Here is a 144179-nt window from a genome sequence, read left to right as displayed (position 1 = left end):
GTGTGAGGCCTTTATAAGACTGCAAAAGGTCATATTACAGCCTTTTTAGGACTGCTCAGGTAGTTAAAAGTGTTGTAAGGCCACGGCGCTAAGGAAAACCTCTTGGAACGTCGTAGTGCATTGAGACTGGAAGGAATAGTACAATAGTAACCTGCGCAGGCAGATGGAACCATGTGACTTACGTGTGAGGCCTTTATTAGACTGCAAAAGGCCATATTACAGCCTTTATAGAACTGTGCACGTAGTTAAGAGTGTTCTGAAGCACCGGCGCTAATGAAAACGACTTGGGACTTTGTAGCGCATTGGGACTGGAAGGAATAGTCCAATGGTAACCTGCGCAGGTAGATGGAACCTCTTGATTTACGTGTGAGACCTTTATTGAACTGCAAAAGGCCATATTACGGTCTTTATAGGACTGTGCACGTTGTTAAGAGTGTTGTAAGGCCACGGCGCTAAGGAAAACCTCTTGGAACGTCGTAGTGCATTGAGACTGGAAGAAATAGTACAATGGTAACCTGCGCAGGCAGATGGAACCACGTGATCTACGTGTGAGGCCTTTATTAGACTGCAAAAGGTCTTATTACAGACTTTATAGGACTATGCACGTAGTTAAAAGCGTTCCAAGGCGATGGCGCTAATGAAAATGACTTGGGACGTTGTAGCGCATTGAGACAGGAAGGAATAGTGCAATAGTAACCTGCGCAGGCAGATGGAACCACGTGATTTATGTGTGAGGCCTTTATTAGACTGCAAAAGGCCATATTACGACCTTTATAGGACTGTGCACGTAGTTAAAAGTGTTGTAAGGCAACGGCGCCAAGGAAAACCTCTTGGAACGTTGTAGTGCATTGAGACTGGAAGGAATAGTCCAATGGTAACCTGCCCAGGCAGGTGAAACCACGTGATTTAATTGTGAAGCCTTAATTAGACTGCAAAAGGCCATATTACAGCCTTTAATGCACTGTGCACGTAGTTAAGAGTGTTCTAAGGCCACAGCGCTAAGAAGAACCTCTTGGAACGTTATAGCGCATTGAGACTGGAAGGAATAGTCCAATGGTAACCTGCGCAGGCAGCTGAAACCGCGTGATTTACGTCTGCGGCCTTTATTGGACTGCAAAAGGCCATATTACGGCCTTCATAGGACTGTGCACGTAGTTAAGAGTGTTGTAAGGCCACGGCGCCAAGGAAAACCTCTTGAAACATTGTAGTGCATTGAGATTTGAAGGAATAGTCCAATGGTAACCTTTGCAGGCAGATGGAACAACGTGATTTACGTGTGAGGCCTTTATTAGACTGCAAAAGGCCATATTACAGCCTGTATAGGACTGTGCACGTAGTTAAGAGTGTTGTAAGGCCATGGCGCTAAGGAAAACCTCTTGGAACGTTGTAGTGCATTGAGACTGGAAGAAATAGTACAATGGTAACCTGCGCAGGCAGATGGAACCACGTGATCTACGTGTGAGGCCTTTATTAGACTGCAAGAGGCCATATTACAGCCTTTATAGGACTGTGCACGTAGTTAAGAGCGTTTTAAGGCGACGGCGCTAATGAAAATGACTTGGGACGTTGTAGCGCATTGAGACTGGAAGAAATAGTACAATGGTAAACTGCGCAGGCAGATGGAACCACGTGATCTACGTGTGAGGCCTTTATTAGACTGCAAAAGGCCATATTACAGCCTTTATAGGACTGTGCACGTAGTTAAGAGCGTTTTAAGGCGACGGCGCTAATGAAAATGACTTAGGACGTTGTAGCGCATTGAGACTGGAAGAAATAGTACAATGGTAAACTGCGCAGGCAGATGGAACCACGTGATCTACGTGTGAGGCCTTTATTAGACTGCAAAAGGTCATATTACAGCCTTTTTAGGACTGCTCAGGTAGTTAAAAGTGTTGTAAGGCCACGGCGCTAAGGAAAACCTCTTGGAACGTCGTAGTGCATTGAGACTGGAAGGAATAGTACAATAGTAACCTGCGCAGGCAGATGGAACCATGTGACTTACGTGTGAGGCCTTTATTAGACTGCAAAAGGCCATATTACAGCCTTTATAGAACTGTGCACGTAGTTAAGAGTGTTCTGAAGCACCGGCGCTAATGAAAACGACTTGGGACTTTGTAGCGCATTGGGACTGGAAGGAATAGTCCAATGGTAACCTGCGCAGGTAGATGGAACCTCTTGATTTACGTGTGAGACCTTTATTGAACTGCAAAAGGCCATATTACGGTCTTTATAGGACTGTGCACGTTGTTAAGAGTGTTGTAAGGCCACGGCGCTAAGGAAAACCTCTTGGAACGTCGTAGTGCATTGAGACTGGAAGAAATAGTACAATGGTAACCTGCGCAGGCAGATGGAACCACGTGATCTACGTGTGAGGCCTTTATTAGACTGCAAAAGGCCATATTACAGACTTTATAGGACTATGCACGTAGTTAAAAGCGTTCCAAGGCGATGGCGCTAATGAAAATGACTTGGGACGTTGTAGCGCATTGAGACTGGAAGGAATAGTGCAATAGTAACCTGCGCAGGCAGATGGAACCACGTGATTTACGTGTGAGGCCTTTATTAGACTGCAAAAGGCCATATTACGACCTTTATAGGACTGTGCACGTAGTTAAAAGTGTTGTAAGGCAACGGCGCCAAGGAAAACCTCTTGGAACGTTGTAGTGCATTGAGACTGGAAGGAATAGTCCAATGGTAACCTGCCCAGGCAGGTGAAACCACGTGATTTAATTGTGAAGCCTTAATTAGACTGCAAAAGGCCATATTACAGCCTTTAATGGACTGTGCACGTAGTTAAGAGTGTTCTAAGGCCACAGCGCTAAGAAGAACCTCTTGGAACGTTATAGCGCATTGAGACTGGAAGGAATAGTCCAATGGTAACCTGCGCAGGCAGCTGAAACCGCGTGATTTACGTCTGCGGCCTTTATTGGACTGCAAAAGGCCATATTACGGCCTTCATAGGACTGTGCACGTAGTTAAGAGTGTTGTAAGGCCACGGCGCCAAGGAAAACCTCTTGAAACATTGTAGTGCATTGAGATTTGAAGGAATAGTCCAATGGTAACCTTTGCAGGCAGATGGAACAACGTGATTTACGTGTGAGGCCTTTATTAGACTGCAAAAGGCCATATTACAGCCTGTATAGGACTGTGCACGTAGTTAAGAGTGTTGTAAGGCCATGGCGCTAAGGAAAACCTCTTGGAACGTTGTAGTGCATTGAGACTGGAAGAAATAGTACAATGGTAACCTGCGCAGGCAGATGGAACCACGTGATCTACGTGTGAGGCCTTTATTAGACTGCAAAAGGCCATATTACGGTCTTTATAGGACTGTGCACTTATTTAAAAGTCTTGTAAGGCAACAGCGCTAATGAAAACGACTTGGGACGTTGTGGCGCATTGAGACTGGAAGAAATAGTCCAATGGTAACCTGCGCATATAGGTGAGGCCACGTGATTTACGTGTGACGCCTTTATTAGACTGCAAAAGGTCATATTACAGCCTTTTTAGGACTGCTCAGGTAGTTAAAAGTGTTGTAAGGCCACGGCGCTAAGGAAAACCTCTTGGAACGTCTTAGTGAATTGGGACTGGAAGGAATAGTACAATAGTAACCTGCGCAGGCAGATGGAACCATGTGACTTACGTGTGAGGCCTTTATTAGACTGCAAAAGGCCATATTACAGCCTTTATAGAACTGTGCACGTAGTTAAGAGTGTTCTGAAGCACCGGCGCTAATGAAAACGACTTGGAACTTTGTAGCGCATTGGGACTGGAAGGAATAGTCCAATGGTAACCTGCGCAGGTAGATGGAACCTCTTGATTTACGTGTGAGACCTTTATTGAACTGCAAAAGGACATATTACGGTCTTTATAGGACTGTGCACGTTGTTAAGAGTGTTGTAAGGCCACGGCGCTAAGGAAAACCTCTTGGAACGTCGTAGTGCATTGAGACTGGAAGGAATAGTACAATAGTAACCTGCGCAGGCAGATGGAACCATGTGACTTACGTGTGAGGCCTTTATTAGACTGCAAAAGGCCATATTACAGCCTTTATAGGACTGTGCACGTAGTTAAGAGCGTTCTAAGGCGATGGCGCTAATGAAAATGACTTGGGACGTTGTAGATCATTGAGACTGGAACAACTAGTCCAATGGTAACCTGCGCAGGCAGGTGAAACCGCGTGATTTACGTGTGCGGCCTTTATTGGACTGCAAAAGGCCATATTACGGTCTTTATAGGACTGTGCACGTATTTAAAAGTCTTGTAAGGCAACAGCGCGAATGAAAACGACTTGGGACGTTGTGGCGCATTGAGACTGGAAGAAATAGTCCAATGGTAACCTGCGCAGATAGGTGAAGCCACGTGATTTACGTTTGACGCCTTTATTAGACTGCAAAAGGTCATATTACAGCCTTTTTATGACTGCTCAGACAGTTAAAAGTGTTGTAAGGCAAAGGCGCTAATGAAAACGACTTGGAACGTTGTAGCGCATTGAGACTGGAGGGAATAGTCCAATGTTAAATTGCGCCGGCAGGTGAAAACACGTAATTAACTTGTGAAGCCTTTACTAGACTGCAAAAGGCCATATTACAGCCTTTATAGGACTGTGCACATAGTTAAGAGTGTTGTAAGGCGACGGCGCCAATAAAAACAACTTGGGACAATGTAACGCATTGAGAGTGGAACAACTAGGCCAATGGTAACGTGCGCAGGCAGGTGAAACCACGTGATTTACGTGTGAAGACTTTATTAGACTGCAACAGGGCATAGTACGGCCTTTATAGAACTGTGCACGTAGTTAAGAGTGTTCTGAAGCGACGGCGCTAATGAAAACGACTTGGGACTTTGTAGTGCATTGGGACTGGAAGGAATAGCCCAATGGTAACCTGCGCAGGTAGATGGAACCTCTTGATTTACGTGTGAGACCTTTATTGAACTGCAAAAGGCCATATTACGGTCTTTATAGGACTGTGCACGTTGTTAAGAGTGTTGTAAGGCCACGGCGCTAAGGAAAACCTCTTGGAACGTCGTAGTGCATTGAGACTGGAAGGAATAGTACAATAGTAACCTGCGCAGGCAGATGGAACCATGTGACTTACGTGTGAGGCCTTTATTAGACTGCAAAAGGCCATATTACAGCCTTTATAGGACTGTGCACGTAGTTAAGAGCGTTCTAAGGCGATGGCGCTAATGAAAATGACTTGGGACGTTGTAGATCATTGAGACTGGAACAACTAGTCCAATGGTAACCTGCGCAGGCAGCTGACTCCGCGTGATTTACGTCTGCGGCCTTTATTGGACTGCAAAAGTCCATATTACGGCCTTTATGCGACTGTGCACGAAGTTAAGAGTGTTGTAAGGCCACGGCGCCAAGGAAAACCTCTTGGAACGTTATAGTACGTTGAGATTGGTAGGAATAGTCCAATGGTAACCGCCGCAGTCAGCTGAAACCGCGTGATTTACGTGTGCGGTCTTTATTGGACTGCAAAAAGCCATATTACAGCCTGTATAGGACTGTGCACGTAGTTAAGAGTGTTTTAAGGCAACGGCGCTAATGAAAACGACTTGAGACCTTGTAGCGCATTGAGACTGGAACGACTAGTCCAATGGTAACCTGCACAGGCAGGTGAAGCCACGTGATTTACTTGTGAAGCCTTTTTTAGACTGCAAAAGGCCATATTACAGCCTTTATAGGACTGTGCACATGCTTAAAGTGTTGTAAGGCGACGACGCTAATGAAAACGACGTGGGACGTTGTAGCTCATTTAGACTGGAACGACAAGTCCAATGGTAACCACCGCAGGCAGCTGAAACCGCGTGATTTACGTGTGCGGCCTTTATTGGACTGCAAAAGGCCATATTACGGTCTTTATAGGACTGTGCACGTACTTAAAAGTCTTGTAAGGCAACAGCGCTAATGAAAACGACTTGGGACGTTGTGGCGCATTGAGACTGGAAGAAATAGTCCAATGGTAACCTGCGCAGATAGGTGAAGCCACGTGATTTACGTGTGAAGCCTTTATTAGACTGCAAAAGGTCATATTACAGCCTTTTTAGGACTGTGCACATAGTTAAGAGTGTTGTAAGGCAACGGCGGTAATGAAAACGACTTTGGACGTTGTGGTGCATTAAGACTGGAACGACTAGTCCAATGGTAACCTGCGCAGGCAGCTGACTCCGCGTGATTTACGTCTGCGGCCTTTATTGGACTGCAAAAGGCCATATTACAGCCTTTACAGGACTGTGAACGAAGTTAAGAGTGTTCTAAGGCAACGGCGCCAATGAAAACGACTTGGGACGTTGTAGCGCATTGAGACTGGAACGACTAGTCCAATGGTAACCTGCGCAGGCAGGTGAAGCCATGTGACTTACTTGTGAAGCCTTTATTAGACTGCAAGAGGCCATATTACAGCCTGACTCCGCGTGATTTACGTCTGCGGCCTTTATTGGACTGCAAAAGGCCATATTACCGCCTTTATGGGACTGTGCCCGTAGTTAAGAGTGTTGTAAGGCGACGCTGCCAATGAAAACAACTTGGGACGATGTAGCGCAATGAGACTGGAACAACTAGGCCAATGGTAACGTGCGCAGGCAGGTGAAACCACGTGATTTACGTGTGAAGCCTTTATTAGACTGCAACAGGCCATAGTACGGCCTTTATAGAACTGTGCACGTAGTTAAGAGTGTTCTGAAGCGACGGCGCTAATGAAAACGACTTGGGACTTTGTAGCGCATTGAGACTGGTAGGGATAGTCCAATGGTAACCTGCGCAGGTAGATGGAACCTCTTGATTTACGTGTGAGACCTTTATTCAACTGAAAAAAGCCATATTACGGTCTTTATAGGACTGTGCACGTTGTTAAGAGTGTTGTAAGGCCACGGCGCTAAGGACAATTTCGTGGAACGTTGTACTGCATTGAGACTGGAAGAAATAGTCCAATGGTAACCTGCACAGGCAGATGGAACCACGTGATTTACGTGTGAAGCCTTTATTAGACTGCAAAAGGCCATATTACAGCCTTTATAGGACTGTGCACATACTAAAGAGTATTGTAAGGCGACCACGCTAATGAAAACGACTTGGGACGTTGTAGCTCATTTAGACTGGAACGACAAGTCCAATGGTAACCGCCGCAGGCAGCTGAAACCGCGTGATTTACGTGTGCGGCCTTTATTGAACTGCAAAAGGCTATATTACGGTCTTTATAGGACTGTGCACGTACTTAAAAGTGTTGTAAGGCAACGGCGCTAGTGAAAACGACTTATGACGTTGTAGCGCATTGAGACTGGAACAACTAGGCCAATGGTAGCGTGCGCAGGCAGGTGAAACCACGTGACTTACGAGTGAAGCCTTTATTAGACTGCAAAAGGCCATAGTACGGCCTTTATAGAACTGTGCACGTAGTTAAGAGTGTTCTGAAGCGAGGACGCCAATGAAAACGACTTGGGACTTTGTAGCGCATTGAGACTGGAAAGAATAGTCTAATGGTGACCTGCACAGGTAGAAGGAACCTCTTAATTTACGTGTAAGACCTTTATTGAACCGCAAGAGGCCATATTACGGTCTTTATAGGACTGTGCACGTTGTTAAGAGTGTTGTAAGGCAACGGCGCTAAGGAAAATTTCTTGGAACGTTGTACTGCATTGAGACTGGAAGAAATAGTCCAATGGTAACCTGCACAGGCAGATGGAACCACGTGATTTACGTGTGAAGCCTTTAATAGACTGCAAAAGGCCATATTACAGCCTTTATAGGACTGTGCACATACTTAAGAGTATTGTAAGGCGACCACGCTAATGAAAACTACTTGGGACGTTGTAGCTCATTTAGACTGGAACGACAAGTCCAATGGTAACCGCCGCAGGCAGCTAAAACCGCGTGATTTACGTGTGCGGCCTTTATCGGACTGCAGAAGGCTATATTACGGTCTTTATAGGACTGTGCACGTACTTAAAAGTGTTGTAAGGCAACGGCGCTAGTGAAAACGACTTATGACGTTGTAGCGCATTGAGACTGGAACATCTAGGCCAATGGTAACGTGCGCAGGCAGGTGAAACCACGTGACTTACGAGTGAAGCCTTTATTAGACTGCAAAAGGCCATAGTACGGCCTTTATAGGACTGTGCACATAGTTAAGAGTGTTGTAAGGCAACGGCGGTAATGAAAACGACTTGGGACGTTGTGGTGCATTAAGACTGGAACGACTAGTCCAATGATAACCTGCGCAGGCAGCTGACTCCGCGTGATTTACGTCTGCGGCCTTTATTGGACTGCAAAAGGCCATATTACAGCCTTTATAGGACTGTGAACGAAGTTAAGAGTGTTCTAAGGCAACGGCGCTAATGAAAACGACTTGGAACGTTGTAGCGCATTGAGACTGGAACGACTAGTCCAATGGTAACCTGCGCAGGCAGGTGAAGCCACGTGACTTACTTGTGAAGCCTTTATTAGACTGCAAGAGGCCATATTACAGCCTGACTCCGCGTGATTTACGTCTGCGGCCTTTATTGGACTGCAAAAGGCCATATTACGGCCTTTATGGGACTGTGCACGTAGTTAAGAGTGTTGTAAGGCGACGCTGCCAATGAAAACAACTTGGGACGATGTAGCGCAATGAGACTGGAACAACTAGGCTAATGGTAACGTGCGCAGGCAGGTGAAACCACGTGATTTACGTGTGAAGACTTTATTAGACTGCAAAAGGCCATAGTACAGCCTTTATAGAACTGTGCACGTAGTTAAGAGTGTTTTGAAGCGAGGGCGCTAATGAAAACAATTTGGGATTTTGTAGCGCATTGAAACTGGAAGGAATAGTCTAATGGTAACCTGCGCAGGTACATGGAACCTCTTAAGTTACGTGTGAGACCCTTATTGAACTGCAAGAGGCCATATAACGGTCTTTATCGGAATGTGCACGTTGTTAAGAGTGTTGTAAGGCCACGGCGCTAAGGAAAATTTCTTGGAACGTTGTAGTGCATTGAGACTGGAAGGAATAGTCCAATGGTAACCTTCACAGGCAGATGGAACCACGTGATTTACGTGTGAGGCCTTTATTAGACTGCAAAAGGCCATATTACAGCCTTTATAGGACTGTGAACGTAGTTAAGAGTGTTCTAAGGCAACGGCGTTAATGAAAACGACTTGGGACGTTGTAGCGCATTGAGAGTGGAACGACTAGTCCAATGGTAACCTGCGCAGGCAGGTGAAGCCACGTGACTTACTTGTGAAGCCTTTACTAAACTGCAAAAGGCCATATTACCGCCTTTATAGGACTGTGCACATACTTAAGAGTGTTGTAAGGCGACGACGTTAATGAAAACAACTTGGGACGTTTTAGCTCATTTAGACTGGAACGACAAGTCCAATGGTAAACGCCGCAGTGCATTGAGAGTGGAAGGCATAGTCCAATGGTAACCTGCGCAGGCAGATGGAACCACGTGATTTACGTGTGAGGCCTTTATTAGACTGCAAAAGGCCATATTACAGCCTGTATAAGACTGTGAACGTAGTTAAGAGTGTGGTAAGGTCACGGCGCTATCGAAAACCTCTTGGAACGTGGTAGTGCATTGAGACTGGAAGAACTAGTCCAACAGTAACCTGAGCAGACAGGTGAAACCACGTGATTTAATTGTGAGGCCTTTATCAGACTGCAAAAGGCCATATTGCAGACTTTATAGGACTGTGCACATAGTTAAGAGTGTTGTAAGGCAACGGCGGTAATAAAAACGACTTGTGACGTTGTGGCGCATTAAGACTGGAACGACTAGTCCAATGGTAACCTGCGCAGGCAGCTGACTCCGCGTGATTTACGTCTGCGGCCTTTATTGGACTGCAAAAGTCCATATTACGGCCCTTATGGGACTGTGCACGTAGTTAAGAGTGTTGTAAGGCGACAGCGCCAATGAAAACAACTTGGGACGATGTAGCGCATTGAGACTGGAACAACTAGGCCAATGGTAAACGCCGCAGTGCATTGAGACTGGAAGGCATAGTCCAATGGTAACCTGCGCAGGCAGATGGAACCACGTGATTTATGTGTGAGGCCTTTATTAGACTGCAAAAGGACATATTACAGCCTGTATAAGACTGTGAACGTAGTTAAGAGTGTGGTAAGGTCACGGCGCTATCGAAAACCTCTTGGAACGTGGTAGTGCATTGAGACTGGAAGAACTAGTCCAACGGTAACCTGAGCAGACAGGTGAAACCACGTGATTTAATTGTGAGGCCTTTATCAGACTGCAAAAGGCCATATTACAGCCTTTATAGGACTGTGCACATAGTTAAGAGTGTTCTAAGGCAACGGCGGTAATGAAAACGACTTGGGACGTTGTGGCGCATTAAGACTGGAACGACTAGTCCAATGGTAACCTGCGCAGGCAGGTGAAGTCACGTGACTTACTTGTGAAGCCTTTATTACACTGCAAGAGGCCATATTACAGCCTGACTCCGCGTGATTTACGTCTGCGGCCTTTATTGGCCTGCAAAAGGCCATATTACGGCCTTTATGGGACTGTGCACGTAGTTAAGAGTATTGTAAGGCAACGGCGCTAGTGAAAACGACTTATGACGTTGTAGCGCATTGAGACTGGAACAACTAGGCCAACGGTAACGTGCGCAGGCAGGTGAAACCACGTGACTTACGAGTGAAGCCTTTATTAGACTGCAAGAGGCCATATTACAGCCTGACTCCGCGTGATTTACGTCTGCGGCCTTTATTGGCCTGCAAAAGGCCATGTTACAGCCTTTATAGGACTGTGCACATACTTAAGAGTATTGTAAGGCGACCACGCTAATGAAAACGACTTGGGACGTTGTAGCTCATTTAGACTGGAACGACAAGTCCAATGGTAACCGCCGCAGGCAGCTGAAACCGCGTGATTTACGTGTGCGGCCTTTATTGGACTGCAAAAGTCTATATTACGGTCTTTATAGGACTGTGCACCTACTTAAAAGTGTTGTAAGGCAACGGCGCTAGTGAAAACGACTTATGACGTTGTAGCGCATTGATACTGGAACAACTAGGCCAACGGTAACGTGCGCAGGCAGGTGAAACCACGTGACTTACGAGTGAAGCCTTTATTAGACTGCAAAAGGCCATAGTACGGCCTTTATATAACTGTGCACGTAGTTAAGAGTGTTCTGAAGCGAAGACGCTAAGGAAAATTTCTTGGAACGTGGTAGTGCATTGAGAGTGGAACGACTAGTCCAATGGTAACCTGCGCAGGTAGGTAAAGCCACGTGACTTACTTGTGAAGCCTTTATTAGACTGCAAAAGGCCATATTACAGCCTTTATAGGACTGTGCACATACTTAAGAGTGTTGTAAGGCGACGACGTTAATGAAAACAACTTGGGACGTCGTAGCTCATTTAGACTGGAACGACAAGTCCAATGGTAAACGCCGCAGTGCATTGAGACTGGAAGGAATAGTCCAATGGTAACCTGCGCAGGCAGATGGAACCACGTAATTTACGTGTGAGGCCTTTATTAGACTGCAAAAGGCCATATTACAACCTGTATAAGACTGTGAACGTAGCTAAGAGTGTGGTAAGGTCACGGCGCTAACGAAAACCTCTTGGAACGTGGTAGTGCATTGAGACTGGAAGAACTAGTCCAACGGTAACCTGCGCAGACAGGTGAAACCACGTGATTTAATTGTGAGGCCTTTATCAGACTGCAAAAGGCCATATTACAGCCTTTATAGGACTGTGCACATAGTTAAGAGTGTTGTAAGGCAACGGCGGTAATGAAAACGACTTGGGAAGTTGTAGCGCATTAAGACTGGAACGACTAGTCCAATGGTAACCTGTGCAGGCAGCTGACTCCGCGTGATTTACGTCTGTGGCCTTTATTGGACTGCAAAAGGCCATATTACAGCCTTTATAGGACTGTGAACGAAGTTAAGAGTGTTGTAAGGCAACGGCGCTAATGAAAACGACTTGGGACGTTGTAGCGCATTGAGACTGGAACGACTAGTCCAATGGTAACCTGCGCAGGCAGGTGAAGCCACGTGACTTACTTGTGAAGCCTTTATTAGACTGCAAAAGGCCATATTACAGCCTGACTCCGCGTGATTCACGTCTGCGGCCTTTATTGGACTGCTAAAGGCCATATTACGGCCTTCATGGGACTGTGCACGTAGTTAAGAGTGTTGTAAGGCGACGCTGCCAATGAAAACAACTTGGGACGATGTAGCGCAATGAGACTGGCACAACTAGGACAATCGTAACGTGCGCAGGCAGGTGAAACCACGTGATTTACGTGTGAAGCCTTAATTAGACTGCAAAAGGCCATAGTACGGCCTTTATAGAACTGTGCACGTAGTTAAGAGTGTTCTGAAGCGAGGGCGCTAATGAAAACAATTTGGGATTTTGTAGCGCATTGAAACTGGAAGGAATAGTCTAATGGTAACCTGCGCAGGTAGTTAGAACCTCTTAAGTTACGTGTGAGACCTTTATTGAACTGCAAGAGGCCATATAACGGTCTTTATAGGAATGTGCACGTTGTTAAGAGTGTTGTAAGGCCACGGCGCTAAGGAAAATTTCTTGGAACGTTGTAGTGCATTGAGACTGGAAGGATAGTCCAATGTTAACCTGCACAGGCAGATGGAACCATGTGATTTACGTGTGAGGCCTTTATTAGACTGCAAAAGGCCATATTACAGCCTTTATAGGACTGTGAACGTAGTTAAGAGTGTTCTAAGGCAACGGCGTTAATGAAAACGACTTGGGACGTTGTAGCGCATTGAGAGTGGAACGACTAGTCCAATGGTAACCTGCGCAGGCAGGTGAAGCCACGTGACTTACTTGTGAAGCCTTTACTAGACTGCAAAAGGCTATATTACAGCCTTTATAGGACTGTGCACATACTTAAGAGTGTTGTAAGGCGACGACGCTAATGAAAACGACTTGCGACGTTGTAGCTCCTTTAGACTGGAACGACAAGTCCAATGGTAACCGCCGCAGTGCATTGAGACTGGAAGGAATAGTCCAATGGTAACCTGCGCAGGCAGATGGAACCACGTGATTTACGTGTGAGGCCTTTATTAGACTGCAAAAGGCCATATTACAGCCTGTATAGGACTGTGAACGTAGTTAAGAATGTGGTAAGGTCACGGCGCTAACGAAAACCTCTTGGAACGTGGTAGTGCATTGAGACTGGAAGAACTAGTCCAATGGTAACCTGCGCAGACAGGTGAAACCACGTGATTTACTTGTGACACCTTTATCAGACTGCAAAAGGCCATATTGCAGACTTTATAGGACTGTGCACATAGTTAAGAGTGTTGTAAGGCAACGGCGGTCATAAAAACGACTTGGGACGTTGTGGCGCATTAAGACTGGAACAACTAGTCCAATGGTAACCTGCGCAGGCAGCTGACTCCGCGTGATTTACGTCTGCGGCCTTTATTGGACTGCAAAAGGCCATATTACAGCCTTTATAGAACTGTGAACGTAGTTAAGAGTGTTCTAAGGCAACTGGGCTAATGAAAACGACTTGGGACGTTGTAGCGCATTGAGAGTGGAACAACTAGTCCAATGGTAACCTGTGCAGGCAGTAAAGCCACGTGACTTACTTGTGAAGCCTTTACTAGACTGCAAAAGGCCATATTACAGCCTTTATAGGACTGTGCACATACTTAAGAGCATTGTAAGGCGACGACGCTAATGAAAACGACTTGCGACGTTGTAGCTCCTTTAGACTGGAACGACAAGTCCAATTGTAACCGCCGCAGTGCATTGAGACTGGAAGGAATAGTCCAATGGTAACCTGCGCAGGCAGATGGAACCACTTGATTTACGTGTGAGGCGTTTATTAGACAGCAAAAGGCCATATCACAGCCTGTATAGAACTGTGAACGTAGTTAAGAGTGTGGTAAGGTCACGGCGCTAACGAAAACCTCTTGGAACGTGGTAGTGCATTGAGACTGGAAGAACTAGTCCAATGGTAACCTGCGCAGGTAGTTAGAACCTCTTAAGTTACGTGTGAGACCTTTATTGAACTGCAAGAGGCCATATAACGGTCTTTATAGGAATGTGCACCTTGTTAAGAGTGTTGTAAGGCCACGGCGCCAATGAAAACAACTTGGGACGATGTAGCGCATTGAGACTGGAACAACTAGGCCAATGGTAACGTGCGCAGTTAGGTAAAACCACGTGATTTACGTGTGAAGCCTTTATTAGACTGCAAAAGGCCATATTACGGCCTTTATAGAACTGCGCACGTAGTTAAGAGTGTTCTGAAGCGAGGGCGCTAATGAAGACGACTTGGGACTTTATAGCGCATTGAAACTGGAAGGAATAGTCCAATGGTAACCTGCACAGGCAGATGGAACCACGTGATTTACGTGTGAAGCCTTTATTAGACTGCAAAAGGCCATATTACAGCCTTTATAGGACTGTGCACATACTTAAGGGTATTGTAAGGCGACCACGCTAATGAAAACGACTTGGGACGTTGTAGCTCATTTAGACTGGAACGACAAGTCCAATGGTAACCGCCGCAGGCAGCTGAAACCGCGTGATTTACGTGTGCGGCCTTTATTGGACTGCAAAAGTCTATATTACGGTCTTTATAGGACTGTGCACGTACTTAAAAGTGTTGTAAGGCAACGGCGCTAGTGAAAACGACTTATGACGTTGTAGCGCATTGAGACTGGAACAACTAGGCCAACGGTAACGTGCGCAGGCAGGTGAAACCACGTGACTTACGAGTGAAGCCTTTATTAGACTGCAAAAGGCCATAGTACGGCCTTTATATAACTGTGCACGTAGTTAAGAGTGTTCTGAAGCGAAGACGCTAAGGAAAATTTCTTGGAACGTGGTAGTGCATTGAGAGTGGAACGACTAGTCCAATGGTAACCTGCGCAGGTAGGTGAAGCCACGTGACTTACTTGTGAAGCCTTTATTAGACTGCAAAAGGCCATATTACAGCCTTTATAGGACTGTGCACATACTTAAGAGTGTTGTAAGGCGACGACGTTAATGAAAACAACTTGGGACGTCGTAGCTCATTTAGACTGGAACGACAAGTCCAATGGTAAACGCCGCAGTGCATTGAGACTGGAAGGAATAGTCCAATGGTAACCTGCGCAGGCAGATGGAACCACGTAATTTACGTGTGAGGCCTTTATTAGACTGCAAAAGGCCATATTACAACCTGTATAAGACTGTGAACGTAGCTAAGAGTGTGGTAAGGTCACGGCGCTAACGAAAACCTCTTGGAACGTGGTAGTGCATTGAGACTGGAAGAACTAGTCCAACGGTAACCTGCGCAGACAGGTGAAACCACGTGATTTAATTGTGAGGCCTTTATCAGACTGCAAAAGGCCATATTACAGCCTTTATAGGACTGTGCACATAGTTAAGAGTGTTGTAAGGCAACGGCGGTAATGAAAACGACTTGGGAAGTTGTGGCGCATTAAGACTGGAACGACTAGTCCAATGGTAACCTGCGCAGGCAGCTGACTCCGCGTGATTTACGTCTGTGGCCTTTATTGGACTGCAAAAGGCCATATTACAGCCTTTATAGGACTGTGAACGAAGTTAAGAGTGTTGTAAGGCAACGGCGCTAATGAAAACGACTTGGGACGTTGTAGCGCATTGAGACTGGAACGACTTGTCCAATGGTAACCTGCGCAGGCAGGTGAAGCCACGTGACTTACTTGTGAAGCCTTTATTAGACTGCAAAAGGCCATATTACAGCCTTTATAGGACTGTGAACGAAGTTAAGAGATTTCTAAGGTAACTGCGCTAATGAAAACGACTTGGGACGTTTTAGCGCATTGAGACTGGAACGACTAGTCCAATGGTATCCTGCGCAGGCAGGTGAAGCCACGTGACTTACTTGTGAAGCCTTTATTAGACTGCAAAAGGCCATATTACAGCCTGACTCCGCGTGATTTACGTCTGCAGTCTATTGGACTGCAAAAGGCCATATTACAGCCTTTATAGGACTGTGAACGAAGTTAAGAGTGTTCTAAGGCAACGGCGCTAATGAAAACGACTTGGGACGTTGTAGCGCATTGAGACTGGAACGACTAGTCCAATGGTAACCTGCGCAGGCAGGTGAAGCCACGTGACTTACTTGTGAAGCCTTTATTAGACTGCAAAAGCCATATTACAGCCTGACTCCGCGTGATTTACGTCTGCGGCCTTTATTGGACTGCAAAAGGCCATATTACGGCCTTTATGGGACTGTGCACGTAGTTAAGAGTGTTGTAAGGCGACGGCGTTAATGAAAACGACTTGGGACGTTGTAGCGCATTGAGAGTGGAACGACTAGTCCAATGGTAACCTGCGCAGGCAAGTGAAGCCACGTGACTTACTTGTGAAGCCTTTTCTAGACTGCAAAAGGCCATATTACAGCCTTTATAGGACTGTGCACATACTTAAGCGTGTTGCAAGGCGACGACGCTAATGAAAACGACTTGCAAAGTTGTAGCTCCTTTAGACTGGAACGACAAGTCCAATGGTAACCGCCGCAGTGCATTGAGACTGGAAGGAATAGTCCAATGGTAACCTGCGCAGGCAGATGGAACCACGTGATTTACGTGTGAGGCCTTTATTAGACTGCAAAAGGCCATATTACAGCCTGTATAGGACTGTGAACGTAGTTAAGAGTGTGGTAAGGTCACGGCGCTAACGAAAACCTCTTCGAACGTGGTAGTGCATTGGGACTGGAAGAACTAGTCCAATAATAACCTGCGCAGACAGGTGAAACCACGTAATTTACTTGTGACACCTTTATCAGACTGCAAAAGGCCATATTGCAGACTTTATAGGACTGTGCACGTAGTTAAGAGTGTTGTAAGGCGACGGCGCCAATGAAAACAACTTGGGACGATGTAGCGCATTGAGACTGGAACAACTAGGCCAATGGTTACGTGTGCAGGCAGGTGAAACCACGTGATTTACGTGTGAAGCCTTTATTAGACAGCAAAAGGCCATAGTACGGCCTTTATAGAACTGTGCACGCAGTTAAGAGTGTTCTGAAGCGAGGGAGCTAATGAAAACGACTTGGGACTTTGTAGCGCATTGAAACTGGAAGGAATAGTCTAATGGTAACCTGCGCAGGTAGATGGAACCTCTTAATTTACGTGTGAGACCTTTATTGAACTGCAAGAGACCATATTACGGTCTTTATAGGACTGTGCACGTTGTTAAGAGTGTTGTAAGGCCGCGGCGCTAAGGAAAATTTCTTGGAACGTTGTAGTGCATTGAGAGTGGACCGACTAGTCCAATGGTAACCTGCGCAGGTAGGTGAAGCCACGTGACTTACTTGTGCAGCTTTTATTAGACTGCAAAAGGCCATATTACAGCCTTTATAGGACTGTGCACATACTTAAGAGTGTTGTAAGGCGACGACGCTAATGAAAACGACTTGGGACGTTGTAGCTCATTTAGACTGGAACGACAAGTCCAATGGTAACCGCCGCAGTGCATTGAGACTGGAAGGAATAGTCCAATTGTAACCTGCGCAGGCAGATGGAACCACGTGATTTACGTGTGAGGCCTTTATTAGACTGCAAAAGGCCATATTACAGCCTGTATAGGACTGTGAACGTAGTTAAGAGTGTGGTAAGGTCACGGGGCTAACGAAAACCTCTTCGAACGTGGTAGTGCATTGAGACTGGAAGAACTAGTCCAATAATAACCTGCGCAGACAGGTGAAACCACGTGATTTACTTGTGACACCTTTATCAGACTGCAAAAGGCCATATTGCAGACTTTATAGGACTGTGCACGTAGTTAAGAGTGTTGTAAGGCGACGGCGCCAATGAAAACAACTTGGGACGATATAGCGCATTAAGACTGGAACAACTAGGCCAATGGTAACGTGTGCAGGCAGGTGAAACCACGTGATTTACGTGTGAAGCCTTTATTAGACAGCAAAAGGCCATAGTACGGCCTTTATAGAACTGTGCACGTAGTTAAGAGTGTTCTGAAGCGAGGGAGCTAATGAAAACGACTTGGGACTTTGTAGCGCATTGAAACTGGAAGGAATAGTCTAATGGTAACCTGCGCAGTAGATGGAACCTCTTAATTTACGTGTGAGACCTTTATTGAACTGCAAGAGGCCATATTACGGTCTTTATAGGACTGTGCACGTTGTTAAGAGTGTTGTAAGGCCGCGGCGCTAAGAAAAATTTCTTGGAACGTTGTAGTGCATTGAGAGTGGACCGACTAGTCCAATGGTAACCTGCGCAGGTAGGTGAAGCCACGTGGCTTACTTGTGCAGCTTTTATTAGACTGCAAAAGGCCATATTACAGCCTTTATAGGACTGTGCACATACTTAAGAGTGTTGTAAGGCGACGACGCTAATGAAAACGACTTGCGACGTTGTAGCTCATTTAGACTGGAACGACAAGTCCAATGGTAACCGCCGCAGTGCATTGAGACTGGAAGGAATAGTCCAATGGTAACCTGCGCAGGCAGATGGAACCACGTGATTTACGTGTGAGGCCTTTATTAGGATGCAAAATGCCATATTACAGCCTTTATAGGACTGTGAACGTAGTTAAGAGTGTGGTAAGGTCACGGCGCTAACGAAAACCTGTTGGAACGTGGTAGTGCATTGAGACTGGAAGAACTAGTCCAACGGTAACCTGCGCAGACAGGTGAAACCCTGTGATTTAATTGTGAGACTTTTATCAGACTGCAAAAGGTCATATTACAGCCTTTATAGGACTGTGCACATAGTTAAGAGTGTTGTAAGGCAACGGCGGTAATGAAAACGACTTGGGACGTTTGGCGCATTAAGACTGGAACGACTAGTCCAATGGTAACCTGCGCAGGCAGCTGACTCCGCGTGATTTACGTCTGCGGCCTTTATTGGACTGCAAAAGGCCATATTACGGCCTTTATGGGACTGTGCACGTAGTTAAGAGTGTTGTAAGGCGACGGCGCCAATGAAAACAACTTGGGACGATGTAGCGCATTGAGACTGGAACAACTAGGCCAATGGTTACGTGTGCAGGCAGGTGAAACCACGTGATTTACGTGTGAAGCCTTTATTAGACAGCAAAAGGCCATAGTACGGCCTTTATAGAACTGTGCACGCAGTTAAGAGTGTTCTGAAGCGAGGGAGCTAATGAAAACGACTTGGGACTTTGTAGCGCATTGAAACTGGAAGGAATAGTCTAATGGTAACCTGCGCAGGTAGATGGAACCTCTTAATTTACGTGTGAGACCTTTATTGAACTGCAAGAGACCATATTACGGTCTTTATAGGACTGTGCACGTTGTTAAGAGTGTTGTAAGGCCGCGGCGCTAAGGAAAATTTCTTGGAACGTTGTAGTGCATTGAGAGTGGACCGACTAGTCCAATGGTAACCTGCGCAGGTAGGTGAAGCCACGTGACTTACTTGTGCAGCTTTTATTAGACTGCAAAAGGCCATATTACAGCCTTTATAGGACTGTGCACATACTTAAGAGTGTTGTAAGGCGACGACGCTAATGAAAACGACTTGGGACGTTGTAGCTCATTTAGACTGGAACGACAAGTCCAATGGTAACCGCCGCAGTGCATTGAGACTGGAAGGAATAGTCCAATTGTAACCTGCGCAGGCAGATGGAACCACGTGATTTACGTGTGAGGCCTTTATTAGACTGCAAAAGGCCATATTACAGCCTGTATAGGACTGTGAACGTAGTTAAGAGTGTGGTAAGGTCACGGGGCTAACGAAAACCTCTTCGAACGTGGTAGTGCATTGAGACTGGAAGAACTAGTCCAATAATAACCTGCGCAGACAGGTGAAACCACGTGATTTACTTGTGACACCTTTATCAGACTGCAAAAGGCCATATTGCAGACTTTATAGGACTGTGCACGTAGTTAAGAGTGTTGTAAGGCGACGGCGCCAATGAAAACAACTTGGGACGATATAGCGCATTAAGACTGGAACAACTAGGCCAATGGTAACGTGTGCAGGCAGGTGAAACCACGTGATTTACGTGTGAAGCCTTTATTAGACAGCAAAAGGCCATAGTACGGCCTTTATAGAACTGTGCACGTAGTTAAGAGTGTTCTGAAGCGAGGGAGCTAATGAAAACGACTTGGGACTTTGTAGCGCATTGAAACTGGAAGGAATAGTCTAATGGTAACCTGCGCAGTAGATGGAACCTCTTAATTTACGTGTGAGACCTTTATTGAACTGCAAGAGGCCATATTACGGTCTTTATAGGACTGTGCACGTTGTTAAGAGTGTTGTAAGGCCGCGGCGCTAAGAAAAATTTCTTGGAACGTTGTAGTGCATTGAGAGTGGACCGACTAGTCCAATGGTAACCTGCGCAGGTAGGTGAAGCCACGTGGCTTACTTGTGCAGCTTTTATTAGACTGCAAAAGGCCATATTACAGCCTTTATAGGACTGTGCACATACTTAAGAGTGTTGTAAGGCGACGACGCTAATGAAAACGACTTGCGACGTTGTAGCTCATTTAGACTGGAACGACAAGTCCAATGGTAACCGCCGCAGTGCATTGAGACTGGAAGGAATAGTCCAATGGTAACCTGCGCAGGCAGATGGAACCACGTGATTTACGTGTGAGGCCTTTATTAGGATGCAAAATGCCATATTACAGCCTTTATAGGACTGTGAACGTAGTTAAGAGTGTGGTAAGGTCACGGCGCTAACGAAAACCTGTTGGAACGTGGTAGTGCATTGAGACTGGAAGAACTAGTCCAACGGTAACCTGCGCAGACAGGTGAAACCCTGTGATTTAATTGTGAGACTTTTATCAGACTGCAAAAGGTCATATTACAGCCTTTATAGGACTGTGCACATAGTTAAGAGTGTTGTAAGGCAACGGCGGTAATGAAAACGACTTGGGACGTTTGGCGCATTAAGACTGGAACGACTAGTCCAATGGTAACCTGCGCAGGCAGCTGACTCCGCGTGATTTACGTCTGCGGCCTTTATTGGACTGCAAAAGGCCATATTACGGCCTTTATGGGACTGTGCACGTAGTTAAGAGTGTTGTAAGGCGACGGCGCCAATGAAAACAACTTGGGACGATGTAGCGCATTGAGACTGGAACAACTAGGCCAATGGTAACGTGTGCAGGCAGGTGAAACCACGTGATTTACGTGTGAAACTTTTATTAGACTGCAAAAGGCCATAGTACGGCCTTTATAGAACTGTGCACGTAGTTAAGAGTGTTCTGAAGCGAGGGCGCTAATGAAGACGACTTGGAACTTTGTAGCGCAATGAAACTGGAAGGAATAGTCTAATGGTAACCTGCGCAGGTAGATTGAACCTCTTAATTTTCGTGTGAGACCTTTATTGAACTGCAAGGGGCCATATTACGGTCTTTATAGGACTGTGCACGTTGTTAAGAGTGTTGTAAGGCCACGGCGCTAAGGAAAATTTCTTGGAACGTTGTAGTGCATTGAGACTGGAAGGAATAGTCCAATGGTAACCTGCACAGGCAGATGGAACCACGTGATTTACGTGTGAGGCCTTTATTAGACTGCAAAAGGCCATATTACAGCCTTTATAGGACTGTGAACGAAGTTAAGAGAATTCTAAGGCAACTGCGCTAATGAAAACGACTTGGGACGTTGTAGCGCATTGAGACTGGAACGACTAGTCCAATGGTAACCTGCGCAGGCAGGTGAAGCCACGTGACTTACTTGTGAAGCCTTTATTAGACTGCAAAAGGCCATATTACAGCCTGACTCCGCGTGATTTACGTCTGCAGTCTATTGGACTGCAAAAGGCCATATTACAGCCTTTATAGGACTGTGAACGAAGTTAAGAGTGTTCTAAGGCAACGGCGTTAATGAAAACGACTTGGGACGTTGTAGCGCATTGAGACTGGAACGACTAGTCCAATGGTAACCTGCGACGGCAGGTGAAGCCACGTGACTTACTTGTGAAGCCTTTATTAGACTGCAAAAAGCCATATTACAGCCTGACTCCGCGTGATTTACGTCTGCGGCCTTTATTGGACTGCAAAAGGCCATATTACGGCCTTTATGGGACTGTGCACGTATTTAAGAGTGTTGTAAGGCGACGGCGCCAATGAAAACAACTTGGGGCGATGTAGCGCAATGAGACTGGAACAACTAGGCCAATGGTAACGTGCGCAGGCAGGTGAAACCACGTGATTTACGTGTGAAGCCCTTATTAGACTGCAAAAGACCATAGTACGGCCTTTATAGAATTGTGCACGTAGTTAAGAGTGTTCTGAAGCGAGGGCACTAATGAAGACGACTTGGAACTTTGTAGCGCAATGAAACTGGAAGGAATAGTCTAATGGTAACCTGCGCAGGTAGATTGAACCTCTTAATTTTCGCGTGAGACCTTTATTGAACTGCAAGGGGCCATATTACGGTCTTTATAGGACTGTGCACGTTGTTAAGAGTGTTGTAAGGCCACGGCGCTAAGGAAAATTTCTTGGAACGTTGTAGTGTATTGAGACTGGAAGGAATAGTCCAATGGTAACCTGCACAGGCAGATGGAACCACGTGATTTACGTGTGAGGCCTTTATTAGACTGAAAAAGGCCATATTACAGCCTTTATAGGACTGTGAACGAAGTTAAGAGAATTCTAAGGCAACTGCGCTAATGAAAACGACTTGGGACGTTGTAGCGCATTGAGAGTGGAACGACTAGTCCAATGGTAACCTGCGCAGGCAGGTGAAGCCACGTGACTTACTTGTGAAGCCTTTATTAGACTGCAAAAGGCCATATTACAGCCTGACTCCGCGTGATTTACGTCTGCAGTCTATTGGACTGCAAAAGGCCATATTACAGCCTTTATAGGACTGTGAACGAAGTTAAGAGTGTTCTAAGGCAACGGCGTTAATGAAAACAACTTGAGACGTTGTAGCGCATTGAGACTGGAACGACTAGTCCAATGGTAACCTGCGCCGGCAGGTGAAGCCACGTGACTTACTTGTGAAGCCTTTATTAGACTGCAAAAAGCCATATTACAGCCTGACTCCGCGTGATTTACGTCTGCGGCCTTTATTGGACTGCAAAAGGCCATATTACGGCCTTTATGGGACTGTGCACGTATTTAAGAGTGTTGTAAGGCGACGGCGCCAATGAAAACAACTTGGGACGATGTAGCGCAATGAGACTGGAACAACTAGGCCAATGGTAACGTGCGCAGGCAGGTGAAACCACGTGATTTACGTGTGAAGCCCTTATTAGACTGCAAAAGACCATAGTACGGCCTTTATAGAATTGTGCACGTAGTTAAGAGTGTTCTGAAGCGAGGGCACTAATGAAAACAATTTGGGATTTTGTAGCGCATTGAAACTGGAAGGAATAGTCTAAAGGTAACCTGCGCAGGTAGATTGAACCTCTTAATTTTCGTGTGAGACCTTTATTGAACTGCAAGGGGCCATATTACGGTCTTTATAGGACTGTGCACGTTGTTAAGAGTGTTGTAAGGCCACGGCGCTAAGGAAAATTTCTTGGAACGTTGTAGTGCATTGAGACTGGAAGGAATAGTCCAATGGTAACCTGCACAGGCAGATGGAACCACGTGATTTACGTGTGAGGCCTTTATTAGACTGCAAAAGGCCATATTACAGCCTTTATAGGACTGTGAACGAAGTTAAGAGAATTCTAAGGCAACTGCGCTAATGAAAACGACTTGGGACGTTGTAGCGCATTGAGACTGGAACGACTAGTCCAATGGTAACCTGCGCAGGCAGGTGAAGCCACGTGACTTACTTGTGAAGCCTTTATTAGACTGCAAAAGGCCATATTACAGCCTGACTCCGCGTGATTTACGTCTGCAGTCTATTGGACTGCAAAAGGCCATATTACAGCCTTTATAGGACTGTGAACGAAGTTAAGAGTGTTCTAAGGCAACGGCGCTAATGAAAACGACTTGAGACGTTGTAGCGCATTGAGACTGGAACGACTAGTCCAATGGTAACCTGCGCCGGCAGGTGAAGCCACGTGACTTACTTGTGAAGCCTTTATTAGACTGCAAAAAGCCATATTACAGCCTGACTCCGCGTGATTTACGTCTGCGGCCTTTATTGGACTGCAAAAGGCCATATTACGGCCTTTATGGGACTGTGCACGTATTTAAGAGTGTTGTAAGGCGACGGCGCCAATGAAAACAACTTGGGACGATGTAGCGCAATGAGACTGGAACAACTAGGCCAATAGTAACGTGTGCAGGCAGGTGAAACCACGTGATTTACGTGTGAAGCCCTTATTAGACTGCAAAAGACCATAGTACGGCCTTTATAGAATTGTGCACGTAGTTAAGAGTGTTCTGAAGCGAGGGCACTAATGAAAACAATTTGGGATTGTGTAGCGCATTGAAACTGGAAGGAATAGTCTAATGGTAACCTGCGCAGGTAGATGGAACCTCTTAAGTTACGTGTGAGACCTTTATTGAACTGCAAGAGGCCATATAACGGTCTTTATAGGAATGTGCACGTTGTTAAGAGTGTTGTAAGGCCACGGCGCTAAGGAAAATTTCTTGGAACGTTGTAGCGCATTGAAACTGGAAGGAATAGTCTAATGGTAACCTGCACAGGCAGATGGAACCACGTGATTTACGTGTGAGGCCTTTATTAGACTGCAAAAGGCCATATTACAGCCTGTATAGGACTGTGAACGTAGTTAAGAGTGTGGTAAGGTCACGGCGCTAACGAAAACCTCTTGGAACGTGGTAGTGCATTGAGACTGGAAGAACTAGTCCAATGGTAACCTGCGCAGACAGGTGAAACCGCGTGATTTACTTGTGACACCTTTATCAGACTGCAAAAGGCCATATTGCAGACTTTATAGGACTGTGCACATAGTTAAGAGTGTTGTAAGGCAACGGCGGTAATAAAAACGACTTGGGACGTTGTGGCGCATTACGACTGGAACGACTAGTCCAATGGTAACCTGCGCAGGCAGCTGACTCCGCGTGATTTACGTCTGCGGCCTTTATTGGACTGCAAAAGGCCATATTACGGCCCTTATGGGACTGTGCACGTAGTTAAGAGTGTTGTAAGGCGACGGCGCCAATGAAAACAACTTGGGACGATGTAGCGCATTGAGACTGGAACAACTAGGCCAATGGTAACGTGTGCAGGCAGGTGAAACCACGTGATTTACGTGTGAAGCCTTTATTAGACTGCAAAAGGCCATAGTACGGCCTTTATAGAACTGTGCACGTAGTTAAGAGTGTTCTGAAGCGAGGGAGCTAATGAAAACGACTTGGTACTTTGTAGCGCATCGAAACTGGAAGGAATAGTCTAATGGTAACCTGCGCAGGTAGATGGAACCTCTTAATTTACGTGTGAGACCTTTATTGAACTGCAAGAGGCCAAATTGCGGTCTTTATAGGACTGTGCACGTTGTTAAGAATGTTGTAAGGCCGCGGCGCTAAGGAAAATTTCTTGGAACGTTGTAGTGCATTAAGAGTGGACCGACTAGTCCAATGGTAACCTGCGCAGGTAGGTGAAGCCACGTGACTTACTTGTGCAGCTTTTATTAGACTGCAAAAGGCCATATTACAGCCTTTATAGGACTGTGCACATACTTAAGAGTGTTGTAAGGCGACGACGCTAATGAAAACGACTTGGGACGTTGTAGCTTATTTAGACTGGAACGACAAGTCCAATGGTAACCGCCGCAGTGATTTGAGACTGGAAGGAATAGTCCAATGGTAACCTGCGCAGGCAGATGGAACCACGTGATTTACGTGTGAGGCCTTTATTAGACTGCAAAATGCCATATTACAGCCTTTATAGGACTGTGAACGTAGTTAAGAGTGTGGTAAGGTCACGGCGCTAACGAAAACCTCTTGGAACGTGGTAGTGCATTGAGACTGGAAGAACTAGTCCAACGGTAACCTGCACAGACAGGTGAAACCACGTGATTTAATTGTGAGACCTTTATCAGACTGCAAAAGGCCATATTACAGCCTTTATAGGACTGTGCACATAGTTAAGAGTGTTGTAAGGCAACGGCGGTAATGAAAACGACTTGGGACGTTGTGGCGCATTAAGACTGGAAGGAATAGTCTAATGGTAACCTGCGCAGGTAGATGGACCCTCCTAATTTACGTGTGAGACCTTTATTGAACTGCAAGAGGCCATATTACGGTCTTTATAGGACTGTGCACGTTGTTAAGAATGTTGTAAGGCCGCGGCGCTAAGGATAATTTCTTGGAACGTTGTAGTGCATTGAGAGTGGACCGACTAGTCCAATGGTAACCTGCGCAGGTAGGTGAAGCCACGTGACTTACTTGTGCAGCTTTTATTAGACTGCAAAAGGCCATATTACAGCCTTTATAGGACTGTGCACATACTTAAGAGTGTTGTAAGGCGACGACGCTAATGAAAACGACTTGGGACGTTGTAGCTCATTTAGACTGGAACGACAAGTCCAATAGTAACCACCGCAGTGCATTGAGACTGTAAGAAATAGTCCAATGGTAACCTGCGCAGGCAGATGCAACCACGTGATTTACGTGTGAGGCCTTTATTAGACTGCAAAATGCCATATTACAGCCTTTATAGGCCTGTGAACGTAGTTAAGAGTGTGGTAAGGTCACGGCGCTAACGAAAACCTCTTGGAACGTGGTAGTGCATTGAGACTGGAAGAACTAGTCCAACGGTAACCTGCACAGACAGGTGAAACCACGTGATTTAATTGTGAGACCTTTATCAGACTGCAAAAGGCCATATTACAGCCTTTATAGGACTGTGCACATAGTTAAGAGTGTTGTAAGGCAACGGCGGTAATGAAAACGACTTGGGACGTTGTGGCGCATTAAGACTGGAAGGAATAGTCTAATGGTAACCTGCGCAGGTAGATGGACCCTCTTAATTTACGTGTGAGACCTTTATTGAACTGCAAGAGGCCATATTACGGTCTTTATAGGACTGTGCACGTTGTTAAGAATGTTGTTATGCCGCGGCGCTAAGGATAATTTCTTGGAACGTTGTAGTGCATTGAGAGTGGACCGACTAGTCCAATGGTAACCTGCGCAGGTAGGTGAAGCCACGTGACTTACTTGTGCAGCTTTTATTAGACTGCAAAAGGCCATATTACAGCCTTTATAGGACTGTGCACATACTTAAGAGTGTTGTAAGGCGACGACGCTAATGAAAACGACTTGGGACGTTGTAGCTCGTTTAGACTGGAAGGACAAGTCCAATAGTAACCACCGCAGTGCATTGAGACTGGAACAACTAGGCCAATGGTAACGTGTGCAGGCAGGTGAAACCACGTGATTTACGTGTGAAGCCTTTATTAGACTGCAAAAGGCCATAGTACGGCCTTTATAGAACTGTGCACGTAGTTAAGAGTGTTCTGAAGCGAGGGCGCTAATGAAGACGACTTGGAACTTTGTAGCGCAATGAAACTGGAAGGAATAGTCTAATGGTAACCTGCGCAGGTAGATTTAACCTCTTAATTTTCGTGTGAGACCTTTATTGAACTGCAAGGGGCCATATTACGGTCTTTATAGGACTGTGCACGTTGTTAAGAGTGTTGTAAGGCCACGGCGCTAAGGAAAATTTCTTGGAACGTTGTAGTGCATTGAGACTGGAAGGAATAGTCCAATGGTAACCTGCACAGGCAGATGGAACCACGTGATTTACGTGTGAGGCCTTTATTAGACTGCAAAAGGCCATATTACAGCCTTTATAGGACTGTGAACGAAGTTAAGAGAATTCTAAGGCAACTGCGCTAATGAAAACGACTTGGGACGTTGTAGCGCATTGAGACTGGAACGACTAGTCCAATGGTAACCTGCGCAGGCAGGTGAAGCCACGTGACTTACTTGTGAAGCCTTTATTGGACTGCAAAAGGCCATATTACAGCCTGACTCCGCGTGATTTACGTCTGCAGTCTATTGGACTGCAAAAGGCCATATTACAGCCTTTATAGGACTGTGAACGAAGTTAAGAGTGTTCTAAGGCAACGGCGCTAATGAAAACGACTTGGGACGTTGTAGCGCATTGAGACTGGAACGACTAGTCCAATGGTAACCTGCGCCGGCAGGTGAAACCACGTGATTTACGTGTGAAGCCTTTATTAAACTGCAATAGTTCATATTACAGCCTTTTTAGGACTGCTCAGGTAGTTAGAAGTGTTGTAAGGCAACGGTAGTAGACACTCGTGAGGTTATAAGTAACATATCACCAGATTATTTTGTTTTAACAGAAACGAAAATTAGTGAAGAGTTTCCGCTCAATTTGAAATTTCTAACTATGAAATCAGAAATAGAAGAGACAGAGACAAAAATGGAGGGGGGCTTATGGAATATGTCAAGAAAGGTCTTATATGCAAACAATTAAGAAATCTTGAACCTGAAAATAGCGAAGTTAGTTGTTCTGAACTGACAATCAGAAACAAAAAATGGGCTATTTTTAGTGTATATAGACCACCTGACCCTTCAAATATAGGTCGATTTTTTGCTGAACTTGAATGCTCTCTTGACTTAGCTTTTAGATCTTATGACAATGTAGTTGTTATGGGTGACATGAATATTGATTGTGACGATAAAAGTACAACAGGCTTTGGTGATTTAACTACTCTTTGCGATCCATATAACCTGAAAAATCTAATTAAAGGAAAAACGTGCTTTACAAGTACGCGCTCGTCATTACTAGATATATTTTTAACAAATAGGCCCGCTAGTTTTCAAAACTCTTTGTCTTATGAAACTGGTCTGAGTGACCATCACCGTATGATATCCACGTTTATGAGGACTCATTTAGTGAGACTTAAGGCAAAAGAGATATCATATAGGTGTTTTAAAAATTTTAACGAGCAAAGTTTTCTTGAAGAGTTAAGTATGGTCGATTTTAAATGTGATCAAACAGATCCCAATAAAAACTACGAAGAACTTGTATTTATATTTCGAAAAGTCATTGACAAGCACGCGCCATTAAAAACTAAATTTGTGCGCGGAAACGAGGCTCCTTTTATGAATAAAGAATTACGAAAAGCGATTTATTCAAGATCCCGTCTAAAAAATAATTTTAATAAAAATAAAACGAAGGAAAATAACACCAAGTATAGAAAGCAAAGAAACAAATGCGTTAATTTGAGTCGAAAAGCGATAAGAGAACATTTTAACAACGTAATGGAAAATGGAATAATAACTAATAAAACTTTTTGGAAAACAGTTAAACCTTTCATTACAAATAAATCTGGAACAGGTAACAAGAAAATAATGATTGTTCGTAATGATAAGATAACAACGGATGATAGTGAACTTGTTGAAGTTTTTAACAACGAGTATATAAATATTGTTGAAAAATGTAGTGGAATTAAACCAGATCACTTAAACAACAAGACATTGGCAAGCAGGCTCACAGTTATCAATGATATAAAAGAAAAATTTAAAAATCATCCGAGTATTGTTGAAATTAAAAATTCTCATCCTAGTGACAAAAATGATGATTTATTTTATTTTAAAGAAGTGAGTGAATCAGAAGTCTCTAAACTTTTTAGTGACATCAAAGTGGGCGTGGCTTCTGGGGAAGACAAAATTACAGCAAAAATGGTTAAATTGTCAAAGCCTTATTTGATTAAACCCATAACATATACAATAAACAGCAGCATTCGTCTTTCTGTTTTCCCAGACGGAGCTAAAAGAGCTATTTTGTCTCCATTAGAAAAAGAAGGAAAAGATAAGTTTAGTGTGAGCAACTATAGGCCAGTTAGTGTGTTGAATATATTTTCTAAATTCTATGAAAGAGTAATTAAGTCTCAAATTGTTACATATATTGAATTTGAACTGTCAGAATTTTTATCGGCTTACAGAACGTCATATGGTACACAACATGTTCTTATTAGGTTACTCGAAGAGTGGAAAGACAAATTAGATAAAAACTATGTAGTAGGTGCAGTTTTAATGCATCTGTCAAAGGCTTTTGATTGTGTTCCACATGATTTACTTCTGGCTAAACTGAGTGCTTATGGTTTTAGTATTGAATCTCTACTTTTCATATTGTCTTACCTTTCGGATAGAAAACAAGCTACTCGAATAAATAACAGTTTGAGCTTGTTTCAATTAATTTTATCTGGTGTACAAGGGTCGATTCTAGGACCTATTCTTTTCAATATTTTTATTGACGACTTTATTTATTTTATTAAAAAAGCTAGTGTTCTCAATTATGCTGATGACTATTCCCTTTCCGCTTACTCTAACTCGATTACAAACTTAATAAAACTGTTAGAAAGTGAATCAAACACAGCTTTAGAGTGGCTGAAATATAACAAAATGATAGCTAATCCTGGAAAATTTCAATCCATTATAATCACACAGAACAAAAATAATAATTGTGACATAGATTTAACAATTGGCGATAAAACTATCAAAACAGAAAATAGCGTAAAGTTATTGGGTGTGACTATTGACAACAGATTAAACTTTGATCTTCACATTTCTGAACTTATCAAAAAGTCATCGGCACAATTGAATGCATTAGTTAGGCTAGATACGTTTCTGACTTACAAAGCAAAGGTTGCTCTTGTTCAAAGTTTTGCACTTTCCAACTTTAACTATTGTCCATTAGTGTGGCATTTTTCATCTACTAAATCTTTGTTAAAAGTTGAAAGAATACAAAAAAGGGCTTTGCGTTTTTTATTTGACGACTCTGATAGTACATACGAGGAACTGCGTTTTTGTGGAAGATTTATGGGCAATGGCAATATAGGACATGCTAAAAATTAACTGATTTTTGTTGATTTGGATGTGCTCCTCAAAAACCAATCTTTTTTTACATTTTGTGTAAATATTTGTGAGGATATATATTCCAAAAATAATATCTTTGTTCATTCAAAATTTACTCCTTATTCTTTTTTGACATTTACGTTTAAAATGGTTGGCAAAGGTCACTACAGATCATCATACTAAGAAAAAATTTTATGTTCTTATTAACCAGTTATGTAATTTTTACATTTTGTGTATATTTTTGGGGAACAGGATAGTATATAACCGCATAAATGATTTTCTAGATACAACTTTTTTGGGGAACAGGATAGTATATAACCGCATAAATGATTTTCTAGATATAAATTTGATGTTTTTGACACTTTTAATTAAAATATTAAAGGTTTTCAACGTAATAAAACGTAATCGCCATATATATAAGATGTAAATATTTGAGATGTGTCATTTCTGACTTTATTATTATTGTTGGTGTTGTACATGATTCTATACATTTTTTTGATCAGCGTTTCAAGCTCTACACATGGGAAGCAACGTGTAAACAAATTTGAGGAAAAAAATATTGTGTATTAACGGGTCCTGGCAGACGTCATCAAAATACAAGTTACGATTCTCTTTAATGTACTCCTGACTAAGTGGATTTTTACAGTGCAAATTTCTAAAGAAAATTCTTTTTGTACTTTAGAGGACTTTACTGACGTCAGCAAACACGTATCTCCTTATGCGTTTGCGAACACTTATTTTTATCAGCGTTTCAATCTGTACGCATTACAGGCAACAGATAAACTACATTTCGCCAATTTTTTTTGTATATGCACTGCCGACGTTAGCAAAATCTACAAAAAAACCTAATCTTCTGCCTGAGTGGATTCTTCCACGGGCCTTATCGACTAGTGATATTATTAATTATATATTCCTAAACAACAACCGTCACCAATAATCGCCAATAAATATGTCAACATAACACCAACAAGTCCAGGTTAGAAATACGCTAGATATATGCCTTATGTGTTTGAAAGGATATACGATTTTTTTTTACACGCGATAACTTTTCCTGTGTGAATTTGAGAATTTTTCTGAGAGACTTCTGATCATCTATTTTCCCGCCATACATGCCTCGTTCAGAACCAGCCTGTTGCCGATGAATTAGAAATCTGAATTTTGTTAAATTTAATATCTTACAGTCGTCAATATATCACAACCCTTATGCTCGTGTGCCGTTTGTTGAAATAGTGAAATATTGAACGAGTATTTGAGAAACAAGAAAAAAATAAACAGCAGCGCATAGATTTTTAAGCTTCGTTATCAGAAATCGATGAATGCTGTTTTGATTAAGATGAAAGCGATAGTATTAAAAATGCATCTTCTGATCTTTAAGAAATCGATATTATTGATGTTACCATATTAGAATCACCTAAGCTATCTGGTAAACAAGTATGGCATGACACTTTGAAAAAAAAGTGGATAAAATACCATGGAATATTAACGGGAAGTGTGATTTTCGATATCTGCAACATCCTGCAATAAAATTTCTGAAAAATGCAAAGACGGCCGGCCTTGGAAAAGAACACTCAAACAAACAGGTCTGGATATGATCGCGTCAGATACAAGAACTAGTTTCCCGAATTCGGAATGTGAATTCTTGAAGGAATATGGCACAACTAAGAGACTACGATATATACAGGTTGAGTTACTTAAGATGCAGACATAATATTAGTAACCCCTCTCCCAACTACCAACACAGGTACATTCACAATATTTCAAGATAATGCATTCACTAGATATAAGACACAGCTATATTCTCCAACTCATTCTCGCTCTCCTCGACTTTTAAAATATATGTAGCGGTAGGGTTGAATTGGTTAACTGGTTTTGATAACTTTTTGTGGATCATGTTCATATTGTGACCGCCTATACTACTCATCGTTAAACGAGCATTAATTAGCACTATCTTTAAAAAAGATGTATTTTCTTGTAGGCTTGTCTCATCTGCGAAGCTGGTGGATATCGTGTTACCAGCTCTACAAGGAAGTATACTGCTTTTAAAAGTGATATCAAATTTCACGTTTTTTACAAAGAAAATCATACTGTGCAGCAAAAAATCAAAACCTTACACCCACGAATGATGTTTTACTTGCTGTTCATGCTAATGTTCCACCAACCGCCATTCAGGGAAATACAGTTTTACCTGCCATGCGAGTTAAAAAGTCTTAGTCAGAAGTCGATAAAACTGTATACTGTTTATCAAATAAAAGTGTTTCTAACGAGAAAATAAAGCAAAAAGGAAGGCTTAATCCTTACGGAAATGAGTTCAAAGCCGTTGCAGAAAATAAAAACTACACTGACCAAAAAGACAAATTCCTAATCTACTCAGTTGATGAAAATAATCAGCATGTATTCAAGTCTGCATTACAAAAGCTACAGATAAGTAAAAATGCAAATGCAGATGCTGGCCACTTTCTTTCTACTTAACTTTGTTGTTTCGATGGAAAGGTCAAGCGTACGAGGAACTTTACTAACTGACTGCGAACTTGTATAATTCTAATTTTAATGCGATAATGGAGTGTGTTAGTGAATATACTGAGAACATCCAGCTTTTGGAAAGATTTCAATTGTGCTTTTAAGGAGGCTAATAATTTCAAAGCGAAATTTATCATAACTTGCTGGGTTGTAGATAGGGATGATGTTTTATCAAAACTAAAGAATCAAATAGCACAGTACAAAGACTCTAGCACCAGCTTAGTATCCGGATCAACTATAGCTGGTGTGAAAAGAAGGCATGAAGATCATAATGTAGCTATGGCGAAGCAGAAAGGTTTGATTTTGTTGCAAAATGCTGATAACATCGGTAAAAACTCTCAAATAGTAGTAAATTTCAAATAGTATCTCGAGATAACGGTAAGATGTTCAAAACCCTTTACGAAAATGCGATGAAACATGCCACATTTATGAAGATACCTTTGCATCACAAAATGTAATAAAAAAAACATCGCTTCATAATTTTAAAAAGCATTAACGGAAAATCGAAATTTTCTGTTGATTTTACATCGATGCCATCATGTACCTGCACAGATTTTCAAAACAGATTGCACGCAATTAGTTGTATCTGATGGTGGAAGGTACATTAACAATTCCTTACAAGAGCGATTGCACAGTTCAGCTAAAGTTTTACATTTGTGCTGCTGATAGTTGCTTGCGATCACCACGTCCTTGTTCTAATGTACGAAGACCATTGGAAATTTTGCACGTGAATGATGTAACGAAAGTAGATGTTGACGTATTCACCAAAAAATGTTGTTAATAGCATGTAAGACGATTCATATTTACCCAAGATATAATACATTTTATATAATACGTTGTGTTATATATTTTATTAATTAAGCGAGTGGCATAATACAGTTACTCTGTTCTTCGTATTCTGTGTTAGAAACGTAGGGTACGTATGGCACGTCACTTAGCAAACTCACAAGCACGTCACCAACATCCAAATAAAAGCCATTTGAGGAAGCTGCAGCCAGATCTAAGGTATTTATCATTTTACCCAAGAGTCAAATTTACTCCAAAGGGGGCCAAAACCGCCATTTCTACCTCGTAAAGAAATTATGGAACCACGGACAAATTCTTGTTTAATTGATTACTCCGAGTCATACAAACATTCCCAATAAAATGAGATTCAAAGTGCGTACTTCGGAAACGCCATATTGACAATTTGTAGAGCGTGCTGCTACACAAAATCGCTAGGTGATGATGGAGGCCTGAAGATGAGCTTAAACGTGACATCATCATTGAACAACCAACGGAGATTTTTACACTGTTCATCGCTGAGGTTGCTTGCCAACTTGTCTAACGATGATGCCATAAATCGACAGGAATCTATGAACCTAATCTCTATTGTCTTATACTTTTCCCCATCACCGTATCCCATGCCTCCAAGGTGTACCTTGATTTTCACGTTGAAACTGATATATTTTTCTACATTTTTAGCGATGCAACCAATGTCCTGAGTGTCGTACTTTTCGCCTAATTCCCGTATGAAAAGATGGGCATCATACCCTGAAAGATTGTGGAAATCGCGGGTATATGGCTGGGTATCTTGTATTTGATATTGCAGCTGTTATGGTCCGCACCCTTATATAGCCCAGTATAGTGACAATGGTCCCTAACTTTGCGGTTATTCTTACAGTCATCGAAGGGTTTTAGGCAGATATGGCATTTCGATGCCACGTCATGTTCTCTTTTTAGGACCTAGAGGTAGCATGTCCTGCTGCGGGTAGGTATAATAGAGACGTTTCACCTCATCCTCTATGGTTCACGAAGCGGGTGACACAGTCCTCACCCCTGTATACTGTTAGAGGGTCCGCCACATTCCCATAGGCAAAGGTGCTATACGTACACCAGCCAGATGGTACATGCTTGCTTAGCTTTTTAGTCTTTTTACCTCCTGCATCCTCTACTGGGATGAGTAGACTCTCGAAGTCTGCATAGATGGCAAAGGGTACCTTGAATTGCTGTTGTCCATCCCGATAATATAGCCATTTTTCAGCCTCCGTTGGCATCGTAATTTTACAGTTTCGTGATCCTCGCAATATCTATAGTGCTTGTCCCTCGATTCAACTGTGGGAAAGCCCTGTAGGCAGTTTAGACAAAAATGCATTGCATTCCTATTTTTCGAAGTCTCCTTGCCCAGGAGCCTCGATAGACTTTTAACGGCCGTATAATGACTCTTTTTATCATCCTTGATAAGCAATAGAGTCACCACCTTAGTACGTCCGTTGTGCACTGATCGGCGCAGGATGTTCATCTTCTTTTCCGCTATATACAAGACGTTCACCGCAATGTCGGGGTTATTCGCCTCAAATTTTTATATGCTCTTGGATCTGGTTGGGAAATCTATACCCTCCCAATTATAAAGTTCTACATCGAGGTGTACGATTTGAGAGATTGTAAAGCCACTCTGGGGTAGTGCTGTTTTAATCTCGGCGAACGTACCATCCAGTACTTCGTCTACGTTGCTACCCTGGAAGACTGAGGTCATATTACTTTTGAAGACCTTGTCTACCTCAATATAGTTATCGTTGGCCCCCTCTATATTTGACGGCTACTTCCACATAATCCAGAGGGACAACTGTACCTTCGCCGACCCCATATCTTCTACCTGCCCCTCAACCAAGATTTTCACATTGGGTCTCACCATTCCTATATACCCATCAATGTCTTCGGTAGGTCCTGCGGATGGCATGTTTCTGTTCCTGGGGTGTAAAATCTTTCCCGGCTGTTCATATAGATAGTCTTCCTCGGCCTCTTTTTCTACCTCGTCATGGAGTGTAGGCCTTGTGTTGGCTGCCCTGTTATATAGATTCATCACTGTACGTTTGATGGTCGCATATGTTCTCTTGACCCCCTCTGTTATAAGTTTGAGGACAGCATCCACAAGCCAATTATAAAATCCCCTCATCCCATCCCTTACAACAGAACGATTTTGCGACAGCTCCTGTTTCTCGAATAGGTCCATCTCAGATGGGGGCAATACCCAGTCATGCCATTCCCTGATTTTACCCCCGATGGTTGGACGGGTCTTGGCCATCTCCTGTTTCTCGAGTATATCCATATCCCTTGGTACTATAGGCCTAGCCGGTTGTTTAGGTGGCCTCCAAGCATACTGTGGTACATCCCCCGATGTTGGTTTAACTGGAACCCTTTTAGGTGGTCTCGGGGCGTATTGTGGCACATCCAATAAAGAAATCGATTCAGCCTTGCGGAGCCTATAATGTCTGTAAGTTCACGCCTTTTTGCGATATCACGTAATTGTTTCACAGTGCGTGTGTTCATTTTTTTATTGTATAGAATTTTACTTTCTCAGAGGATTTCATTCTGCTCGACCTGGCGTGTCTTTACTGCGCATGCGTTGATTTTTAGGGAATTCCCCTCTGCGCTAGAATTTTGGACTCATTTGCTGTATTTTATGACGGCATTGATCATTAGGGAATTACCCCTACTATATACCATATGATAGGGACTTTACCCTTTGAATTTCATGGTTAAGCACTGTATGGTACCGCAGGGTACTGGATGGTATTGGACTTGCTGTGACGTCACTGCGTTCGCGCACGTGACTGCGCCAGACGGAACGTTTCCGTATCTCTAGTGCCTAAGTGAATAAGTTTTGATTAGATTGATCCCACCGAAGAGAGCTGCACAATTTTGTTGGGAAGCAAAATATTACTTTCTACAGTTCAGATGTCACCGTAATGACGAAATTATCATTGTTCTGGCCAACGTTCGAGATAGTGCTTTTTGCACTAGCTAGTACGGGATATGGCTGACCGTATGTTATAGACCCGCATATGTCTTTGAGTGCTCACGAGTTAGTTTACGGCGGTTTACCAATTCTCTACACTAAATTTAAACTTTTGCGCCGTAAATCATTAGTTGCAGGATAAAAGTAAAAACGTTTTTCCCCAAAAAAAGGTTTAGCACGGTTTTCAAGTATCTTTTAAAAAAAAGTTTAAGTTTGTAAAGATATGTTTTAGTTCCTATTTGCTACAACTTACAATACAGGCAGAACTTAGTACTGCCACTACCATGCACCTAATCTAGCAACTACGCTTTTTAATACCGTTTGACGACGAAGAAAAAAAAGGAGGTGTGTAAACGATACTCGTAGACCGTAAGAAAAGTAACAACATCTACATGGACGGCTTTACCTTGATAAAACCTTTTGGATTTTACCTTTCTAAAAAGGTAAGAAAGTATGATACCTTTAATATCATGCTGGACTTAATTGCCATGCGGGACATGTTCCATCCCTAACTCGTGGCCTCCATATATGGCGTGTTTACATTTAAGTTGACAATAACTTCGTTAAGGTGACAATAGGAGAACAAAGAAATTACGTATCGGTGGCAAATGTCCCACCCTCCAAAACTAATCAAATTGTTGCTTTCGGCACGGAGACGCAACTTTCAAAACAAATGCCGGATGTTCTTATAAATCTTGTTGACTCTGGGTCTCTAGGTCTGTAAGGCAAATGGTATTTTAATACATAAAATTTTACAGCTGGAGTGTATATTACCTGCTTGACGCTGCATTAAGCTGCAAATATGAGTGAATATGAAGCTATAATGGATGGCGGAGGCCCGTGGGGGATTCGCCTACAAGGTGGAAAGGATTTTGGAGTACCTTTAAATGTTGCTCGGGTAAGTTGTATATCAGTACAGCACAAGGTCTTATTCAGGAGATTGTATCCTTTTCAAAGATTGACTCTGTCTTAGAGACAATAAAACAACGTTTTTTTGTTTGGCAGTTAGCTAGCTAGCTAGCTGCAGGACAGGAGTTTTTATAGATAGATAGATAGATGTGCATATTTTACATGGCTAGCCTCACAAATATCGAGGGATATACCCTGTCTATTATTTCCAGGAGGGGCCATGGCTTAGATGGAGAGTCCTAGAGTATTTAATGCTCATTTTTGAGCGACGCAGACCCAATTAGGGCCCGCGCTGTACTAGACAACTCCCGGCAACATCCAACGGCCCACACAGTGTGCCATCTTCCCAATTTCCCTCACATGGCTTGGGTTAACCCGGGGCTATGGTAACATTCACTCGCCCATGTTAGATAGATAGATAGATAGATGTGCATATTTTACATGGCTAGCCTCACAAATATTGAGGGATATACCCTGTCTATTATTTCCAGGAGGGGCCATGGCTTAGATGGAGAGTCCTAGAGTATTTAATGCTCATTTTGAGCTACGCAGACCCAATTAGTAGGGCCCACGCTCTACTAGACAACTCCCGGCAACATCCAACGGCCCACACAGTGTGCCATCTCCCCAATTTCCCTCACATGGCTTGGGTTAACCCGGGGCTATGGTAACATTCACTCGCCCTTGTTGAATCGCCGTCAAGAGGAATCGAACCCCGGTCTCCCGCACAGAGAATCGCCGTCAAGAGGAATCGAACCCCGGTCTCCCGCACAGAGTACGAGAGCTATAACCACTAATCTACTGCGCCACTACTCTGTAGATAGAGCACATCAATTAAATTTTTACGGATTGGTTGTGTCTGTGTAAATGATAATTTTTTTCTGTGTGTCTAGCATCGGGGTGTATAACAAGTTTGTTGGTCAGGTTAAATTCACCACTTACAAAGACTCTTAGCAACCGCTACTGAGTTCAGCTAGCTACATATTTTCATAAAAAACAATAGTAGCTACATTATCCACAACGTATATAATCCAACATAGCATGTAGTGAAGGTTTAAAGCGAGATTCACAGGTCTGGCAGTCACTGAGCATTGCACGCTGTAAATAGATAAATGTGCATGCTTTACACGGCTGGGGGGCCTTCAAAAAATTTTTTCGGGCCCAGTTAGCGGGATATCGCCGCTAAGGGGGAGGGGCGGTCTGAAGCTTGAAAAAGAAATCCGCTAAGGATTGAGAAATTTCAAGAACTTGTTCGTGGCCTGAAAATTCTTCGTCGTTCGTGAGCATAATTCCTCTTGTCATCAATTCCAATAACTTTTATCTACAAAACACACCCCTGAGCCTTCCAAGATTTTATCAGAATGTGTGTATTTTACGGACGGAAATCAGTAAAAAGAGGGGGGAGGGGGTCAGAATCTTAGTGGCGATATCCCGCTAACAGGGCCCTAAATTTTTTTCGAAGGCCCCTAGCCTTACTGAGAATATACCCTGTCTATTATTTCCAGGAGAAGCCATGGCTTAGTTGAGAACTCCTAGAGTATTAGGAAAAGTTCATAAATATTGGACACTGATTTGGACATCGCAAAAAATCAAAAAAGCAAAATTTCCCCATAATTTTTTTATAAATTTGTTAAAATTTTTAGGGATGCTGCATAGCTATGCTTATTCTTCAAAAGCTAAATTGGTCAAAATACTAAAAAAAACCTGCTGTGGCACATGATTTTGATAAAAAAGTAACATTGTGTAATTTATCATTTCTTTGGTTATCCTTGTTTTTTCAATGTCCTTATCCTATTTAAAGCACTCTTTAATGGTATATCTACTAAAAAAATTTCTTTAATATAGGCAAGTGTTGAAATGCTTCTCGACAAGATTTGGTAACAAAATAACTAGAAGTGGAGTATTTACAAAGAAGAATATCCCGATTCAGATTTTTTAATAAGTTATCACATTTTTGCTTTACATAGGATATTTCAGTACTGTTCTAGTTACCTGTATTTTTATATAAAAAAATATAAAAAAGTATTTATCTGTCTCTTTTTGTTTTGGGGTCACAAGCTGATAAAACCTAACAATCTTGTAGCTTTTAAGTGTTATATTTTTATCAATTTTGTGTCCTGGAAATAAAAAAATATGCAAAATTGCTCAGAAAGTTCCTAAAAACATCAAATACAAAGCAAAATACATAACTCATAAAAATAAGGAGTTTAAAGCATTTTTTATCAATTCAAAATATATACTGTGCTTGTTTATTTTTTATCAATTTATTGTTCCTACAACAAACAATAATAACTATGTTAATATTTGCTGTTATGAAACAAGGATTTCATATTCAGGAACGTCTGACTATAATGCTAAGTCTAAAATCAAATTAGTTTTTTCATAAACATTTTCTGATATACTTACAACAACTGATACCAATTTTCAAAAATCTTTATAATATGGTCTGATATTTATGAACTTGTCCATTATGCTCATTTTAAGCAAAGCGGACCCAATTAGGGTCCAAGCTCCATCATACCTGACAAAGTTACGAGTCTTTGAAGAAGTGGAAGCTTCTGTGCAATGAGCAGAGGACTGATAAGGCGGCGTAATCCAAGGAAGAGTCGTTATGCAGCGCTGTTGTTTAGTTGACTTGATCCTACACCAGGGTGCCAACTCACCAGGAAATGAAGCAACATTTATAAGGTCTTTTGGAGCGAGTTTAGCATTTCAAAATTTTGGCTGGAAAGGCCTGCATTCTTTTTAGAAGCATCAGTGCATAGCAAGACACATAATTTTGAGGTTCTTGAAGTACATTGGCGATAACTATGACATCTACTTGTTGCTGGTCTCTTCTTTACATTTTTGCTTGCCTGTGTGTCCATCTTGCTAAAATATACAAAACCTGGCTAATTGTATATAATTATTGTTTTTCAATTATAAAAATACCCCTGTTGGCACATGATTTGTGGTGCTGTAGATTAGTGGTTATAGCTCTCATACTCTCTGTGAGGGAGACCCGGATTCGATTCCTCTTGACGGCGATTCAACATGGGCGAGTGGATGTTACCATAGCCCTGGGTTAACTCAAGCCATGTGAGGGAAATTGGGAAGATGGCACACTGTGTGGGCCGTTGGATGTTGCCGGGAGTTGTCTAGTAGAGCACGGACCCTAATTGGATCTGCGTAGCTCAAAATGAGCATTACTCTAGGACTCTCCGTCTAAGCCTTGGCCCCTCCTGGAAATAATTGACAGGGTATATCCCTCCATATTTGTAAGGCTAGTCATGTAAAATATGCACATCTATCTATCTCCGAAGTAGTATTCGCATCACTTAAGTTTTTTCACAGCCCTGTTTCTTTAAAATGCTTATTGAGCCTTTCAGCATAATTTACTTGAAAATAAAACTTTGGGGCCCAAAATCTTGGACACAAAAATTGCAAATTTGTTTCACTATATATACAAATTAGCAAGATCATTTCCTGACCACCCCCATATTTGTCTGAAATTTACAGAAAATGGTTTTTAAGTTGCATAGTCAACAGGGTGGCTAATGCTCATGAAAACTCCTTGAAACTCTTCTTATAAATAACTGATCTTGTCAAGCAAAATTGCTCCTAGAATTTGTGGAATTTAGTTTTTTAAAAACGAGTTAGCCTTTCTAATTTTTTTTGGATATGGTTTTTATTCAGATGTAGCAGAAACAGTTTTCTCTCATTTAAATTTAAGTATAGTCTAAAACACAAATTTGCTGACATGAAGCAAGCACATCCGTTTTACATCAGCAATTTTTTTGCCGCTGTGAATTTTATTAAATAAGAAAGGCTATATGGATGGTCACCCAGTGTTAGCAGCTAACAGATCCCCAAAAAACATAATTTACTTTATAAATTAGTAGCTAATTTTCACATCATTAAATCCATTAAACTAGTCTTAGAATGTGTACGTTTGCACTTATTCTGAGTACATTTTTTTATTTTGTTTTTTGTTTGTTCATTCAGTATGCATTTGCTTACATCTGCATCAAAACATGGCAGTTGAGTTAAAAACATTGCATTTCATATGAAAGGCGTTAACCCTTTCCCTACCAGAAAAAACACTTGTTTGTCCTCATCATCATCATCATTCTCGGCTTAACGTCCGTTTTCCATGCTAGCATGGGTTGGACGGGGTATATTAATGACCCTTTTCCAATCTGATCTAGACTGTGTTAGATCTAAACTCAACTTCCTCTCTATCAAGTCTGTCCTTATAACCTCCTGCCAAGTCTTTCTCGGTCTGCCTCTGGGCTTTGCCCCAGGAACTATCAAGTCTCTACACTTTCTTACCCAATTATCCTCCTCCATTCTTTCCAAGTGCCCCAGCCAATTCAACCTTCTTATCTGGATAACATCTTTAATTCTACGGAGACTTAGCCTGCTTCTTAGCTCATCTGAACTCTTTCTGTCTCTCAGACTGGCATTACACATCCACCTAACCATTCTCATATCGTTCCTTTCTAAACGGTCAAGATCTTCCTGCTTCACTGCCCATGTCTCACTACCGTACAACATAACACTTCTTACACAGGCCTTATACAACCTACCTTTTACCTCAATTGACAGGACTCTGCTAGTCAATAAAGGAAGTAACTCTCTAAACTTTTTCCAAGACAATGTTTTGTCCTGGGGCAAAAAATAGAATTTTTTACCTTTTGATCTCTTGTTGTTAACCATATATGCTCAAATATTAAATTTTTACTGTTTTTTTATATATAATCTTCGACTGAAAAATTAGAAAATGAAATAATTTTAAAATATGACTGATTGCATTAAATTTTTAAAATGAAACAAAGTTTTATGACACCACTGTAACCTATATACTGTAAATTGGCAAAGTTTTAACAAAAAAATAACCTGCTGAAAAGTTATGCGTAGTTTAGGACAGCATAAGAGGTTTTTTTCAGGGGACCAAAACAATAAAAGAACAATCAATTCAGGTACTACTCGAGTTTGTGTATTTATTGTCAGTTGTGTTGTGTGCTTTAATGAAATGAAGAAATAGACTTTTGTCACAAATTTTTTTCACAGAATCACTTTAAACCCCTTCATGGAAATTATCCACCCATCATGACCAAATGTTTATTTTGTCTTATCCATTAAAGTCATTTAAAGGCCTTAAAATTACATTTGACTGTCAGTAGGTTAGAGCTCAAAAAGTATGAAAATTTGCATATGTGATAAAACATTCAAATCCATTGTTCAATCAGGTTGTTGGAATAAGGTTCGCTATAACACTTGTTATCAGCAGGGTATAAGCAGTGGAAGCTTTTTTGCAAATCGATTGTCATTAATAACAACACTGAAAGTCATGCCATGGTATCTGTAAACTTTAAAACCAGCATTTACAACCCTTGTGTTTATGCTTTACTCTAAAAAATTTGAAATCCAGCCTAAATCCAACTAATTAGACTAAGTCAACTCGGTCTGAATTAACTTGTGTAAAAAGTATTGGAGTGGTCTAGTCTAAGCAAATACTCACTAAGGTACCATCTTGAAGTATAAAAAATTTCATTAACAGTTTTAGATTCTAACGGAAAAAGTATTTACACATTTATGTGGTTTTCTGGCTGAATAAATTCCCTTGTGGTATTTTGCAAACCAGAATGTATGAAAAGCAACCTCATAGTCTCACGTTTAATGTGGCATTGTTTAAAACCAAGAGAGGTTACAATGTTGTCTAGGCTTTTGTTATTTATACACAAAAGATAGACATGCTATTTATACACAAAACAAAAAACTTTACCTGATAAGTATTAAGAAGCATTAGCTGATAAGTAGAAGTATGCAGTCATTTTTATGTAAGTAAATTGTGATAAGCATACAAATAGATTATTACAGGATGTCATTTCCAGTTTGAGTGTACTGTATATAACTATAAATTTAATATAAGCAATTCTTAGTTCAACCCATAAAATCCTCACAAAAATAAGTAGTTGTTTATATATATGTTTATTTTTGTAATCTGTAATAATATTTGTTCAAGAGATTGTGGTTTGCTTCAGTGACCATTTCTGTCCTATTTTTTTTACTGAGCTGTTTGTCAGCAATGTTGGATGCTGAAAAGTTTTTTTATCAAAGTGTGTCAAGTGCATATTCTAACAATCAACTGAGCAATGAAACGCTAGTTTATTTTACTTTTATGTACACTACAAGATACAGTGTCTTGAATGTAGTATTAGGTTAATTTCAAAGTTAAACCTAAAAGCCAACTTGTATTACTCAAATTTTGCACGGGAGATTTAAAGATCTCCGATTTTTGTCATTATAGGTGACTCCTGGCAGCAAAGCAGGAAATAAAAGAATAATGGCTGGAGATACTATTTTAGTAATTAATGGAACAAGCACTGAAACCCTTACCCACTTGGAAGCCCAAAATTTGATTAAAAATGCTGGCTCTCGTTTGCAACTAAAATTAAGGTAAGATTTCTTACAATGAAACAATTGCAAAGTTGAATTTTTCAATTTACTATTAAAAGGTTATGCTATTTACCCAATCCCAAGCTCTCAAAATAAGTATTAAAAAGCATAAAATAGTGAACACTGTAATTTTTGTTTAGGACAGGCAAAGGTGTATCGCTTGGTGAGGTCAAGCAGGTAGGTGGTGGAAGTTTTGCAGCAAGTCCATCCAAAACACTTTACACTACTGATGTAACACACTCTGCTGGTGTTGACCACAAGTTCAATTCTAAACCAAAAGCTTTTGGTGCCTCACCCACAGGTGGTTCCACAACTCAAATAAAAAAGTTTGATCCTGCTGAATATGCCAGAAAAAAGTAAGTTACACAACTAACAAATGTTTTGAATGTTATTGGTGAGAGAGTTTCTTAATTAGAACACAAAATTTGTTGGTAACAATTGTACTGTTACCCCACTTTTAAATAGCATAAATGATTTTTTTGATTACGAAAAATATGGATCTTGAAAGTAAGTCTTTAAAATATATTCTTGCCTATTCTTGGCACCGTTACTCTTTGGTAAAATTGGGGTGAACGTAGCTCTATTTCCCGCAGGTGAAACCTGTTTGCGGCCTGATAATTTATAATTAGCTTATTTTTATAATATTTTAATATATATTATTTAGCATTTATGTGAATGAAATATATTGTTTCTTTACTAAGCTGATTTTTTTTTGGAATAACCTTACTTGTTCACACTTGCACTGTAAGTCAAGTTAAATTTGTTAATTTTCAGTGCCTAGTTTTTTGGCACACAAGTTTACCCTACTCGGTCCGGGGTTTTTCGAACATACTAGACAGGGGTGGGGGGTTAAATTACATAAACTAGTCAATAAGCCTGTGGAAGAATCCACTTAGGCATGAGAACAATAAGAAGGTTTTGTCATTTAAATTTTGATGACTTCAGCAATACCTTTGCGATACTTAATCCTTGGTGATACTTAATTTGTTACCTGTTGCCTCTATGGTGCACAGCTTGAATAATTGATTAAGAAAATTTATAAGATTGAGTGCTTTTTGACAAATATTAGAAGAGATTTAGGGGTTTAAAGGTTTTTTAATGACAGCACTAACCTGTCTGTTCTAAACAGACAAGTTAGGGTTAGTCCTGTCTTTAGGAAGTTTGTGCTGTCTTTAGGAAGTTTTTCCTGGGTTGTTCCTAGTTATCCATGCAGGAGATGACATTTATTATTTCTTTTCCTCAATCTTATAAGTGCAAAGCAATAGTCTAATTGCAATAACATTGTTGACGTAGAGCGAATGTTGTCAAGATTGTGCTAATTCGTTAGGATATCAAAACATCCTCTTTGCAAAAGTCACCGACAGACACAGCTAACTGTTATTATATGTGATATTCTTGCATTGGCAAACGACTGTATATTCAATACATACAAATATTGCTAAAATTTATATCTGGTTATATGAAAGAATAATTTGGAGTGTATGAAAGTATATTGTTTTTTTCTCAAATGTAGGTCACGGTTAAATTGTATTCCGTAAAAGCTTATTATTTATGGTACTACTAAACTTTTTGCACATTAGTCTTCTTTGATTGCATTTTTTACTGTTTTTTAACTTAATATACTATTCACAATGGTTTTCATAAGTTTTTTCCTAGTTAATTAGTTTCTTCTTTATTGAGTTCTGTTTAATTGCTGCAAATGTCTGAATTGAAAAAACACAAATGATTTTACATTATTTTTATCAATTGTTGCAATGCAAGTTTTAACCAAAAGCAGTGTATTTCAAACAACAAAGGACAAAAATGGTTTCAAGAAACAGAAAGAAAAAACGTACACGGAGTGCTATATTTGTGTACATTGCCATCAACAAAATATATACAATGAATAAATCTGACATTAGCACGGGTCTAAATTTAACTTTTGTATTCATAAATTGAAGAGTATAGAAGTTGTGTAAAGAAAAAATATGACTACCTATTTTACTTCAAATATGAGAAAGAAAAAATGTGTGCAATAAGGAAAATTAAAAGCATTTGGGTGAGAGGTAGTAGAACAGTAATTAATTCATTGAAATCTTGATAGTGATGTGGATAAAGCCAAACAGTGCTGTTATTATCTTTTTTTTGATATGGTTTTGTTGCTGCCACTTCAAATTTTTAGGCTTATGTTTTTTTACCTTAAATAAAATTGAAGCATGTTGGAAGGCATTTTTTTATCTGAGATTGCCTTCTAAAAATAACATAAGTTAACTTGTATTGCCTTCTGCTGACATCCACATTAGGTGCTAATTTGTAACATATCAACACTATGCATGTCAACACAACTTATTGCTAGTTACCTTCAGTCTGAACCAACCTTTTTGTGAATTTTGACCAGTTTCCTCTAACCTGGTGGTGAGCAAAGTTGTTAAATATTGTACAGGGATGCTCACTTGTGTTAAGACTACCTTTATTAAGATAAGATAACATCAAGAAATGTATTTTTGTTAACTTTCTATAATGTTAGAAGCGTTCGAAACACTATACACTTTACATGCCTGTTGCTTGTTTGAAAATATTACAATCAGATAACTTTGTAGGTCATCGAAATGCTATGTTTAAGCAAGAAATGCAACACATCTAAAATCCCTTGTTTCTAATGTTTAGTTATTTTGTAATTATGCTAAGATTTTTTAATTTTGCTAAGATTTTTAAGTACATTATTGAACCATTGGTTTCTGTCTTAACACTTGTTTCTTTTTGCTTAGGAAAGAGGAGCTTGATAAATACAAGGAAGAACAGAAAAAACCAGCCGTTGCACCTGACTCTGATGTTTTGCGAATGCTGCAAAATACAAGCATTTCAGATAACCAACAGAGTTCTGGCTCATTTTCAAGGCTTCAGAGGCAACTTAGTAATGAAGGTAAGAAATGCACAAACTAATCTGTGTTTTTGTCATGGCACATCATTTCAGACCTGGCTGTGAACAAAAGTGGTGATGTGGGGAACATCGCACTTCTTAAAGTTACTTGCTATGCTATAAATATCACATCCCACTTTGCACTTCATATTATGAAATCCTTTTGTAAATAAATATAATTTTATTAGAATCAAATTAAAAGAGAAATCTTCCAATGCATATTTGTCATTGGCTGCTGTGTATACATGTACAAGTATTTCAAAATGACTCAGAGTTTTTTTACAATTACGCTGAAAAAAAAACTCATTTCAAATTACATTCTTAGACGTGTACACGGGACCTGTACACATTATTAAGAAATTCAGCAATTATATCAGCAATTCTTTTGTGTGAATTTAATACTGGAATTTTCAGAACATCACAAAAACTAAAAAAAACTGAGTAATAATGGATTTTGTCTAGCATAGATTATTAAAAGTTTGTTAATCCATCTGGTTATTACAAAACATTTCAATATTTTTTAGTCTGTTGATGTTAAATACATAAAATTAAAATTAACGTTCTAAACTTATAATGGTATCCACTTCGCAACAGCCAATGTTAGTCATATTCCAACATTAATTGTTCTCTATCATAATATTTGCATAAAGCCTATGAAAAATATTTTTTGACAATTGTTATAGACCAAGGAAAACGACTTTAACAGTTAAAACACTAAATTTGGTGATAAAAGATTCCTGCCAAAAATAATTCTTGGTTAAAAGTAGGCAAATATAGAGGACTTTTGGTAAAAAAAAAATTTCAAATGTTTAGATCCCCCCCAAATATTTTGTTTTGTTGCGTTTGATTGCTTAAAGCTTTTTTGTTTGATAGAAGGTTTTACCTTAAAAAGCACTACATTGACAATGTAAAAGAATTGACCTTTTTAGAAAACACAAAACATTAAACAAGTAAATTTATTTGGCATAAAAAAATGAAACGGCTTCTCTGAGATTTCCAAATTACTGTTTTTAATTTAATGGTACAAGAAAAACACCCATGGAATGGACAAGATTTTTTTCTTCTTTTTTTTTTACACAAAACAATTTTATAAGAAAATCAAGGCCAGCAATAGCAGAAAATTAGGAACACTTTTCTTATTGAAGAAAAGAAAAGGGATAAAGTGCTTGGGACAAAGTTGACCATGTCTAGTGTTTAAAAATGAAACTAAAAAAAAGCTTTTCTACAGTATTATTTAATTAAAAATAAAAGAAAATTTACCCCAATTTTTTTCAAGAAAAATAAGAACATTCAGTCTTAGTCAAAGTTCATATGTTTTATTGTTAAATACAATAATAATTGTTTTTCAACTGTAACTGCAAATATTGCTTTTGCTTAAGGCATTGTCCTTGTAAGTCTGCCCATACATAGTTGGACCCTTTACAAGGGGTTTGACTTTTCAAAATTTTGTAAAAATGGCAGAGTTGGGGGTTGTTATAAAAAGATGCAATTGCTCTATATTCTTGAGTTAAAAATTGCTTCTAAATAGACAAATGGAATTAGTAGGAGCACAATTTTATTTGCTAAAATATTTTCCAAATATCAATTTGTTGTAATAATTTAAAATCCCTTTTTAGTAGGTTATATTACATTTTTTTAACAACAACAACCAAAAAATGATCTCTGATGTCTTTAAGTATGAGTTTAAATTAATAGGGTGTTTGGGTCACATATCCATTATAATAGAGGGTTGTTTTAAAAATAAGGGGATTTTCATCAGCTGAATTTGGGTTCATAAGAAATTAAAATAAACATAAATCAGTAACTTTGCATAAAATATCTACTTTCTTCATAAAATTAAAACCCTGAAAATATTTTAAATGAATATAATCTACAACTGCGTACCACTCACAGCCAGGCCTGAAGTTTATTAATCCAATGTACAAGAGATAAAAGCACATCATTTACTGAAATCTCTACATCAGTGAGTTAGCTATAATCTAGTGAGTATGAAGTGAGTTATGCAGGTCTATCTTCAAAAGTTTCAACCTTTCATGCTGTGTAGGTGAATGGGCAGAGCAAGAGAAATCTTTTCGAATGACTGCAGATGGAACAGATCTTACTGATGGTAAAATATTTATTTATCGCTTTAGTATGTTGTGATCATAAAAATTTTGAAGGGACAACTCATGACTCAAAAATCACCTCTTCTGTTCTATTTAAAGTGTCCCCTGGGTCAAGGGCTGTCATGGATGACATCAGAAATCGTGGTTCAGCAGGATTAAGCAGTTCGGGTTCTGCTTCTGGTGGTTCAAAATCTTTCAAATTTTTGCAGCAGTTAACAGATCAGGATGCAGGTAGTTAAAAAGACTTGAAATTACAAACATGTGCTATGCCACTGCACAAGTGGAGAGATTTGTTGCCATGCCCTTTCTTTTTACATAAACATTTCTACACAGTTCTAAAAATATTTACAAAATTTGCTTTAAATTAATTTAAACATCCGAAATTTTTATATTTTTACCATTTTTTTATTTTATACTTTAAAATTTATAAATATTTTTTACCATATATTTATCATACATATATTTACAAAGAAAATTACAGAAAATTAAATATATATTTCATTATAGTAAATCCTCTAATAAATGCTGATAATATTAGACATAGTGAGCATTTTTTTAAAGGTAAATCTAAAAAAAAGCTGTTTAGGAAAGAGCATTTATGCAGAGGGTTTATTGTATTTTTACACAAAATCACAAGTTGCATTTCTTACATTTTTATATTTATAATTCTTTTTGAAAGTATTCTTTACTACTGTATTAGAATAAATTATTTGTGTTCCCAAAATTTTTTAACTTGTTTTTTTTCTAGCAGCTCACATAAATCTGCAATATGAACATTTAACTATCATCTTAACAACATTAATATATTAATATTAAAAAATCAAAAAAAATAACAATTTGCCATACTAATATTTTTTTAAGAAAGTAATAAATGTAGTTGTTTATAAAGTCAAACTTAGAGTATAAAGTTATGATGCTATCAGTGTAACACACAAAAAAACCCAGACAGCTACAAGTCTTAATTCAATTTTAGTCCAGTTTAGTTATTATTGGATAGTCCTTGCTGTAGATATTTTTTCGAAAATAACTCTGCAACTCACCTTACAATAATGACTAATTATGTTTGTGTGAGTTACAGTTTGTTTGACAGTCAAAAAATCTAATTGTGCATAACAGGAAGAAATATTCTACTAGCAATTTGTGGGATTTTTTTAAAAGAAGATTTTTAACCAAATGAAATTGTGACTGGTTTGGCATGCAATACCCAATATAAAAGTAAGTAACATTAACTCCTACAATTTCAAACTTGTACTTTTACTTGTTTGAACAAACATTTACTGAACTCAAACATAATTAGCTTTACCAAGTTTGATAATATACAACTACTGTCAATATATATATTTCTTCACAGATCCAAAGTCCTCAGTATTTGTTGCTGCCAATGAGAAGAGAGATTTTATGCCACAACCAGCTCCTTCACCTGTATTAGGTAACCCTTTTCTTTATTTTTCATTTCTTCAGTTAAGTTTTAGATATACCAATTTATAAATTTTGCATTGTGAGCAAAATGACCAACTGGCATATGTCAATTAAACGCAGATATTTTATCTGTATAATAATACGTGTCTGTAACAGGCAAAGTGAATGTGTTGTTTTTCTAAAGAAACAGCCACGGTAACATGTCACTTTTGCTTAACTTTTATTTTTATTCTCTGATGTGCTTTTTTCAAATTGATTTAAAATTATTGTTTTAAAAAAGTCACGGTTAGTTTATTTTATTGTTCTCATAAAAACCTTTGTGTAATGATGTAAAATTTATTACACAAAAGTCACGGGTAATTAATTTTTATTATTCCCTTAATCATTGTCTACTGTTATATGAAAAACATACTAATTTAATTTATTCCCGCTTGAATGGAATTAACACCAAAACGTTTTGATGAAAAGAACAATTAACTTATGGTTAATTTCACTTTCTATGTTGCTGTTTTTTTTGTGTGGTATCTATAGTGGATTTTTCCACGGGACTAGATACTAGTAAAAATATATGTTGAAACAAAACTTTGGCAATAATTTATTTCAGCCATTCAGGTTCAGCCATTAGCATTCAAAATTTCCGTGCAGCCCTCCATTAATTTTTAATACCTCATTAAAGGTTGTAACATTAATATCTAATCTACCGGTCCCTTCACGCTCCCAGTCAGCATCACTCATGGGCTGTTTATTTTAAGAAAGGTTGCACTTTTACAATCTTTTGCAGGAAGGAATTTTTGCTTATTAATAATAATCTAATTGCAAAAATAAGATCATATACAAAAATGTGTTCCAATCTTTAATAATTATCTTAGGTATAACAATGGCAAAACAATTTCTGCAAAAACCTGTTTGCTTCAGGAAATAGAAAATTTATGTTAAACCCAAATTAAATTATTATTAGATTTTTTTTTCTCATGGAAAACGTTGCAAAGATTATTTGTTTTATCCACAAAACTTTTTTCAGATAATAATTAAAAGTTACAGCATAGAATTGCACAATGGCAATGCAAGTTTACATACCAAAGTTTCTGTTGGTCATGTCAAACAGTAATTTAAGATGTCAAATATTTATCATAGCTGGTGCACCGAATCTTATCATGAACTCACTGAAAACTCGAATGAAGGAGATGAATATTGACAAAGAGAAACTTGATCGCACTTCAAGTGTTTCGAGAAAAGATTTTGAGAGGGGGAGGTACTTGTCAGCATCGTCTTATGAATCAGCAGGTATTTGTGTGTTCTTGATGAATCAGCAGGTGTTTTGTGTGTTGTTGTTTTTCTTGGTCCTACTTTATACTTTTTTTATACTATTGCAAAATATTACAATTCAATTGAGCACTGGACCATTTAAAATTCGCCTTACTATTTCTTTTGCAATCAATGTTAATTTGCCAATAATACTTATACAGTGACTGTAGAATTTATCTGTTACTATAATAAGTAGATATACAATAGGTAAACATAGGTTATTGAGATTTATTAACCCGAGGTGATTTATAATATCACCGAGGGTTAATAAATCCAATAACCTATGTTTACCTATTGTATATATGTTTTATTATATACCCAAAAGAGATTGTTATAATTAATATTACTTATTTTGTTTTGTGTTTGTTTTGTTTAATCACAGTTAATTACGATAAAAATTAATGAGGCGGAAAGGATAAAATCAAAAACATCTTTTTTAAAAACATGTAGTTATAAAATATTTTCATTCTGGATAATTTTTTATTCAACATGGGTCCATGCAGCAGGCAATACTACCTAAGAATCTCTAAAAAATCAAAAGCCTCTTGGTAGAAAACATACAGAACTCTGCACCTCTTTCAACATGGTTAACCCAAAGTTCATCTACAAACAAAAGCTGATAAATTTTTTTGAGCATACAGAAAGTTGGAGAGAAAACCATCTTTTCCTTTTTATTGTACATTTTTATTAAAAAAATTTGTTAACTCAATATTCATTAAATAGTCTAAATCATTTTGTCGTCCTAAGGTCATATTTTTAAGAATTTTTTTTGCATATTTAAAATACTGATTAGATGCACACATTAATTTAAGTAGAAGCTCAATGTGGCCTCTTTTAATGTTTTTCTAATGTTCTTATTGATTTCTACAAAAAAGATAAGGAACTGTGCAGAAAAGTACGAATAGTGTTGATTTAATAACATTAAAAGGACTAAATAATGTTAAGTTATTTAGTGTAAAAATACAGCATCGACATTCTTACAAACTAGATTCTTATTAAGAAAAAAACGTAGCGCAACTGTTTAGGACAGCTAAAAAGGTTACTACCTCCTTTATTTTCTTTTTGCTTTCTATGTAGAAGATGATATAAGAGAATTTAAACATAATTGTATTTCAGCTTCAGCTATTTGTCTTCTTGTTATAGAAAGGCCACCAAGTCCTAGACCTACATCTCCAATTTCACCAGACGCTCCAGTTTTCCGAATGGCAGTGGCGAAAGACACCTCGAAAGGTCAAATTAACCAGACAGCATTGTTTTTATATGATAAAATGTCAATATTGCTGAAAAATTCAAAAAAAAAAATTTTTTTGCAGATGCTGGTGGAAGCAACAATGTTATTGCTAGCCTGAAAACTCAACTCCAGAAAGACAGACTAACTCTTGGCTTAAAACAAACACGTGGCACCCCTCGTTCCCCGGTGTTAAGGAGAATGCAGCATTCTTATATAAAGAAAGATCAAAGTATGTCCTATTGTAACTTTGAATGAAAAATATTTTCTTAGCTCCATCCATACTAACACGACAAGAAAAATGTTTTTTATAGAAATCCATGGAAAGTGCTTTCTTATCTCCACTGAGAGTAGCCCTAACTATCTTGTTATTTGATTTGCAACTACTTAAAAAGATTTGTGATTTAATAGCAAATCAATGAATGCATTATTATTGGTGAAGCAACAGTAAGTGCACGTAAAATAACTTAATTAAACACATAATTAGTAATAGTAAAAATGATGCACTGTAAGTTATTTATGAATGTCGTGTTAAAAATAATTTTAAGTGGGTGAGCTGCAATAGCTCTGTTTACAATAACATTAAGGAGCACCAATTAAATTAAAATGATTTACGATTACCAAGTCCAGCATTGAAGATATTGCACACAACATTAACACGTATTAATAGTACATTATATTCCTATCTTTAAAAGCAAATTCAGACTATTTCTTCAGCATATTTCTTCATTGTATTGTTTAGAACAAGATGTTAATGGCAATACATTGCCATGCAACGAGGGTGGGCCTTTTCAAAACTTTGTTAGTAAGTACTTTTGGTGCCTATGCTAACTCTCTTCTCTCCAGGTCTTTTGATTATATTTTGACTGGGGTGTGGGATGTGGGATGTTGGATGTGTGCCTCCAAAACCTTAGGCTTATCAAAACTCGATCAAACTTGAAATATAAATAAAAAATAGTTAAATGATTCCGCGTGATGGAATAAAGTTATGTTGTAAGTTTCAAGTCCAAACCATAAGGGAAGTATTTTATCTAAGGATTTCATAGCAATTTGGACAGAATAAAGTTAACTGGTTATAATGATGTTTTTAAAATGTAATATCATCAGTTAAGTGTTTCGATTGAAAATGGTTTAATAAATGATTTTTGGTGCAGGTGTACCTATACCAATATATTTTACATATGCACCTTTATTCTTATAAAAATATATTTTAATTCTTAGAAATTGCACTTGCAATGTGTCTGCTAAAAGTTTAGTAGGAGTTATGCTTTCAGAATTTTCTTCGTGAATACGCCTTTTGAAAAAAGTCTACTAATGTATATTTTGATGTGTGCAGTACAAGATCAAAAAACAGTATGCTTTCATTATTTAGGTGATGAGCTATGAAGCAGTAAAAATGTGTGATATGTGGCGATGATGTGCGGATTTTATTGTTACAAATATAATTTGTGTTCGATGTTTTTGCTTTTTTCATTTTTTGTATTTATATTATAGATTTGCCAAGGGTACGATTTTTTAGGCGGTTCAAACTTTGTAGAGTTATTCCAACAAGACCTTGGAAATTTAAAAAGGCACTTTTTTATGCTGACTTTAAAAATATATATACTGTTTTTATCAGAACATGTTATAAGCGTGAGAATTTGTGTGCATTGTGACACCTAGTTTTTTACAGGTTTACCATTTATTCTTTATTGGTACTTTTTTACCTAATTTTACTTTTAGAAATACTGAGCAAAAGACTGACAATTATTCGTTCATACGGGAATGTGACAACTTTTCGCAATTTTTTACATCTTGTATATATAGTAATATTTAACCCTGTAGAATCTATTTTTAATCTTTTAGAATCTATTCTAATTTTTGAATGAGTTGTTTTTGTTTTTTTAAATATTTGTGTTTTGTGTCTTCCTGTTTTGGTAAAAGGTGCGAGTTGTTAGAACAGCCATTAGATAGTCACTGTTTTTCGATGTTTTGAAAAGTAGTAGACAGAATTGCAATACGAATGACCAGGAGTGAGGTTTCTAGCGTAGTTATCAAAAAGTATTTGCGTTATTAATCCTGCTAACACTTGAAATTTGAAATCACATCAAAAACTTAATTCCTGAAAAATTAAAAAAAAACACTTTTGCTGTGCAGAACGTATTTTTAAGCATGTTAAATTATCTCTCTTTCACCGCAAGCATTTATATTATCACAGCTTCAGGGCTTCCACCGAGTCAGGGAAATCAGGGAAAGTCAAGGAATTTTATCTGTGGTCAGGGAAAGTCGGGAATAAAGATCCATTTTGGGGGAATGTCAGGGAATTTTTTATCTTTTAACTTGAGACTGATAGAACTTTATTTCTATAAATTCAGTGGAACTAACATACTCTTGACCATTTTATGTAGTATATGGATTAAAGCTCTTGTAAGTTATGTTGCGACAAATACGGTTTAAACGGTTTTAGTTAATTTGTTTTTCTGTTTGGCTCTAGAATTTCTTGAAAAAGTCAGGGAAAGTCAGATTTTCACCTCAAAAAGTCAGGGAAAGTCAGGAAATTTAATACCATATTTTCGATGGAAAACCTGAGCTGGTATTTATATGTCGTACTAACTCTTCTTTAAGTGTGCGGAATATTATATGTACACCTCTTTGTGCACTCTTCATCGTTCTTTACAACGTCAATATGATACAATGTAAACTGTTTGTCTTCTTTAGATTTACCACCTCCACCACCAGAATTGATGGATGGCCATGAGCCGAATTATCAAAGAGCTTCTTTTGGTAACACAGAAGGCCTCAGTAATCAGTCAGGGACATTTAAAAGGTTGCAACAACATGTTGAAGATGGCACAGCAGGTATTTCTTTCGCAGTTTAGATTCGTCACCAACTTTGTAGGGTAAAATAAATTTTGCTCAATTTAAATAAGATGCCTGAAAATTGTTTCAACAATTTACATAGAGCTAGTTGATTACCAGAAATAAATATTATAAAGAACAACTACTATGCAGACAGTCACTTTGTTTGTACCTATCATATATAGACACAATATCATTTTTACGTGAAGTAGTCGTACTTGTTAAACAGCTCAAGTAAAACATATTTTTAACGTATTCTCGATAGTAATTGTTTTCTTTGGTAAAACATAATTTATTTAATTTTACTGTGAGCATCTTAATTATAGACCCCTTTTGCTTTAAATAGATCAAGTTCAAACTGTCTTTGGGCAGCCGCGTGGTATGAGAGGACAACCGGTTCCAGCACCACAACCCAGCCAAATTCAACGAAATACAGCCACTACAGCGAATCCTCTGCCGAAAGCACCAATGCCAACTGGACCTAATTTTAAAGTTGGGCGTGCAAGTGCGCCGACGTTTAAACCTAATCCTGTTTTATCGTTTAATCAACCTAAGCCCGCTCCACAAGCTGTTAACGCCGGGGAAATTGTTAACCCAAATTCGAGGCAATACAATCCTTACGCCAGCCGAACTTCACCCGGGTACACTTCTCCTACGGAGAGATTCTCCCCATCTAGTCGTGTGCCACCAACGTCGCCACCCGCAGGTCCGCCTCCCACTCCTCCATCAACAGTTAATGTAATAAAATCAAAGTCTGTTCCCCAACCTGTGCCGTCAGGTAATAATGAGAAAGAATTGCATTGCCATGCATGCCAGCAACAATTAATGTGAGTGTTCTTTGTAATATTTGGCTATGCAATATTCAAAGTATTCTTTTTTCCATAATTTGTGTTTCCCTTGTTTCTGTTGTTATTTCATATATAAACTCTTTGTTCTGTTCAATCCCCAGGGGTCCTTTTGTAAGTGCTATTGGAAAGACTTGGCATCCCGAACACTTTTGCTGCTCAGCGTGTAATGTGTCGTTGCAGAATCAAGCCTTCGTGGAAGAAAACAATCAGTTGTTCTGTGAGAAATGCTACAATCAATACTACGCACCAAAATGTGCGCACTGCAACAACGCCATCATAGGGGTAAGTTGTCTGTGTCATTTCAACCTCATTCGAACATTCGAAGACAAGCTTTATTGCCTGCAACTGAGTATGCCCCTGTTAATATTGCATGTTTTTTGAAAAAACGTAATGTACATTACGTTTTTTCAAACAGACCCTATAGTACAATACGCCTTTATTAACAGGGGTATGGTCACAAATATTGGCAGGGCAATTTTTTTCGTAAATATAAGAAACTAAAATGAATATTATACAATCTGATGCGTCGTAATTTCCAGTTCAGACTGTCCAGAATGAGCTATCCAAGAGAACGGATTGTTCCGCCAATTTTTCTGACCGCAAGAAAGCAGACTACCGAACGTGCCGTGTATACCTCTTCCAACATCCTATTCTAGGATGTATCTTACCGACATGGCGTCATTTGTAACCAATGCTCCTCCATGGCAACCACATCTGGCATGAATGATCCCATCGTTTGTTCGCAATCTATCAACTGGCTGATCGAGCAAATTCGTGAAGCTAATGTTACCTACGAGAGTGCCACTAGCAAGAACGCAGATTCTATGGAGAGATATCGCGTTGCAAAAATGAGTATGGCTGCAATGAACAAGAAGCGTACTAGGCTTGAAGCAGAAATTGAAGAGTATGAGCGAAATTTTCTCACCACTAAAAGATTAGCAGAGTACAAGCAGAAAGTCTTCGCAGCGAACGCTAACCTCACCCAAAACGAAAAGAAACTTACCACAAAAATTTCCCAGGTGGAGAGCAGTTTAAATGCGTCCCGAAGTAGTTTGAGTACATGGAAATCCAAGCTGGATGTCATCTCTGAAAATTACAGGTCGAAGAAAAAACGTTTAAACCAGTTATTAGCGGCTCAGAAACAGCACAGAGGTGTGACGCAGGCGGTAGAGGGAGATTTGTGGGAGATGTCAGAACGAATCAAAGCGTTGCAGGTGAAAGATGATCTCCGACAACTTCGCATGAACGCGCTAGTGGACGAAATAAATGTAGTGGCGAACAATACGAAAGAAGTGGAGTCGCGCTCCTTGCTTGCTGAACAACACTTAGCGTCATTGCGACTGTATCAAGAAACTATCGACGAAGAGTACATGCAAATCAGAATTCAAACGTTGGACGCACGAGACAGTGTAGAACTAGCCAAACGCAAGAAAAAAGATCTAATGAGACAAAATCACATTTATTTCTAATAGTAAAATCTCAAGAATAATTCAAAATGGCTGTTTGACAGACGGTATTAATTAAACGCCCCCTTATCCTTCTATGGCGCAATAAAGTGAACACTCCATTCCCGCCTTGTCGAAGCCACAGTTAGGATGAGTTAGGCTGTTTTTTTTATTTAAATTCTTATGTATTATTGATAATGGACATTTTGTGTTTGCATGATATACAAGCTTATTCTTTATTTATTTATACTTTTTCACGTGACCTTAGATGAAACTCCTTTTTCCTTTGTCCTTGATTAAGATGTTAGAAAAGCATATTTTAAAAAATCTGCCTTCTTTTCTTATGCGATGTTCTTCATTTCTTGTGGATGTAATATAATCGAGCATATTCACAAGTGCTTTACACAGAGTAAACGTGTTATTTTAATTATTGTAAGTGTGACATCAAAATATTTATATGCTACTAAAAGAATGTAATTGTACATAATATTTTTTTTAAGACTTGCACTTTTTAAATGTATTTTTGTAGATGTATTTTTTATCACTGCACATATTTTGTAGTTTTGTATGAATTTGTAAACGGCACACTTTTTTATATTTATTTGTATTATCTTAAGAACAGCAAGAATAAAACAAACAAAAGCAAATAAAAACTTTAAAATATTGTTAACGGCTGATCCTTTTTTAATTTGCTGTTCTTGTCGGCGTTTAAAGCTGGGTCTTTTAAACCTTATTTGGATTGGGCTTTTTTTGAACCTTGATAGTATGAAGCGGGCATGAAGTGGTTGCTGCCTATAACTAAAAATTGGACATAATTGTAGTATGAGACAAAGGGAATAAATTCGCATAATTGTAATTTGCATGTGTGACGGGCAATGTATTCCCCCCTATCAAATAGGGTTAATTCGCTTTTTGGATATGAACATCAACCAATCTATCTGCAGAATCTTTTTAGCCAATGAAATTACGAAACTATTTTTGTTATTTTGTTTGGTTTTTAGAACTGCATTAACGCATTGGGAAAGAGTTGGCATCCAGATCATTTCGTCTGCTCGTTTTGCAATCGTAGTTTTGCTAACGATGGCTTTTTAGTGGATTCCGGCAAACCTTATTGTGAGAGGTGTTTTGAAGATCTCTTCAGTGTAAAGTGTGGCAAATGTGCTCGTGCAATCACTGGCGGGGAAAAGTACGTTGAAGCTCTCAACAAGAATTGGCACTCTGACTGCTTTACATGCAACGTAAGTACCTTCTACCCCTTACACCCAGGTCTCATGCTGTTTCACATTAAACTGTTTCACGCCTACTCTCGATAGACGACCACGTACTTTGATTGGATAAACAGAATAATGTGTTTTTTATTTTGAAATTTGATATTTTGTGGTTGTAGTTAGAGGAAAGTGTGACACAAAGCACACCAGCATATTTTTCTTTCTTTCTTCTGCATTAAAATTAGATAATTTTTACGATTTAAACTCTATCCGTAAAGATGGAGAACTTGAGGGAAGACTGAAGCTATAAAAATATGTCCATAAAAAGCCAACATTTTCTTTTAGGTATGTAATGTTCGTCTAGAGGGAAACAGCTTTTTCGTCTCACGTGGAATGCCATATTGTCAAGCACACAAGACCGGCAACTAAAAATACAACAATGTTAAAATACGAATAGTATGCGATAGTGGGAGAAGAAAAGTATTTTGATACGTTTTTATACCTAGAACAGTTCTACTCCGCTTAACATTTGTGTACGTAGTAGATCCTACTTTTAAGCTAGGATCTCCATTTTCAACAACCTTCGATGAATGTTTCAAACAGAAGTAACGACACCAGTTTCGTCACTTTATTCTGATGAAGTTTTTTCACTTACCGTAATGATCCGATTAAGCGACCAGCATTTTTTAAGCACCCCCCTTAAATAAGCGCCCAGGTAATTTCCTCAAAGTTCAATAAGCGCCTGCACTTATTAAGCGCCCCCCCTCGAATAAGCGCCCACCTGATAAAAGGGAGCGCTTAATCGAAAACTACCTTAAGAAACTGGGCGCTTATTTAAAAATGTTACTTTCTTATATCTTATTCTTTTGTTCAGTTTTATTTTTCAGGAATAAAAAACAAAATTGAAAATTACCGTTGTCTTTAATTTGTACAAAATTAGGAAAAATTTATAAGCGCCCAGCATTTTTAAAGCGCCCCCTTCGATTAAGCGCCCATGCCAAAAATTTAATAAGCGCCCAGTGCGCTTGTTCAGATCATTACGGTAAGGTTTTTCAAGAAAAAAAAGGTTTTTTTTTGTAATATTTGTATGTAGAGATTAAACGTTTTTTTGGCTTATAGAAAAAATATTAATTTTTGTCTTTTTTTTTAACAAAAAATTTAACTTCGTAATTCATAATTCATCGTATTTTTTCAACTTGTTTATATACTCTTTATATGAATAATCTCTGTGGGGGTGAACAAATTATAATTTCTGCTTGTAAAACTTTCGAGTTTAGCCTTTCTAATTCAATTTACTTCAAGTCGGCATTCATATCTTGTTTTGAAATCTTCTGCTCTCAAAAACAAAAATGCGAGAAATCTTTTTTAAAGTTCAAGTTACATCTAAATTTAATAACCACATCGGTAAAAAAATTGGCGACACAAATCTATTGTCAGACTGGTAAGACGTTGGCACAGTGCCGATGTGAATTAGAAAGGCTAAAGTTTAAATCTTTAGTATAGAATTGTTTATGGCGAAATAACAGGGGGGAGAAAGAGAGCATCCGTTTGTTTGTATTATCAGTAACATAACAGTAAAACCAATTTATACAGTACAAACTGACTATATGTTTTTTTCTATAAGACACCTAAAAAGAGGTCTGGTTTTTAATTTTTCTTGGGTAAGATTGAATACCGTAACGAAATATGAAACTGACGCGACGCTTAAACTGATTTTTATACTGTTTACTAAAGCATGAAACTTAGGATGACACAAGGATGACATTTTCAAAATTTTGTGAGCGTATTTGTGGTTTTCTTTAAACAAAACCATGTCATTAAAAGACTGTAAAATAGTGTAGCTACTCCGGATAATATAATACATCCCCAAGAATGTCATATAATGTTTTTAAGGAGCCCTACGATTGATACTTTAAGACTCTAGAAATTTCGATTGGGTAAAAAGCACACTTAAAAATAACGAGTTGATGAAAGCAACATATGAACAGTTTTTAAAATCAAAAACAAAACTACAATAACTTTAAGCATAAACTTTTTACATATTAATACATGAGTCTATCGGACGTGAGCGATAGAACTTCGCATTTTAGAATTTTGACTTCGCTCAAAAAGTCTATTGAAGCCTATTCTAAAATTCCACTTTGAAAAGTATGCTATGAGGTAGACATATTTACCAGACATTAAAATATAGTTAGTTAAACCTCTCTAATTGTCCTGTTGGACGTACGCTGTTGGACGTACGCTGTCGGACGTACGCCGTTGGACGTACGAATTTTACAGTTACATGCACAAATATTGTTAAGGGTTTTAATTGAGGCTTTTAGAAATCGTTGTTCCATATGTTTTAAAGAAATTAGGCTCTCGTGCTATATGACGACCCAACATTTTATTATTACAAGAAAAAGATTTTCGTAAATCCGACAGATTATTAAACCAAAAAATCTTGCCGTATTAAACTTTATTGTCCAAATTTAAACACTAACCAATAATGATACTGTTATTAAGACTTTAAGATAAAGAACAGTAAATAATTGTTTCAACAATCAGGTTGAAGGTGTGAAAATAGTCTCGATTTATTGGGAGCGTACATCCGACAGTTGTTGGTTCAAACAACGTCTTTTTTGCGAATGTCTACAAAAACATCAGATTTTGTTCATTTTCTATGCTCTCTCTATTTTCACATTGTAAATTAGTTATTTTTCATGCGAATTAATTTTGCGCGCAACATTTTTTCAACTGAATCAACACTAATCTTAACAAAACTACGCACCTGTCCACACCACTAGCAGTTGAGTCAACATGGCCTACACATCTAAGAGAAGTGTTGAGGAAATAATCATTTACTCTTCGGTATATAGAAGAAGGGAAGGATTGTAATTTTGAGGATTAATATTCTAAAGACAATTTTAGTCATTTTTTTATCATTGCGTTTTAAGTGGCCCATTGTGGCTGTTTTCTCACATTGCACAGAAGTATGTTTGTGGGACAGTGTAAATTAATACTTAGCTTGATATTAGTGTCAGCAGTGCACGGCAAAACAAAAGGTAAGCTCATTCTGGTACAACACAATATATCCCCATTTTACCTGTTTTTGATCCTTTTTTTTAAGGGACAACTCTACAGGATCAAATGCCAGAACTAAAACTTACAACTAAGATAAGGAAAACTAGGAAACTTTTACCCTGTTTTACTTCCTTTCTCTCGAAATAAGGAAGCACTATGTCATTGATAGATTTATTATATTAAATCGGTTAGGGAATACGAGGAAGGAGACTCGGGGTATGCTCCTTCTGTTTTCGCGCCATCGGCTAAATTTTTTAATAAAAAAAGATGCTGTTATTGAAGAATTAAAGAATTTTTGTAAACGACCAATCCACAAATTTTTCTTAAAAAAAAGGCTTTGGAAAAATGAATTTTGCAGAAGACGAAATTCCGACATAATTTCGGGAATAGCGATTGTGGCAATTTCTCGAAAAATTCTAAAATTAATTCTTACGAAAAAGGAACCCATTATTACCGAACTACTTATTAGATCGAATGCTGCTTTCGGAGGATAAGATTCTAAATTTAAGCAAATTTTGTGTGTCATACAAATTTCATAAACAAGAAAAAAGTGAAGGCTGCACATATTCTTACGATATTCTTAAATATTTTAACCATTTTTCAGCATCGATAATATCATCAAGTATATAAAAACCTGTTTGTAAAAGATTTTACATTCATGTGGATTATCCACATTATTTACATTACATAAATATTCTTATCTAGGTCAAAGTCATCATTGGTCAACTTTCCAAATCCTTAGTCAGGCAAATTGCTTGGGTGTTAAGCCTCAGTCTCAACCTTTAGCAACTCGTTGTTTAAAAAAATCTTCCCTTCACTTCTCAAATTCTCGTGGCACCTTAAATCAGCCAATTCCAGCAAGCCTTCTACTTCTTCCACAGCCAACAATACAACACTTTGCCCCAGGCATCAAAAACTTTTATTTTATTATTAAAAAGTCAATTAAATTCTTAGAAATTAGCAATATTTACACTTTCGCTCTATATATAGTTCCGCGCGTACCCATACTGTCACGCGATTGTTTTAGAACCGAATCAAAAGGATACGCGCAAATCGCCTTTTTCAACAAGGATTTTTTGAAGTAACTTGTTGTTGTTTATAAAAACATTACCCTAATTATAACTATTTTGAAGTCCGAGAGAGAAGGAAACAAAATTGATACGTGTCAGTGTACTCTCTATGTGTGGGGCTTCATCCCAGGGGGGGCGATTTCTCCGTCCCTCTTTATCAAAAGTTTTCGTGTGCAAGTCACATCGCGCAAAATCCACATGGTGAAGCGTGTGTGTGGAAAAGCTTGTTTTTGAATGCGAGACACCTAGCCAACTCACTATAATAACTAATGTAATAACTACGAAAATTTAAAGCTATTAAGAAGATGCTTTATTAGCCCACTTTAGTGAGACGTACCTTCTCTTGTTGGATTTATTTTTTGATTCTGTAGAGCCTAGCTCAGTATGTAGGATACGCATGGCAAGGGGTAAGGGTTGTGTTGGGGGAAGAAAACAATAATTAGCCTGTAGTTAATTAGTTCGGGTAGGAGGCTCATTGTCCTGTAGTCTATTAAACTAAACTCACCATTTTTCTCTTTAAAAAAAGCAGGGTTAAAAAAGCAGGACAGACATCGAAGCACTAGAGGAGCAGAAAAGGGAGACAGGTTGTTCCGTACGATGTCATTCACTGTACGAAGTTGGGCTTTTTTGCCGTAGCGCTGAGAGTGACCATCCTCGTACAAAACTGACCATCTTCGTTTAGCGGCGAATATTGTCAAAAAATAAAACTTTTATAATAAAATAATAACTTTTTTAAAATATTTTTTTTTCTTTTGTTTCATTTTCAAAAAGAATACATTTGTTCTACGATCTAGATGCCTATTTAAAACAATACTAAGGACGCGAGCAGGTTAGACTCCTGTCTGGATCTCATCAACCTCGTCCCCAGGACCTGTTAGGCTTTTTATATAAATACAAAAAGCCTAGCAGATCCTGGGGACCTGTTAGGCTTTTTATATAAATATAAAAAGCCTAACAGATCCTGGGGACAAGGTTGGGATCTCATTACATTTTATGCAAATAGTTTGATGAATATAATATGCTCTTTTAATAGACATGTATTTTTTATACTTTGTTTTATATTAACAGAGAATAAACAATAATATTTTTGAAAAATGGTACTAGTGCTTGTAAATATAAATTTGATCTCTTTGATTCAAAAAAGGTTAATCAGGTATGATATTGTTATTGATTTTTTTATTAACCTTTCCATGGTTTTTATGGTAGTGGCCTTTGAATTCTATGCATATTAAATTTTCGTGCAAAAAACCTGTAAATAACCCTTGTCTCCAGTGCCTTTGCGTGGCTCGTACAAAACTGTTTTTGTAAGGATGGTTTTGTTAATAATTGAGTGAGAACGGGGAAGAACGCAAAAACTTTCATTATATTTTTTTTTCTATTAAGTTATTTCGATAGGAAAAGGTAGGCAAATTTCGAATCCTTTTCGAGTGCTTTTTCAAACGCACATTTCTAAATTTACATTAAAACTTTTAACGCATGTTTTTATGTTCAGCACAATGGAGACTGAAAAGAGGTACATGGAAGAAAAATTTTAGGAATGGTTGGAAGTTGAAAGGACTGAACGGAATTCCGTAATAATACCCGAACAGACTTATAAAACAATGATGGATTTTTCCAAGTTGTACAAAGTTTGTATTGTTCAAAAAAATTCAACTTAGGTAGAAAAGTGAAGTAGGCACAACCTCGTACACAGTTATTTAAGTTGTACGAAGTTGGTATTGTTAAAAAAATTCAACAATCCAACCTAAGTAGAAGAAGTGAAGTAGGCCCAACGTCGTACAAGTTATCTCAGTTGTATAAAGTTGGTTTGAATCAGAAAAATTCAAATAAATTAGAAGAAGTTAAGTTGGCCCAACCTCGTATATAGTATTTGAAGTCGAAGTTGGTATGGATAAAAAGAATCAAGTTTTAAGTGGGAGCAATGGCGTTGCCCAACCTCGTACACAGTTATTTAGGTTGTACGAAGTTGGTACAATCATTAGATAATGATGGTCAAAAATTAAGAGAGAATATTTAAGATATTATCATGTTTACTGAATGTAATTAACAATGTTTAGATATTCATTTCTAAACCAAATTATTCGTTGCCTAATTTTTGTACAGCAATTGTAATGCCAATCTTCGTACAAAATTGCCCATCTTCGTACAAGCGCGAAAAATGACCAACCTTGCACAACGGGTCAATTTCGTACGGAACAAGGTATCCTGTCTATTGCCCTGCTGTTAATAAATTACTAATAAAAACTACTGTAACTAGAAACGGCACTAAGTAGAACTTAACAATATGGAACAAAGTCAGCTGTTGCATCAATCAGATCAAAAGGGAATGGTTATATAAAAAAAAATTTTAAAGGACTTGCTGAACAGCAGAACACAAATCCCTGGAACAAGTCCATTGAAACAATGGAACTCCACGTTGGGTTGGTGATATTAAAAGGGTGTGCAAAAAACTTCTTTTTTTTTAAATTCTGAAAATAGCTTTTTGTTTGTTTTGAAATAAATTTCATTAGCATATCATGCTACATCTAGCCTTGGTCAAAAGAAAAGTATTCTTAAACACCAAAATTCTGCACACCTTTTTACAGCTGTATGATTTACAAAGCTTGTGTTAAATTTTTAAAGAGAAACGAAAATGCTATTAGAGGTTAGAGCTCTCGCAGTGAGGCAATATATAGAGGTTGGAGTTTATTTTTCCTTTATGCACCATCTTTGGCCTTATTAACCTTACTCTTTATTAATTATGTCTTTTCTTTGTGAATAATTATACAAGCTTATCACTAAAGCTATATTTGGCAATTCATGACATTATAATTTAAAGAGGAATTGTTAAAGCTGAATATTTTTGGTGAAAGATAATAGTATTATAGCTATTCGTAACAAATTATGTGAAAAAGATTTTTCCGATTTTTTTAAGGGCTACTGACACCTTAAGACATCTCAAGCAGTCTTTTTCAGGAGAGGCGTGCGATCGCACGCGCACGCCTTGGCATACGCCTAAATTGTTTCAGGCGTGTGATTAATCGCATACCTGAAAAATAAATATTGAGTTTTCAAAATCAACCTGTAAAATCCATTTTGTAGCGTGCAATGGCAACCCTCGAAATAATTTTTGGCGACTCGTCAGACAAAATGTCCGATAGATTTCCGTCTTGGTTGGACACATAGCCAACCTGACCATCCTAGCTAATTCACCGACTCCTGACTTAGTTAAAAGAACTATGTAGACATAAATCTCTTTTGCCTGGCCCCTTAGTTGTTGGTAACCAGGTCTTACCAAGAAATCCAGCCATGCGATTCTTAACTAATGCGGAGGTGAACGCCGACGGAGCATAGATGAAGCAAGTCTGCAAATATGCACTTACAGGCGGAATAGACATTTTATCATGGATTTAATTTTAGAGAATTTCTTTATTTCATTGGAAACCATGCAGGTCTGAATTTTAAGGATTTTTTTCTTCATGCCTGTAAAAACGAAACCTACATGCGGTATAATTTTTTTTTCTGTAAAAATTTTGTTAAGTGTAGCTGAACTTTTTGAAGGAATTTTGAAGTTTTATTTAAGCCACTTGGATAAAGATTTTTTTAATTCGAAAGCAAAGCATATTTTTGCCTATTTGGTTGTGATGACCTGAAAAATAAACAAGATTGTGGCGCCGTAGATTAGTGGTTACAGCTCTCGTACTCTGTGCGGGAGACCGGGGTTCGATTCCTCTTGACGGCGATTCAACATGGGCGAGTGAATGTTACCATAGCCCCGGGTTAACCCAAGCCATGTGAGGGAAATTGGGAAGATGGCACACTGTGTGGGCCGTTGGATGTTGCCGGGAGTTGTCTAGTAGAGCGCAGGCCCTAATTGGGTCTGCGTCGCTCAAAATGAGCATTAAATACTCTAGGACTCTCCATCTAAGCCATGGCCCCTCCTGGAAATAATAGACAGGGTATATCCCTCGTTATTTGTGAGGCTAGCCATGTAAAATATGCACATCTATCTATCTATCTATCTATCTAGAAATATAAAAATCATCGTGTTTGGGGATCACGATTTAAAACCTCCCCCATTTTTCTACCGCAAAATGAATGTGCAACAAAAATAAGCTTGGAGCCGGTATCACATGTGTATCATTCTTTGCACGTATGTTTTATATTGCATGCGTTACTTGATTTACACGTGCGAATCATCGCACACCTTTCAAATTAATACATAATGTTAACTTCATTTGTTATATCATCATCTTCATCTAACAGAAGAAGTTCTATGATGGACTTGCAGTGCCTGGAACAAGACAGCCCGTTGTAAAAAAAAGAACCATAGATATATTGCAAACGAAACTTAGGGAGAAAAAATTAAAGCTGCAACGTATGGATATTGTTGTATATGACGTTAAATCAACAAATAATATCAAATTCCTTTGACTTTGATGGTCCCTAGTTACCCTCGCGGTGAAAAATCATTGACGTCACCACCTTGTTACCAAGTTATTTGCCCTAAAAGTTTTAGGTTTACTGTAATGGCTTCATTAATTTAATATAGGATATTGACGTTAAAGTAGTGTTATTGACGCCGCACTGTAGCGTCGAAAATTTACCAAATTAGACATGTATTTTTCGGCAACATTAATGGAAAATTAACACATTCACTTTGCCTGTCACAGAAACACGGAACTGGCGTATTATTATATAGACTAGTCGATAAAGCCCATGGAAAAATCCACTGAGGCAGGATAAAAATGAAAAAAAGCGTTGTTTGAATTTTGATGACGTAAGCAACCCATCTATGAAAAAAAGTAGAACCTTGGTTACACGTTGCCTCTATTGTGTAGAGCTTAAGGCACTGATCAAGATAATGTATATGATCATTGGCTTATGGCAAACGGTTACAGAGATATTTGGGGACCCAGTTTTAGGAAACTTACCCAAATTCGTCCCAGGTGGTCCCTAGTTACCCACGCGTTGACAAATCATTGACGTCACCACCTTGTTTCCAAGTTTTTTAGCCTCTAAGTTTTAGGTGCACTGTTGTGGCTTCACTTATTTTAGTATACTTTCTGTTGACGTCAATATTATTTTAACGTCAAAGCTTGGTAAATTACAGAACAAATGTATAGGTGATGTTTTACAGATTTTAACAAAGAAAATAGTGAAGAATATAATTCTCTTTGCAAAAGTGACAGACAGACACACGGAACTGACGTATTATTATATAGATGATATTAAACAATTAAAACACTATACATTGATGTTTAACGTTTACAGGAACGTATTGTAGTTTTTCAGAATAAAGTATAATGACTTCTGTTCCAATTACGGCTATTTTACAACCATATATATACCAAATGCATCAATGTGCAAGTTCGTACACCGTGTTTTTGTTATTCAAGAATAAAATAGGGTGGCTGTAAGCTTTAAGGAACAAAATATGGTGATTTTAAAGGTTCGAAGGGACGTTTTCTTGGTAATTTTGAACGAAATAGTGGTTTTTAAGCTTTAAAGCTTGGTTCTTACTATGGACTAACGATGGGCTAACCATAGTGTGCATGACGCGCTAAGACCTTAGCCCATAGTGTGGACGTAAAAGTACCTGCTTAGTTCACAGCTGAACTCATCGTTAGCTCATCGTTAGCCGATTTTTTGAAATTAAAATTTTTTGATATTTTTTTCAGCTAACAGTGAGATAAGCTCACTTTCAGTAATCATCAAAGGAAATCGACATAAATCGTGCCCAAAGCGATTTTTTTTTTAAAAAAAATTGTATGTTTCGTTGTGAAAGGTCATTTTAAAACTAAAATGGCTGTTAAAATTAAAAATATTACGTTTGAAGAAGATGAAGAAGAGTTGACGTTCATGATGAAAGATTTTCCCTGCCTTTCTTACCCAAAGTCGTTTCCTTTTTCGTAATTTTGTTAATTCCTTTCTTTCCAGGCAACGTCGTCTTCTTCGAAGTAGTAACAACAAAAAAACTTTCTTTCTATCTTTCTTTTTTATTCTTTCTCGCATTGGATTCGGCTACAAAAGAATACATCAGGTACCCGCAGCTCAAAAGTTAAAATCGGCTAACACATGCGCACTATGGTTAGCTCATCGTTAGCCTATAGTGAGAACCAAGCTTAAGGGGATATTTTCTTGTTATTTTAGAGCAAAACACAGTGATTTTTAGGCTTCTGCATATTTTAGGTTAATTAGGTTGTGGAAAAGTGAAATGATTTTTGTCTTTACATGAGAAAATCATGGCAAAAACACTCCAATTTTTAATTTTGTTTTTGCAAATATTTGCTTTTTTAACTGTATTTTTTTGGCCATACCACCCCAATATCTTACATTGACATTCTTTATTTTAATTTGGAGCCATGTCTAAATAGTATATGTTTACATATCAGGTGGATGGGCTAGTTGGTCAGAATGGAGCAGCTGGGGAAAAGGTTTATGCTCAGGAAACCAACGTGTGAAAACAAGAGCTTGCACAAATCCACTTCCAGACACAAATGGTGATTATTGTGATGGTGACAATGCAAAGCAAGAAAGTGGACCAGGTGAGATATCAAGTCATTAAAATATTAGAAAACTGTTTTTTAACTCAGCAACAAGTATTTTATTTCGTCATTAATTTTACATAAGGAGAGTCAGACACCCCCTAGTTTTAAAACAATCTCCCTATTATTAGGGATTGCACCCTTTTTATTTTAAGAGTAACCCCCTATTATATTGAGGTCAAGCTATTATCTTCATCCTGTAGCAGATGTGTAATGCAAACAACGTATATTAACTCATATTCAAGGACATCATAAAGCACTTTCTGTTGACATTGTTTAAAAATATATATGGATCAATCTACCAAAAAGCAAAGTTAAATAGATAGTGAGAAAGCGTTGTATTCTTGCTAATTCAATTTGTCTACTTTGTCTGCACTTCAAATGTTAATTTTAGGCTAATGCATAGATAAATCTCTAATTTTCTACTGTTGCCAATGTCGAAAATGCCACAAGCTTAGTTTACTGAGGTTATTGAATCTTTTTACAATTGCAAACGTCAAATTATTTTTTCTAATAGGTTTTGAGAAGCAGAAACATTAATTTAAATATGTTAATAAATAAAAAAATGTAACTTTTAAAATAAAGAAATAGAAACTGGCTGCAAACTAAAACAATACAAAAATAAGCAATTGCTGTTTTAAGACTAAATTAAATGATCTGGTCTTACTTGAGGTATAGGTAATCTAAGAAGCAATAATTTACTCTGGAATATAGAGCAACCCCACCCTTTTTTGAACAACTCCCCTATTTTGCTTAACCTTTTTTACTAGGAAATCCCCCCACCTTCTATTTTTACAAAATAATATTGAATTTAAATAATAAAGATTACACTAGTTTTATTTATTCGTGTTGGCAGATTCAATGTGGCTGTTTTCCTTCCATGAAAATATCAAATTAATTTAGTTTTGGAACAAAAATGAAATCCAATCTTATATCTAAGCTTTCAGTTTTTCAACAAATGGCAGATGAATTTAACAGCTTAACGAGATTTAAAACTGTTTTTTTTAAAAATAGCTCCTGGCTGGTCTGTTAAACTCTAAATTCACAGGGCCTTTTGTATAATATTAAAGTTGCTGACATGTTTTTTTCTCTTGTCTGTAAATTAAAGATAAGCAGAAGGATGTCTGAAGTAGATGAAGTTAAATTTAGGAAACACTTCAGGTATACAGTCAACTTACAAAGCAGTATTGTAATTATATGCTATGTCAAATATCAATGTTGCCCTAAAGTAAACTGAATTTTTGACTTATAAAGCTGGGTTCACATGGATTTGTGACTCTTACTTTAACAAAATGTTTAATTGTCTTTAAAATTGGTATATGTTCATATGGGAAAAAATTATGTTTTAAGATCGGAAAACCAAACGTTAATTTATTGAATTTTTAAAAGAATTTATCTTCTATAAAAACTCATATTTTATTTTTAATTTTTAGCTGTAAAAACATAAGATATCATTTGCAAAGTTAATGTTTTTCTATTTTAAATATGATTTTAAGCGATTAAAACGTTTTAGTACTAAATCCTTGAAACATTTTTTTTCATCTGTGTGAACCCAGCTTGATAGAAAAATATTTTTTATTTCCTGTTTTAGTTCTGTTTTTTTTTGTTCTGTCCTGTTTTTGTTCAAAAGATGTGTAAAAGGAAACAAATTCTGTTTCAACACATGGTACTCCATATCTGATTCAGGGTGGATGGCAGGTCAAGTATGTTATGGGTGGTTTAAAAAATTTGCAAACTTTAAAAAAACAAATGTTATTAATTTTGGACGGCCACACAACCCATCTTTTCTTAGAAATCATTTTGATAGTGACAGAAGAAAAGATTTTTTAAGATATGCTTCAGTCACTCATTGTCACATGCTTTAACCCAATCAGAAGAAGAAGTGAAAAACCGTACACGTGACCCAATTAGTGTATAGCAAAAGTTTATTTAGATAACTTGCCCTCAAATGTTTGACATAAGGAATTGTCCCCAAAAGTGTCATTGGTGATTTCCACCTAACAGGATTCACCTAAATAGATAAAACAAAGTGTCCTGTTGAAACCCACCTACTGAATTTTTACCTGATTTTAAGTCACTAGTTTGTTAATTTACCATGGAAAATTATTAAATATTTACCATGTTTCATTTTTATGTGGATTTTGCTGGATGATATAATTAATATGTTTGAAGAAATGTGACACAATTTTTAAATATGACCTCTTTTTACATCCCTTCTTTGTTATTTATGTAAGACAAAATATTGTATTCAGGGATATAAAAAAAGTAAAGGTATGCTATTTCAAAACATTGAAATCCCTATCTTTGCCTGCAGATGCAGATGTTTTAAGTACACACTAGAGATACTCATTTATATGTTATTATTATGTACAGGCCATTTTTATGCAGTAAAAACTTTTAATGTAATGTAATCTATAAGTTATTGACACAGAAACTTTTATGGCAAGTTATTTTTTAAGTTTGGTTGATTTTGACAATTACATAAAATATAATTAGATTTTGTTTTCTTTTGGAACAGGTCTCCTCCACTTTCAATTCTCAATGGTTTCATACAGGACTTTTCTGTTTGGGAGTGGCTATCTATGTTTAACATTTATTGTTTTTATAGTTGACGGTGGCTTATCAGAATGGTCACAATGGAGCACCTGCGAAGTTCCATGTGGTGGCTCAGTTGTCAACAGAACACGCTTGTGTGATAACCCTCCTCCATCAAATGGTGGCTCCTTTTGTACTGGTTCTATGGTTGAAACAAAGCTTGAATGTGTTATGGAGTGTCCTGGTATATCTTTAATTTCTTTTTTTAAACTGAATTTGACTGTTAACAAAAAATAAATATGTTGGTAAATAGACAGGACATAAAATTGGTAAAAAAGGTTGAGTATAGTTGTGTTTTATTAGAGGGTCGTACTGATGGAGGTTGGTCTCCTTGGAGTCCATGGTCAGCATGCCCTAAAACATGTACAAAGAATGGTGGTGCCACAATCAAGCGCTATCGGCAGTGTAACATGCCACTTCCTATGTTTGGAGGAAAAGCTTGCCCAGGAAATTTTACAGAGACAATATTTGGTTGCTTCAATGTTTGTCCTGGTGAGTTAATTTTTTTATATACTTAATATTTTGGTTTAGTACTTTCTCCATTCATGGAGCACAATAATGCTTCACTAGATAAGGAGAGACAGGGAAATATGCAGATAGTTTTCCTATATGTTTTAATGCAGGAGGGATTTACATTTAATTTATTCAGAGGTAAAAGATTTTTGCTTCTTCTTTGTTTTTATATTTTCACATGAATGAATGAATGTGTGAAATAAGTTAGATTTCACTGGGACTGACGAAATAATTGTAAAGTCTGCCTTGAACACAAACTTAACAAAAGAATTGTGCTTAGAAATCATAAAAGATCCATAAAACATTATTTTATTATGGCTTGCAGGCTGCTATACATGGTATTTAACCAATTGGGATATAAGTGAAGTATAATTGGCTTGGAAGAATATTGGCAAAATTGTGATGTAATCTTCAACTCTTTCTTTCTATCCAGTTATCAACTTTGTTTTTGAAATATCAACAACTTAGTGACAAAGACCTTAAGTCATTATTACCATGTTGTCATCATTAAAGATTTTTTAGCTTGTTCGTAGCATTGGCCCTTCCAAGTCGATAACTGGATAGAACACTCTAAAACGGATTTGAGTTGGATCGACTTTAGGGAACTTGGCTGCTAATCTTTGTCCCAGGTTTCATTAGTTACCCATGTAGGAATTGATATATTTGCATGCCTTTCCAAGTTTACATAATTGCGTAATGTTAGAATAGTTAAAATGCAAAAGCATCTATCTTTTGTAATTGTCACAGGCACAATTAGCATATTGCCTTTTTGAACACAGAATTTTCCTTATATAAAAGCACAAATTAACAAACTCCTTGGTATTTATCAAGATCTACTTATTTTAAAGGTTTTGTTTCTAAGTACTGGGTTTGTAAGCAGTCATCAGCAGAATTGAGTTACTGCAAGGCATATGCTAAGAAAAAGATATGTGTATTGATATGGCATAAAGACTAATTTATAAACAATAAAAAAGATCGTAATTGATTATTTCCTTTTTATTCAAAACAGAAGCAAAAAAAATAAATAAATAATAATAAAAAAATAATTAGTAAAATAAATAGCACAATGTTTTCCTTTTCCTTTAATTTTGGCATTTGAATAAAATGCATTCCAGCTACTATGGTATCCAAAGCAATATTAAACGCATGCAGCAAATTTTCTTTTACAGGACGTTTTATTACAAAAACATTTGACTTGTAGAATGTATATAAATACTGTGACAAGTAATTAGTTTATTTTTATGCCACAACACCCCAACTAAGCGGACGACAATTGGTTAAAAACTTTTGACATGATCTAATTATGCATGACATAGGAATTAAAAGTTGCATGCTCTTGTTAAAGAAAATGTTTTATATAATATAAAAGTATAAAATCAACTTTATACTTTATTGGAGCTAGTACAATAAAATTTAACTATTTTTCTTAATATCACATCAACACGTTGTCAGTTTAAAGAATATATTCTCTTAGCTTTACATCCATACATAAAACCTGATTAATTTATATTCGATCTGCAAAAACACGAACTTTCAAAATCAGTTTGGTCAAAAGAAGGAAGCTTTTGGTACAGATGCAAAAAATACTTTTTGTTACAAAAAAAGTTTATCTAAATCGACTCTTTGTTTAGATTTAACAATACAATTTTATTTGTAAAATTTGTATTTGTACTTGAGAACTGTATAACTCCTAAAAAAAAGCCCATGCTGTGTTGTTTTTTGCTAGCTTTACAAACTTTGTCCAACATTAGTTATTCTGCCAAAAATTACACAAGCTGCAAAAAAAATGTCAACAAGCATATCTTACAGCATTAAGGATCAGATTCCTGTCCTGGCTTTAATAGTGAAAAATTTTAGATTGCAAACTTGCAACAAATTAGTAAAAATAACTGTTTAATCTGCAAAGATTGTCTTATCAGGAGAATATTTTCAACAAAGGTGTGAGTTACAATAAATTGTACTCAAAGCATGTTACACAGTGTTTGTAATATTTTTATTAGTTCATGGTGGATTTAGTGGGTGGTCATCTTTCACAGAATGTTCAAAAACATGTGGCTCAGGAACAATGCATCGAAAACGAATGTGTAACAATCCAGTTCCATCGGGTGAAAATGCACGGAATTGTAGTGGAGTATTTACTGAAACCAAACATTGCAAACTTGCAAACTGTATAGGTCAGTATTTCGTAGTGATATTGTTTGAAAAGAAAAAAAATCAAATATAAACTGCATATAAATGTAACGTTGTAGGTGCAATTGATGGAAATTGGGCTGGCTGGTCTAGTTGGAGTCCATGCTCAGAAAATTGGTTCTGCTTTAAAGGTCACACCAAAAGATCTCGGGCATGTACAAACCCTGCTCCTAATAAAGGTGGTGATAGTTGTAACGGTGCTGTTGAAGAAGTTAAAGTCTGCCCAACAAAATCTTGCAAAGGTGCTATACAAAATATGCAACGCTATGCAAAATTAAAGGTTTTTCTTATTTTTTTCTGACAGGGAACAGTAGGAGCAATTGTTTAATTTTAGATGATAAGCCTACACCATCACCAACACTTCCTGTTTCGCCTGGAGATTACATCCATCGAGAATGTGGTGGTGTGAATTTGAAGTATATTGGAAGTAGTGCACCTGCTGGTGTCCTGAAGCATTTAAACTTTAGATTGAAAAAATTTACTAGTGGATACTTTGGAACATTGGAGGAAGAGGGAGGCAGTGTAAAAAAGGTACGTATGAAATTTGGATATTTACTTTGTTCTGTAACTCAAAAATATTTGGAGTATGTCTATGTACCTTTTTTTTAAAAAGTACATCCTGTTTTCATACATACATCAAGTTACTATATTTTACATACTTTGTGTTAAAATTAGTCATCAAGTTATGGAATAAAATGAAATGACAACAACAATTTTTAAATTTTTTAGCTAAAGCTTTTCGTTAGAAAACCATTATCAGTGCTATAGATGTTACAATGTTTACATACTTTGTTTTCTGAACTTTCTTTTTTATTGTTATTTAAAAAACCTTCTCCACAATGATCATAGTAAAATTTTAAATGTCGAACCTTCTTACTAAGGATTTCACAAAAAAAAGAATAAATGGTTTCAAGAAACAATATAGGAGTGGTGTGGTGGGCTAAAGGGGTGAGGAACCTGGATTGTGTTAAGAACATTAGGTAAAAAATTATGAAATCAATGATGCGAATTCAGTGATATAGATCCCATTAGAAGTTATAGGTCCTAGAGGTACAGCTCAATAGGGTTATCCATAATTTATGACAAGTATTTTTATTTTTTGAATCCTAGTTTTCCTTTTATGAAGCAGTTTTATTCAAGACAATTTTTGTTGCCTTAAACCTGTTTTGGTTATTCCAGTGAAATAGAATTAAAAAAAATATGGCACTAAGATCTCTTATTTATTTAAATACTCATTTGAATTATAAAATTTATTTTTTTAGTACTGTTTTGAACCATTTCCACTACTAACCATCAAAGAAGCAGCAGACAAAGTTCCTTCATATAGAAAAACAGATCCTATACCAGAATACAGCAAACCTGCAGATGAAAACTTGCCCATCCTTGGTTTTTCTGTTCGTGTTACAAATGACCAAACCACTTCTCTGAAAGGATGGGATTTTGGAATCAATGAAGCCTACGAATATGTCCCCAAAAACAAAGTTCGTCTGCATGAAGTTATGTATGTAACCTTGTTGATTGCAGCTTAGATTGATTCTTGTTAGATCATTCTCCTGACCTCCACACTATGGCATAATTTATTTTCCAATATTTTCTAAAATAGATTGAAGTGGAAAAGTGTGCAAAGTAACAAAATGTGATTTTTATAAATTTATATAAATTTAATTTGTTGCCATAGAAAGGAATTTAACATTTTTGTTTCAAATTCTCGAAGCCTAGAAATTTTAATACATCGTATCTAGTTTCTAATCCATCTACCTCTACATTTAAGTTACTCATTCAAATTCAACTAAGTATTGTTTGTCATTAGTTTATTGTAATTTTTTGCACAAAGATAGAGAACAATTGACCCTTAAATGTGACAAGTCTTTTGAGACTGTTTTTTTAACCCAATAATAGCTAATTTGCCACTATGGGTAAAATAAGTAAAAAGGATTTAAAAATAAGGGTTTTTAAACTTTTCAAAGGATTAATCTAATCCTCCGAAAAGTTCAGGTTTTTATCATGTTTTAAATCCATTAAAGTTTCGCTTGTACACGTGATATGGTATTCATTATAGACTTTTTAACATAGGCTACTAAGAAGAAAACAATACAATTTATTTTTACTAACGATCTCTTTTTAAGGTTCACTTACTATTCAGATGGAACACACTACGGTTTCCTTGCCAAGGGCCAATTCCGATTGTTTTCACCAACAATATTTAAAAGCGTCGTTTTCCGCAACGTTTCTTTTCTGGATGATGTGTCGTCTATGCTAGGTACTGCTCAAAAGATGCAGTTACGAGGCTTAGTAAATGCAATCGGACTACCAGATGATCTTGATGGTGCTGCAGGTGCAGTGATTGCTGCAATTAAGTGAGGCAATTTTTATCAATAATTAAGATTTTTCTTACTTCTAATTTCGTGTGTTGACAAGTTTTATAACAATCTTTTTATGTTTTTTCAGAAACCTTGGACTCTGGGATTTTGAATTTGGTCCAGTATCTATTGCTTATGACTTTAAACACCTTTTTAAATCACCATTTCGTATTTCTGCTACTAAAAGTTTCAATGGTGTCCCTCTCCATTTTGAAGTAATCTACATCCACGCTGGCTGGGATAGAAAAGTAAAACATTGACTTTCTTTCTGTATGTTATGAAACAATTTTGCATACCAAGCCACGAAATTTTGGTTGTGAGGAACAGAGCTTCGTTTACCCCAATTCCATTTCCTAAACAATTCTTCGTTGCCCCCATTGCATCGTTATTTTATTGGCTAATGGAAAATTGTTCATGTTTTTTAAAAGTTAGGTTAATGACAGAGTAACAGATCACTCAAGTTTTGAAGTCTTTGTACATAACTGACTGCACGAAAATTATTTTAAACCTAAGGAATCTTGCACTAATGGCATGTACACTCATTTGTCAATGCCTAGATGCCTGTTAGTGAGAAAATAGACTTTGGATATCATGTCATCACTTTTGTCACCTATCTGGGGAGAAGGCATAGATCTACGTGATCTACATATCAGTTGTAAGCCATACTAGGTCGCAATGAGTTTCGTGAGACATAATTTTTTACAACTTAGATTGCGTTTGGTTTCACATTTGATGGTGAATCATTTGGTGCTGTCCTAGACAAAATGGCTAACACTGGCTCAGTAGGAAAAGCTGTTTCAAAATTCTTAAATGCGATTGGACTTCAAGTTGAGGTAAGCTTTTTCTTAACTGTGAAAATGACTTGGATTATTGAAATAAGTTGTTATAATCGGATTTTTATTCTAATTTACAGAATTCTCACTTCATTACCGAACTTATGTTTTTGAATATTAGAAAAATAACAATACCTCTTGTTTAAACTTAATGGAAATAAAGTTTAAAAAGAGTTTAGAGAAAAAGCATTGTCGGAATGTTTTGATATTTTTGTTATAAACCTAGATATTTCATTTAGATGGCTATTGCGTGGTGTCCCTCATTTTATGGTTCATTTCGTACAACAAAAACAACCAGATTTTCCAAAGAACCATTAAAAGATCTATACAAAATGGAAATTCCAGAAGGGCTTACTGCAGTTGCAGCTGTATGTATAACTTTGTTTTAAGAATACAGCTGACCTTTTAACACATGCTTAGATATTCAAAATATCTCTGTCACAATTTACTTTTTTTTAAAAATTGCTCGACGAGTATGTAACAAAAAATATGTGGAAAAAAACTAGAACGAAGAAAAAAAATTCAAACAAAAAAACCCTCCTCAGTTAATTTTTTGGTAACTCCCCTCTATCAATTTTTGTGTTGCCTAAAAATATTTCATTGTGTTGCTCTTATTCAGCTCTACAATATCTTACTACATGTTTTCAAAAAAAAATATTCCTACACAAGTTTTATTGCATTTTGTTCTAAAACACCACATAAATCCTCTTTTGATGAATCATTCGTCCATAATTTGATAATTATTTAAATTTCGAATTTAAGTCAAGCAAGATTTGTAGCCAGACACAATTTAAAAAAAAGTAGTTTCACTAATTTTTGACGAAATGGAGCGGAGTTAGCAACGCAAACATGCAAACATATCGACCACATTTCTCCCGAAACTTATCCAGGCTAAAGCCTAAATCCTCGTTTTGACAAATTTTTTTCTGAGAAAGAGGCTAAAATGAGTTTTAAGCCAATAAGAATCCTAACAGTGCAACAAATTGTTTTATTATCCAATGAACAATACTTTATTTTAAAGTTTATATGCTACCGAAAGTTAAAGCTCGTGCAGTGTAGCATAATGAAGATCGTCTTATAATGCGCCATCTTTGATGTTATTAACGTTTCTCTTTAATAATTACGTCATTTCTTTGTGTACAACTTTGCAAGCACGTAGACTAAAACTATATTCAGCAGAATTAATTAAGTAATTATTCATGAATTTTAATTTAAGGAGGAATTGTTGAGGCTGAATATGTTTGGTGAAAGATAATGTATTATAGCTATAAAATCGTGACAAGTGTGGTATAAAAGAAAAAATAAGAATATGTAGTCTGAAAATAACCTTCGTAACTGATTATGTAAAAACAAATTTGCTGCCACCTTTAAAGATATTTTCCAAGTTGTTTTTCAGAGAAAAAGAGAAAATGGATAAATTTTCAGCCTTGCCGTTGTTCTTATTTGGTTTTTGTTGTTCATTAATTTTCAGGTTTATTATTTTTCTTTTAAAATTGTTCTTAAAGAGAAATGAAGTTTATGTAAGTTAAGTTAGCTATGTTTTGCAGTTACAATAATAATCAAAAATTTAATTTTAAATTTTTAGAATATTCGATGATTTTATTCCCCCATATTACTCAGTCCTCTTCAAAGTTTAGTACTTTTTTAGATTATTGCTAATGGCGGAAGTCTTTAAGCCGCAGGGCTTCTTGTATCTGTTTTATATAACCAAAATATTACTTTTTTTGTTAAACTTGCAGGAAACTTTAGCATAGAAGCTACATCTGTGAAATGTTTTTATTAAGAAACCGTATCCTTAAGTTTTTGTTGAATTCACAAAAAGTAGTCCCATTAGTCCCATTGTACTCTTATAATTTTTTAATGAAGGTTAGTATTCCTAAAGATTGTGATGGCAGTTCGTTTTGTGAAGTCTTGAAATCTGTAGTTGGTCCAAAAGCAAGATTTCGGATTGCAGGGCAAGTAAAGAAAGGATATTACAAAGTCTCGGCTGGTTTTTACAAAATCAAAATTACCGGAAACTACTACTTTCATAAGTTAGAACTGTTTGCAGAGGTAAACCATTTAATTGCTACAAGATAATTTAGTAGAAACTGTTTGTGACACATCTGAAATTTTGTACATTACGTTTAGGTAAACACAACTGCTAATAAGAGAGTTGTCGGTTTTAAAGCAGAAGTTAAGATACCTGTTAATGTAGGTGAAATCATTGTGGATGGAATGAAAAGTGAGCGATCGCTTGTACTTGGTGGTTCGTTAAAACACACGATTGGTACGAGTGATCTTACTGGCACGTTGTATATGAAGGGTGGAATTTGGTACCATGCATTTGGATTAAATTGGCTGAATATTGGCAATATCCATTTAGCGTAAGCATTTTTTATTTTTCTATTCTATGTTAGTTGTAATTGGAAAATTTTTAAATAGGTTTCATTTTTATAATATACTCATAGAATTACGATTACAGTCGGTTCTCCTATTGGTCTTTCTGGATTTCAATTTGGGGCACAGCTTGATTTTGGAAAAAATTGCATATATGACGCTGACTTTGCAGAGGAGGTGAATTTTGTTACTTTTACTTTCCATTGTATGCTTGATATATTACTGAGTTTAAATATGACAGTATAAAAATTTAGCATTGTGTCAAAAAAATCTATTTAGGAAGTTTCTTATTTAAAATATTTGGGATCAAGTGGTGCGTGTTCATCAAACGGGAGACATTAAATATTTTAGAATGTAAAAATTCTTAATAAACTTTATTGTCAACCATTTTAGGGTCATTGTTTACGTGTTGCAATATATTTTGGCTATGGAAAGCCCACTTATTTCTACGGCAGAATTTCAGCTCTAACTATTGGTAAACTTGTGCGTATGTGTGGTGGTCCAACTTCTCTTCCTGGTCCTGTGCACCGAGCCGGATTTCCGAAAGGTCTCCGGGTATGATGATTTTACTTTCTAATATTTTTTTGATAAGTTTTGGTGAAACTGGAGACTTTAAGCTACAGTCAATCAACTATCATTCTTACGATGGAATTGGAATATATTTGTTTGTAATATTTTTTGTTGTAAATTTTTAGTATGAATTTATAAATGATTCACAAATGCAGAATTACTGGGGTGATATAATTTGATAATTTGCTCTGTGATCTTGCAGGTATCGTATAACCCATCTGGTAAAGATGTAGACTTGCGGAGTGCTGGTGGTCCACTCATTCAAAATGGCTTTAGATTGAAGGGTGTGTTGGATTTGTTTGGTTATCAGATCAAAGCGGAAATTAAATACTCTGACAGGGTATGTCAATCTTAATTGCATGATGTGCAATATCTTTATAAAAAATTTTTTTTAACTATTTCAAGATTCCAAGCTTCTTGCGTTGCGCAGAAAAAATTGTATCCTTTTTTTAGGATTTTGAATGATTGATTTTAAATAAGAAGTGTGGAAGGAAAACATATGTTAAATTTTAATAACATGAAGTTGAGTGAAGGGTTAAGCTTATCAAATGTTCGTTGATGTAGATATAGACGAATATTACTGTGATTCTGCAAAATTAAGACATTTCTATAGCCCTTTTTGCAATATCTATGTCAAGATCTGTTTTTGACAAGGTAACATAGTCTCTTCACTTACTTTTCTTTCAGGAAATTTACATTGATGGAGAATTGGACCCTATTAATTTAGGTGGTCACCTTATTATGTCGCGAAACGTTTCTCACAAGAATGTTGGACCAAAACTTTTCTTTCATTTCAAGCGTGCAATGAAGGGTGCACTGATTTCACTCCCCTACTTCAAGGTAAGTCTTGATGTAATATACAGTAAACATGGTATAGGAATTATGACTTACTGAATTTGAAACAGTTTTTGATGCCACCAAGTTAAATAGTCTTAATTGTTAAGTGATCCCAAAAGAAGGTTCACATAGATATATTTCTTTTATTTCGTAGATGTACTTTGAAGGTTATTTGAAAATACTTGGTATTGAGGCATCTGCATACGTGAACATTACGATGACTCAGTTAGAAATACACGTCTATGGAAAAGTTTGGAATCTTATCTACGCAGAGTTGTACGTGGCAGCTGGATACGATTACACCAGTATTTCAGATGCACATTTTTATATCCGTGTGATCGTGGATCTCAGAGGATTGACAGACGTAAGAGTAGCGTTATTACTGCAGCCAATCATAAAAACACGAAAAAGTTAACCAATTTTATGTATATTTTAGGCGATTGAAAGGGCACGACAGTCGGTAGATAGAGCTTTCAAAGACGCACAGAAACAACTTCGACAAGCGATCGACAAAGTAAAGGAAGCCAAACAGAAATGCAAAGAAAAATTGAAAATAAAATGTTTAAACTGTTACTCCTTGAAGTGCAAGCAAGCCGAGCAGAATTGTAAGGGTTTTCTTGATAAAGCTGGCAAGTGGATAGGTGGCGTAATCAATAAAGCGGGTAGGTGCTCATGTCACAGTCAGATTATGAAAGGGTCTGCCTGTTCTTTCTTTTGTTTCTGTTTTTAAATGCCAGTGTGACGAGTTAGGCAACCTTGCTCTTAGGCCGATGGATTAAAAACACTGTTCGAAAGATTGGTGATGGTTTGGCAAAGGTATTTATGTTGGTTGCTTGCTTTTTTTTAAATTCCGCTTTTGATGAATAAGATTGCGTACTAAGCACGAGAAGAGGTTTTTAAATTTCAATTTTTAATCGAACCAGTATAAAAAATTAAAACAAAATTAAATAAGCTACAGAAAACATGACATTATTATCTTCATCATCTTGCTTTTGATCTATTGTTAAGGAGATAAGTTAAGGTTAAACACCAGCTATACAATCTTAACACTTCAAGTGTGTACAAGGCTATGACCATTGCGACCTTGGCCACATTAAAATCACAGTAAAAAAATATTTGCGCGATTTAGTTGTCATCCAGGATAGTATGTATATCTTTAGATGAAATAAAAGTATAGTGTCACTTACTCGACCACGTTTATCTGTACACCAGTGTGTAAACAAAGTGAAAGAATATCATTATTCAAAGATCTAGTCAAGTATTGTGAAACCAGGATTCAGTCAAACCAGAAGTTCTACACAGTTAATCTTACATTATTTACTTAAATCTAACAAACATTTTTTAAAGTAAAAAGGAGAAAAAATACATTTTTTACTCATGTAATTTGAAACTATACTCCCCTCAAATCATGCTCCGACAGTTTTTTCTGCAGCAAGGTTAGCCTAGTGAACTAAGCTTTTTTCGAGTTCCTGTTATACAAAGACTTAGACGCAAGCGAATGTGTTAGAGCAAATCCCTAAGTTCAAATCCAACAATCAACACAAAATAATTTCTTACAGCAAACCTCTAATTATAATCAACCAAATTAACTTAAAGCCAGCGTGGTCACATCTCACCCTGTTTGTTTGGGTAAGTGAGATCATTATCGTTCAAAACCTTAAAAAAGAAAGGATTCTGTAATGATCACGTGAACGAAAAACAATAGTAGTAGTACCTAATGAAAAAGCGAGGTCAAAAAATGTAGTGAAGAAAAGAAAAATTGTCATATAGGGGGAAACCAAAAGTTCGGGAAACGGTATCTACGGCAGTTAATAAAATGTAAGCTGTATATTCGTTTTACCTCAAAATACAATTCCTTATTGTATTTGTTTTTGTATTTCTTATTCATGAAATGACTAGGTTGGACGAGCAGTGAAAAGTTTCTTCAAAGGATGGCGTCGACGTCGTTCGCTTATCGCGCAAAGAGATGAAAACTTTGACATTCACATTCGCAATCGAAGATTTATCAGTAAATTCGTATGTGAAGGGATCGTTGGGGGAGGTTGCAAAGGTGTCTCTCATCTCTGCTATGGTACGTGCAAAGCGGTCGATTTTATTGGGCAAGGATTGTGTAATGTTTTGGACGTTGCAGTTGGAGCGCTCAAGCTGGCAGAAAAAGCATGTGGATGGATTAATTCTGCCATACAGTTTTTAATGCAAATGTTTTTGGTGCACGGGTAAAGCTTACCTTCCTTTTTGTTAAACAAAAAATGGACCAATTAGACCGACAGTTTTTTATGAGAGAGTGTGAAATGATTTTAAACCCCATTTTGTTGAGTTAATTCTGTTTCTTACAGATGATGGAGCAGATCTCCAAATATATCTAGGGTTCTCCTTCATATCAAATACTTAAGAACATTTTCTGTTAACTGATTTTTGCTTATTCGCTTTAAAGTTTGTGTCCTATGTTTAGAAAAAATGTAGCCTTTATATATCTGCTAAAATTTCTTTATTCTGTTTAAACAACAGTTGATTAAAATTGCGACCGCGAGATTTGGTCAGTTATACCCAAATATATCTAATGCTTTTCTGAACCTACGTGTTAAGTTATAAGGGGTTTAAGACTCGTGGGTTTATAAGCTATTTATACATTTGGTTTAGAATTCGATTTGAACTCGGCCTTGGACAAAAATTTAATGGATTTATGGTTGGCGCGGAAATCGATTTGACTCTGTTTGGCAACCGAATGTACTTTGGTTTCCAGTTTGATCTTAAGAATCCGTTCAGAAGCATAATGAGTGCAAAAGATGGAAGTTTGTACAGATACAAAGCTGGTGTGCGACAACTTAGAACCGAACCCACTTTTAATCCTTACGACCGGCCCAACCCTTTCTCAGATTTTGATTTAGCAGGTATATATAAAATGCATTATTTCAGCGAAGCGTTTGAAATGTGGTTGCAGCTGTTTTAAAAGCTTTTTTTATAAACAACATCTTATAACAACACGAGGCTGAAATCCTTCAAAAACAAACAACTTGTAAGCAACATAGAAATAGAAAAAGGAGAAAGAACATGATTTAGACTTTCCTTGTGTTAAATGTTTATTCGACGAATGTGATTATAAATTTGATTTTCAATTTGTACCCAGGCTAACTAACCTGGGTAGATGTAATAGAGAATGATTTTGAAGAACCTATAAAAACAGTCAAATACATTTTGTACACGTATGGTGCAAAATTCTTTGAGGCTAGGTCAGTGGTACTAATATATATCAGAATCGAAACTATAGTCAAGAAAATTGTTGTTAAATCTAAGGTCTATGGGGTGGAATTGCTGAAATAATATTCCGGATATACCTTATTGTAACCTTTAAAATTTCTACGATTGATGTATTTTATGCACCAGGAACATTTGGTATTGAATCCTTGCAAACTGGAACCGAGAATAGAGTAGGAGGATGTATCGCTGCCCTTACGTCTCGTGACCGAGACGAGCTAGTGTTGGTAGGTTGTAATGCAACAGATGAACGCCAGCGATGGACTTATACTTTGAAGGGTTCGCTCATCGTAAGTTAGTCATTTTGTCTCTGTCCGGCTATTCTCCTTTGATACACCATTTATTTTCACAAAAAACGTATTGTTTAGAATTTGTATTCGAAAAAATGTTTGGTTATGTCAAAGACTGTCAATGGTAAGGTGTATCAAAATAATTGCGAGAAAGAGACACAGTCTCAGCTACACGAATGTGATGTCGTGACAAGAACGTTAAAGTTAAGAAGAAGTAGTCTCTGTATAACGACAGGTAGCTATTTCTAAAATGTTGGATATCTAATTTAATTTCTCAGCTGATTTTTCAAAAATAATGTTTTATTGACTGTTGCTGATATTTTTTCCAGCAAAATCTACTCCTAACGGGCCTGGATCTCTAGTCCACCTTGGTTCATTGAAATGTATCCATCTTGCTCCTAGTCAGCGTTTGGTCATCAGAACAGGCTGCCATCGCGTGGAGTGAGCTTCTTTCTGTTGTGTTATTCTCGTAAAGTAAGTGGTGTTTACAAATGCTCATGTTGTATGGCTCCTTCATTTTAGCACCGAATTTGAAATCAACTCCCATGGCCACCTTATCTACAAAGCTAGAAATTTGTGTGCGAGACCTTCTTCCAATAATGCAGTATCTGGTGCAAAAATAGAGATGGTGTCTACATCAAGTGGCTGCCACAAATTTGGTTTTACTAGACTTGGTTCATTACAGCACATGCAATCGAGACTATGTCTTCAAACCGCGAAACGGGTAAGTGTTGGGAGGACAAACAAGTCGAGTACAGAGTATACTTTGTAACGACTTTGAACTTGTAAAAAGCTTGAAATTTCTTGGTTTATATAAAATCAAAGCTTTAGTTTCTTATCTTCTTGCTGTTCTGTTTGTCATACACATTTACATTTGGAGCCCTCTTTGCTAACCAAAATTACCGTTACTTACAGTGTGCAAAGTACCAAAGAGTTCTGGTCTTTTTTTAATATCCTACTTTTTGAAAGACATTTCAGGGTGAAATTTTTAGTGCTAATAAAGTTGAATACGCACAGCTTACGAGCGCGAAATTAAGCTGTAAATAATGTTGTTTTTTCCTTTATCAAAATGTGAACTCTGTACTCGAATATTCAACAGGTTGCAGTTAATGCGATGTTTTGTATAAATAAAACGAAAACAAAATATGCGAAAATACTTTTGATCCAATTCGCACATTTTTTGTTAACAAAATGAACGCATGTCGTTAACCTACACCGTCACTCTTACGTAGGAAATGCTGCCTAACGAGTACACCGAATTAATCCTTGACAGAAAATGCGAATTTTCTATTGCTGCACGTGATAGTGGATCTTTACCAGATCCTCAAATGACGTTTACGTTTGTTCCAAGTAAGTCCGCTTGGGTTACTTAAATACTTAGAATGTTTTTTAAAATATGTTACATTTACAATTGTTTTTTTTAGAAAATAATAAGCTTTCCATGCAGGAATGCGCGGATTTCTATGACTCCCAGTTAGAACAAAGATTTGCTGTGTTGAATGAAGAGTTGCACAGCGTTTGTTCAAAATTTGCTACAGGTTGGTGTACTTGTTTGACCATTCTTGGTTCATTTGCTTCACATATTAAGTTCCCATACACACTGCACCTCTCATCTGTTACATTGTAAATCTTGCTACATTTTAGACCTAATCATTATTTTTTTTTCAATATAAAGAAACTTTAGGATCGCATTTCTTCCATCCCAAAAATCGAATGTGTATCTGATTACTATTCCATTCATGACGTGTAGGATGATTTTAAGTGCACTCATATCGGAGGTACCTCGCTTTGAAAGATGTAGAAAAACACTAAATTTTCATAGATATGTACATTCTTTGCTATACGCTCTCTCTGTTTATTATCTCCGGAATTTTTAGATGTGGCTCTGAATAAAATTGCATCGCAATCCAGTATCCAACACAACGGTTTTCCCAGCAGAGCTGTTGACGGAGATTTCAATTTCCAATGGGAGAAAGGATCTTGCACACATACAAAAGAAGAAATGAATCCCTGGTGGAGGGTAGATTTAGGACGGGAATACATTGTAACTGGTAGGGATAACTTTGTGTACATGTAAAAATTAAAAGACATTTCTCGGTGACATAAATTTTTTTCGTGTAGATGTCACCATAATTAACCGTGGTGATCATGGGGAAAGGTTAAAAAATATTCAAGTGCACGTGGGCGCAAGCCTTGTCGTTCGAAGGAATCCCGTTTGTCATGATCGCGTTCGCCAAGCACACGATGGAGAGGCTGTCCGATTGCAGTGTGATCCTCCAATTCCTGGTCAGTTTGTTGGCATTCAGATGTTTGGGAAGGGAACATTATCGGTTTGTGAAGTAATTGTTGCGTCAAGATTAGGTACGTATATTTCGATACATTTATCTCGACCAATCTGACCTTGTATGGTGTTGTTAACGGTTTTCGGTTAGCGAGGCTAATGTGTTGTTTGCTTGATTACACACCTGAACTGAACTAATCAGTTGTTCTGAGAGAAATCTGCTTTTCGCAGTTGTATTTCTGTATAAGTCTTATTAAGTTATTTATTTGATTTTGTTCATATACACAGGTGGCTTGGCAGATTGGTGTCAAATTGAGAACGGTGGATGTGAACAGATCTGCAACAAAAAGTGTGGAAGAGAAACCTCTTGCAGTTGTCTACCAGGATACAACTTAGCTTACGATGGAAAGACTTGCATAGGTTTTGTGTTATTCTACCTGCCTGTTATTAACCACGATACCTGTTTGTTGCTGACGTTCAACACCGTCTTGTTTGCACCTCGTTTTACTGTCACTTTTTTATTTAGACATCAATGAATGTTTATCAAACAATGGGGGGTGCCGATCAGACAAACAAGCATATTGTGTCAACTATCCTGGTGGTTTCTATTGCGCATGTTCGAAAGGCTACATTTTGAAAGATGACAGTTTGAAAGAATGTGTTGGTAGGTTGTTGTTTTTGTGCTAAAATATTTCTTGCATGGCCGGGGATGCAGGAGAAAGAGCCACGTTCCCTCCTCAAGTTTCAAAGCAATTATGTTGTTGAGGGAATCAAAGGTGACGCAACTTCGAAATTTTCGATCACGGTCAATTTGAATGCAGGGTAACTTTCGTGATACTACGGTTGTATTTTTAAGGGCTGCTTTTGGACCTCAATTTTGCATTGTTTTTTGCTCCACTTTTTTTCTAACATCAACTCCTTAGATAAGAGATCTTAATAAATTTTTGAATTTCCGCGCCCGAAGGCGTAGGAAATTCTTTAAAACCGTCGTTTTTTCTTTCGGAGCATTTTTTGAGAAAAAATCGACCCTGGGATTTCACGTTTCTCTGAGAGGAGGATCTAACTAACCCTGTCCCAAATAGTCAATTGCAACGTCACAGATTTAAACTTCGTACCCAAACTCCCTAAGTACTGGGAAGTCATCTAAATGACGTTTCAGGCCAAATTGGTATTTGTTTTCGACAAAATTTGGCACAGTTAACAAAAAAGTATGCTGAACATGATGGTGACATTAAAACTTTAATTTTTTTCCCACCTTAAATGTCATTTTAGGCCAAAATTGGTCCAAAAATTAATACTACTTTATTTTCGACAAAATTTGGCACAGTTAACAAAAAAAGTATGCTGAACATAATGGTCACATCAAAATTTTGATTTTTTGTCAACTAAATGCCGTTTAAGACCATAAACGTTTCAATCGCAAGACTTTCAACCATGAATGGCTGTATTTTTTGTTAGCACGTTTTGTTTGCGTTTGTTGTAAGATATAATGTCACTTGTGTGCTTTATCTTCAGAGCTTCATGCACCAAACCTCTTCGAATGTTTGGAAATTCTTAGAGCCCCCAGGGCTTCTTGTTAGTTTAGAAATAAAATATTCGTTCCAATTTGTAAACTATCACATTTAAGTGAGGTAGAATTTCTAAATTGTTTCTGTACAAAAACGTGTATACATTTTTAGATATCAATGAGTGTGGAACTAGAAATGGTGGCTGTGAACAGATGTGTAACAACACGCTCGGCGGCTACATGTGCAACTGTAGAAAGGGTTATGAAAGAAAACCAAACGATCCTTATGGATGTCAGAGTATGTTCGTTTTGTTGTTTTTGTTGCATCTTTTTTAAGAACAGCGCGATTAACAGGAAGGTACAACTCTTCACTAAACGCCCTGGTGATACGATTTCATGATTTCCTTTCTTTCAGACGTGAACGAGTGCCTGGTTAAAAATGGTGGTTGCGATCACACGTGTTATGATTACGACGGAGGACACTTTTGTAAATGCAAGCCAGGATTCCGACTAATGGAAGATGGAAAATCTTGTGAAGGTAAAATCCTCACTCTTATTTTGTTGCCCACACATGATTCATGCTGTTAGTTTTACTTCTTATGACGAATGCGTTTGTTCAGAACTTTACTGCAGCGTGCTTGAGACTCCTCGATGGGGGTACGTGTCACCATCAACATGCACGAAGAAATATCAAAACATACCCGTTGGTTCAGTTTGTAAATATGAGTGTGCAAAGGGTTATGAAATAAGCAAACAGACCAAGACCACTACGCTATCTTGTAGAATTGATGGAACATGGAATCATGCTTCAGCAAGCTGCCACCGTGAGGAATCATTTTGTGATTATCTTTTCCACATAATGTCCAATCATATTTTTATGTATATGTTAAACTTCTTTTTCAGCTGTTAAGTGTCATATCTTACCTCGACCGGCAAATGGAGGTCTCGTACCATCGCGTTGCCATGACTCTGCTAAAGGGTACAGTGAATATGGCCAACGTTGTGTGGCCTACTGTAAGCATGGTTATAGGCTTCGCGGACCTGCAACAAAATACTGTCAGGCTGACAAGCAGTGGTCCAGTGGTGGTTCCACTGTAGAATGCATAAAAGGTGTGTTGTTGGCTCGAAGTAATTAATAATATAATTTTCTTATTAATCAGTGGATACTTTTTTGTTTTTGCTTATTTTAGTGATTAACCCTCCTTATCTTAACTGTCCAAACGACATCGAAGCCACCTTATCTATGACTAGTAATTGGCTGACACTGGGTCCATTGTGGCAAGAACCACAAACCAATATAAACGTTTCCGCGCTCCAAGTGTATCCCCAAAATGTTGGTTCAAATTACAAGTTTAAATTTGGAAAGAACTTGATTTCATATACAGCTGTTCACGAAACTGGTGAAGTATTGGCGTGCTCTTTCTTCGTCGAAGTGAAAGGTTTTATTGATAACATCCTTACATATTGCAACAAACTAAACAAGATGATAGGTTTTATTGTTTTGTTATTTTTTTCAGACAAAACTCCTCCGCTGGTCACCAATTGTCCATCTGATATAACAAAAACGTCTTCCAATGATCGCGAAGTGATCCATTGGCAAGAACCTACGTTTTCCGATAATGTCGGCATCCGTGAGATTAGCAGACCGTATCGCACACCTGGAAGTATATGGGTGAACGGAGAATCAGCTCGCATACAGTACATCGCAACAGACAAAGCTGGCAATGACCAAATTTGTTCATTCACGGTTTCATTTAAAAGTAGGTAATTGTTCAGTGCAGCGGTCTCACTTGTGCATGTACTGCTAAATATGTTTTAATCTCTTAAAGGTTTGATCTGCCCGGAGCTAAATAGTACGTTAACCACAAAGGTGGCTGCATATTTTCCACGCAGAAGATACGCTGTATCCTGTCTTCATCAAAGAACACTTTTCGGTAGTTATGGTCTTCAGGGCGCAGTAGCCTATTGCAAAAATGGTGACTACTACATTGAGCAGACCAACATTGGGATGGTAACACCTGAGTGCGTAGGTAGGTTGTGTAGAATTTAAAAAAAATATGTTTGTTATTTGTATCCCATTTATTACGTCACCGGCCAGAGACAGTTTTACTCGTCAAAACCCAGCTTAGTATTAACTAGTTTTTAAGTTATAACGATAATGAGTATCCAATCTATATCGCCATTGCACGAAAAAATCGCGGTCAAATTTCGGAATTGTATGGCTAAGTAATGAGAAATAAAATGAAGAAATAAAAAACGAAAACAAAGCAACAAAAAAGAAAACGAAAAGACTGATAATATTTAAATCAAATAAACAATGGGTGGAAAACTTTCAATCCAGTTAGAGTTACTTTTAATGAATTTTCTCGTGGTAACAGACCTGGACTTTATTATTTACCCTGTAAAAAAGAAAATAAATAAAAACAAGATATATTAGATATTAGTTCCCTTTTCTCTTTCCTCTGCGATTTACAGGAAATAAAAAAAATATTTAAAATCGCAAAAATTATCTTACATTGGTTTTCACGATGAAAATATATCTTTTATAAAACTTTTTACTCTCCCCTCTCATGATTAATAGACGGAACATTTGAAATTTTCTTTAGAAACAAGCTTTTTAAATACGTGTAGTATTGCTATCGGAAGCAACATTGACGATCTTTTAAAAGACTTGCATAATCTCCTAGCAACAAATTTGATTAAAAAAAATAATAATATAAAATACTAGGGACAACCTGGGACAAAATTGGGTAAGTTTTCCAAACCCGAGTTCCCGAACCTGTTTCAGAATGGACGGGTTAATGACGTCTCTGTAACAGTTTGTCAAAATTACATGATCCTATACATTTTCTTGAAACGGATTTGGGGACACAGGGTTGGGAAAATTACCCAAATTGGTCCTAGGTGGTCCCAAGTTACCCACGCGGTGAAAAACCATTGACGTCACCACCTCGTTTCCAAGTTATTTGTCCTCAAAGTTTTAGGTGCACTGTAGTAGCCTCATTAATGTTAATATACTTTCCTTTGACGTCCGAATATTTACCTCTGTCACGTATTGCCCTCACAAGCTCGGCAATACTTCGACATCGGTCAATATTCTCCGGTATTGCCCTTATTATAGGGTTAGTATTACCCGGGTAAAAGGGCGGCATTATTGTTTCTGAAAATAACGCAATGTGATTGGTTAGAACTTCCGTCATAGCGGGCAATATTCCACGGTATTGCCCGCTACCATAGCAACCGTGTTTAAAGTTTAAATATGGTAGCATTAAATGTAAATAAACACGGAAAAAAGTAAACAAAACGCGAAAAATAAGTGAAACTTACTTTTTTGTTTTCAAGAATTCTATGTTGCAGATACAATTAAAACCTGTGATGTTTACACGATATTCGATTTTAGTTCGAATTTCCACGTTCCATATGTGAATAGTTTCTATAAAGAAATGCTTTCTACGTCCTGCGTATAATGTTATATATATAACATTATAAGCAGCAGGATGACAGACAGACAGACAGACAGACAGACAGACAGACAGACATTATAGGAGATTTAGAGACACTAGTTTATGATAATATTGAGTCAAAAAAAATTCGTTGCGCAGTTTAAAACGTCTTTGACTAAGTTTTTCTTTATAAGAAAATTAAGTTTGTTGAACGTTTGGAATTTTCTTGCGCGATGGCATACGCAAGAAAATAAGTAGTGACGACATCATAAGGAAAGTAAAATAAAATTATTGTCAAAATAAAAATCCAGTTATGTGAATAGACCTATTTCCATATCCATTTGGTTCCGCTAAATATGCCTGCGAAAATGCAGAATAACATAAAAACGAAATTAGTTATGAGCAAATTTCGGGATGCTAGTTGTTTACATGCAAGTTTGAAGAGTATATCAACAAAATGTTCATCTTTACAGCTTTTAACTAGCATTTTCACATAATCGTAGTTAACACAGTTATAAAAGGGTTTTGGTAGCGGTAGTGTGACAAAAAAGTTAAAATATTGCAAATTTTAAGGGCGTATCTTTTGGTATATGTTAGCTATCTAGCTAAACCTAAAACCTAGCCACGTTTTTAGAATGATGTAAATACATTTTTATTTTGTTGTTCCTATGTAAATTTAGAACTAAAACTCAATATACAGTTTACTAACGATCAGTGGCACTTCATATTACTCTGGTCAGTTAATTATTATAAAATTAAATTAGCTTGCTGGTAGCTAGCCAAACTAGCCAGCGATAAGCTACAATCCTGGAAAAACATATTGTGAATTTCATTTTGAGCTCCCCATTCCCAAAAAATCAATGTTGAATATTGAATATGCTTGACTGATGCTAACAGAAGTACTGAAAAACCTGGAGTACAAGAGAAAAGTAACATTGACTTTGGGGGAAAGGGGAGGGGACAATAAAGAGATTTCGGCATAAAGAATACGAAATGGATTTTCTGGTAGCATTTTCACAAGTTTTTTTCCAGGGTTGTACGTATAGCTTAGCTGTATGAGTAATCAACAAATCATTTTTCAACATTTGTTGCGTAAAATGATAAAATTATTTTTAAACTACCAGCTGTTGTGATTATGTGCCTGTTGCACTCCTTCTGTCACTACTCTCTCTTACTGACTGTCAATAATCATACATTTGTATTAAGTATTGTGATGGTTAACCTTGTTACTTACAATTTGTAAGTAATATGAATTGGTAGGGCATAGAGCTTATTATAAATCTCCATATATAGAAAAAGTAATTTACTTTTTTTTTTTTTTAAATTGGTTTGTAAAGTGATCCTCTCAAGGAAAAATTTGAGCAAAATCACTGGACAATTTTAATTTGCCTGAAAAAATACCAAGATGGTAACTCTCTGAATAAAAAATTTAAGAACCTTATTTTTTGTATTTCTTAATAATTTTACCAAATAAAATCTACGATAGAGGCTTAAATTGTGACAAATAAGCAAGAACATTCCAAGGAAAGTTTAAAGTCCAACCTTTCCCACAAAGTCAAATTAGTATCCCAATTCTGAAATCACAAAGGTGTAAAGTGTGAGTTCTAAATACTTCCAAAACTACCCTCACTTGGAAAAAAAACGAGCTAAGGCACTCACAAGGTCAAGTCAACTACTATTTTAAATCCACAGTCAGTAAACCTGGCTAATGTTATTTTCACAGATTTTGTTTAAAAAATAAGCTCAATAATAGAGACACAGGATATATACCAGCAACATCACCAATTTTGATAAACAACTTGAAATTTCACGTTTGTTTGGAACAAGTCAGCCAGTCAGCCAGCCAACTAGCTAACTACTCATTTCATTATATTCAAAGCTAGCTAGCTCATTTAATTAATACCAAGAATAATAAACAAAGGCCCAATGATACATTCTATTATCCCATATTATCACCAAATAAATGTTAGTAACAATTTGTATCACAAATTAATTTTCCAAATAGTGCAAGTAAACAAACCATATCTGCACTACTTCGCTACAAACTAAAAATTTGCTCATAACTAATCTCGTTTTTATGTTATTCAGTATTTTGGTATATATATTCCGCGGAACGAAAATGGATATGGAAATAGGTCTATTGAAAAACCTTTTAACATTGTTTTCAAAACTTACAGGAGATGCAACCCACACACAGACAAAAATAATAATAATAATAATAATAATAAAATAGCGCATCCAACTGGGCAGCTATTGTTTTTGCTAATGCAAACAATCATATTCAGCAAGTACTGCCAGCTAGACGCTTAGTGAGAAGCGAATTAAGCGTATTCACGAAAATCAAGCGAAAATGGCAATTGACGAGAATATGTTCAGCGAGATAAAAAAATAATACTGCACTTTTTACCAAAACCTGAATTACGTTATCGCAGGTCTATAATAATATGACATGTACAGTTGCGTATCCCATACCTTATATCAAGGGAAAATTCGTTAGGAAAATGACATTTATTTTGTCAAACCTGCAAAATTTTCTCCAACGAATGATTTTCGCCGGCTAACATATTCCATGACACATAAATTTTCCTAACGAACGTGCGTGACGAAAAGGGGCTATTTTTGTTATTTTTGTTTTTGCTTGATAAAACCCCTCATCCACGATCAAGAAAAAGTTTAGAAAGAGTTTAGAAAAATAACAAAAAGAAAATTCATAAAAATACAATTTTGCATACAACTGATGAAAAATTTTGTCGGGTAAAAGTTACATAATAATTTAGGGGTGACATTTTTTCCCCGATAAAAAACTTGCCCCCTTCTCTCAGTCTAGCTATGAAAGTGTTCCAGAAATTACTTTAACTTAAAAATTATTTCCGCGACAAGAGACTTCTAATCGTATTTAATCGAAAAAATTATGTTCCGCAAAATTAACGTTTTATCCTTATCGCGAAAATCTCTACCGTGCGGTGGTATTTAACACTAACACTAAAAAGATGATTATTTAACATCTATTTTATAATACCCGTATATGTCAGTCTAGCGAGACACGCAATGCGGTAAATGAAGGACGGGCTCATCCGTGGATTTATTCAAGGACCACCGACTAGTGTCTTGTATTACAGGTAAAATCACTTTTCAATTTAAAATAAAAAAAATGTTTTTTAACCACATACTCCATGTTTCTTATTTTGAGTTTGAATAAAACCGTGAGTTTCTTTTTTCACATAAAATATGGCGATAGTGTAACAATATCTAGGGTATTTCTTAATCATTAATTTTTTTAAATAGCTTAATATGCAAGATAAAATAACATATCCAGCAAACAAAATTTGTTTCCTTTCCTGTCTATGGTGTGCTTTACAAGGTTCCATTTTGCCCCCCCCCCCCAAAAAAAAAAAAAAAATGTATATATATATTCTTATTTTATTTTTGGTTCATGACAATTCAAAAATTGACGTTCCGATTTCGCCAGATTGTAAATAGGTCGATCTGTTTTCTTTACTCAGGCTACCTAAAGACAGACGTGAACAGCGCGTGCAAAGAAGGGAGTCAAAAGTTCGTGTATGATGATTGGTTTAGCGGAAAATCTTATTACTGTGGTATGTTTTACGTCGTGAAACTTTAATTGTGTAAAGACTATCAGTCTGTGTTTTTAATTTTAACTTTTTTTTTATGTTCTTAGCATCATGCCCAAGTGGAACGTCATTCAACCGCACATCATCCAATTGCGAGCTATGCAGAGTAGGCACGTACCAAGACGAGCAAGGTAGCATTTCCTGTGAAATGTGTCCACTCGGTTATTCAACGAAAATAGAAGGTGCTAGAAACATAGCGCAATGTTTGGGTAATGCATTTTTTTCTTATAGAGATAAAAATTATGTAAATTGGCATTAGTCTGTGAAGAAAAACCTTGAAATGTGAAAATTAAAAAAAAAATACACTCAACTTTGTAGAAAGATGTACACCAGGCTACTTTTCTGCATCTGGTTTAAACGAAACGAAGCAACATTGCAAGCCATGTCCAAGAGGGAGTTTTACGTACCTGAACGGTAGTACGGTGTGCACGTCCTGTCCGGAGAAAGCTACCACCAAAGCAGAAGGAGCAAGCGACGTTAGCGAGTGTTACCGTAAGTTTCGCAGCTTTTTTAGTAACGTGGTTAGATGTGCAATAGCTATTTCAAAACATGGCGTTTGAGTAAAAGCATCAAGTCTTAATATTATCTTTTTATAAATATTAGCAAAGAATGGATAAATGAGCCAAGACGATTAAAGTTAAGATATATTTTCTTTATCTTGAGCTCGCAATTGACCGAGCAAGTATTAAGTTAGCAAATCTTAAAAAATATATGGAGAGGTCACTGGATAATGAACTAAATTCGCGGGATACACACTGCCTTGCTATCTGTATATGCACGTTTATTTTTTCTTCATTTAGGTATTTTGAATGTTGAATCGTTGTACTTTTAATATATACTTTTTGTGTAGAGGCGACCACAATAACACGAACGAACCCAAATCAGAGTACGGCTGGATACGAAAAGAGCAACATTGAAATCGAATGTTTCTTTGAAGGTTTGCCAGTCCCTAAAGTCACATGGTCCAAAGTGAATGGTATGTTTCTATTGTTTTAAATGAATACACTCAGTTCTGTGAGCCTGTTTGTGTTGAAATACACTCCCAATAATTTCCAGTTAAAGAAAATCTTGGTTTAACTTGTTGAAAAAAATACAAAAATAGCGCAATGAACGGAAATAAAATTAGATGTTTGCATCCCGTTACATGGACACATAACACTCAGCTATTGTATGCTACCTAGCTTTTATTGGTTCAAAGTGAGAGTCACTGCTGATTTTAGGATGCTTCTAAGGTTAGTCAGGTATAGATTTTGAAGTGTGTCTCAAAGTAAATTATAAAGTTGACATAATCCTTTCGGTGTCGATGAATTCAAAAAAATACACGTTTCGTTTAGGTTAAAAGCCCTGTAACTGACTAGAATTTGAAATAATAACCTAAAACTCGGTATATTACATGCTTAGACCGGTTTTATAAAAGTGCTAAAGATAATGAATTTAATTCTCGTGATCGTATAAGATCAAAATAAACCGTGTGCGACGTTTGGGACGAAGTCCAACAATACTAATAAATTTTAAACTCGGAGAGTATATAGATTACCTTGTTCATTTTTACTTCTATTAGACCGGTAAGAAAAAAAGTTCATGTCAACATAAAGTTGCCGGTCGATATGTGGTATCCCGGATAATTGCAACCATTTTTCTGGTCCTTTGAGCCAAATTACACCCTCGTAACTGGAACTTTTGCTTAATTTTTAAAACAAATTCCAGAATTCCAACGCTTAAATGTTTTTTTTTTACATTTGAATCACGTGTGTGGTGACACATCACAGTTTTCGTTCTAAGTGACTATATAAAAGTAGCTCTCATAAATTGAAATAGCCCTGTCTTATTCTAGCACTCCTGGAACCTTTGGCACCTATATTTTTGAGGGCTCCAAATTTTTTCCCAGAACTGCTTTTTTTGACGAAATTAATTTTTTTGTTAATAAAATGATTCTCTTAGCAGAACCATTTTTTTTAGTCCCCCTTAAAAGTTTCATTTATTAAACGGCAACTTTATATCTTCCATTTTACATTTTAACCACTGATGTACAGCTACTCTTTTTAAATAATCCTGATCTGGTATGAAAATAGTTAAAGTATGCATTATTTTTATTTTGGACCAGTGCGCAAAATATTTGCTACGTAAGTACTCGAAAATTAAGTACGCGCTAGTTCTAATTACGCTAAACGCTAAGATTAAATACGCGCGAAAGGAAGGTAGGTTATGTTAGGTGCATAAACAACGTCCAGTGACGTATCCAGAGTGTTTTGGGACTACCGTTTTCTTATACTGAACTTTTGTTTAGGTTAGTATCTCCGAGAGGCACCACCATGGTTGGTGTCGAAGTGAAAATTTTGGGTTTTGAGGTCCCTAGATAGCCGGAAAATGGCTTTGCGCCACTCAAAACAGCAAAATTTTGTACAATTATTACTTGCATTTTATTACATAATTTTATATTGTTTGAACACTGAAAGCATACAAATATCGACCAATAAAATTGTGATTACCAACCTTGTCCCCAGGGCTGTATTGATTTCGACGGAAAACTGTTCACCAGCGTATGTTCACAGACGTAGCGTTGGGCCTATAACATAGGCTGAAGCTATCGCTCACTCGATTTATTTTGAAATGTCCGAGTAAGTAAAGATGGTGATAGTCTCAACTGTTACGAATGTGATCGCATGTGCGTCAAATCCAAACAGTTTAATTGTTTTGAAGGATCGCGAATTTGCTGAGAAAAACATACTACTTAGAGCTTATACTTACTTAATTTACTAGGTTTTTTTTTCTTTGCATTTTTTATTTTTTTGGGATAAGAATTTGGGATCCCATACCGGTAAACCAGTAGCAAAACCTCTCTGGATACGTCGGTGACGTCGCTAATTACTCGTTCAACTGAAGGGTTGTGTGTTAAAGGATTTTCTTGTAAGTTTTTGGGGAGGCGTTTTCACGTAGTATGTTCTCGCGGTTTTATTTTTAGGTAACCTTCCTGCTCTTCGAAATATCGACTACATTTACGACTTAAATGTTGATATCATTGGTTCTTCCTTGACATTGTATCAAGTGAGTACGAGCGATGCAGGTATGTACAAATGCTCGATCGATAATCAGTTTGGACGCGACGAAAAGATGGTTCAAGTTGTTGTGATCCCAAAATTTGCACAAGGTAGAAAATAAACATTCTTCGTAGAACTTATATTTTCAAAATGATACACAATGAGTTTGTTTGTTTTTTAAACTCGTTCGATGTGTTTATTTGGTTTGTAACATGACTGAAACTAAAACGATTGTTCTCTCTTTCTTTTATTTAAACAAATCAACATATGAAATCTCGTTACGCTTAAAAAAATATGCTCTATAAGAGTATCAGACTGAGATTTCAGGTTAAAACAATAGGTGTATTGTTTAGAACAATGGAGCAATAAAAATAATGACCAGCCTGGTTAGAATTTCGATATTCTTATAAAAAACAGTTATAAAACGTCAGACTAGTCTCATTTGAGCGACCACAAGCCACAAAAGTACATAAGAGCCACCACGAGCCACAAAAGTACACACGAGCCACCACGGGCCACAAAAGTACATACGAGCGACCACAGGCCACAAAAATACATACGAGCCACCACAAGCCACCAAAGTACATGCGAGCGACTACGGGCCATAAAAATACATACGAGCAATCACGGGCCACAAAAATACATACGAACTACCACGAGCCAAAAAAGTACATACGAACTACCACGGGCCACATCCAAGTAGCGCCACGTACATGCAAAAGTGCATTATATATGAGCTACTTAAGTCATAAGCCTGCCTAATACAATAGCTATGACTCGATTTTGAGTCATTTCTCTTTGCGCAAACTATCTGGTTAGCGGGGTTTTCTTTTCAATATAACTTTTTTTAGCTGAGATAATTGAAAAAGTAGTGGATAATGTCATGTCATCTGCAACCAAAAAAGTTCAAAATTCATAATGTACCTAGTTTGAAATAAGTATAAATAGTGCAGGAAATTGGTGCAAAAATTGTGCTATTAGGGGTAAAATTAAGTAATTTGTTACAGATGAAGTTGTCATGAAAAGAAAAAGAATGTTTCTCGGATCTATCTCAAAATCATATTTATTTTACAGACCAGAATGTATTCTTTAAAGAACAAATTTAAAATATTTTTGTTAATGGGAGAAAAATATCGCGTTTATTATAGCGTTTACCTTTGGATTATGATAAGTCTATTTCATATTCGTGTACAAGTCACGCCACTATAACCATAAAATAGTTCATTTATGAATTTACTTACGTTCAGCATCGTCTTCTTGTTTTTATGTACGTGTTAAATTTTAAGAACAGTGGTGCTCTACTTTATAAAGTATCAAACGTGTTGGATTCTTCAAATAAGACAATAATCTGTTATATATAGTAAAGGATGTAAAAACGAATTACATAAAATACATTTGTATTTAAAACATATAATCTTCACCACCGTTGAAGTTGTGCCATTCTGACTGGAGCAGTTCGCGGTTTATTAATTTCTGAAACACAAAGTAAGATGCATGCGAATTCACACAATGTAGTTATTTGTTACTGATTGCATGTATAAATAAACTAGCTAACCTTTCTCTGACGTATTGGTAAAATTTCTAAACGAATAAAGAAATAAACATAACTATAAAAATCCTCCCACGTAAACCAAAAAAATCATAAAGGAAGCACAGAATTAAGCGAATAGAATTTGAACTGAATACATAACGCAAAACAATAACAGGAAGGCGACGCGTCTTAAAATATCACGCCTTTGAATACAACTAAAAAACGACATCGTTGCAAAGTTAATGCAGCTTCGCAATAATTTTGCCAAAATGCAGCTGTAGGAAAAAACACCAAAGATCGAATATTACAGAAGATTGACTTTAATTTATGTCCCAATTTGAACAAACAGAAGTAGTTGGCCGAAATATATATATAATTTACACATTTTTTTTACTTGATCGGCATTTTCTCTATCATTTTTAACATCATTTCCGATTTCTATGCCAAATTTTATCAAAAACGGAAACGGTTCCAATGAACAAGTCAGATAATAATTACAGATCCGCGAAAGTCACATGATACGTGCAAAATGACTCGTGGTACAAACAAATCAACCATACTTGAAAGTGAGGACAACAATGAACTCACCATGACCGCAGGAGTATTTTTCATAAATTACTCTCCTTCGGGGACTGATCTTATTACAAAAGTTTTAAAACACCAGATAACTGCGACGGATAATTACAAAACATGCAAATAAACAAACAAACAAACAAACAAACAAACAAATAAACAAACAAATAAACGAACAAACAAACAAACAAAACAGAAAATAGAAACGAGCAGCAACTGGAACAACAGCAAAAACCACGACAACAACAAAACAGAAACGACGACGCAATCAAAAGAAAACAACAATGATAACATCAAAGCGGTGCATGAAAACAGTAAAACTGAACTTTTTTTTTACCTGTTTTGCTGTTGCTGTCTCCACTGCTGCTGCATACGTTGATTAAGGTATCGTGGTTGTTGATTTTGTGTTTGTTGATTTTTGCCATTGTTGCATGCTGAAAAACAAGAGATTTTTTATTAAGAAAGTAAACAAAAATTGAAAACAAAACTTTAAGCATGTAATGATTATTGTATCAAAATGTGAGGATGGTCGGAAGAAGTAAAGAAAAAAGAAATATAAAATATAAAAATAATTAAATACACTGCGTTGACTGTTCTGCTCCCATGATGACTATTTGTATTCTATGGACGGTCAAAGTTAAAATTTTGTTTTATGTGAGAAATATAGCTGGGGAATTTCCCATGCATGAAATTACAAGAATCACTAATGTGATAATATTCAATGAATTACGATAGTTACATGACGTTTTGTTTACTTTTATTAGGGTCTCCTTACACGTAGAGACTTTCATAAATAACTCTTGGACTGGTAATATTTTAATAATTATCTTACACTTCTGAATATCTTACAACTTTATACAACCACGAAACAACAACAAAGAGGGCTGGAAAAAGGGCAAAGATTTTTAACAATTTTCATATACAGAGTGAGGAAGTAGGGAGAGAAATGAAATATGATAATAATAAAAAAACTTTGCAAATTGAGCTATGACCGCAAAACATCGTCCGTAAGTTTTAATGATTTATTTGCGTCACTTAGTAATTACTTCTATATAATTTACCAATGGTAAGGAAAAGGAACAAAAGATCGTGTCATCTTTTCACACATTACGTAAACAATGCATAATGCGTTTCTGAAAATAAAATAACAATAAAAAAATAAAAATGGTGCTATTTCTTTAATTGCGGTGTTAACAGAATGACTAAACAGATTTAATTTATGTTAACACATGAATTAGGCCCAGTTTCTATATTACTAATTTCTATACATAGCTAAATTTATGACCAAAGTTGTTACCCCAGTTGCATGTAAAGGGATTTTTATCTGCCGTACAAATTTTAATCATCCGCCTTTGTTTTATGTTTATTCACCAGTTGACGGTATTAGCAATTTTAAATATTTGCGATGGAGTCTTATCTCTGGCGATCCACACAATTTTTATCGTGCATTGCATTTAAAAAGCAGCTCAAAATTTTAATAATCATCACATTTTAATAACATTTGTAGCGAAGTACTAACGGTAAGTTGAGCTCGACTTATCTTCGGTTTCTCTAAAATCTCTGCAACCAACCACATCTGTATATTATTGCGCTACTAGCTGACCGATCCAACTAACACAGGCAAAAATGAATGAAATTTTTCTGGCCGACCTACAAAATTTCTCTCCGATCGGAATTTTTCAACATTCAACATTTGTTTTCCCTGTATTTCCCAACCTTACCCCAATAACAGTTAAATGTTAACCATGTAATTTCTATAAAGTATAGCTAAGCACATTTTAGTTTAAAATTGCTGTGCACCTCAAGCGGTTACCATTTTTGCCTATATATGTCAGTACCGTATGTATTTGGAATGTTTCAAGTTTAAAAAAGCTGTGAGATGGAGTATTCTCTTTAAATAACATTTTTTTTTAAAAAAAAACTACTAAAAAGCTAAAAACACTAGTAAAAAATGCCAACTTTTCGAGATATTTTGAAATTAGGATTTCTTAGTCAAATGAAGCGAAACAGCTACGGTATATTGGAGGGTCAAAAGAAAACAAGAAAGACAGTAAATGATTTTTTTTTATATGAACAAGAATTAAAACCTCAGGTGAGTTAAGGAATGACTCCGAATTTTACGTTTTTTGTTCGTGTATCCCGCGTTTTCAAAATATGACGGATTTTGATGGTGAATGTATCGGCTTGGCGGACATATTGGTTGGTGATGTATCAAAAAGAGGCGCAGACTATTTTATCAACAAACTGTACTTTTTTGGTCCAAGAAGAAATTTGTTTATGATATATGTAAGTATTATATGACTACCCAAAAGATTAAGTAATATAAAAAACTCTCCCATTTCCTTGTTCTCGTTTATTTTTTTCATTGCAACAGCCAAAATGTGATAACTGTTGTGGCTTAGGTAAAGCTAGCCGTACCTAAAAGCCGTACCTAAGCCGTACCTTAGCCGTACGTAACTACACTTTTCTTTTTAAGGTGAGGTAATGTATTTTAATGGAAAAAACTGAGCTAATCGTAGTGGTAAATTTGTTGTGTCACTAAATTTCTGTTTCTCAATCGCCAATGAACCCGCAAAATACAAAAAATGTTAACGAAACATGTTGCTCATATAGTAACCAAACGGGGGAGAGCGCAGGAAGGTGTTTCCCAAATCAACAATTTAAGTACCGCTGGCAATAAAAAGGTGGTTAGTACGAGCGGTGAACTTCAATGCGACTTATCAAGTAAAGTAAAATAAAGGGGTAGGTTAGGAAAAGAGAGGAAAAATATGAAAATTATAAGACAACATATATTTTACGGTTGGGTCCTATCATATAAGAAACAACTTTAAAGGCTAAAATACGTACAATAAAAACGAAATTAAGTTAAGTACGGCTAGCTAAAATAAAGTACGGCTGGACAATATTAAGGTACAGCTAGGTCCTATCGTATAAGAAACATCTTCAAATGCTACAAATGTTCCATAAAAACGAAATTGGGTTAGGTACGGCTAGCTAAAATAAGGTACGACTGGAAAATATTAAGGTACGGCTAGGTCCTATCGTATAAAGAAACACCTTCAAATGCTAAAATTGTTCCATAAAAACGAAATTCGATTAGGTACGGCTACCATTGATCAAAATGAAAGTACGGCTGCACATCTATTTAAAGTAAAATAAATTGTATAGCTGAAAATATAAAAAATATTACCTAAGAAACGAGATGTTTTAACAAACACAAACAGGATAATATAAGACTATATTTTAATAAATATCACTATCAGTGTCAGATTGATTGCTTACATTCTCTAACGTTTCCATTTCTACGACCAAATCTGTAATAGATCTATCTGATCTTGATGCAATATATCGAAACGCTAACAACTGTAAAAGAAAGATGTCAATAAAATCAAAGGTCGTAAAGAGTGATTTAGAGGTAGCAGGCATAGATACAGGCCAGTTCTGTTTATAGTCAGTCAGTGTGACTCTTAACCCAATTCTCAAACAATTCAAAAAAATACTGGGTAAGAATTGGCCAGGGCTTCCTTCCTTGACGCTGCTTATGACATTCTCTCCATATTACTTCGATATTGTGGACTTCTGATGATAGTGGCGATGCTTTTATCGAAGGTTTCATCATTGACTGTTGCACAACAGTAAGAACGTATAAAGGACGCTTCAGAACAAATAAATTTCAAAACATGCTTACATATATTTTCAGAATCATTTTGATATCATTTTGAAAAAGACGTTGCATGTCTTTAACTACTTTGTTTGTTGCAATCTCCTTTACAAAAAGTGTTTCGTCTGATGCAACAAGGCACGAAAAATGCGAGCCGGGATGGCTGTCCAGCGTGATCAGCTTTAAATGTGAGAAACGGGACTCTAAAAAGGCTTTAATCTGTCGTAAACAACCATCCGTATTCTCCAAATCAATTGCAATCAAACATTGAGCTACCAAAAGCAATTGCCGAAACTTATATGGATAAGTCAGGATGTTTCTTTGGTTAAGAAGACCGAATAGTACTTCGCAACAAATAGCATGTGTTTGATCAGATTGAGATGTTTCATTTCCCGATTTTTTCAATTTAACAAAAAAAATGTATCTTTTGGATAGATCCCTGTCCTTTGTAAATAAAGAACATTTGCAAAATGAATAAGTTTTACAAATTTCACACCTGAAATAGAAAATAAGAAGAAATTATATTTATGGTTTTCAAAAAACATCTACTGCTTTAAATCATTTCACTAGAACGAACGTGTACGCATGTAAAGCCGTAAAACAACATAATGCATTTTTAGGTGTTGAAAATAGAAAATAGTAGTGTATATTTTGCTCTCGTAATAGAAAAAAAGAGTGTGTGAGGAATGAAGTGACAGTTTTTTTTGTAAGAACCACCTAGACTTGGATTCTTTTGGTTATTATTTTTCATCTTATTTGTTAATGTGTTAGCGCATTCTCATTTTAATTCTGTCAAGAAATATTTCTTTATGTTTGTTGTTGTTTTTAGAAAAATCAGTAAAATTTTGCCCTTGAGTATAGTTCTTATTTCGTTCTTAACCTTATTGTTCTTATAAAAAATTGTTTTTATAAAGAGTGTATATGCTGAATTAAATCGGGACACAGTTAACACAATCAAAATTAAAAATTAAAAACCTTTACTCACACATTCTTTCGCGGCTTTTTTAGGTTCTTCCTTTTTCTTATCGTTTTTCATCATTAAAATAACGTGCACTCATAAACAACAACGAATATTACATTTTTTTAAAAGTTCCTTTGTTTTATATAAAAAGTTCCATTAACTATAACATCCAACGAATAAAAACGCGTGTGTTCTTCAACTGGCGAAAACGTTAATTCTACTCCTTATTCAGACATTCACAGTCTATACCTCAGTTAGACAGAAGATTTACCGCATTACTTTCAAAGTAGCATTTTTTTATTTTCCTGTGCAGAAAACAATGTGGAGCCAACCTAGTAGAGCTTATTGCATACAATTTTTTTCTTAACCTCGCCCGCACTTTACTTTCCCGTAAACTCTACTTCTTCTACGTACTTATTGTTTTTCGTTTATATTAAATTTTTTTAAGCATTTAAAGTTGTTTCTTATATAATCAAATCCAGCCTTACCTTAATATGGTCCAGCCGTACCTTATTTCAGCTAGCCGTACCAAACCTAATTTCGTTTTTATGGAACATTTGTAGCATTTGAAGATGTTTCTTTATACGGTAGGACCCAGCCGTACGTTAATATTGTCCAGCCGTACCTTATTTTGGCTAGCCGTACCTAACATAATTTTGTTTTTATTGAACGTTTTTAGCATTTGAAATTGTTTCTTATATGATAAGACCAAGCCGTACCTTAATATTATCTAGCCGTACCTTATTTTGGCAACCGTATTTAAATATAGCGCTGTAGTCACTTTAAGCGCTAGCTGTACAGCTATTACGGGAACCTAACCTAATATTGTCCGCAGCGTAATAATGTTCAATCTTACTTTACTAAAGTTTTCATACATTCGATTTTAAAAATCTCTTTTGTATTTGTATTAAAATCATTTTATAAAAATTATAATACATGTAAGATATATTATTATCGGTATTTCATCATTGAGGATTCCCTAGGGGTTACTGGGGCTCGACGATGGAGTGCTCCATTTTGCATCATATTTATCGGCATAGATATTCACCTAAAAGACGAAATAAAAGTTAGACAATTTAACTTTGGTATACATTAACGACTAATTTTAAGCTTAGAAGCAAGTGGTCTTACACAGAGCTGCTAATTACGAATTTTCTTAAGTACGGCTAGGGTACGGCTAAGGTGCGGCTAAGGTGCGGCTGTTAGGTACGGCTAGCTTTACTTTAGCACTGTTGTGGCTAGTTAGCTTCTTTTATTAAAAAAGCAGTATATAGCTATATAGCTTACAGCTAGCTAATAACTAAAAAAAGAAACTGTAGCCAACTCTAGTCTAGTCTCGTATTGTTAGAGAATGTAAAGGATCGGGGTGTCTACTAAAGACTAAGCACTAAGTGACTTATATTTTTTTGTACTTTACAGTATATATGCAATATATACTCTTCATCTGTTAAAAATATTTTGATGCTGTGCTAGAGATTTCGGACTGTAAACATTAAATACCCACTATTCATTAACTATGAGTGGTGTGCTCTTAGCAAGAAATTTTACTTCATCTTTACAACGCTATCTCTTATTATATACCTATTTTTTATTTTTTTTTATAAAGATTTTGGCGAATTACATTTAATGGTGTATATTTTCTGCCCATGGACAACATATTCTTCTTCTTTAACGTTGTTCGTATCGTCCAGAATTATTTTCTTATATTTTTTAGTTTATTAACTTTCCTTATAAATATTTCTCAGATTTGATACCACTTCTTTGTGAAGCTTTTTTTACTGTCTTGAATTGGGAAATGGCACACTGCTTCCTACAAAAGCAAGTAAAACTAGTGCATATATGAAATATAGAAGGAAGACTTGGAAAGTCGAGAAAATCACAAAATAAAGCGGAAAAACTTGCAATTAAGCATTTTCAAAATTTTTCACATATAAATTTGGAACACTGTATTCTCATGAAGATTAATTTTTTTACAGCTATGAAAAATTGTTGCTATGTTGCTACAGCTATGAAAAAATGTTGCCATATGGCTGTGATATTCCAAATGTTCTGCTTAACTCTGAGAGATTGAGCTGCATAAAAGTGGCAATAAAGTTTTACTTGTAGTAACAAAAGCAGAACACTGGGTTGGTGGACAAATGTGATAGTTGACAAATAATGTAACCACCTTTACATGGTGAAATAGTCCAATATTATCAAATTGGATTTTTAAAGGATGGACTATGTTGTTTTTGTTGTGATGGCTGTGATGTATCTTTGATAAAAGTATAATATATATTATTAAAGCGGAAAATGTTTCGGAAGTTCAATTCCATATTTATTTATTTATTTATTTATTTATTTATTTATTCATTTATTCATTTATTTATTTATTCATTTATTCATTTATTCATTTATTCATTTATTCATTTATTCATTTATTCATTTATTCATTTATTCATTTATTCATTTATTCATTTATTCATTTATTCATTTATTCATTTATTCATTTATTCATTTATTCATTTATTCATTTATTCATTTATTCATTTATTCATTTATTTATTTATTTATTTATTTATTTATTTATTTATTTATTTATTTATTTATTATTGTGATGTGTGATATGATTGTGTGATATGATTGTCAATATGCAAACCTAGATCGTACTAATTTTGTTGTCTGTAAATTGTGATTTGCTGGAACAAGTCGGTGTTGAGGTCCAAGACATTTTCTTGTTTTTATCTGATTTTAAAATGAATTCAGATGATGATTGAATAGTGAAGTCACATGTTGATAAATTCATTTTTTCTTGTGTTACAGACTTTATGGTTACATTTACGATTGGAGTTGTGCTAAACTGAAAAACTGTTGCTGGATTTTGATTTATCGGAATCTCGAGGCGTTGTTCTATAGCTTCTATTTCTTTATTTCTAAGTTCTATAGCTTAATTCAAAAAAAAATCTTAACAAATTTGTCCATGTGTCTTCCCATATGTCAGTGTTTTTTCTGCCAATGTCAATTTTGTGTATATTTTGTGTTTTTTAAGTCGGTTTAAATCGGCTATTGGATTTTCAATGTTTAAAGAAAATATTTTGCTGCACTCAAAATTTCAGACTGTGTTTTGCCTGTTCTTCTGTACCCAAAGATAACCATTTTTCGGGTTAAAAATTTTCCATATAATATGTTTTTGTATAACCTTGCCGCCTAATATTAGGTGGCAAGGTTTTACAAAAACATATTAATCAGGTCTTTACTTTTAAGATAAATATATTGCTTAGATTTGCAAACCTTGTCTGGAAGTCCTGAAAATATAAGTGTTGCTTAAAGTGCTGTATAATTATAAACCCACATTGAAATAGTGTAGACATATCCGAAAGTTTCTACTAACTAGAGAATATATTTTTTTTTTAAATTGAAACCAGGATAACAACCAAATCGCTTTTTGTTCACACTTTCCCGCTTTACTGCGCTATTATGATATTACGGGAAAATTACCGGCACCGATAATTTTCTACAAACTCGTCCCGCGGAAACGCTATCGCCGATATTTTTTGAAATGTCGCTTATTTTGGGAAAATGTCGGAAAAGCTTGTCCTCACTATGACGACTAGTGCTAACGACAGGGACAAACTTGATTCGAACGAGAAATACCCCACATAGTGCGAGAAAAGTTATAATAAGTTGGGAAATGTCTCGACGCCGGCAAAAATTCTATGAAACGAAATCTTGAAAACCGGCAAACACGCCATTATTTGCTGTCAATGTCGGAACTTATAACTTTTTCTATACTAATTTAACCATGGACAATTGAATTCAGCCGTTCGTTAAACACGATTGATTGCCCTCATAGTGTGCGACAAAAATCCGACGGAATTCAACTGCGTAGGGTCAGTCCTTAACTCGGCCGAGACGCCGACCGTGCAACGGGTCAAAAAGCAGCAAAGCAAAAACTCTATGTAATCACGGACAAAACAAGCGCAATCAATTTTAACCAAACTACAAATTTATCATCAAAGAAGATCACCAAAAACGTATAGAAATAGTTGGAGGAAAAAATACGATTGGGAGTATTGAAGGAAAGATGAAAGGACGGGCATGCGTTTTGGTAAACAGCTGTCTGACGAGCACTGTCTGTGAAAATTTCAATAATTATTTTGTTATCAACGAGCATTCAATTAACACACGGAATCGAAATATGTTTAGAAATAGTTGGAGGAAAAAATACGATTGGGAGTATTGAAGGAAAGATGAAAGGACGGGCATGCGTTTTGGTAAACAGCTGTCTGACGAGCACTGTCTGCGAAAATTTAAATAATTATTTTTTTATCAACGAGCATTCAATTAACACACGGAATCGAAATATGTTATTCGAAATTAGTTAGTTAGTTAGTAAAGTTGGAGTTCGAAAAAAGATCCTTCAAATATCTTGGTGCAGCATTATACAATGACTTACCATTAAAAATGCGTTGTTGCGATAACTTATTTCAGTTCAAAAAATTAGTTTATCAACATTTTATGTAAATATTCGCTTTTAAAATATGTTTTATATGTTTTTAGTAATTATTTAAGTAGCTTCTGTTTCTAACTTTTGCGCATTCTAGTTTCACATTTTTCTTTTTTCTCTTTTTCTTTTTTCTTGGTACGTACATGCGTTTTATATTAATTTTTTGGCTAACTCATGAGTGGTTATTTAGTAGCTAATAGTTTTTGCTTATATTTTTCTTTCTTTTATATAATTTTACTGACAGGACACACGATGATAGCAGTAGTTCATTTTACTGAAGTGTAAAAAATCCTGTATAAATATTGTTCTTTTATATATTTTTACTGACAGGACACACGATGATAGCAGTAGTTCATTTTACTGAAGTGTAAAAAATCCTGTATAAATATTGTTTAATAATAATAATAATAATAATAATAAAAATCCTGTATAAATATTGTTTAATAATAATAATAATAATAATAAAAATCCTGTATAAATACTGTTTAATAATAATAATAATAATAATAATAATAATAATAATAATAATAATAAAAATCCTGTATAAATATTGTTTAATAATAATAATAATAATAATAATAAAAATTCTGTATAAATATTGTTTAATAATAATAATAATAATAATAATAATAAAAATCCTGTATAAATATTGTTTAATAATAATAATAATAATAATAATAATAATAATAATAATAATAAAAATCCTGTTAATAATAATAATAATAATAATAAAACTCCTGTATAAATATTGTTTAATAATAATAATAAAACTCCTGTATAAATATTGTTTAATAATAATAATAAAACTCCTGTATAAATATTGTTTAATAATAATAATAATAATAATAATAAATATTGTTTAATAATAATAATAATAATAAAAATCCTGTTAATAATAATAATAATAATAATAAAACTCCTGTATAAATATTGTTTAATAATAATAATAAAACTCCTGTATAAATATTGTTTAATAATAATAATAATAATAATAATAATAAATATTGTTTAATAATAATTAATAATAATAAAAATCCTGTTAATAATAATAATAATAATAATAAAACTCCTGTATAAATATTGTTTAATAATAATAATAAAACTCCTGTATAAATATTGTTTAATAATAATAATAATAATAATAATAATAATAAATATTGTTTAATAATAATTAATAATAATAAAAATCCTGTTAATAATAATAATAATAATAATAAAACTCCTGTATAAATATTGTTTAATAATAATAATAAAACTCCTGTATAAATATTGTTTAATAATAATAATAATAATAATAATAATAAATATTGTTTAATAATAATTAATAATAATAAATAATAAATAATAAATAATAAATAATAATAATAATAATAATAATAATAATAATAATAATAATTTCCAAAACTTCGTAGCAACACAAGATTGCAAAGTATTTTCATAAAAATTACGACACGTTTTATTTTCAACATGTTTCGACTTTACCAAAGTCATCTTCAGAATATTATACAAAAGTTGATACATACACTCTTTATACAAAAATTTTTTCGAAAGTTATTTAAATATTTCCCAAAAGTACAATTTATATGAATTATACACAAGCTAATCCATGTTGACAAAATAATATTAGATAAACTAACAAAAGTTAGTTAAATAAAATTTATAAACACAATTTGTTTAAGACAATTAAATATTTCCCAAAAGTACAATTTTTTAATTTTATTAAATGAATTTACAATGCTAAATCAATATCTAAGTAACAAAAACGATATTGAACAGGCGGCTAATACAAAACATAAAATTAAACGGATAAATTGATGATGCAATGCTTAACTTGTTTATTGAGGTCTGGTTTCAACCAAGAAATATGCATACCCTCTTTGAGTTTCCTCTGCCAATCAGTGTCTGCATGATCCAAAATAGAAAAACAATTTTCGTTACATAGTAATTTACAGTTAAGATTAGACTGCATATGCTTAAATATTTGTGAGTTTTTATCAGTTTTCAAATGTTCTTTAACTCTACTAGAAATGTGCCTGGTGGTTTCACCCACATAGCTAGCATTACAACTAGCACAAACAAATTTATACACAAGTCCAGATTTAAAAGATTCAGGAACTCGTCCTTGCAAGAAAAATAATCTTTAATTTTACACGACTTAAAAACGAGGCACACATTGATTTCTTTACACATCTTATTGACAAGTTGATTGACTTTTTCTTTGGCAGTAATAGAGTACTTGCCAATAAAAGGCAATTTAAAATACCTCTTTTCTAATACATTAGTTGTCTCTGTACTGACAGCTGTAGAAAAATTCTTATCAAGGTAATTTGAAATATGGCGATTTACCAGTTTTGTAGGAAAAAATTTTTTTCTCAAAATTTCAGTCAGAGCCTTAATATTAATGTCAAAGTGTTTCCAACTGTTGTTAATTTTGAAAGTCCTGTCAATTAGTGTTTTGATGAGACCTATTTTATAGATTTTGGGAGTGAAACTAAAATAATTAGTTAAAAGGCCAGTATAGGTTGACTTATGGAACACAGAAGTATAAAATTTGTCCTTTTCTTTAACGCCCATGAAAAGATTCGCTAAAATAGGTGCCAGCGGCGAGCCCATGGCAAACACCATCGACCTGTTCATACATTTCATTATTGAACAAAAAATTCGAGGATGACGTTGCAAAAACGAATAATTGTTTTAGTTCAGATTTTGTGATTTTGAGTTTACGATTTCCGGCAATTACAAGTTGAACTGCAAGATCTAATGTTTCATTCAATGGTATGTTCGTGAAAAGACTACAAACATCAAAAGAAACCATAAACTTGTCGGATTTACTCACCTTTTTAATTCCTCAACGAAAGTGAAAGTATCTGCAGTACAGTAATCCTTGGGAATTACATCAGATAATAAACCACCTAAAAACTTGGCAAGTTGATAGTTGCATGTGCCTATAGAAGATATAATAGGCCTAAATTTAGGTAAATTTTCAAAAGATTTATGCATTTTAGGAAGGCCGTATATTCTGGCCGGTTGAGAACCACTGGGATATATATCGTTGTACACTTTGTCACTAAAAAAACCTTTTTTCTTTAAATTCCTAAGAAAACGTTGTAACTGTCCTTCTCTCTTCAATGTTGGATCTTCGTCGAGTTTTTTAAATTTAGTAGTATCTAAAATGATATCCAAGATGCCTTTTTCATAATCCTTTCTGTCTAAGATTACTACCCCATTTCCCTTGTCCGGCTTTAAAATAACAATATTGTTTTTCTTAAACTTTTTCAGGATACCATGTCTTTTGATAACTTCGCGACTGGGTCGGTAATCGTGGTAATAACTGTTCGCAATATGTGATAGGCTGGACTTTAAAAGATTATCATCATTTTTATCTTTCAAATTTGAGGACATAAATCGATAAATCATTTCAAACGAAACAAACACATCTGTTTTCCTAAGTGTTAATGGTGGAATGGCAAAAGACAGACCATTTTTTCAATTTCGTCTGCTGTAAACGGTGGTGCGACGTTTTTAGTTAGACTTCTAAGTTTCTTCTCTTGGGTAAAAATGCATTTTCTAATACTTTTTTCATCACTTTTCTCGGCTGCTTTCCGTAAAATATAGAAATCTATAGAATTCAAGGTATCACTAAGAGATTGGCCGTGATTTACATATTCTTTTCCTAACTTGATTCGTTCTTTTTCTCCTTTGTGAATGGCACTTTTCAGTAAGCGTTTACGTATTAATCGCCCATCATTAAAATTGGTGTGTGGTAAATTAAAACATAAAAACTTTGGTGTAACATTAAATGACTGACAGTTTCTTAAGAAAGTTAAATCCAAATTCTTTTTTTCAACTTTGTATGATAACTTTTCGTACTTACGTAAGTCTCCGACTGTAAGCTGTCCGTTATACTTGTGTGCAATATCAAATATTATATTTCCAAAACTTCGTAGCAACACAAGATTGCAAAGTATTTTCATAAAAATTACGACACGTTTTATTTTTAACATGTTTCGACTTTACCAAAGTCATCTTCAGAATATTATACAAAAGTTGATACATACACTCTTTATACAAAATTTTTTCGAAAGTTATTTAAATAATTCCCAAAAGTACAATTTATATGAATTATACACAAGCTAATCCATGTTGACAAAATAATATTAGATAAACTAACAAAAGTTAGTTAAATAAAATTTATATACACAATTTGTTTAAGACAATTAAATATTTCCCAAAAGTACAATTTTTTAATGTTATTAAATGAATTTACAATGCTAAATGGTGTTGCCATGGGCTCGCCGCTGGCACCTATTTTAGCGAATCTTTTCATGGGCGTTAAAGAAAAGGAATGGATAAAAAATTACTCGGGTTGTGGCCCAACATACTACCGTAGATATGTGGATGACATCTTTGCTTTATTTAACGATGAAAGTGAAGCGTTGGCCTTTTTTGAATACTTGAATCAGAGACACCCTAATATAAAATTTACCTTAGAAAAACAAGTTGATGGTAAACTTCCTTTTCTTGACATTTTAATTGAGAACACCAGTGACAAATTTTATACTTCTGTGTTCCATAAGTCAACCTATACTGGCCTTTTAACTAATTATTTTAGTTTCACTCCCAAAATCTATAAAATAGGTCTCATTAAAACACTAATTGACAGGGCTTTCAAAATTAACAACAGTTGGAAACACTTTGACATTAATATTAAGGCTCTGACTGAAATTTTGAGAAAAAACTTTTTTCCTACAAAACTGGTAAATCGCCATATTTCAAATTACCTTGATAAGAATTTTTCTACAGCTGTCAGTACAGAGACAACTAATGTATTAGAAAAGAGGTATTTTAAATTGCCTTTTATTGGCAAGTACTCTATTACTGCCAAAGAAAAAGTCAATCAACTTGTCAATAAGATGTGTAAAGAAATCAATGTGTGCCTCGTTTTTAAGTCGTGTAAAATTAAAGATTATTTTTCTTGCAAGGACGAGTTCCTGAATCTTTTAAATCTGGACTTGTGTATAAATTTGTTTGTGCTAGTTGTAATGCTAGCTATGTGGGTGAAACCACCAGGCACATTTCTAGTAGAGTTAAAGAACATTTGAAAACTGATAAAAACTCACAAATATTTAAGCATATGCAGTCTAATCTTAACTGTAAATTACTATGTAACGAAAATTGTTTTTCTATTTTGGATCATGCAGACACTGATTGGCAGAGGAAACTCAAAGAGGGTATGCATATTTCTTGGTTGAAACCAGACCTCAATAAAGAAGTTAAGCATTGCATCATCAATTTATCCGTTTAATTTTATGTTTTGTATTAGCCGCCTGTTCAATATCGTTTTTGTTACTTAGATATTGATTTAGCATTGTAAATTCATTTAATAAAATTAAAAAATTGTACTTTTGGGAAATATTTAATTGTCTTAAACAAATTGTGTTTATAAATTTTATTTAACTAACTTTTGTTAGTTTATCTAATATTATTTTGTCAACATGGATTAGCTTGTGTATAATTCATATAAATTGTACTTTTGGGAAATATTTAAATAACTTTCGAAAAAATTTTTGTATAAAGAGTGTATGTATCAACTTTTGTATAATATTCTGAAGATGACTTTGGTAAAGTCGAAACATGTTAAAAATAAAACGTGTCGTAATTTTTATGAAAATAATAATAATAATAATAATAATAATAATAATAATAATAATAATAATAATAATAATAATAATAATAATAATAATAATAATAATAATAATAATAATAATAATAATAATAATAATAATAATAATAATAATAATAATAATAATAATAATAATAATAATAATAATAATAATAATAATAATAATAATAATAATAATAATAATAATAATAATAATAATAATAATAATAATAATAATAATAATAATAATAATAATAATAATAATAATAATAATAATAATAATAATAATAATAATAATAATAATAATAATAATAATAATAATAATAATAATAATAATAATAATAATAATAATAATAATAATAATAATAATAATAATAATAATAATAACCATAGGAGATTATTTTTGTTCCGCTACAGCATTCGTTTGTATTACTTAGCAGAACATGGCTAACAGGCAACTGCGAAGTGAAGTTTTGAAACGCGCCCTGAAGGCATGCATCGTCCAACCGGTAATAAGAAAATATCAGGTAGTAGCCGTTCGTGCGATGTGGGGAAGTGATGTTGATGCCCGCGAGGTCATTTGGGGCAAGAGAATGCAGATGGAGAACATATTGCTTAGCAACGAACAAGTATCCTGTTTTTTTTCTTGTATTACCTATATGGCCAGACCTCGTAAGAGAAAGTCGATGAGGAATGAAGGGGAGAAAGAAGAAGGAGCCGACTCTAGCAGTGAAGGTGATAACAGAAACGGCGCAAATGCGCCTGAAACATTTCCTGGCATTTCTTTCTGGATCGCGTGCGACTTGCCAAACTGTACCTTAAGTCAATTTGAAACAAATTTGTCGAAGTCTTTTATGCAAGCCGGATTGAATTTAACAACGTGCAATGCTATACAGACAAGAGGTAAATACTTGAACCTTTTAGTACTTGAAATACTGTCAATGTTTTTCGAATATTTTACGCCACATTTGATATTTGTAGGCAAAACCAGTGCATTGCAAGCATTCTCAGGATCGTTATACCAAGTCTTGAAAGACCACAATAGGGAAGAAGCAAAACGGATAGTTGAGATATCCCATCGCACAATGATTAGGAGTGCAGCTAGAGATGAAGGTGTTCAACTTGACCACGTTGCTGTAATGGAAAGCGAACAGTACTCGATGAAACCCTGTCAGTTAATTCTAACAAAAAATATTGATAAAGAGGTATATCAAGATGTAATTCGTGGTTTATCCGAAATCAGATTTACATCGCTTGATTTAAAAGTAATTGATAAATCGGAAGGTAAGTTGCCACGAACAAATTTACTTACTTCTCCAATAATAAGACTAAGTTTTTTGTAGAAGTTAAAACATGTTTTTACATTGTTACACGCATAGGCACAGAAGTAACTATTCCCGTTAAGCCAACTAACAAACTTTGTCAATCCGTGGATATAGTTCGAAGGATGATGGAGAGGAATAGCTTTGGACTGTGCAATGGAGGTGTATATAAAAAAATAGGAGAAGGCAGATAGACATACGTTTACTGTTGTTCGGTGAAAAGCTATCTCTATCGCTCGTTGAAAAACAAAGCAATCGCCAACGAAATTACGCCAAATTTACGAGAGTTGGTATTTTTGCTGTCGGACGGCGAGTGTCAAATAATTGATCAAATAACTCTGGATTACAATTACATTGAATGCTTGCCAAATGGAGTTTGTTATAACATCGCCAAAAAATGTTTCGATGTCAAGCCAAATTTAAAGGGATCTCCCCTAGCATTCGTACAGTTCTTTTATCGTGAGGGAAAAAATCCCGAACCAAAGCCATTTATAGAAGGTAATTGTTTTTACTTTTCTTTTAACGCGTTAAGAAAATGTGTTTTTTTTCTTTTAACGCGTTGTAACATATCAAGGTGGTAGTTGTAACGTGTTGTAACGTATTGTAACTTGTTGTAACGCATTGTCAGTAAAAAAATGTTGGCTCTTTTTCTTTTAACACGTTGTAACATATCAAGGTGGTAGTTGTAACGTGTTGTAACGTATTGTAACTTGTTGTAACGCATTGTCAGTGAAGAAAATGTGTTTTTTTTCTTTTAACGCGTTGTAACATATCAAGGTGGTAATTGTAACGTGTTGTAACGTATTGTAACTTGTTGTAACGCATTGTCAGTGAATAAAAATGTTGGCTCTTTTTCTTTTAACGCGTTGTAACATATCAAGGTGGTAGTTGTAACGTGTTGTAACGTATTGTAACTTGTTGTAACGCATTGTCAGTGAAGAAAATGTGTTTTTTTATCTTTTAACGCGTTGTAACATATCAAGGTGGTAGTTGTAACGTGTTGTAACGTATTGTAACTTGTTGTAACGCATTGTCAGTGAAGAATATGTTTTTTTTTATCTTTTAACGCGTTGTAACATATCAAGGTGGTAGTTGTAACGTGTTGTAACGTATTGTAACTTGTTGTAACGCATTGTCAGTGAAGAAAATGTGTTTTTTTTATCTTTTAACGCGTTGTAACATATCAAGGTGGTAGTTGTAACGTGTTGTAACGTATTGTAACTTGTTGTAACGCATTTTCAGTGAAGAATATGTTTTTTTTATCTTTTAACGCGTTGTAACATATCAAGGTGGTAGTTGTAACGTGTTGTAACGTATTGTAACTTGTTGTAACGCATTGTCAGTGAAGAAAATGTGTTTTTTTTCTTTTAACGCGTTGTAACATATCAAGGTGGTAATTGTAACGTGTTGTAACGTATTGTAACTTGTTGTAACGCATTGTCAGTGAATAAAAATGTTGGCTCTTTTTCTTTTAACGTGTTGTAACGTATTGTAACTTGTTGTAACGTAGTTCTAAAAAAAGTGCACTGAACTACATTTGTAGGTGTCGAAAATAGCTTCCCAGATAGAAATGTGCGGTTGCGTTTTTATCAAAAATGGTACCAAATTTTGCTCGCCGGTCAGTATCCCATGAAAGAAAAGAAATTGTTGCTGGTAGGTCCTCCTGATAGTGGAAAGACTAGTTGGTTTGCTCCATTTCAAGGTAATTAAATAAAGTTCGTGAAAACTTCTGACTTTTAGACGGCACTTACTGACATACATTTGTCCTTTTAGGCATTATTCCAGAAATGTACATTGCTGGCGTGGTTCGGGATGGTCGATTCTCAGGCCACCTGATAAATAGAAATACACAAGTCGTATTTATGGATGAATGGACTAGCGACAGTCTATGTTGTGAAGATGCAAAAAGAATATTGCAAGGTAAGTCGATGTCGATGCAGTACATGAACATTTACTTTGAATAAAATGTGGCAATGTGCAGATGGGATACCACTTTCTCTTATAGGCGGCTTGGTTATGATCCCGCAAAAACACAAAGAACCGGCCCGTTTTCAATACAATTCGGGTTTTTTTATAACAACTAATATAATGCCGGACTTCGGAAATGGTGTAGATGGTGAGGCTATCCTGCGTCGTCTTGAAGTTTTCGAAACTAAGACACTTCGAGTGAAGGACAATAGCATAACAAGTAAGTATCTCATGAGAATAAATGATAACAATGGTGTAAATCAATATGCATAAAAATAAGTAATGACTTTTTTCCCGTAGAGTGAATGAGAATGCACTGCATGGAAATATTTGTGTACGTTGCCAGCCAGTTGAAAGACATCTCGCTTTTCACCAGCGAAACCAATGTTGCGAAGAAAAATCAAGTAGGCGCTGTGTACAACGACGTTGATTGCGATCCGTCGGTCTTCTTGGACGAAGAGCAAACATTGGAAGCATCTAGCAGTGGTCTAAGCACACGAGTTCAGATTGAGAATGCAGTTCCGCAAGAGGCTATCGACTATGCCATTATTGCGGCCGACGATAGGGATGGCATTTTGTACCATGCGCTTAACTTTGATCATGAACTGTTTGACATAGAAAACAAGTTACACAGTGCTGAATATATGCGCAAAATGTACGAGATAGCCGCTGGGGCATGGGAGGAAATCTGCCCATTAATTAATAACGATGAGACCTTGGTAGCATTCAAACGCCGTAAAAGGATCAACTGGCAGGGTAGTGACACGTTCTACGACACGTGGTTGCTTGCTACAAACTCCTGCCGCGATTGCTTCCCGACGAAAGAAATGAAGGAGCTCTACCCTGATTGGGCACAACTAATTGAGCAAGACGAAGACGAAGGAGAAGGTAGTAGCCACGACCGCGAAGAGAACGAGGAAGAAGAAGAGGAAACAAACGAAGAGGAGGAAGGTCATAGGGAAGAAGAAGAAACAGAAGAACATGAAATCAATGCTCAGTCGACAAAACCTGTTTCCACTGTTAAGCAAGAATATATGCCGTTTTGTCCAGCAAATAACAGTACTGCTTTTATAGACCTCGTGTCAGATGATGAAAGCGTTCCTGAAATTTCTTCAGTAAAATTAGAGCTATTTTCCGCAGATAATTCAACCACTTCTCTCGATTGTGATGTTATCTGCATTAGTTCGGACGAAGAAGACAATTAAAAAAAAACTTTTTTGCGTTTTCCTTACCTCATATCCCACCACATACTCCTTTTCTAAAGTGACATGCGAAAAGCGGTTTTCTCTACAGAAATAGGTTACAAAGCGTTACAACGTGTTACAAGGCGTTACAATCAGCATGTCCATGCGTTACAAGGCATTACAAGAATCACTCTAGCCATTTCCAAAAATTTCACAGTCATTTTTTCATGGAAATAGGTTACAAAGCGTTACAACGTGTTACAAGGCGTTACAATCAGCATGTCCATGCGTTACAAGGCGTTACAAGAATCACTTTAGCCATTTCCAAAAATTTCACATACATTTTTTCATGGAAATAGGTTACAGAGCGTTACAACGTGTTACAAGGCGTTACAATCAGCATGTCCATGTGTTACAAGGCGTTACAAGAATCACTTTAGCCATTTCCAAAAATTTCACAGTCATTTTTTCATGGAAATAGGTTACAAAGCGTTACAACGTGTTACAAGGCGTTACAATCAGCATGTCCATGCGTTACAAGGCGTTACAAGAATCACTCTAGCCATTTTCAAAAATTTCACAGTCATTTTTTCATGAAAATAGGTTACAAAGCGTTACAACGTGTTACAAGGCGTTACAATCAGCATGTCCATGCGTTACAAGGCGTTACAAGAATCACTCTAGCCATTTCCAAAAATTTCACAGTCATTTTTTCATGGAAATAGGTTACAAAGCGTTACAACGTGTTACAAGGCGTTACAATCAGCATGTCCATGCGTTACAAGGCGTTACAAGAATCACTCTAGCCATTTCCAAAAATTTCACAGTCATTTTTTCATGGAAATAGGTTACAAAGCGTTACAACGTGTTACAAGGCGTTACAATCAGCATGTCCATGCGTTACAAGGCGTTACAAGAATCACTTTAGCCATTTCCAAAAATTTCACAGTCATTTTTTCATGGAAATAGGTTACAAAGCGTTACAACGTGTTACAAGGCGTTACAATCAGCATGTCCATGCGTTACAAGGCGTTACAAGAATCACTTTAGCCATTTCCAAAAATTTCACAGTCATTTTTTCATGGAAATAGGTTACAAAGCGTTACAACGTGTTACAAGGCGTTACAATCAGCATGTCCATGCGTTACAAGGCGTTACAAGAATCACTCTAGCCATTTCCAAAAATTTCACAGTCATTTTTTCATGGAAATAGGTTACAAAGCGTTACAACGTGTTACAAGGCGTTACAATCAGCATGTCCATGCGTTACAAGGCGTTACAAGAATCACTTTAGTCATTTTAAGTAGGAATGGGGATGAGTGTGCGTTTAATGAATGTCACATTTGCGCCATTATTTGCATACTTAAAGGCTTACAGCGTGTAAGTTTCACCTAAATTGTGTGGACGCTTATGTGTACGCTAAAATGGTGAATGAAGAGGCAGTTGTGGTAAACGTTTCGGATAACGAATGCTCAGCATCTAAGGAGGTTTTACCGTTCTCACATTCCTGTTCAACGCTGGCAATTTCCGTGGAAAAAAATATTGTTTGCCTATCAGATGATGAAGTTTTCCTAACTATACCGATAGCGGCTTTGAAGGGAGAACCAAGTTTTTGCGAACCGCCTTCACAAACGAGGGTACTTAATACACCAGATTATTGGCCAAATCGTAAGAGGAAAAAAAGCCTTTTTGTGTACGCCGGTTTTGACTGTAACAAAGTTAAAAGACTATTTGAATATTCTGGTTTTCAAAAATCTTTGTAAATTTACAAAGTTATTTTTATTATAAATACAATTTAAACTTATATAAATTTTTTTGTCTTCGCTCTAACCGCCAATGTACTAGCTTTACGGCTACAATGAAAGGAGTAGTTAGGATCTGCGAGAATGGAAGTCCATTTTGCATTGCCATATTTTTGTAGCCCAGCTTGTAAAAACTTGTCCTCCATGGCACTAAAACTAACTTTTTTCTGTCTTGTTTGAACAGGTGTTTCGTGTTCCAAAGTACTTCCAGACGTTTTCACATTTTTGGTGTTACTATTGATTTCACTTACAGTTAAAGTTGATCTCGTAATTTATCCATACATAACCTGGCTTTTGCAGCTATATTGCGCGATTCAGTCTTCTGGTAATGAACTTTAGCTACCTGCGACGTGTGTTTTTGATCTTGAGAAAGAATTGCTTGTTCTTTTGTTTCTAAGTGTGCAACACTTTCGGTTTCGATGATTTGCCTATATCGTGTAGGATTTATATACTTAGCAATTGCTTGATAAACAATTCTACCGAATACGTCCGAAATACGCGTCAACTGCTTACCATTTCGACACACTAGTAGATAATCGTTGGTGGGGTTCAATCTTCGTCGTACATTGTCAATGTATTCATTTATTAGTGTGAGTACATCTATGGAAAAATAAAGAGAGTCAAATCCGTATTTCTCCGCAGTTTTAAAGACATTCTGATCTATAAAACCATCCTCTTTCACGCCTTTAATCATTGTTACTGTAAGAGTTTGATACGTCATGGGTCTTGAAGCCTTCACCATTAAAAATAATACAGCTACTATGAAGGAAGTTGAAAATGATAAATCGTGTGCTGCGACACATGCACTTGCGTTTTTAGCATTTAACACAATTTGTTTATATTTTTCACTATGGTATGGTGTCACCTTTTGTAAATCATATAGTGTCGCCCAACAGTCTATACTGTTTAGATATTCAACACTTAAGATACACTTCCATTCAGCTTTCATTTTACGAAGGAGGAATTTCTTAACACGGTGCAAATAAATCTCTGCAGCAACAAATATCGACAAATTTTTTTCAGTCGTACCTGTGCTTCGTCTGTAATCAAGCATGTGCCCAATAGCATTCATGTAGCCAATTATTCCTGAGAAGCCAACCTTCCATTGGTCTCTCAAAAAATCTACGAAATCAGAAAGCATATTAATAGAGCCAACACAGTAGTCGATAACAGGGAATGGTACTTCCCATACCGAAGGAGAATCCTCGCAGCAATATTTGGCATACTTTAAAACTTTACAAGTTATTTGATCGGCCTGAGAATAATCTTTACCACCACCACCTGGACTTTTTAACCATGTCCTAAATGCAACTGCCAAATTACATGTTTTAGCAAAAGACGGCATTGAAAATGTGGAGGCGCGCTTTCTTTGGGGATCTTTTATGCGATTTCTCGTACTGAAGTGGGGAAGTACTTCGTCGATATTTGGTCTTTTATCGAAATAATAAAACCATCCATGACGGTTATAGACATGTTTTCTACACCCTCTTTTACTTCCATACGACTCGCTGTCACAATCAGCCACAGGACAACAAAAGCGGTTATCTTTATCAGGCATTAACTTAAGCCTTTTCGATCTCATTGAGGCTCCCAATGCCTCTTTCCACGCAGGCTTTTGCAAGACTCGTTTTGTCATTCCGATTTCTTTAAAGTTCTCTAGAAACAAAATTTATAGAAAGTTTATAACAATATTAGTTTTTAACAAAGCATAGAAAGTAGGATAAAAAAAAGAATCATTTAAATAAAAAAAGAATCCTATTTACTATAAATTTAAAGTTTGAACAACTTACCTTATACTTTACTTCGTATACAAAGTATTAGTTGAGAAACTTCTCATTAAAACAATTCCTTTTTATAATGAAGGACGCTCTCCATAGCAGAGTTAAGGTAGCAGCGAAAACGGAATTATTTCAAGTGGCACAATATAAATTAGACTGCAGAGTATTCATAATTAAATAACTATTCCTCAAGATAATCATTTCGCATATATTATCGTTATGATATATAAAAGAATTCAACGGAACAAATAGAGTGGAACGATATATACCGTCACATCAAATTCCCTATGGGAACAACACGTTCTTGTCTTGTGAGTAACAATAGAACAATACATTCCGCTTTTATAACAATGTTTTAATAAGTTGTTAAAGAACACCAAGTTCCTTAAAAATGGTTCTTTTTTAAAAAATTGGAACATGTAAAGTATTTAATGTGTTTAGGGTGTAAGATAATCGCACATAGAATCACGGACCATTATAATTTCATACGCTATAATAATAATAATAATAATAATAATAATAATAATAATAATAATAATAATAATAATAATAATAATAATAATAATAATAATAATAATAATATTCCTAATTCATTTTCGGATAGCCGCACGACCGTTTAGGATAGCCGCACAACCGACAGGATAGCCGCACAACCGTACAGGATAGCCGCACAACCATACAGGATAGCCGCACAACCACTTAGGATAGCCGCACAACCACTTAGGATAGCCGCACAACCACTTCGGCAGCCGTGACATTATCATGTTTTCATTAAAAAAATGGCTACCAAGCGGATGCCATGCGATGACTCTGGCCAGTGTATTCGAAAAGTTTAACAACTGTAGCTAACCATTTGTTTAATGTTCAACGGAAGCTGTTGTATTTAAACTTTTAAAGAAATAAGGGTTACTAATTTTTAATCACAGATTACACTTCTGGTAGCTTTAATCTTCTGTTAAGTATTTGCAGCTGTGATGGGAAGATCTGTCTGGATATATGCAAAATATCAAATGTCTTCTGCTGATAATTTATGATAGCTAGCTAGCTGGCTAGCTAACTATATATATTTATAGATTTATTTTTTTCTTGAACTTTATTGAAAGTAGCTAGGTAGGTAGCTAGCTAGCTATCGCTACATATACAATAATTTAGCTAGCTATAGCTAGCTGTAACAGTTTGATTATAGTTGCAGAATTATAAGTTATTCCTTACCACAAACTTATTTCTGAAGCTGAAAATTATTGCTGTAAAAATTTTGAGATTTCTTGATCAGGAAATCTTTCTGAAAGTTTTTTTGATTAAACATGAAAATGAATGCGGGCTAGCTAGCTATTTAAGGGCTGAAAATTAAGAGCTCAACTCTCATGATAATTGCATGAAAAATGCTTGTAAAATTTTAAAAACATTAGCAAATTTTTTTGATGATTTCAGTATTTCGGGGACCATGCACTATTGCTGCAGAAACCATAAAAGCTAAAACTTTTTCCTTTTTGGATAGTGTTTTTTTCTCTATATAAAATAATATCCACTTCTGTACGGGTTAACAAATAAAAAAGGTGTGTGTGTGTGTGTATCAGTATACTTGATATCAGTATATATTTGATTAGTTTGGCCAAACTCTCTTGTTATCCATTATATATAAATTAAAATGGATAAATAAATATGGCACAGCTAATAATAAACAAAGTGGGAAAAGTAATCTTTCCCTGATGCTTCTGTATATAGCTATAAATTTTAAAAATATTTTGAGCATTCTATGCGCAAAGTGCTCAAGCTAAAGTTTTTATGCGCAACAACTTATGAATAAAGTTAAAATGAATCTTCCTAAATTTGAAGCATCAAAATGAAGTATAATGTAACAGGTATATATACCTGAAATTGATCTATGTTTAGATTATTTTTTAAATTTTTTGTTATTTTTATAACTTCCAGGTGTCAACTTGACTCTAGTTCATTTGTGGTTTATTTTTCTAAGATTTTAAGTTACAAAAGAGCCCGTAATGTATATGTAAAGTATATTTTTTTACTGTATATACTTCGGTGTTATGTTTAGTGTGGTAAAGTAAAAATTTTTTATCTGAAGTTTGACAAAAGTATTCTTGGGCAGTTGATATGTACATTTAAGATGTAATAACCAATATTTATGGGCATTGATGTGGACTAGATATATGACATTTAGACAAGATGGTAGACAGAGACACAGGACATAACATAAAAAAATATGGAAATATTTAATGTAAAGATGACACAATAACATATAGAAAACATATAGAAAAAATTCAAGCTATGTTCTATAACTATTATTTAATCTTGTTTTTACTGACACAGCGTTGTTAAAAGTGTGCAGTAAAAGTAAATTTTGTGTTTGGGTGGATATTTTTATGTTGATGACAAAGCTCAATCTTTTTGTTAAAGTTTAAACTTAGGAAAAATAAAAACCATGATGTTAAACTTGGAATGGTGTGTTTTAAAATCGTGTGACGATATTCCCCCAAAATATTTATTATATACCTATCATTATAATTATCGAGTTCTTTAATTTAGGCATTTTAAGAGAAACCGTATTAATTTCAACCAAATGTTTACATCAAGATCAATTAAAATAAGCCAAGTATATATGGTTTTAATAAAATTTGTTAACAGATTTGTTCAACCCCACTCCCTACCCCTTTCACATAAATGTTTCGAATTAAGAAACATTTTTTGTCACTTTTCTCCAACTCTGGGGCATCTTAATACCTTGTATATTGTAAATATACATAAAGTCATTGTTAGGGATTTTGTGTTTGCCATTATTGGTGATGCAGCAGAGACTTGAGGAATATTTAGGGTTGGACGAGATGCTCGATAATAAGCACAAATCCTGTTTATCGTTTTTGGAGTCCAGTAAGCCACAATTTTTTAAAGCTTTTCGCAAAATAATATAATGTACATTTAAGGTAATGCTATCGCTCCAAAACATTTTTTACTGTGAACCTGACAAAAATGTTTTGTTGAGAAATAATATAACTACTTAAACATTACAATATATATAATCCCTAATCCCTAAAACACGAGTATTTCGACTGGAATGGATTCTTTTGTTTTTATACATAGTATGGTATTTGACTTTATTTGAGAGCTCTCAATTTAGTAGTATTGAAAATATAAATAACAATGATGTGAGGAACATGTAAAGATATGTAATAATTAAATAGAGAAATTACTCATTTTTTAAATCATATGGAGTTTGGGTTATATACAGTTAACATAAAGTGTGACCTTATTATGTAAAGAGCTATGATTTCAAACCTGTTCAAGAACTAAATAATCTTTATGATATAATGTTTTATAGTTTTAGACTGACACAAAAATTATCAGTAGTAGGGAAGCTTTCAACAACAACATGCTGAAGGTTAGACAGAAAAGTCACAAATAGGTTGATTGTCATTGAAATTAAGTATGGGAACTGGACAAAATACAATTACTGTAGGTAAGAAAATTTTTATACAACAAACTTGGAATGTACTGTACATAAAATCATACACATTCTTTTTATAAGATATCTTAATTATTATATCTTTCCTGCACTCTGCAATTCTTTTAATGAAAGATGATAATTGATTTTTTTATCATATTAATGTCATTATAACTGCCAAAAATACCTGATTTATGTTTTTTATCCTGTTTTGTTAACAATTTAGGCAACTGTCAACCTTAAAGTTTCTTGTGTTTCTAATAAAAATGTGTCTTTATAATCCTGATCATTTGTCCAAAAAGTGACACACTTTTTTGATAGCCATTTTTGTTTCCAACTCCCTCTGGTAATCGATACATGATTTTATCTGAAAAATTAGTGATTCTTTGTTGCCTCTTTCATTGATAATCCATACATTATATTATTAAATAAATTGCGGTGATTGTGTATTTACCACTTTCGTTTCCACCCCCTCTCATAATCCATACATCAATTTATCAAAGAGATTACAGTGATTCTTTTTTGCTACTTTAGTTTTTAACTCCTTCTATGATTCTGTGATTCTCTATTTACAGTTCTGGTTTATACTTTTTATTATTAATATTTATCAAAGATATGACAGTGATTCTCCATGTAGGATGTAATTTTTTTTTCTAGAAAATTGTGATACACTGGATTAGCATTGGTTCAGACTTTGGCGGCTTGTTTACGACAGCACAAAATTAACGATAGTACAGAGAAGCACACATAATTCATATATGGAGTGCTGCATTGTTACAGTAATGTGTTCAAGTTGGATGAAAATGACACTGTTGATTAGTGCTCTGTAATTAACCCTAATATTAATTGGAATAATATATATTCTTCTTTTTTTACTAATTTTCTTACTTTCCTAAACAACGGTAAACTTGAACTCACTTTGGCCTAATGTTCAAATAAACGGGGTCTTGATGTATTAGAGTTAAGGATCTGATCTATAAGCAACCAGAGTCAAGCATTAGTAGAATATTGCTTAATTTTTAGCGCAAGTGTTAATAACCTATTCGACCCGAGAGTTTTATTGACAGGGAGGGTGGGGGCGGATTCCGCCTTATGCATGACTTTTGATAGGTTTATACAAAATAAATAAAATTTAACACACTTTTTTTACGTCATATAAGAAAAAGAGGGCGACAAATTTTACTCTGTCAGGATTTTTACTGTGACGTCACCGTAAGCTGGAAATTTGTCCAAAATACAACTATCTGTCTAAAAATCAATTACTAAGTTTTAAGGCGAATTTTTACATTATATTTGAAGTTTCCGACAGCCAAATTAACATTTTTTTGTTTTTTACACAAAATAGCCTGAAAATCTGTTTTAATAATAACCAATAGCAACAACAAATTTAAGAAACTAATAAACATCCTTCGATTATGAAAAAGGCTCGCATTTAAAATAAACGCCTCTCTCAAACGTACGCTAATTAACAAAACGCATTACTACTGCCTGTCTGCGAGGTCTGGCCGGGTTCGTCAGGGATTTCTAAATCGCGCTCGAAATTTTTAAGCTACAATTAAAAAAAGTGCAATATATTTTTATCGACTTTGCTGCGACTAATAAATTCCTGTACCTCACTTGCAAGATTGCCAGATTTTTCAATATTCAATCCTAAGCTATTACAAACTCGTTCCTAGATCCTTTTGCTAACGTAGCTTTATATCGAAATGACAAAGGGTACAGGGATCAAAGATAAAGATATCTTACAGTTTTAAATTGAATACACTGGTGACATCTTTTTGTTTTAAGTATTTAACAAAACGTAACACCTGTTATGCATTTCGCCTTAACCATTCGCACTTTCGTTCCGACAAATGAATGTAGCGTAGAGAAGAAGACGTATAACTGTGCTCCTTAATTGTTTCACTTTTATGCGATTTAATTGGGATTTATATTTGAGAGTAAAAATAACGAATTGGATCACTGATTTGGAAAACGATTTTTTGTACACAAGATTTAAAGTTAAATAGAAGAATTTTGGTTAGGATACAGCTTGATAAAGGTATTGGTAATTATGCATTTTAAAACGAAAACTGTCTTTCCTCCATATACTATACTAGTATTGAAGTCACTCTCTGATAATAAACACTCTTGACCATCATAAGAAAAAAGGCGCCAGGGACTAAAAGCTGGATTACGTATAGATAAAATATTGGATAACCGACGATGATTCTCTTTTTACCACTTTTGTTCCCATTTCTCCGGGATAATCCATACACCATTTATAAGGAAATAACGGTGATTTTTATTTTACCTCTTGTCTTGTCTCTAATAATCCATATCGTAATGTTTCGAATAAACGCCCAGGGCGTTTATTAAGTTTTGTGAGTGAGAGCTTAGTATTTTTTTTAATTACGGATGAAAGGAAAGACGCCAGGAATTACGACAAATATTCGATAAGCCTTTACAAAAGAGATGTTCTTATTGGACATATGTATGTTACCATTTTAAAAATAAAAGTTGGACTAGTTAGTAGTATCAACTAGTTTCTGAGGTTTTTAAAAATGAACTTGCTAAGAGGAAAAAACGTTTCCTACGGCAAAGTTAAAGTTGAGAAAAAAGTGTACATAGATAATTTCTTATTACGAATAAAGAGGCAAGAGAGTTTTCCTTTTGGTTTGAATAAATGCTCCCGCTGGATGTGCGCTATTCCAGCGGGGTGTCTATTAAAGGCAGCTTTTAAATTAAAAAGATAAGAATATGGGGGCGTTTAGACAAGAGGGGCGTTTCATGAAAACAGTGATCCTCCATTTATCAGTTTCATCTGCAACCGCCTTATATGCACTATTCTATCTAAGATAGTACAAAGATTCTCAATTTAACACTTTTATTCCAGCTTTCTCGACTGACCCCAAGATTGAACCAGAATACCGTAATGATCCGAACAAGCGCCCTGGGTGCTTATTAAATTTTCAGATATTTAGAGCGCTTAATCGAGGGAGGGCTTAAAAACGCTGGGCGCTTTCATCAGGTGGGCGCTTATTCGAGGGGGCGCTTAGTAAGTGCTGGGTGCTTATTGAACTTTGAGGAAACTACCTGGGCGCTTATTCGAGGGGCGCTTAATAAATACTGCGCGCTTATTCGGATCTTTACGGTGTTTAATTTTTATTATGTACAACTGGTTATTTTTTGCTACTTTTTTAATTTCACAATAGGTTTGAAAGTAATGGAAGGTACAACGGGCGTAAAGAATCAGACAACGGAGAGGAATACGGATATAGAGAAAAAGGTTGGTTATAATTTTAAATGGTTAGTCATTTTGAGGCTTAATACTAATATAAATGCATAAAATGTCCAACCAGTTTGTTTTTATTTACATATATGTAAATTACATGACCTTTTTGCTAGTGCTATATAGTTTTTGCCGGCGGCGTTGTCTTATGTTTAAGCATGTTTTGCCGTGTAAATACAACATGTTTTCTCAGAAAGTTTTCAATTATAATAATTATGTCTAAAAGGCGGGTAATCTCTTTCGTAGAGTGGGATGAGCAAAGATGGAACAAAGCAAAAGAACCCATCAACGGCAACGGAACTTTTAAAAAATATTTTAGCGTCAAAGAGCAAATTTAGAGAGAGCAAAGACAAATTTACCGAGCAAGAGATGACTTTGCAATTAGTTAATGTGACAAAATCAAGCGCCAAAAAAGAAGAATTGGAAAGTAAGAAGATAGTGAATGAGGCCAAGCAATTGAAAAGAATGTTTAATAAAGTTGAAATACTGGACGGTAGATACATAAAATTCGAAGACAAAGACAAACAATATAAACCCGTTGTGTGTAAAGAACTTTCTCTACCTATTATTAACTACCTCGATCAAGGACCAGCTTTTGTATCTTGTAAACCTTTACCAAAGGAATTAAGAGATAATACGCAAATTCAATTGGATTCGAACTGTAAAGACGTGACTAAAAAGGAAAATGGTTATTGTGAAATATGCGCAGTACATTTCGAAGATCTCGAGATTCATCGATCAACTGAGCAACACACGGCATATATATCTGATAGAGCTAATTACGCTAGCTTGGATCGGGTGATCAGTAATGTCAATAAAAGGAATGAAAACGAAGTAACTGAAAATTGTACCATTAAAGGAATCAGCATGTTTAACGCAGAATTGATTGTAACTGTCATAAGTTGTGGCTATGTCAAAGGTACTATGGAGGGCAATGAAGACTGTTGGAGGCACTTGGCATTTGCCAATGGTGGTAGAACTCAGAAGGATCTTGATGACACAAAATTATTGGAATTGGTACCTGAAGAGATCATGTCCATGATAGAGAAGCAAATAAGGCAGATTCTTGGAGAACATTATGAAAACGGTTACATTAGAGATTACATCATAAAGGTTTTACTCCCGGACGCTATTATATGCTTGTTTTCTACAGTAATGAAATGGACAAAAGCAAAAACCGAGGAGCACTTCAAAGTATATCTTACGTACATAGATGAGAATAACGATATGACTTTTAAAGAAGACGAGACTTTCCAACAGCACATCAAACGTGGGATGGTAAATCATCAAAATTTTATTAAAGAATTGCACTCAAAAATTCAAAACAAAAGGTCACAAATAGACTTTGAAGTCACAAATGGAGCAACAGAAGCGACGAAAGTTTCTGATGCTGAAATAGAAAGTGAGAAAGAAGTTTTTCTTCAATCCACAGAAGCCAATGCGACAAATACAAAGGAACAACCTAAAAAAAGAAAATCTGGTAGCATCGTTAAGGAATGTCCAGTTTGCAATATTAGTCAAAAATATATTACGCGTCATTTACGTAGAGCGCATAAATGGAGCTGGGAAAGTGCAGCTGCAGCTTCGAGTCAATTCGGGTTGAAAAATAGCCAGAAGAAAGGTGTGTTTGTTTGTTATATCATTGAAACCTATTCGGTCCCGGGAGGGCGGGGGCGGATTCCGCCTCAGACTGTTTTCCTTTAATAACTTCCTTATGCCATGTTGTATGGCAATGAAACTTACTGAGATTCAATAATTATCTATTAGGCACGCAAATGCCAAATGTTTTGATCCCACACCTCTAGGAGGCTTAGATATTGGCTATTACTCGAAACTACTCCTAAAAATCTCTATCAAATCTAATAACTTTTTTTAGGATTATCCTTAGAGCATGAAAAACTTACATCACCACTTCGTTTCCTTAAGTACAATAATTATTCCGATTTCCAAATTTTGTCGTATTTTACCCAAAAACCAGGTTTTTTCCAATTTTCGGGTAAAATCCGACAAAATTTGGAAATCAGAATAACTTGTTAGGCGAATTATTCAAAAACCGAAATATATGTTAAATAAATTTTATTTAGCTTTCAGATAGTGGTATTATAAATAAATTTCCAGCTTTCGGTAATGTCACAGAAAAACTGCTGACATTTCTGTTTTCTTCGTAATATAAATGTGCCAATTTTTATTTCATTGGGACAAGCCTCTAAAATGTTAGTTTCAAAGCAGGGATAAAACGCAGTCAGACTATTTTAGGACAAGTTGCGACTTTCTTGGCAAATTAATTGTGCACAAAAATAAATTCCTCGTTTCTACAAGCATATGTGAATAACCGTATATATTTTCGTCTTTTCTTTCATTAAAGAGTTGGACAAGAAGAGTAGCAACTACCATTACAGTCGAATGTGTCCATTCCCGAACTGCTTTCTCGTAAGATCAAACTTGCCTGATCATCTAGCAAGGTTTCACAAAATAGAGAAAGGACCCAAATTTTACGAAATGCTTAAAATAGCGCCAAAATTCGAAGAATCGTATCTGCCAAAGGACTTTTCGCAGTCTCCCAAAAAATCGTTCCAAGACATCCTCGTCAAGAAAGCAGAGGCCGCAAGTAGTAATGATAACGCCGATATATCGCAAAACAGGAAACGCAGGTTTGATTACTCATCGAGACCAAATTCATTAGAGAGCAATGTGGTACCCAAAGAGACCAAAAAAACAGTCTTTGTACACGGCGACGATCAAGAGAAGTTGGGAAATGAGGAATCCAGTTGCGTCATTGAATTAATGCATCAATCTTCTAATGTTAATGAATTTTGTCAGTTGCGGCTACGGCCAAAAGTAAGATATGAGATGCCCGCAAAAGAACAAGTGCCGGAGTCAGATGATACTACTGAGGATGAAAGTAACATTAGCGGCGAATATTTAGGAGAAAGAAGTGGTGATGATGATTGTTGCGACCAAGCTCTTGGTAAGAACGTGGAAAAGCTTGTAGAACGGTTTAGGGAGTATATGGTTGGTCCTGATCGCAAAAGAGATGAAGCTTCAATGTACGTAATCGCTGGAGATATTCGACGTATTTTTCGGGCTATAAATGTTAAAGATGACGTGAGTATAGTTTTTAAAAATGGTGGTAACGACTTTAGAGAAATATATTTGAACCAATACTGCAAGCAAAAAAAAACGAAGCCAACAAGCGTGAAGAAATACCTCTACTCTTTAATTGATTTATGCGAATTCTTAATCGCAGAAGATGTTGCCCTACCAAACGTTTCCAGCCACGACATTACAACAATGATTGGTAAACTCAAACAATGGAGAAAGAACTTTAGAAAGGAGGAGAAGCTAGCGCGATTTGAAAGAATGTCTGAAGATCAGGAAATGTTGGTCACTAAAGATCAAGTACTGAAATACACAAACAGTAATCAGGCTCGAAAAGCCACGGAAATTATTCAAAAGTTAGCACAGTATGGTGCTTACCCCATAAGTCAAACTGATTATTGTATGGTGAGAGATCATATTTACTTTACAATACACTTTACATTGGCACAGCGATCAGGTGTTACTGCCAACATGACCATGAATGAATTCCTGAATGCAAAGAAGAAAGACGGAGTGTGGATTATCGATGTATGGAACCATAAAACAGTCGAGACTTATGGGCCAGCTAAAGTCATATTATCTGAAGATAATTTTAATAGTCTGAAAACATACATCGATTTTGCCAGGATTCAAACTAATCCAAGGTGCACCGAAGTGTTCCTAAGCTGGTCTGGAAGAAAAGTGAAATCGGGCGATATAAGTAAAAGACTCCATTTGTTATGGGAGCGAGTAGGAAACTTTGAAAACAAGATAATACGGAAAAATCTCTCGTCGAACATTGTCAGAAAGTCTGCAAGCACAGGCCTGAGAGAGTCAAAAAGCGCACATATCGACGATGCTGCAAACTTAATGTCCCATAGTATAAAAACCGCTGACCAGCATTATTATTTACGGAACATAGAAAAGTCTTCGTTGATTGGAACAAGTTCGATAACGAATTTGTTTCATGGAACAGATGACATCAATAAAACGCCAACAAAGAAAAAGACTTGGACCGAAAAAGAGTGCGAAGTATTAAAACATACTTTTGATGAAAAAAATGAGTGAAGTGAAAAAAAAGAGCGACTCCCTGTCGTCACTGAATGCTTCTCCCAGACAAATGTATGACAAGCTTCGTCGTATGAGTAAACCTGCATTTTCTCCCATAAAGCGACGAAGTTTATTTTCCAATGAAGATATAAAAACATTAAAGCATTATGGAGGTAAATTAATTGAAGGAGGTGCGTTAACAGAGGAGAGAGTAAGGGATTGTCTGAGAGAATGTAATTTGATGGAAAACTTTAGTTTTACTCAAATTCGAACACGAATCATGTATGAACGCAAGAAAAGGCTGGTAAAATAAGGTGAGTAATTTTTCCACATTTTGTTTTGAAACGTGTGGTTATATCAGGGGTAACTAATTTTTACTATCTTATTTCTCTTTAGCTGATGTATATATTTGGATTTACGACTACCTGCTTGCACGGTTCGAACATTCATATCATAAACCAAGATGTTATTAGATTTTTTAGTTTTATTATTTTTGTTAAATTATCGTGATAAGGACTTTATTAGCCGTTGCAACTATTTCACCAATTTACAAAACGTTCGTTGTCGTAGTCACGTAGTCACCTCATTCACGCGTAAAAACACCAAAGTTGTTGTTTTTATACCGTCTCGTATTCAGTTATCATGTGATTTTAAATTCTTTTAATACGCTTTTTATATAAGAAACTTTTGGTCTTACGTCAATGTTTTTAACTTTACAAAGAGTGCCTCTGAAAATTAATAAAATCATTGCTCTTGACACGCATTAAAATTGTTTTTTAGAAGAAGTTTTGACAAGTTGTATAGTATATGTCAGAATATAAACGTTTCTTATTTGGAACGTGTATTTCTGCATATTTTTTTTATTTTTTGAAGTTTTTTTCTAACTTACTTTTGTTGTCAGATTTTCCATTGACTGTTTTATGTTGTTTATAATTTTTGTTAAACCTTTTTTTTGTTACAAGTATTGTGACTTTCAAGAAAACGTACTTCAACGCTTATACATTATATATTGTCTCCAATGCGCATAATCTGTCGCCAGCCGACAATTTTTTGTCCTCAGATATAAATCAGTATAGCTATAGTTGTATATCATACAATAATTAATCTGAAACCTTGTACGTCGTAATATAAAGTTCAATATTTCAGAGACAAATGATTTCTGAAATTCCTGATTTTTTCATTTTTTAATATATCCAAAATCACAATTATGGGGGTTTGGGCCCTTTAACAGAACTACTTGAATTTCTTGGATATCTATACTACCGATATAAAAATAATTACTTTGATGTTTAAAAATGGGATAGCTGCACAACCGCTAATTACTTGCTTTTGTTCATCGCTTCAACATATAGAATAGCTGCGCAACCGTTGATTATTTTAATTATCTCGGTACTTTTATCGATTTAATTGCGTTTTTTTCATCGTTTCGACAAATAGGATAGGTGCACAACCGCTAATTATTTTAAATATTTTAGATCAATTTAATTGCGTTTTAATATGTTTTTTATATATAGGATAGCCGCACAACCGGTAATTATTTTAATTATCTCTGCACTTGTATGGATTTAATTGCGTTTTACTATCTTTCCGATATGTAGGATAGCCGCACAACCGGTAATTATTTTAATTATCTCTGTACATGTACGGATTTAATTGCATTTTACTATCTTTTCGATATGTAGGATAGCCGCACAACCGGTAATTATTTTAATTATCTCTGTACATGCATGGATTTAATTGCATTTTACTATCTTTTCGATATGTAGGATAGCCGCACAACCGGTAATTATTTTAATTATCTCTGAACTTGTATGAATTTAATTGCGTTTTACTATCTTTTCGATATGTAGGATAGCCGCACAACCGGTAATTATTTTAATTATCTCTGTACATGTACGGATTTAATTGCGTTTTACTATCTTTCCGATATGTAGGATAGCCGCACAACCGGTAATTATTTTAATTATCTCTGTACATGTATGGATTTAATTGCATTTTACTATCTTTTCGATATGTAGGATAGCCGCACAACCGGTAATTATTTTAATTATCTCTGTACATGCATGGATTTAATTGCATTTTACTATCTTTTCGATATGTAGGATAGCCGCACAACCGGCAATTATTTTAATTATCTCTGTACATGTATGGATTTAATTGCATTTTACTATCTTTTCGATATGTAGGATAGCCGCACAACCGGCAATTATTTTAATTATCTCTGCACATGTATGGATTTGATTCTGTTTTTTGTAATATGTAGGATAGCTGCACCGTTATTACTGAAAATAGGAAAATCGTCTCTTTCAATACCTTAAAAAAGAAGCTTGCCAATTCCTCCTTTATTTGTTTATATATTTTTATCAATGCAGTATGAATTTTTTTCTTATGTTGAGATATATATGTTAGCTCTACAACTGTTACCGACTTTCCATACATTATCTTGTTCGTGTGGGCGATTTTGGACAATTAACAACAACATATCGACGGCATGTTTCAGCTTCTCCCACAATGTCTGTATAATTTACGTTCACTTAAATTCAAATATTTAAGTTGTGCACGAAAATTGCCAGGCTGTTGTTAGGTCATTTATAACTTCAGGTAAAAATAACATGTCCGGAAATAATCGGAAAGACTATGTAATCATAGGGGGCATAATAACTTTCCTACTAAAAAAAGGAATATGTATCTCTTTCTATCTTTCGGCTTCTGATGGAAAATTTTTATCGACATTTTGATGCAACTACAATGCAGCTTTTCTAAATTACAAAAATATCGAAATATTCATCGTTTTTTTAACATTGAACCATGAGAGCGTTGAAGTCTGGAAGGGCATTTTCGGCCAATCTAGAGATGCAAAATTTAAAAATTTTTTACTCGGCGCCCGTCATGGGGGTGCCTCGGGTAGTCATTATAGGTCCCTCCTCAACACTAAAATTGTGGTTACAGTAATGCATCTAGTCTTCTTTAAATTTCTTCTTTAAAGTGTCGAGTTTTCGTGATTTTTGTTTTAAAGATACTATTAATTTTTACAAGTATTTAGTTGTCTTGAATAGTACTTTACGTGTACGTAATTTAATTGCGTTTATTCGAGGCGATAGTAAAAGTATATAAAAAATCCATAACTGCTATTGTTTGCTCTTTTTATTAAAAGGTAATTTCATTGGTGATATTATAATATAGAAATTTCGTTAATACAACTAAACACAATCTCTCATATTTGATACATCGGTAAAATAAGGTATCCTAAAAAACTGCAATAGAGACGAAGTGTAAAAATTTGAATAAAGACCCCTCTTTTTTGAACGTCTCCCCCCCCCCCCTAAAATGAAACCTCGATTGAAAAATCTGAACGAGGGACTTTAGCTACTAGACTTAAAATATATTTTATGATCGTGTCAAGAGTAATATCAGGGAGTTATAAATGGATAAAAGTAGTAGGAACGTGTGCGTAATAATCCATGCTAAGCGTTCACTAAGGAATTGATCGATTAACGAATGGAATTAAATGTTGGTGCGCGAAAATGAATGATGGGTTCCATAAAGTTTTATAAAAACTAGTTGATAAGGCCCATGAAAAAATCTCATTTAGGAAAAAGATCGGCCCTTTGACATTTAATGACATTTAGCAATGACCCGTCGATGTAAAAACCATATTTTTAGGTGTTACCTGTATTGTGTGGAGTTTTGAACTCTGATCAAATTAATCTATAGGATCGCGCGGTTTTGATTAGCACTTAAAGAAATGTAAGAATTGTTGCTTACATCAGCAATGTTTCTATTTTACAAAGATTTTTTTGAAAAATATGCTCAACCGGTGCCTCTATTGTGTAGAGCCTTAAATGTTGATCAAGAAAATAGATACGATATTATGTTTTTGACGAACGGTTGAACTGATATCGTGATCAGAAAAGTTTTTGATGACGTCGTTAGCTATCTGTTCCGAAATAGTTAGGTTGACCAAGCTTTAGAAAATTTTTTCGAATGGCTACACACACAGGAGATGGCGTCAGTTATTTCCACTCGTTTCTTCAAGTAGGCTTAAAATTAAAACTGTGATGTATAACGTTTCCACTAATCTTAATACACTACAACCTTGACGCCAGTCTTGTTATAAACGTCAATGATACGTCTTTCGAATTTTGATGCCGTCAGCAATGAATTATGGATGCACAAAAAAGCTTTTTTACAATTTCATTGTATGGTGAAAAGCTACTGTACAAAGTAATGTATTTGATTGCGCAGTTTTTATCAGCAAAGAAAGATATAGGATTATAAAAAATAAAAAACTTTCCCACCAATGCACAAAAATTTTTTGACTGATTAAGAAAATATATACAAATTTGTGTTTCGACGAACGGGAAGAGACATTCCATATGGTGATTAAATAGATGAAGTCATTAGGCAGGCCTGTTCTGAATCAGGTGGGTTGACTCAGATTTAGAAAATTAGTCCTTAGTTAGTTTTAGGTAGTCCCTTTACCCAGTCAGTTACTTCTAAAACTTAACAGTGCAATACAATGCCTTCACTAACCTTAATACTTTTCTCTGATGTCGATATCGTTTTAACGTAAAAATCGGTAGATTGCAAAAGAATTTTAGAGGTGGTGTGGTATAGACTTTGTTAAAGAGAAGTACGAAAAAGAAAACCCACTTTGCAAAAGTCACAGACAGACACACGGAAGTATCCTATTTAAGTTTGATAAACTTACTTATGATAAAATACCACAAGATGTTAGCATCGGTTTATTTGACTCTTCTTGAAGGCCTATTTCTATTTGACTGTGTATATTGAAAATAATGAATAAAAAAAATGTTTATCATGTGTTTTAAAATTTCTTTAGACATACACAAATCTTACCACTTCTTTACTAAAACAATCAATAGTGTATGAAGCCTTCATTGCAAAATCTAAACGAGGGGATTTCCCCTACAAGGATTACAGATAAATTGGAAATCAAATTAACAAAACTTCAGAAGTTACCCACACACATACGTTCTCTACATACGATACTTGGAATCCTTCACCGGAGAGTAGGGACAACCAATCGAAAAACAATTGAAAAACAAACACTACCGCTTAACAGACCACAGGCTATATTCGTCAAAATAATCACGCAGCATGCAAATTGAAATAGATACAACGCCCAGACCTGGCCCTGCGGCACCCTGAGCTGTCGGTCCCCTATTTTATAATAACTCCCGCTTGTCCGCGCACGTTTTTTACATAAAAAGAACTTTACGTACTAATGTGCCCTCTCGATTGACATGGTCCGTTATACAGGACAATGTACCTTCGTCACTTAACGTCTTTGACGTGGTATGTATCCGCCACTGACTTTCAGATTTGTTTTCACAAGATTTCGGATTCTCAAATTCTCTCTTATTAACCTATTCATTGTTACTCGGACAAAAACTTCATAAGTTTTCTGTATTTTGGATTTTCTGTCTTTTGGACTTCCCTTACCATAAGCAAAATGAAAATTTGGGTGAAGCCTTGAAACCAACACTCTGATTGGGAAAGAAACTAATTGAATTATGCTAATACTTTAATTATTTTGTCTATGGAGAGTAAGCCAGATTAAAATTTCAAATAACAAGTGCTACTTACCAATTTCTTCTGTCAATTTGAATTTCCAATATACATTTGTACTAAAACCTTTAAGTCATAATATTTTTTTTATTTCAAAGAACTGTTCCATCATACTAGTGGTGTCTTCCATACATACTTTTTGTATTTCAACCGTAGGGCCAGAACAAGGAATTATCTTGCGCGATATCTTTCTTCGTCATTGATTTTGCATAAAAAATCACGCCATTTAAAAACAATAAGGTCAAAAAGGCATTTTATTTAAATTTATCATCCAGCAGGTTAAAAAGGAATAAAGATTAACGTGCGCAAAAATATAATTCCCTGAAAAGTTTTTAACCAAATGAAAATTTTGATGGTTTTTCACTATAGCAACCTTAAACATAAGGGATATTTCTTCTCCGTACATTTTCACTAAGAAATGTCCTCTTTCAAGGACTACTCTAACCTCGTCCCAAGGCCATCTTGTATCTTTTCTGACCCCGGGATGCCCTGGGGACGAGGTTGCCACTACTCATAATCACCCTAATCACCCTGATTTTTATATGGGATGTTTTATAAAAGGATTCAGGCGATAATATCTGATAACATCGGGATTGGAAACTCGTTTTTATTTTAACATGAGAAAGCACTGTGGCAACTGTATTTCCCCTTATATAATTTAGTTTGTTTAATTTATTTAAAATCGGATATATACTTTACAGTAGTTTTTAATTATATATATTGCTTTACATATGGCACAACTTATTTTTTCTCTTAGATGTATTGGCCACCTTATATTTTTGCGTAATATGTTGGCCAACATATTAAAAATCATTTTTGTTTCGGCTTACGGCCGAATGTTTTAATAATATTGTTGTCAAATTTGACAGTAATTCTCAAATTTGACAAGATTATTATCAATATTTGACAAGTGTTATTACATCAATTTACAACAGTTTTTGTCTCTTGTATTGATTAAAAAATAAAAGTTTCGTGCATTAGGTCCCTATTTCACATTTTGAAAGCTCGAGCATGAACTTTTCGTATTCCGGTTGCCGATATGAAACGGTTGTGCAGCTATCCTATAAGGAATCGGGAATATTATAATAATAATAATAATAATAATAATAATAATAATAATAATAATAATAATAATAATAATAATAATAATAATAATAATAATAATAATAATAATAATAATAATAATAATAATAATAATAATAATAATAATAATAATAATAATAATAATAATAATAATAATAATAATAATAATAATAATAATAATAATAATAATAATAATAATAATAATAATAATAATAATAATAATAATAATAATAATAATAATAATATATATATATATACATATATATATATATATATATATATATATATATATATATATATATATATATATATATATATATATATATATATATATATATATATATATATATATATATATATATATATATATATATATATATATATATATATATATATATATATATATATATATATATATATATATATATATATATATATATATATATATATATATATATATATATATATATGGCTTAGGCCACGTACAGATGTTTTGCCGCATATTCACGATGGTTGACGCTACCCTAAGAAAAAACGAGACTACCGTACCGATGATCCAGGGTAACTCAACACCTGCCTGCCCAAATTTCCAAGCCTTTCCAGCTGCTTCTCTACAAAACCTTTTTCAACGTCCGCTGCGGCACTTCCTCCCGCAGCACCCTCAGCGCTCCCCCCTGTAACGGAGAGTACAATGGTGCTTATCAATAGACCAATGGCAGAGACGATACTCGCTATGGTTATCCCCTGCTCTTTGAAGAGTATCTTTAGCTTCTCAAGCAGAGTTGTTTTATCCCCGGCGATTTTCAACAGCGCTTTGTTAATCTTGCTGTAGTATAGGATCATCTTGTTTTCGGACTTTTCATGTTACCCCTTAATGTCTGAATCTCAAGGTCAAGTCCCTTTCTTTCACGTAGGGTGATGCCACCTTTATCAGGCCCGACAAACGAAGTGTCTTGTATAAGGCTCTCCGTGGCATGTACAAATTCATCGATCTCATCTAACGATTCCATCTCAATATTTTCAGCCTCGGACTCCTTCTCTATTTTATTATACCTTTTCATAAGGTTTTGGGCCCTGAATTTACCACCTTTGTTAGGTGTAACATAGTCGACAAAACCCAGGGCTTGCAGGCGATTACTACCTAGCAACGTTTGAATCTAACCAACGGTTTTTAGGCTACCATCTTGATTCGTAACCACTATTTCCTTGAAGGTTTTTCGCCTTTACCTATCTCTTTTTCCCCTTATCCTCCCTGAAGGCATCATAACATCTCGCCAGGCTGTAACCCCAACTTCTTCGTAAGACGATTGTAAAGGCCATCGATCTTTGATTTTAGTAGCTTTTGCCTCTGCCCCGAAAGCGTGTCCCCTGCTGTTGTTCTGTTGAAGGCCCCGACGTTCCAGGGAGTTTTGGCGATCCATGGAGTCTTGACGTAGTATCGTCAGGTTTAGCTGGATAGCCCTCATCCTTCTCTTCATCATCAATATCAATGTCAGGTACAAATACTGGATTAGTTGGCATCTTTATATAAAATATTATTATATAATAAACGTGAGTGCATTTGGAACGACGCTAGACCCATATGCAGAGATGAAACAACTCTTTGGTATCAAGGGCCAAAAACAAAGGGTTCTGATAAACCATATAACAAGCACGATAAACCAGAATGAAGATCTGTATGTGGATATCCCAAACATGCCAGAGAATGATGTCATCTTTCCGGGTAGTCTAAAGCTC

The 144179-nt window shown here is 36.0% G+C and overlaps 6 protein-coding genes and 2 long non-coding RNA genes across 12 annotated transcripts; 6 read left to right on the top strand and 2 right to left on the bottom strand.

Annotated features, from left to right (window-relative positions):
- The first annotated feature begins 28233 nt into the window (after nucleotides 1-28233).
- On the top strand, nucleotides 28234-30660 carry LOC130628664 (uncharacterized). Its single transcript, XM_057441649.1, has 2 exons — nucleotides 28234-29980; nucleotides 30086-30660. The coding sequence occupies exons 1-2, from the start codon at nucleotides 28234-28236 to the stop codon at nucleotides 30658-30660; spliced, it is 2322 nt and encodes a 773-aa protein (XP_057297632.1).
- A 6871-nt stretch (nucleotides 30661-37531) lies between these two features.
- On the top strand, nucleotides 37532-61199 carry LOC130628529 (PDZ and LIM domain protein 7-like). Of its 5 annotated transcripts, XM_057441468.1 has the most exons (12): nucleotides 37532-37853; nucleotides 44157-44305; nucleotides 44446-44661; nucleotides 47053-47207; nucleotides 49249-49311; nucleotides 49409-49540; nucleotides 50661-50738; nucleotides 51863-52012; nucleotides 53177-53263; nucleotides 53347-53493; nucleotides 54004-54066; nucleotides 54634-55121. In XM_057441468.1, exons 1-12 carry the CDS (start codon nucleotides 37758-37760, stop codon nucleotides 54645-54647), a joined length of 1350 nt encoding a protein of 449 aa, XP_057297451.1. In that variant the 5' UTR covers nucleotides 37532-37757; the 3' UTR covers nucleotides 54648-55121. The 5 variants fall into 5 exon arrangements, with proteins under 5 accessions (XP_057297451.1, XP_057297446.1, XP_057297448.1 ...); XM_057441466.1 differs by lacking the exons at nucleotides 50661-50738; nucleotides 51863-52012; nucleotides 53177-53263; ... (1 more) ...; nucleotides 54004-54066; nucleotides 54634-55121 and adding exons at nucleotides 55959-56099; nucleotides 56446-56926; nucleotides 57049-57229; nucleotides 59394-59630; nucleotides 59946-61199 and having other exon boundaries at nucleotides 37564-37853; XM_057441463.1 differs by lacking the exons at nucleotides 50661-50738; nucleotides 51863-52012; nucleotides 53177-53263; ... (1 more) ...; nucleotides 54004-54066; nucleotides 54634-55121 and adding exons at nucleotides 55959-56099; nucleotides 56446-56926; nucleotides 57049-57229; nucleotides 57604-59045 and having other exon boundaries at nucleotides 37539-37853.
- A 1233-nt stretch (nucleotides 61200-62432) lies between these two features.
- Nucleotides 62433-100214, top strand: LOC130628565 (uncharacterized). The gene is made up of 45 exons (XM_057441512.1): nucleotides 62433-62644; nucleotides 70108-70260; nucleotides 72869-73039; nucleotides 73159-73347; nucleotides 75369-75542; nucleotides 75618-75800; nucleotides 75893-76089; nucleotides 76821-77059; nucleotides 77685-77915; nucleotides 78007-78166; nucleotides 78629-78751; nucleotides 78991-79119; nucleotides 80618-80803; nucleotides 80882-81117; nucleotides 81202-81307; nucleotides 81524-81685; nucleotides 81903-82040; nucleotides 82388-82540; nucleotides 82692-82901; nucleotides 82974-83199; nucleotides 83304-83353; nucleotides 84437-84753; nucleotides 85178-85428; nucleotides 85922-86082; nucleotides 86161-86317; nucleotides 86412-86523; nucleotides 86605-86806; nucleotides 87315-87432; nucleotides 87507-87620; nucleotides 87960-88133; nucleotides 88204-88443; nucleotides 88652-88783; nucleotides 88890-89027; nucleotides 90043-90168; nucleotides 90286-90408; nucleotides 90491-90694; nucleotides 90774-90980; nucleotides 91061-91309; nucleotides 91388-91630; nucleotides 91700-91900; nucleotides 96817-96909; nucleotides 96993-97154; nucleotides 97264-97437; nucleotides 97796-97921; nucleotides 99908-100214. The coding sequence occupies exons 1-45, from the start codon at nucleotides 62575-62577 to the stop codon at nucleotides 100102-100104; spliced, it is 7707 nt and encodes a 2568-aa protein (XP_057297495.1). The 5' UTR covers nucleotides 62433-62574; the 3' UTR covers nucleotides 100105-100214.
- Nucleotides 100215-101332: 1118 nt separating this feature from the next.
- Nucleotides 101333-102809, bottom strand: LOC130628566 (uncharacterized). Its single transcript, XR_008981849.1, has 4 exons — nucleotides 102668-102809; nucleotides 102425-102521; nucleotides 101539-101564; nucleotides 101333-101456 (listed from the first exon to the last, which is right to left on the bottom strand). It is a non-coding gene; the product is annotated as an uncharacterized LOC130628566 (long non-coding RNA).
- A 12672-nt stretch (nucleotides 102810-115481) lies between these two features.
- On the top strand, nucleotides 115482-116569 carry LOC130628663 (uncharacterized). Its single transcript, XM_057441648.1, has 3 exons — nucleotides 115482-116128; nucleotides 116233-116426; nucleotides 116550-116569. The coding sequence occupies exons 1-3, from the start codon at nucleotides 115482-115484 to the stop codon at nucleotides 116567-116569; spliced, it is 861 nt and encodes a 286-aa protein (XP_057297631.1).
- Nucleotides 116570-117196: 627 nt separating this feature from the next.
- Nucleotides 117197-118817, top strand: LOC130629110 (uncharacterized). The gene is made up of 2 exons (XM_057442216.1): nucleotides 117197-118141; nucleotides 118237-118817. The coding sequence occupies exons 1-2, from the start codon at nucleotides 117301-117303 to the stop codon at nucleotides 118371-118373; spliced, it is 978 nt and encodes a 325-aa protein (XP_057298199.1). The 5' UTR covers nucleotides 117197-117300; the 3' UTR covers nucleotides 118374-118817.
- A 4455-nt stretch (nucleotides 118818-123272) lies between these two features.
- On the bottom strand, nucleotides 123273-125421 carry LOC130628993 (uncharacterized). Its single transcript, XM_057442074.1, has 2 exons — nucleotides 124924-125421; nucleotides 123273-124789 (listed from the first exon to the last, which is right to left on the bottom strand). The coding sequence occupies exon 2, from the start codon at nucleotides 124767-124769 to the stop codon at nucleotides 123387-123389; it is 1383 nt and encodes a 460-aa protein (XP_057298057.1). The 5' UTR covers nucleotides 124770-124789; nucleotides 124924-125421; the 3' UTR covers nucleotides 123273-123386.
- Nucleotides 125422-125556: 135 nt separating this feature from the next.
- On the top strand, nucleotides 125557-129243 carry LOC130628995 (uncharacterized). The gene is made up of 2 exons (XR_008981888.1): nucleotides 125557-128383; nucleotides 129026-129243. It is a non-coding gene; the product is annotated as an uncharacterized LOC130628995 (long non-coding RNA).
- The last annotated feature ends 14936 nt before the right edge of the window (nucleotides 129244-144179 follow it).

This window comes from Hydractinia symbiolongicarpus, chromosome 15 (assembly GCF_029227915.1).
Source record: "Hydractinia symbiolongicarpus strain clone_291-10 chromosome 15, HSymV2.1, whole genome shotgun sequence".
Taxonomy (NCBI): Eukaryota; Metazoa; Cnidaria; class Hydrozoa; order Anthoathecata; family Hydractiniidae; genus Hydractinia; species Hydractinia symbiolongicarpus.
Note: the sequence above shows the minus strand (reverse complement) of the source record. Positions and strands in the feature narration are given on the sequence as shown.

Excerpts from the sequence above, each read along its gene's own strand:
- LOC130629110 (XM_057442216.1), top strand. The coding sequence starts at position 117,301 with ATGGCTAACAGGCAACTGCGAAGTGAAGTTTTGAAACGCGCCCTGAAG. Across the intron at positions 118,142-118,236 it reads AGTAATTGATAAATCGGAAG|GCACAGAAGTAACTATTCCC; the intron begins GTAAGTTGCCAC and ends TTACACGCATAG.
- LOC130628663 (XM_057441648.1), top strand. The coding sequence starts at position 115,482 with ATGGGCTCGCCGCTGGCACCTATTTTAGCGAATCTTTTCATGGGCGTT. Across the intron at positions 116,129-116,232 it reads ATGTGTAAAGAAATCAATGT|TTGTAATGCTAGCTATGTGG; the intron begins GTGCCTCGTTTT and ends TGTTTGTGCTAG. Across the intron at positions 116,427-116,549 it reads GCAGAGGAAACTCAAAGAGG|ATATTGATTTAGCATTGTAA; the intron begins GTATGCATATTT and ends TTTGTTACTTAG.
- LOC130628565 (XM_057441512.1), top strand. The coding sequence starts at position 62,575 with ATGTTTGTGGGACAGTGTAAATTAATACTTAGCTTGATATTAGTGTCA. Across the intron at positions 78,167-78,628 it reads ACGCTGGCTGGGATAGAAAA|ATTGCGTTTGGTTTCACATT; the intron begins GTAAAACATTGA and ends TTTACAACTTAG. Across the intron at positions 81,686-81,902 it reads GATTTCCGAAAGGTCTCCGG|GTATCGTATAACCCATCTGG; the intron begins GTATGATGATTT and ends GTGATCTTGCAG.
- LOC130628993 (XM_057442074.1), bottom strand. The coding sequence starts at position 124,769 with ATGACAAAACGAGTCTTGCAAAAGCCTGCGTGGAAAGAGGCATTGGGA.
- LOC130628529 (XM_057441463.1), top strand. The coding sequence starts at position 37,758 with ATGAGTGAATATGAAGCTATAATGGATGGCGGAGGCCCGTGGGGGATT. Across the intron at positions 56,927-57,048 it reads GCATGCCAGCAACAATTAAT|GGGTCCTTTTGTAAGTGCTA; the intron begins GTGAGTGTTCTT and ends TTCAATCCCCAG. Across the intron at positions 57,230-57,603 it reads GCAACAACGCCATCATAGGG|GATGTATCTTACCGACATGG; the intron begins GTAAGTTGTCTG and ends ATCCTATTCTAG.
- LOC130628664 (XM_057441649.1), top strand. The coding sequence starts at position 28,234 with ATGGAATATGTCAAGAAAGGTCTTATATGCAAACAATTAAGAAATCTT. Across the intron at positions 29,981-30,085 it reads AGCTACTCGAATAAATAACA|CTAGTGTTCTCAATTATGCT; the intron begins GTTTGAGCTTGT and ends TTATTAAAAAAG.